Here is a 105,424-nt window from a genome sequence, read left to right on the forward strand (position 1 = left end):
CCGCACAAAAACATATTCCTCATTTGTCTGAGCTGCAGAAAGTGAAGCATCCTCTTTAAAGCGAAATATTACTCAAGAAAATGGACCCGACTGAATATTTTGTCAGCAAAATCCCAGCTTTCAGATCTAAAGAGTTTCATATCGCTAAGAAATATGCTATATTTGTCTGTGTTGCACCCCTTGCAAAGTAAACCAGTTCGGTGTAAGAGGAGCAGGTCCACAGGACATCATCAATAATGTTGACATAAAGGAAAAACACACTGTCTGCTTTGCATTTCTGGGCCCATTTGCTTTTGGGTGGCACATTTTTCTTATTCCTGCAGACGAGTAGCCAAGCATAGATTTTTCGAGGTACAACAGCCAGACCTAAAACATAAAAGATACATGTCAGGTTTTGGTGTTGGTCTGTCAGACTCAGACAGCGAGGGAGTGCTTCTACAGAGCTGCCACTTTGCATCAACGTCATATTGACTTCATATGTCGACCATAAAGGACGGTTTTCCTCTTTTTTCCTCCAACGTTTGCACCAGAATGCAGCGTGGCCACGAGAGACTTTGCATAAAGGATTGTTGATTATTGCGTAGTTGGCAAGGCGTATGCAGCAAATCCTGCAGGTTTAAACCGCAGCCTTGAAATGAACTTGCTCAGGTGTCATTTTTTTTTGGCTCGGATTTTGGTCATGTGACAACTGGTGGTCATAAATTTTGCGGGATTTTAGCATTTCTATTCGTCTCTGTTCAAAGACGGTGTCAAATGCGAGTGTCTCCCGTGATATTTCTCTGGCTGACTCCTGGTCGATGCTGTGACCAGTCGTGGTTTGTTGTTTGCAAACAGCTGATGTCTGCCTCCGCTGCTCTTTCAGTCTTTTTCCCCAGGGTACTTTCCATTTGACCAATGCCGTGTTCATCACAGCTGTTGCAAGTGATGCCACGTACCACCCCAGTCTTTCTTTCCCAGGCGAGTCTTTTGGGGTGTACCAGCAGAGCTCTGAAGGTGTTGAATGGTTGTGGTAGGTGTTGTGCCTTCAATATCCTGGTTATTGTATCACTGTAAGTCCTCCACTAAGTTCTATTTGCTGCAGAAGGCTGTGGGATACACTCACGAGTTCCTAGAACAGGCACATGTGTGTTCCAAGGCCGATAATTGTGCCAAGAAAGTAGTTAATGGGCTCAAATGAAGACTGAAATATCCAAAATCATAGAGTGAGGGCTGCATTTTTACCCTCACTGCACACTGGAAGTCATGTTTCATTGCATACCGCTTGCATTTGTCTATATTTTGTGCTTCTTCTTTTTACTCAGTGCTGTTGTATCATTAGCTAGCAGAAGCTCAGAAGCATTTCATACTTTCATTTTAACCTATATGCCAGCTGCTCATCATGTATTTTCTTATGTGCCATTCAGCTGTTGAGCATGAGCAATGCACAGCATGTATTAATGAGCTGCATCATTTGCATGTATTCTGAAAATGCATTCGATCTTAAAACAGATTCACAAACCGAGCCACTCAGTCCTCCTCATAGGGAACCGTATATGAGTGGATGACGTACTGTATTTATATGCTGACATGTGTACTGACTGCAGATTTTACTCCATATGATAGTACACAGAGAGGCTCTGATAGGAGCCGCGCTGAAGATTTGTATTCCTTTTATTACCAGTGCATTTCCATATGGCCAAACAATTTGTGTTATGTTCCCCTTAACACCCTGCCAGAGCCCCCCCCCCCCCCCCCCCGGGCAGAGCTAGCTTTGGTTGACAGAACAGCATCCTCTCTACACTTTATCTCCCTCGCTCATTGCTTTGATGTGTTGTGATTGCGTTGGTGTGGCGGTGGTGTGCTGGGTGGGAGGGGTTGGGGATGGGGGGGGGGGTGCAAGGGGGGGTAGCAGAGAAAAGCGTTCTGCAGTGAAAATGTGCTCCCACTGAAGCGTAGAGAGACTGCAGCACAGTGAACGAGCCTGTGCACCACCTGCAGTCGTGTGTGTATGTGTGTGTGTGTGTGTGTGTGTATGGGAGAGAGAGAGAGGGAAATAATCACCCAAGACACAATGATTCAACACCCCGCTCCTCTCCTCCTCTGTCATCCTCCATCCTTTCTTTCTCTCCTCCCTCCTTCTCTCCCTTCGACCCAATTCTCCACACACACTACAATCATCTCACCCTCTGCCTGCCTTGTATCCGCCTTGCACCGTGACGGTGCTGCGTGTCCATTTGTGAGTGTATATTGCGCATGCTGGTGTGTGTGTGTGTGTGTGTGTTCACCAGTGCTCTCTGCTCAATATTCTCAAACACATTCTCCCCTCCTTCCTCTCCTCCTGCGACTCGCTGCCTTCCTTTTTGTCGTTGTGCTCCTCTCCCGGTGTCTCTCATCTGTCCGTCTTGACTCCTCCATCCACTCCTTCCGTGCCTTCTGTTGCTCCTCCACCTCTCCCAGTGATCACTACTTGATGCGCACTTTCGTTCATACGCACGTCGCCGTCTTCTCCTCGGCGACACTGGCTTCAACTCTGAAATATAAACACTGAATCAATACACTCAATCTGTCATTCTCAACAGAAACCCCTTCTGTTTTCCATCCTTTTTCTTCTCTCTTTCAACCGCTGTGTTCCCAGTCATTTCTCCTTTTCTCCCCCCCCTCCTCACTCTTTTGCTCCCCTCCTCCCGCGCTGGCTGAGTAAGTGCTGCAGCATCAGTGCATGTGTGTATGTGTGAAAGAGCAGCACACAGAGAGAGAGAGAGAGAGAGAGAGAGAGAGTGAGTGTGTGTGAGCGGAGTGTGTGAGCGCGAAGCACCGGGGATCCTGAGCCTGAAGGAGAGCCGTGTGACAAGAGGGGGGCTCTTCTGCCTGTGGATGTATGTGCCAGGACAGCGTTTTTCTTTTTGCAGGCGAGCGTGTGCGTGAATGTGTGTGTGACAGCGAGTGTGGGCATGCCAGCGTGCGCGTGTGTATGTGTAACAGTGTCGTCGATCAGCGACGGGCTCTTCGCATTATGCAGCCGACGGCGCTCATCACACTTTGAGGACTGACTCATCCAGACCGGGCTGTGGAGACAGAGGAGACGAGAAGAGAGAGAAAGACAGATGGATGGAAAGGCAGGAAGACAGTTTTAGGCTCTTGATGCTTTGGGTCCCTCTAGACCGCCCAAGGGTCTAGTCCGTTTGTGGGACGCCAGTCGCTTCACAGTGGCCCCCCTTGTTCCCCCACAAATTGGAATTGCAGACACATAACCAGACAGGTAGCCAAAATTGCCAAAAAAAAAAAAAGAAAAAAAACCTGAAAGGAAAATAAATCCCCAGTCGCCGTCTGACTTGAAGGAAGGTTTTCAGTTCATTTCTGCTCCACGGACTCGGACAAGAGGGTCTCCTGTCTCCGCAGGGTCTTTTTTTCGCTTGACATCAATCTTTTCACGGGGGTTGCAGGATCCTATCCCGGAGATAAGAGGCTGGCAGACGAGACGGGACAGACGCAGGCATGGCTCGCCTCAACTGGTGCCTGGCTGCCGTCATCAGCTGGGGCAAGTTCCTCTTCACCTGCTTCTTTCCTCTGCGGGGGGCCAAGCGAGACAAGGTAAGACTTCACGGAGGTGGGTGGGGGGGGGGGGAAGGGGTTACCGCGAGCAGGAGACTGACAAGGGATTCAGTGGACTTAGAGGACGAGTTCTGCACATGTCGTCCTTCATGTCTCACTTCAACCCATGCAGGTGACTTTCTTCTACAGTAAATACCGAAAAATGATATCTGGAATTCTCATCCCGCATGACATAAACACCAGGACGGGCCTTGTTCTCAGTCATACCACCCAACCATTGCGAGCGTACAGCCGGCTTTACCTAAACCACCAAATGACGTAGCTGTGAAAACGAGCTCGGCGGCTGGTCATGGACCATGGGCTCTGGAAGACTGGTTGGTGTCCCTCTAAGTGCTGATTCAAGGTCAGTGTTACAAGTGGTCTCCAGGCAGCTGCTCCAGAAAAAGATGGTGGGGAACCATGGGGATCAGATTTTGGCTTTGCCACTAGAGCCAGGCACTTGCAGCAGCCACCTGGAACAAACGATAGCTGCTCCTGATACATCGGGTCACCTTGCTTCCACAACTGCAGAATTGTAATGCACCATTATTGGTGGTTTGCGTATTCCCAAGAAACGGCTCTCGATTTCCCCCCAGTCATCCCCTGCCATTGCATGCCATGCTGTATTTGCTCATTTTTTGATGCAGGGGCTTGTGAGCCTTTCATCGCTGCGCCATATTCCGATGGTCGTATGGCACATGTGTATGAGCAAGACAGGCCAAGCGGAGTTCATTGAATGGTATCAGCTGAATGCACACTCTGTTTCTTTGTCTGTTCCCCTGAAGCCAATGTTATTAGCAAAACCTGGACCCCAGCCTTTGCTTCTTTCTTTTTTTTTTGCTCTTCTCTAGCACATAATCAATCATGTGTAACAACTCTATGTCTTAATGGCACTATTTCCTCTTACCCACGTTCACACATGCACTTACACACATGCGAGGACACCAGAAACACTGCCTGAGGAGACCCTCTGATGAATGGCGATAGGTGGGATAATTTCAAGGCGATTATTTTTTTTTCTCTCCCCTGCCTTTTTTTTTTTTAAAGCAATGAGCATCTCTAGAGCAAAGAGAGACCTTTTTTTTATAGCAGTTGTCCTCAGGCAGGAAACACTGACCAAATCAGCTTAATGCACTGCATCCTCAGCAGTTTTTAAAAATAATCTGTCCCCCAGTGAGTATATTATCATGAAGTAAAGACACCTTTTGGGACTTCCATGTGCCCTCACATCTGTCATTTTTTTATCCTCCTCTTTGGCTAATTCTGCATCATGGAAAGCTTTCGATCATAAATACCAGTCAAAAGGTTGGAAACTTGAGTGTTGCAGTGCTCTAACTCTCGCTTGACCACGAGCTTTCTGCTGTTGCGTATGTGAGCTGGCAGCGTTGGTGTTCTAAAGTCTGGCGATGATGGTATTTTGCTCGTGGTGACGCCGTAGCGTGCAGTGCTGCAGCCGCCCGTCTCTTCAAGCCCCAACACCCTCCCACCGGCACCAACACCAGCAGCAACCCCCCCCCCCCCCCCTCCGCCCCCCCGCCCCATTGCCGCAGCTCCTTATCTCTACACCCGCGCTCAATCCCACCACACTCCCCTTGTCGCACTCTCACATATGTGTGTGTAAGTGTGTGTGGAGCTTGTTAGTGCCTTTGCAGACACACACACACACACACACTCATTATATATCTCCTCCACCCTGTGCAATGAATCCCCAACCCTTTATGTTCATTCAGTCACAGCTTTTGCTCAACCTGTCCTGTCAGCACTGGTCTCTTGACTTTGTTTAAATTTTTCTCTCGCCCAGAAAAAAAGGATCAATAAATGGATGGTGCTAAATGAAGGTTTTTGCAGCATTTTTCGAATAGAAGTTGTAGAGATGGGTGGGTTCAGCCACATCTTCGACTCTTGTACCTACACTGTAAAATGGGACATATGCTTGCCACTAGGGATGTACCCTTGTTAAGGTATGGATATTGTACCCTTAGGCACGGACTACATTTGTACCCTTGTCCTTTGTACTTTGGAAGGAACATTCATGCGGCCCCAATGATAAAAATGTGATTTGATCACTGCAAAAAATTCGATTTTTGTCTATATTTAAGCCTGATTTTAAAAGAATTTTCAGTTTGTCTGCAGTTGTATTTTCTTGTTTCTGAATACAGACACTCATTTCTAGAAAATCCTTGAAAAAAGTTGGTTTGTGTGGGGAGAAATGGTCATATATTCTGCAGCGTTCGATTTTTTTTTTTTTTTTTTTTTTTAAAGAAAACGGGGTTATTAGGAGTCAAAATAGACAGATGTTACTTGATAGAGAGCTTTTGCACCGATAATTTGGCACAAATATTTCCCTTTCCCATTTTTTCGTTGGAAAAGGCATAGTGCACGCCTGCGTAGTCAATACACGCAAGTTCCACATTTAGGATCATCCTCAAAACTTTTCCACCCCGTGATCACAACTGTGATATTTTCGCTTTTAGCTCAAGATATAGCTGTAAAAGCTCTCACCGCTTGTGTAGCCATTAATTGCAACAGCAGCCGCTAAGTGGCCAGTTTTTAAGGGATTAGCTGTGCGTAAGCTTTAAGTCAGCTCCTCGGTGGCCATGTTCTTTTTTGATGGGGTGAATAAATAAATGGGGATTTTGCATCAACCACATTTTGAAAAAACATATATATATATAAACACTGAGTCAGCTTTAACACCTGAACACCAAGCAAGCAATACGTGGTTAATAGATAGCTAAAAGTAACAGATGAGAAGTTGAAATATTTTGCTATAAGTAATGAATAAATGGTGGAGATCACCAAAAGTACTGGATAATCAGTTGAAATATTTGTAGTTGTTGTAGACTTTCACACAGCGAATAACGTAACATCCAGTTTATAATCCATTCAGAAGAACATCTGGACCATGATGGTGCTGATGAAGGGGTGCTTGTGTTCATCTGACTGGACTGTGGGAGTGTTTGCGCTGGTGCACAGGAGCACCATTCAGTCTGTTGCTCCTCTCTCGCTCCAGCTGCAGCACTGGAGCTGGTCACGTGACCGGCTGGGAGGTGAAAGTGGAGAGGTAAGGCTCTGTGTCTTCCCTCCGAGGACCGCTGTGAGGTGTTCAGTTTCCATGGCAACGTGGCTCACACAGTCCCCGCGTGACGGGGCCGGGTTACAACGGGAGATGGGCTGGAAACATTGTCGGTGCGTGCATGTGTTTGACTGCGAATGCGCGGCGGTGTTGCGAGGCGGAGACGGGGTGGTGGAGGGATGATGATGATGTGGAAAGGTTTTCGCCATGTGTGTTACTATGGTGACACTACCGTGGTACTATGGCAGGGGAACCCTCTCCTCTTCTCTCCTCTCCAAAACTCCCTCCTGTCTCCTCTTCCCTCCTTTCTTTTCCTTTCAGTTTCTGTCCTTGGGTTTGATTGAATCTTTCCTCATGTCTCTCCTCCCCTCTCCTCCCCTCTCCTTCTGTTCTCTTCCTTTACTTTTATTTCATTGAATTTCCTCTTGTGCCTTTTCATCTCCTGTCCTCTTCTCTTTCCTTTTGTTTTCCCCTTTGTTCCTTTTTTCTTTTCTTTCACTTCCACTCCTCTTCTCCTTGTGACTGCTGTCCTTTCCTTTCATTTCACTGGATTTCCTCTTGTGTCCTTTCATCTCCTCCTCTCCTTGTCTCTTGCCTCTCATCCCCTCATTTTTCTTTTCTTTTATGCAATTTCATCTTATCTCTTCTCCTCTATATACTGTTCCTTTCCTTTATTTCATCCAGTTTTCTTTCCTTTTTGTGTCCCCTTCTTCAACTTGTATTTCCTCTCATCTTTTTCCTTCCTGTTCCTTTTATTTTATTTAATTTGCTCTTGTCACTCCTCCTCCCCCCTCCCCAGTTTTCCTTTCTGTTTCTGTAATTTGATTTCATTCAGTTTCCCTGCTTTTTGTGCCTCCTTTCTTCCTGTCTCCTCTCCTCTCCTCTGTGTTTTGTGTTTACTTGCCTGCCTATTAATTTACCTAATGTCCCCACGGCCAGTAAATTCACATCAGGCAGTGCTGCAGACAGCCAAAAGAGAAGAGGGTGATGGGAAGCCTGTCTACTGAATGGCTCCTTATTCTCTCCCTCTAGATTGCCTCTCCAGCATATGCATGAAAACCTCATTCATTGCTTGTTGTATTTATCACAGTCTCCCATCTTAACTTCCACACTGAGTAATGTTGGCCGACCGTGGCGATCGGTACGCAGGTACCGCACCCAGAGAATTGCAGGCTTCTGCCCTGAATGGCTTACTGTATTCTGGGCCGGCGCTCAGCATGATGGATGCTTTGTTATTCTTGCATTAAAGCTTTAATGTGATGGATTCTCCAGCGACAGAAGACTATGGAGTCAATGTGGAATACTTCTCTCTTTTTTTTCTCTTTTCGTGCCTTCTTCTCTTCTTAGTTTTTGTTGCAGCAGCGCGACCAAAATATTTGAACGTCTTGTCTGGGGCGTGTTTGTGTTGGTGGAGCTGGTGATCAAATATCACTCTCTCTGTGCATTTGTCAGGTTCTATACATGTGGATGAGAGTTCCCCCAACCTTTAAACAGATATAGCAGGCTTCTAACATCAATCGTCTCAAATGGTCTAAATTCCCTTTTCCATGAGTACAATTCTGTGGGAAACAAAGTGGATGTGGAAGTGTGTGTGTGTGCTGGTGCCTGCCTGCCTGCCTGCCTGCCTGCCTGTGTGTTTTCAGTGAGCTTCGGCATGTTGCATCGGGAATAAGGGAATAAGAACCTGACCTCACTGTGCAAAAATGTTGTACTGAGAAAATACACCACTCCCAATAGCACACCCAAAATCAATGCTTTTTGCAGGTAGTAAAGTATCACTTCGATGGCCACTCTGGCTGCATCCAGACACACACACACACACACACACACACACACACACAAAAACAACCTGAGATGCAGGCGTGAGCGGTATGTATACATTTCTAAAAGCACTGTTTGCTGTTACCCATCTGCAGAGACAGTCTGAGCGTTGGTTGGAGGCCACTAGAGGCTGCTAGCAACCCAGTTTAGACCAGTTGGCTGCAGGGGAGAAAGTGGCTGCCATGTATAAAACACAGGCAGCAAATCCTTTAAAAAATCAGCTCCAGAGTTAAGACGACTGCAATGGCACAATCAGCTGCATTTCCCACTGTGTCCACACTCTGCTCTTTGCTGGCATTATGTTAATAGAGTGCACACAGAGGGAGACACACACACACAAACACACACAGATTATGTGTCAGGTTAGCCTATGGATCGAGGTAACTGTTACAGTGGAAGTGATGGAGTGCAGCAGGGATCAATAGAGGGTGTTTTCTCAAAATGAATTGGCTCTTAGCCCTTTATGGATCTGACTGTGGAGTGATGTAATATGCCCGCACCACTGATATAATGTTGATTCAGTGCTGTACTTTGTACAGATGTACACACGCATATAGCAATCCCTCACACGTGTGCTCGGCAGTGTTTGCATACATGTATGTTAAGATATTTATATCCACGCACATATAAGTATATATGCAGGGAGGTAAAGCAAAGTGTTCATCAGTTTTATAGCGTTTGAGTTTCCTCAGGTAAGATGTTGTCCCCCACCTGCTCAATGTGAATCACTTAAGATAACAGTTTAATTTGAAATGTGTAGAATGTAAATATTGACATGTGTGACCCATATGCACGAGGAGAAATATCTATTTCACAACACAGTCGTACAAGGAGTTTGGAAAAAGTGGGCATTTATGTGAAGTCAACTTGTTTATCTGACGATCAGTTTTGACCTTCCTTTTTTAATGTATCTCTCTCAAGTTTAGCCCTATGGAAGTGTAATTAGGATCATCTCGTTGAGCGTTTCATGTCAGAAGGCGGGTCATTTGCTTTTTCGGTTTCTCGGGCAGCTTTTCAGAAGACATTATGTTAGTTTTCTGGCAAAAACTTGAAGGATGTCACCGCTTTTCCTGCAAGAGTAATGCACGTGTTGCCTCATAGCCATTATTGTATGCATACGTGCACATGGCCTTTATTTGAGTGTGTGCATGAGGCTGCATGTGCATCATCTGCCAACTTCTGCACCGACTACCTGTTCGTTTTTCACTGTTTGCGGTGTGTCCAGCCACTCGGCTGCTGGCGAGTCCTGCAGATATTTTTGAAGGAGGAGATCTGGAAACAGGAAGGGGTTGCCGATGAAAAATTGAAGTGACATTAGTGCAGACATGAGCGAGCATGCTAGCCTGCAAAGGAGAGGTGGAGGGAAAGAGAGGTGAGGTATGCAACGCAAGAAAGCCGAGGGGGTGGAGGGTGGTCAATGAATAGCGCGTGTGTATGTGTGTGCGAGGGAAAGGAGGGGCTAACAAGGATCATTTGAGGAGAGGGGAGTTTTGGGAGGGAGAAAAATAAAGGCCGAGACCCACCTCCCCCCTTCCCGCCGTGGAATAAAGTTACCACACTTCAAGAGGGACAGAGAGGAGGGCAGAAGTGAGTGAGCGAACAAGAGAGAGAGAGAGAAGGACCAGGACTGGAGGAGGTAGAACAAGCAAGAGAGGGAGGGAGCTCAGATGCAGGAGACTGACTAAGGCCATCAGAGAGAGCAAACGAGAGCAGCATTCCCTTCCTCTGTGCACCTCGCACGTCTGGCATGGATCTGTGCCGCCAAAGCCTGCATGGAACCGGCGGGAATTTCTGGGAATACCGTGAATTTCTGCCGTGAGCACCGTGAGCCCCCGAGTGGCACTTTTTCCAGGATGCCCTCCGTCTTTCTGTCCCTGCCCTCCGCTCTGGCAGGCAGGGCCAGGACCTGGGTTTGCCTCTCCTGCATGTTTTGGGTAAGAAATCATGGACGGTGATGTGTGTGTGGGTGCCAGCAATGAGCATGAGGTCAACATCATCACGGAAAAAGATGTAGATTTTCAGAAAGGCGGCAAAAAGTGCTGTGTTTGTGATGCAGTCCAAGTCAGTAGAGACACTAGATAGAGGTGTACCCAAACCTACATCAGTCACATTTATGAGAGGCTTCATTAGATGTTCTAAATGACCTTCCACAGTGTTGCCAAGTGAGCGATTATGTTCATGTGTGAAGTGTAAAGAGGTGAACAGTTCATGGTCAGTGGCTCCTTTAAACACATCAGGGCCACTGTTGCCTCTGACTCTTGTATGTTTTTCAAAGTAAATATTTGGAGAACGACTGCTTAAGTTTGGTTGAGTCCACACAGGTGTAATGCCATTCAAACCAAACCTCGAGGTTAGATTCCTCCACCGCCATCCCTCATCCTCACCAGAGGTCAAGTTCAGATGATCCCTTTGTCACACACGAGAGCAGGCAAATCTCCAGCAGTCGACTCCATTCCATGATGCGGGCACAGCTAATCTAGTTGACTGCTCTGTGGCGACTCGCATCGGCGTGTTCCTGCGTCGAGTCCACGCGGCCTCGGCACTAGAGCTATTTCTGGTTTCTCCTGTATAATTTAATCTGCTGCTGCTCGCCTCTCCTCCTATCTGGGACTGACTGAGTGTGTCAGGAACCGGGGGCTTTCCACGCAGCATCTTGGTCAAAAAAAAAAAAAAAGAAAGAAAGAAAAAGTCAAACACGCCAGCACACCCCTGGACATGTGTGAAGATGTGCGTGGACCTAGAAGCGTGTCAAAGGGGAGTCTTTTCTTGCAGAGGAGCATAAATTCTGGCTTAAAGCCTGCAATGTCTTGCCTGTTTGAGAAACCCTTCCTCCCATACATGTGAAATACAAAATGTGCCTTATGAGATGCACTTCAGCCACATAATCATATATTAGATTGAAAAACTGCAGGCTTTTGTATGTTAACATATTGCCACATCTCACATTACCTACTTTTTATTGCTCCAAGCTGCAGTGTAACACCTCCTTTATCGCAGAAGTAGGTGGATTTATTGCTTTTTTTGTTGTATAATGTATACACAGTGTGTAATGATCGCACCCAAGTGTTAAATGAGGCATCTGCCCTACTTTTCTGTAGCTTGCAGTGGAGGAGAGGGCCATTTAGATGCAAGTGGAAAGAGGCAGGGAGGAGGAAAAGCTCCCACGCAGTTCATATGCAAAGCGAGACATTGACTTGTCCAGATGCAGGGGCTCCCAATCCAACATTATCGCCCTCCAAATCGACAACAAAGAGCGATGAGCGTTGAAGAGGCGAGCGAGGGACAGACAGATGAACGTTTTTGAGGTGTGACATCAGCAGAGAGAGGAAGGGGAGTAAGCGAGCAGAGGCTGAGTGACGTGCAAGAAGCGGGTTCTAAGAAAGCTCCTCAAATACATGCTATTAATAATTTATCACCCCACACACAGAGAGAGAATATTAGATTTGACATGCTGACAGAAACAGCCACAAATGCAGGCTAGTTCCTGCAGCACTGGCCAAATACTTCTGTGAGCTCATTACCGCTCTACAATATGCTAAGCAGCCCTGCTTTGAAAAACAGCAGCCGTTATTTGACACAGCAGCAGCGATATGATTTCTAACAAATTCACTGAAGAGTGTCCTGCCCCTGTTTACCCGAGCAGAGTCAGGTTGCTCCGCGAAGACACTGGATTATGCTCTCGGTGTTCTGCAGTGTAACAAATTCGACCAAAGACGTCAGGTGTTGAAAATCAAGCATTTGGAGGCCTTTTTGCATGCACTGATGATGTATGCAAACCTTTTTAACACCACCAAACAATCATTATTAACCTAAATGTAAGCAGTCAGTCATAACAGGTGACACTGTTTTGTTTTTTTATTTTGAATTTGTGTTTAAATTCACGAAAAAACCCTTCATATTTCTGTATATTGAAGGTGCACTCCTTTAAATTGAACCATGAACACTAGTTTACAAGGCAGAGGGTCTATTACAATCAAATTGCATTATGGGAAATGTAGGAATTCATGTTTTTGTTTTTGTTTTTTTTTTTTAGTTTGGATGAAAACTCATCTCATGGTGCACCAATTTTGACCATTCTTTCTTTTTAGCCGCCTTTCGCACGTCCTCCAACTTTAAGTGTAATACCGACTCTCTGAAGCGCCCCTTGAAAAGTGCCCCACTTTTCACAGCCACTCTACTGACACCGATTTTTAAGAGGAAGTTCTAGAGGCACGCTCTCTCAGATTTGCACGTGATAGGTGGAACTGCTGCTCATGCGAACGATAAGTCAAGGAACTGAAATGGATTTTTCTCAAGCACACTTGCGCTTTGATTTTCAGGCTGCTGAAACACAACTTCTGTTTTACTCTGTTCCAGCAGAAGGCAGCTGGAACACTGTAAGTCAAGATGTATGGTGTATCCATCATGTCTTCAGTTGTCTAACAGAGTCCCTTATTGACTGAGCAGAATCCCCGGAGAGCTCTGAAAATCAATCAGACTTTGATTGGACCGTTACTGCCTGCCACGCCTCCGTGTGTGTCACCCCTGTGTGTGTGTGTGTGGCCTGGTCTGTATTAGAGAATGTCATTTCCCACCGCTAATAAGAGTGTGTTTCTGCTAGCCCTGCCTGGCGATTAGCTTGCGTCGAGTGAGGAGATTCTTGAGTAATGAATCCTTCTCGGCGTCTCTATGTACTAATTCTGACAGCGTCATGGCGATGGGATCATCTTTGACGGTTTATTTTGAAAGGACAAGGACTAGATCTTCCTGTCCGTCAAAATGATTTATTCGAAAAGAGGCAGCAATGCTGTTTTGGGGTTTTTTTTATTCTTTTGAATTTTTTTTTTTCTATTATCATAAAAAATGTTAAAAAATACCCTGTCATTTAAGCATGAATCCTAATTAATGGGCTCTTTTTGAAGCGCTGACCATTTTTCAAGGGTCAAGTACTCTCATGTGGCTTCATCAGCGACTGCCGTTTTTGAGGTCGTGACCTTCGGCACGAAGCGCTGTCCAAACTCTGTTGCCCTATTTTCCCTCCTGTCCACAGCGTCGGTGGTGTGGTTTGGAAATAAAAGAGAAAAGTCCATTTTTTTTTCCGGCATGTAATAATAATGGCGATGATATTTGTGGTTTTGATGACGCTGTCCACCTCCAAATGACATGAAACTGCACTCAGACCTAGTTTTGGTTAACAGCCTCCGGTGGGACCTCATGTGCTGTTCAGCTGCCACACAGGCTGACTGTCCACAGCCAGAGATCCCTCCAGCTCTCACTGGAGCTTTCTCCATGCTCTCCTTTTCCAACCAGTGCACTGTGTGTGTATGTGTGTGTGTGTGCATGCATGCATGCATGGCGTGTGATACTGTATCTTTGCGAGTCAGACTGTCCTCAGAGAGTGTAGCCGTCGCTCTGGCTAAACAATGCTCTGCGTATCTGTGACCAGGTGATTTATATGCGATGTGACCGGATGCCTCCCTCCAGGCCCCCGAGGCCACCACCAGCCAGACCAAGACCCAGCTTCAGCACACTTCCCCTGGGCACTGTGCACTGCTCTGCCCCCGCATCTCATACCCGAGCCTGGATATCTGCCCTCAAAGTTTAGGAGATGTTGGCGAGGATGCTGTCGATCAGCCTGTCGACAGTTCGACCAACAGTCCAGTGTGCTCAAGAAAAAAATATTGTGGATGATTTGTTTAATCTAATCAATAAATGAACTACTCCAGTGGTCCCAAACTGGTTGGGAGTCTCTAGATAAATCTGATGGGTCATGAGATGCACGGGAATGAGAGATAAAAAGGAAATACATTTCTGCTGCACAAATTTAGGTTATTTTATCAATCAGTCTTCCAATTTATCTTTTGATGAATTGTTTGGTTCCAGAAAACGTCATCCAATAGCCAGAGCCCATGGTGACGTCCAGCCGACAGTCCAAAACCCAAATATATTCAGTTTACAATCATGGAAAACAAAGAAAACCAGCGCATAAATGATCATATTTTCCAGTTAATTTTCTGGCAATTGATGAATTGATTCTATTCTTGGGTGTTCCTGTTATTTTGTCCTTACTGCCTCACATCAGTAGTGTGAACAAGATGCTGTAACTTGAAGGAATAATAGATGTAAAGCACACAAGTGTGACACACACCTGTGCACATAAAGTCGCAGGGTGTGTGTTAACACGGAGCACACGGGAACAGAGAAATGCTGACAGCCAGCCTTTGAAAGCTCCGTCTCTGTTGTGTCCTTGTCCCGTACTTGCTTTGCATGTTTCTTTTTCCCTGAGATGGACTCAAAGAGAGGAGAGCTCATTAGCAAACATGGCATTCAAGTTCATTAGCAGCTGGCTAATGATCATAAGCGGCCTAGACTTCATGATCACAGCTCATTGATCTTTGTGTCTCTCTTGTCTGCACCTGGTATCGATCATATCGCACACTCGCGCAAACAGCATAACAGCTGCACCCCCGCGTACACACACAAATGTGGGGTTTATATAGGTTTATTTGATGGGTCCATATAACACTGGACGCACACATATAAGCAGAGAGGTAGTCGCATATATATGCACAGACATTTTCTCGGCTTCAAAGACAGATCTACTACAATCTGGCATCCGGCCCACAGTGTCCGTCCGCTGGGATCGGCTGTGTTCAGAGCCATAAATAAAACATCCTGAACTCATATCTATGGTCTTGTGCATTTATCCATACTCATACGAAGTATGGCTGTACACCGGGTCAATCAAATTGTAAAAACCCTGATTGATATTTAACTTTTTTATTACTTCCTTGAATTTGTACTCCCAGCGGAGCTTCCCTGGCAAGCAAATGTGTCGAGATCCACCGAAAAAAACATGCCCTGACAGGCTTCTTTTGGTTGAAATCAGTGAAATCTTTTCAAACGGTGCCTATGGATTTTAAAGGAACAGCCTGCTCGACATGCTTTGCTATGATTATGGGTACTTCTGTGCTGCCAATCACTGATGTACCCATAATCACAGTGAAGAAGGCCCCTCAGGGGTTATAACCAGAATAATGACTATCCTGATAAGAGATTTCACTCTCCCCTCTGTTATTTTCCCATCTACTGTAAAAATGTTCATAAATGCAGGGGCCTGGGACCTCAATCAATCCGGGGGTTCATGGTTTTTAATTGAAGGGTCCTCTGATTTTTGTGCTGAGCAAAGCTGGCGAAAGCTGGCAGCGCACTTTCATCGAGACGTCTTGCAGACTGATCTTAGCCGCGCTGCTAATTTGAGCCGTTTGATACGGCATCTGTGTGTTCAGATCACAGATTCCGAGGGAGATCAAGAGCGGAGGCTGCCAACGAGAGCGCGGCCTACAGCGAGGTGACGCAGAGTCTTGCAGAGATCCTTTAGAAGAAGTCTGACGTGGACACAAGGCATCTGAAGACTACGTTCATCTACCACACTAAGAATTCTGTCACTAAAGGGGCACTTTAATGTGTTAAAACAACCCTGATGATGTCACAGTGATGTCATCAAGGTCATCTCGACTCCAAATTCCTTTGACAAAGGCTGTGTTACGAACTGGGAGTGTGGTGTTTGAAAGATGTTTTCCAAGCCGTGAGGAAATTTTGATGAGTTGCATCATGGGAAATGTGGTCTTGCCCTTTTCTGAGTTTGAGCCATGCTGTGGACTGAAATTCAGGATACCTCGGGCCTCTGCTGCTTCGACTCTTTTTCAAATACGCCTCTTGAAACATGGCAGAACAGTCACACACGCACAGATATCCCAAACATCATCCTGGTTCTCATTTTGCCTCTTTTTGTGTTTCTCATTCTCGTTTTCTCTCGCTCTCTGTCTCAACAAGGCGCCCATTGTTCATGACAGAATTTCAATTTGGTGGAAATTGAAAGCAGGTGTGGCTCTGCTTTTTCATCTCGGGGTGGGGGGGGGGATGGGGGACATTACTTCTCCCTCCCTGGCCTGTTGGTTTCTGTGGGGCCTGTTCCTCGCGCTTGGCTTCATTGAGTCATGTCATCCAGCGTTTTGGCTGCGCTTGGCGCTCTTTGTCTTTGTCTATTTTTTGTCCGAGTGACTCATTCGCTCCTTCTGTTCACCTCGTCCATCACCCAGGTAGTCATTCATCGAGACAGCCGTTCACCTCACTCACTCACGTCGTATATATCTTACAGTGGACAGCCTTTGTCGGAAAGAGGGAATATTTACAGCAGCCTCGAGGACTCATATGCTGTCAATATCATCGCCAGAAAGTCTTGTCAGGCGGAATAAAGTTTTATGTGTTTTTGATGAGTTTTATTTTAAGGGAGGATGACATTTTGCGCACCCCAGAGAAGAACATGTAATCCCTCTGCTAAATAATACACAGAAAGCCAAAATTAAAGTGGAAAAATGTCCTCAACTTGTAGTTTTTTGTCTCTAAAGAGCTGCATTATGTCACCGTTGTTCCTCGGAGACTCTCGTATTGCACATTAGGGGACGCTCTGACGAAGCAATTAATGGACTACAGGGTTGTGTCAGTTTCCATCGTAACGCAGAATGATACCATACATCTTTATTCCCTTATTCTCTTTGTGTTTTTAAAGCATTCTTCCAATTCATGCCGGAGGACTTTCGTTTAAGTGAGCTGTAAATGGAACCACATGTGGAGTTTTACATTCGAGGAGGCGCGGTCGCCATGCGTGTGGGAATGAAGCTGTGCTGTGTGTTGATGTGTGTGTGCGAGGTGTGCTTTTGAGTGTCGGTGAGATCAAAACACACCTGGCATAAACAGGAAGTCCAGATTTGTGGCAATAGAAAGGTGCTGTTGACCTCCAACCTCTCCAATTTTAAACTGCATGTTTTCTTTGTGTTTCCACGGTTTGGTTTGCACACACTTTAGTGACGGAGCAGTTGTTATCAGCTTGGCAAATGCAAGTACACCATTCATAATTTTGGCTTTGTTCTTATCTCCACTAACTCCTGATTATAACCTCTTTAAATTAGAATTTGGATGTTTTTAAGCGAGCTGCACACTTACCACACATTTATCTGTGTATGTCTTTAGATGTACAAACATGGCTGAATGCATGCATGTTTTGTGGCTGTCATTTGTGTTCCTGTGTCATCCCTGTGCACAAGGAAAGACCAGTCGTCCTCCCCCTCCCTCCCTCCCTCCCTCCCTCCCTCCCTTTCACTTCCTTGCGCCCACATCTTGGCTCTAAATGGGGTCGCGGTCGAGGTAGCGTAGTGATGCTTTTCATTAGCTAAGTGCAACTGGGGGAGAGGAGCACAGAGCTTTGATTTACTGGGCCTGCTGTCTATAAGCCTGCACACACACACACACACACACACACACACACACACACACACACACACACACACACACACACACACACACTGGTGGAAGCACCTACTCTCCTCTTCCACCATCCTAGATTCTCCCGTTCAGCCCTTTATCCCCCTTTTTTCTCTCCATCTCCATCCACTTCCCTTCCCCTCTCTCTCAGTCTTTCCCTTTCTGTCTCTCTGCATAACTCCGCTTTCCATTTTCTCTCTCTGGCCTCTCCTGGGAGTCTCCCCCTAACACGACAGAGAGGACAGGGCTTGTGATTTTTCAGCTTTTTTTCAGAGTCAAAAACAACTTTCATGAAAGATCCAAACTCTTAAAAGTCACTCCAAGTTTCCATGACTGTGAGGTTTATGTTTTGGCCGCTGTAATGGTGATATTATTTAGAAAAAAAAAAATGTATTTTCTGAACATTTATGGAGCTTGTAGAGTGACCGTTGTTTAGTCTTCTTCATGGTTGTCCAGACGTGTCTTGGTTTTCTTGATTTTGGCGACACCCTTGGTGATAAATAGCCATTACTTTAGTGTTTGAGCCCCACGTGCACGATATTGTATGGATGAAGAGACTCGATACAGTTTGCATTTTTTTATATATGCTGATATATTTTTATACATGCTGATATTTCTGTAAAGGTAGGCCTGTTAGTTGGGAACAGAGATTCCCAACATACATGGGAAAAAGTTACAGAATACTTTATCTTGACTTGACAAAACTGTTTCTTGATATGAGTGTGGGAGTTTTTTCATACCGCGTCATGAAATCATTCATGGATTGTTAACAAACTGATGGCTTTCATAAGTGAGTTGGCTTTCTGATTACATGCCCAATTATGAGCTTTACTAACATCTTGGACAAAAAAAAAAAAAAAAAATCTAAAAACGAGACCCCATGTGTGTGAGCTCATGAAACTCTGGTGCTCATTTCCATCATGGAGGGCACCAGCTTAAGTATGATCCCTGTTTTTCTCTTCGCTGATTGCCCGCCATTTGCGCAACTGAGGCCCTTTTCCCTCTTTGTCTGAAAAAAAGTTGAATCCCAGATGCTGCGTGGCAGCCGTCCAAGAACCATTTGCACTCCTGTTGTGGCGGTACTCACTGTGGGGCTGTATGCCAAGGTGTGCATGCCGGTTTGTGTGTGTGTGGGTGTGTGTGTGTGTGCAAACTTGTGGTTGTATGTTTTCCTCTCCTTTTGTTTTATCCTCCCTCATCCATCATTGTTTGACAGGACACGTTGACCCCAGTTGCCGTGACAGCCAGGTAACCATGGCTCCTGCCCGTGACACAGCTGGCTGCGTCTGATTGGTTTAGCCAGCGGCTTTCTGCCAGGTCATCTTGAACATCAGGTCTGTAGAGTGGCACCAAGGTGCCTCAACCGCTATTTATAAAGCCAGCCAGGCCCACACTGCAAAAGATGTCCATCCAAGCCGGTCATTTAGTCTCATGTTTAGTCTGAAAAGAAGGTTTCTTCCAGTTTTTGGAGTTTATTTATCCACGTTTAACCGTGTAATTTATAGTTTTGTATGAATAGTTTTTTTAAATAGTGCTCTTTCAAACTAAATTTTGATTTCTTACTCCGCTGGCAGCTGTGTCCACCTGCCTAAAGAAGAAAAAAAATGTGAAAACTCAATCAGATGCATAGAAGAGTATGGTCAGGGCAACATTTTTCATAGTTTCAGTGATCAAAAAATCCTGTTTTCATGTTGTATTTCTTGTATTTCTTTCTTTCTTTCATGTCTTTTTTTCCACATTGTGCTTTTTGATTTGCCCGTCTCAGCAGTCCTCCAATAATCATGATAGATATCACTCAGCTCACATTACATTCCCTCACTGTAATGAAACTGTCTGTCTGTGTTTAAACCTGAGCTGCTGTTCAATATGTCAACCAACTCATGAAAGGAAGGAATGTCATTAATGAGATGGATGGCAGAGCGGCTGCTAATTAAGTTTTTCCCAGGAATTAACGGCACGCGTGCGGCACACTGTTTGTTTGAGGCTACCTGTTGGAACATGCTGCGTCTGGCTCCGTGCAGCCAAGGTCAGCTGTGATTCCTCTCCGGAGCTTGCAGTGAGCGTGTCACAGTGTGACAAAAGCCATTAAGATTTAGGGAGATAGGAGAGCGAAAAAGCGCTGAGAAATACACTTTTGGAAAAGCTTTGAGCCAAATTGACTGCGGCACATGGAGAAAGAGAGAGAGAGAGGAAGCCAAGGAGCTTCAAGAAGCAACCAGAAAATGAGCTCAAAGACAAGGAAGCAGCGGATTATACAACTTTCATCAGTGAGCCTCATCATACCTGGACTCCTTTGTAGTTGGAGTAGCTCTGGTTGTAGCAGCTGTGGTAGTAGTGAATCAAATTAGTTGTGGTAGTAGAAGAACTAGTAGTAGTAATTGTAGTCTTATATCAGTCCTAGACGTACTGCGTGTGTGTCTCCGAAGTTCGGGGAAGATGCAGACTCTGATGCCCACAAAGTCTCAACAAGCTGATTGGCTGATCCAACTTTCCATCAGGAGGTTTTCTTGAAACATCTCTGAGAACGTACCTGTGTATGCTCACACATACGTGCAGCCAAGAGAGCCATGTTTCAGCCTGATTGGTGGGATTTGTTGCAGCTGAATGCTAACACCTTAGCTTTCACTGTCCAGCATAGTTCCAGATATAAGACCATCGCCTTCTTTGTATGGTTAAGCTGACTGGAGGTAGAGGTTTATTGCTGGTTTTCGGGGGTTTTAATTGGTGCTGAGGGTTAGCCTGACAGTGAGCACTGCAGAATATTGACACAGCTGGGAGAAAATTGACTTGCTGACATTGAGGTTTGATTTATGTGACTTCAGCTTGTAAAAGTGGATCTTAATGACATTATTTTACACAAGAAGCGATGCAGCATTTACGAGCATTCTTCCATTTTTAGCAGACATGTTAAAGACATAATGCGAAACTTGGAACCCCTCTCAGATGACTCACAGGGATTGGTTGCATTTGGGCTAATTGTTCTTGGAGGGACACATGCATGCATCCTTTAGAGGTAATAGTTGGAACGAGGTGTCTGTAAAATACTGTTTTCAATAAAGAGCGCTGAGCTATACAGTCCAGCGGAGCCCATCCCAGACCGGCCCAGCTGCACAAATACACAAAGGAAATGACATCATCATTATGACTCACCAAGGAGGGTGTTCAGGCAGAGGGATGGTCGGAAAAGAGAGCTCGGGAGGGAGGAAGATAGGGAGATGCAGGAGGGTGAGCAACAAGAAAGAAGCTGTCAGGAGAAGAAATTAGAAAAGGGCATATCAGCCATCTGTCCTTATTTTACGAATTCGACCTTCAGATTAGGAAAATGGTATCTTACTAACTCAAACCGCCTTGCGAAATAGAGTAAATCCTCACATTCAAGATCACATTTTAAGTCACTCTGAAAGAAAACGCATCACTCAGACTTAAAACTGGTTAAGTTTTAAGTCCGTGGCCAAAAAATGTAATTATGTGACGCTCTCGAGCATCCAGCGTCAGGTTGAGCCGCTTTAGAGTTAAGGCACCTTCAAAGGGAATCCTGGTGACCCACTTCCAGTATTCTTGGCTGCGTTTGGAACGCTCCAGGTTAAACTAATCAAATCAACACTGAGTAATGCGCAGCTGTTTGGAAGGAAAATCACGGTGTGACACAGCGACGCTTTGAAAGGGTTGGAAACGTCGCCACATGTCAGGAAGAAATGAGATAAGTCATGCAGTAAAATTTCGGGGGGATCCTCCTTGTTGCTCTCCTGCCAGCAGGCTCACATCAGCTGCAACCCCACCTTCATCATCATCGGCGTTTCAGCACCTTTGCGTCAAGGGAGACGAACATTGTGTGCGCTCCTCCTGCGTCACCGCTCATGTTTTGGTGCAGTTTTCTAGACCTGCTGTGTCCTCAGGCTGTTCCGACACCCCCAACACGCACGCACAGACACGCAAAACGCATACACACGCACACAGGCGAGCATCATTCCTAGAGTTTTTGAGGTTGTTGGCTGCTGTGAGGCGTGTTTTTTTTTTTTTTTTTTTCCTCCATCTCTCGCTCCTCTTCATCATTAATTAGTCATTTAATTAGAGAACTTCAAAGTGAAAATATCCTCTGCTGGTGGGCGGAGTGTGTGTGTGTGTGTGTGTGTGTGTGTGTGTGTGTGTCAGTGTGTACATGCAACACCGTGACACAAAATAATGTCAGTTATGAAAGTGTGGGATCACGTAACGTCTTTTTTGGTCTTTGTCCAGATAAACAAAAAACATATTTTATGGTGGGAAAAAACAGTATTTTGGCTAAAATCGAACAAAGTACTGAATGACTGTTTTAGCTCTTTCAGGAGGACCATTGTTCATTTTCTCACCAAAAAAATCCTCTAAGCCAAAGTGAAAAAAGAAAACACTCCATATAACAAAAACACAAGCGGACCGGTCAACTGAAACCAAATGCCATCAAAGCCCGTCAAAGAGATCAAACCCCCGTGTGGAGCCGTACACGAATATATCATTGCTGAATCCCAAATGTGTTTCCATTGGCCGTGGACCCGCTGGCATCGATTCAAACAGCTCTCCTGATCTCTCCTCCTTCCTCTTCTTCCCGCAGCCCGACGAGCTGGAGGGCGTCCACACACACACCTTCAAGCTGAAGCCGTTCAAGAAGGCCAAGAGCTGTGACATATGCAAGCAGGCCATCACCAAGGAGGGCCTCATCTGCAAAGGTGAGTGCGCGGGACGCTCCAGTCCGCTGGGAGTTCAGCTTCGAATCCGAGCAGACGGCAGATTAGAAGGAGTGATTTGTGACCAGACAGTGGTTAAAGTTCCTGGAACGGATGAGGGAGCGATTCATTCATGAATGTGTTCTCCTGATTCCTGTTCTGACTGGGCTGGGGTATGTCCCAGCATGCATTGGGGCAAAGGAAACACACACTACAAACTAGCCATCTTAACCATTCTGAACCATTGTGGGGACAAAAAAGTGAATGAAACTTTCCTTTTCTGCTGCAACTCTCCTAGTTTGGCCCTTGAGCAAAGCATCCAACTCATTCATTCACGCAGATGTGCATGAAATTTTCTAAAGAAAGGCATCTGCAGCAGGTATTTGGACATTTATTATGACAGCAAGCTTGAAAACTACCTGCGCTGTCCACAGCTGCTAGGTTGAACATTGAAGACCTGAATATCTTTTTTCATATTAGATCAACGTATTTATTTGAACATGAAGTTGTCAAAATGTTCATCAAATCATTCCTACTTCAACGGAGGTGTTGGTAGATGTAAATTTGCTGCTCCCCCTCTAGTCTTTATGCTAACATAAGCTAAGCTAACTCAAAATTGATATCAGTCTTCTCATTTCACTCTCAGAAAGAAACGACAGCGCCTCCAAAAATATTCCTTTAATCTGCAAACTTGCTCTTTTCTTGTCTTCAGTCCTTTGAATCTTGCTCGACTTTCCCCGAAAATCTGTTGCCAATCAAACACTCTGTCGGTGGTGGCCCTGGCCGCTGCTTTCAAAGCACTGCCAGTTATAAAAGTGTGTGATTCGATGAAATTGCACAAAATCTACATTTTATGGTACGAAATGTAGATTACGTAATAACCTCAGGTGCACACATGGACTATTGAAAACGTGCATCACATGTCTGAGAACACAAGCTGAAGTCTTTAAATTGCTTCTTTTGTCAGTTTACAACAGTAGAAAATGTTTCTGGCAGCTGTTATTGCTGCCAGAAGCAGAAAGATGCAACACTTTGCATTTTTTTTTACCAGGAGGAACCTCTCAGATGTCAAGTATTTAGAAGATGTTGATTAAATCGCTGTCAGTTTTTGATAGATCGTAGCACAATCTATCCAAAAGTGCTGTTTAGGTTTGCGTTTCTTCTTTTTCACGTTCCAGATGTATTTCACATCTGTCTCTGTTTGCTGTACATCCATCTCCCCTGTTTTGTTTGACCGTTCTTGTTTGAACTGCGCTGTGCACACAGTATGGAGGTATGTACGTATGCACGCACGTGTCTGCTGCTTCAGCTTTCCCCTCTTCCTCCCTCCCGTTAAGCCTCCCCCCGTCTTCCTCCACAATCCGGTCACATGTTTTCGATTCTAATTTTAGAAGAACTAAAGGTTTTATTGTAACTCCAAGAAAAGTCCAGGGGAAATTAACATTGGAGGACTGGCGGGCAGCCTCACATTTACTCTCTTTCTTGTCTCTCCCTCCATCCCTCTTCCACACTCTCACTCCCTCTCTCCTTTTTGAACTACAAACACTGCGTCTTTAGCAGAAGCCGAGTTGACAAACACTCAGAAGCCCGGCAGTAGGGGAGCGGGCCTGTATAGGGCTTTGGCTGAGGATTTGCTGTTAAAATTAGCATGGCTGCTGCTGCTGCATTAGCCTAGATAAGAGGGGAAAAAAGGGAAAGAGGGGTGAGGGGTTGGGGGTACAGCAAGGCAGAATAAAGAGAGCGAAATTGGGGTATGGGGGGATTGGGAGATAGACATGGAAAACAAAGGAAGGAGAGTGCAAAGGGGAGCGAAAGGAGAATTACTTTCCCTTTCATCCCTCTTTTGTTCATTCATCCTCTATGTTAAAATACAGTAGAACGCAATAAGCTTTTCTTGCCAAACGGTAAAGCTTGAAGTCATCCGGCTAAAAACCCCAAAACTGCCTCCTGAAGTCTTACAGCAGCTTTGTGCGCGTAGACTTGCTTTAATCAGCCAAAAAATATCTTTTTCTGCTATTAAATGCTATCCTTTCCCCGTGCTGTGCGTTCACAAGCGAAACAAACGGACACGTGTTCATCTGAGCATCCGTCTTGCCCTCTGCAGTGACCAGGAAGTGTTGCTAGGCCCAGCAGAAAGGTCACGTAGCCAGAGGCCAAGAGATAAGATGTGACAACAGGGCGATGTGCTGTGCACTCCTCCAGATGTGCACATATGTTGAGGATGTACGTGACCGAACGGACAGATTCCGCTGTTACCTGCACAGCTGTCCGATGTAATCTTTGTGCCCTGAACTACTGAAAGGAATGTGTCAACAGTTTGACAAATTTCCTGTTTCACACCTTGTTTTTTAACCCCCGTTTTTTGGACAGATTAAACAAAAGAGATGCTTTAACGTGTTAATTAGGGAGCTTTTAAGGTGCTGCAGAACCAGGCCAGCTGTTAATCCCTGTTTCTGGTCTTTATGCTAAGCTAAGCTAGTGGCTGTAGCCTTGTATTTAACAGTAAATAATTTTATTTTTATTCATCACAGACTGTTTGCACAGAGCTTCCTTTGCATCCCTCTGAAACACAATCACATGCAAAGGATGAAAAATGCCAAATACATCCACGTGTGCATCTTGTCTCTTGTTCATGTACTTGGTGTTTGCACGTTTGCTCTTTCTTCAGATGAAGCAGTGTGAGGGCAGACTCGTACTTCCTGTGGATAAGTGGGACTCATTAACGTTGTATAGAATCACATACTTATCGTGAATTCCCTCTGCTGTCTGCATGGATCAGCTGCAGCTTTCCAAGATGTACTCAAAAGGGAATTTTAAGGAAACATGGAACGAAACATCTGCAGTTATTTGCACAGAGAAGCACCAATTAATATCATGATGCATCAGTCATTTTACAAATTTAGAAATGTGCTTTTATTCTGGAAACCTGGAATTCATGTAGTATGTATAAAGTATAATCTAATTAAATCTAATGTAGCACACTTTATTCCCACCAAACATTGTCATTGAACGTACTGTCCTGTTCAATCAAAGACAGGAAAGCAGCATTTTTCCCAAATAATACCTGGGTAAACACCTGAGATCGCTCAGCTGTCATCACATGATCTAAGGAATGGTCTCGCCACATAATGCTGCGACAACTGAACAAACTCCACCCGCTCCATCTGCAGTGGAAAACGACTTTTCGAGGTCGAGAAGGATTCTTCAAGCTCAAAGAAGACATGCTTTAACACTCTGACCTGTGACGAATACGACACAGCTTTCATGCGACCACACCCATTCGCGCGTTCCATTTTGACAGCTGCCTCTCTAATTGGATGGACAAATATTCACTTAACACTTACCATCCCCAAATAATTACCAATCAGTGCTTCACTCCCAAAATCACCAAGTAATCCATTTATCACCGTTGCACAAGTTTACCTTCATCAACCAAAGAGTGTTTTTCTAACAATCTGCATCTCCGTGAGACCACCCGGAACATTCGTGCACCCACGCCGTCGTCACTTCTCCCCTGCTCACTTGTGCATCAGAAACACATCTCCGCGCTCGCACCACCTGGGGACCACCTAGCTCGACAGCGAGGCAGCAGGTGTGGGGGTCAAGGGTCGTACCTGCCCAGACATCAAAACACAGCCCTTTCATGCCCGGGGGGGTCAACATACTCTCAGATTTAAACCTCTTTTCAGAAGCTTTCAGTCATATTTTTTGGCTTATTTTATCTGCTTCATATCGCTTATTGCTCCAAGTTTGCTCATTTTAGCGCCTCTGTCTACAGGTCTTAAATGAAAGCTCAAGTATTTTTGATCAAAAAGTGATGACACACAAATGAATGGATGGATGTTTGCTTCATGCGGCCACTTGGGGGCAGCACCACAGCACGATAGCGTCAGGATGGGAGCTGACCTTGTTGCAGGATTCTTTTCAGTGCATTCAGCAAACGCTGTCATTCTTCAGTAAAAGGCTGCATGCGTGACTCTTTTCAATCAGCGTAAATACACTGCAGTGAGCAGCACTTACGTCCATACCTGCTGCTTTCAGCTTTATTTTCTGATCCATTCAGAAGGAAACATCTAGGCTTTTCTTTTCATCAAAGTGTGTTATTCCTTTATTCTTCATTTCTGAGCACTTTTTCACCTCTGCCGGCACTTCAGATGAGCCGTTACAAAACAAACTTTCTCTCTTTTCTTTCAGCGTGCCGGTTGTCCTGCCATAAAAAATGTGAAGTCAAGGTAAGACACTGAATATCTTTTGCTCCTTCTTGTTCGTGAGTTATGACTTGATGTCATTACTCATGCACACCCACATGCCAACGTGTATTGCGTGCCCTGATGCATGCAGTGCACATTCAGACATACACATATGTGTAGTGTGTGTTTATTTACTTCTATTGTCCCTGAAATACAGCAACATCAATGCTAGAAATCTTACTGCAGCTCTTTTATAGCTCATAACCGTTCAGATTTTTTGTCCAGACACGTAAGCTCAGAACATTCACAGGCAGCTTTGGTTTAACGCTGTGTTTAGACCGACTGTGCAGCACACTCATTCATTTCAATGAGGCCACTGCATTGGTAGTGCAGGTTTGCAGATGCAGAGGGATCCAACCAAAGACGCAGATTCATTCAGCAAAATAAAACGTTGATCCTGGCTGCGCAATGAAGTGACGTCAAGGCGCTGCATTGGCCAATTTAAAACTTGCAAGTTCCTGGTGGGTTACTGTGTAACTTACATTTCTGCCCCACTGATGTGTGTTACATCTCCCATTCATTTCTGCTGAAGCCCTCACCACAGATGAATTCTGACTGAAGACTGTTGGTATCCTGAGCTTGCGGGATGTTTGGAAAGAAAAGCCTGAAAACCGAGCGGGAAGTGAAACCTTGTGGCGCGTCGTCTCTGCTTCCTCGCATCGAATCACAGATTCCACCTCTTCACAGTCACGCTCACCACATTCGATCCCAGTCTGCAGTGGAAACGGGAAGAATGCACGGGGAGAGTAAATGAAAAGGAAGGAAGGGAGGAATGAATGACGGAGAGAAGGGAGGGAAAGGGCGGAGGGGAAGAGCGTAACAAGGCTATTCTTAGTGGTTTTAGTTGTGACTGGTGGGATGAAATGTTGAAATGTCTCTCTTCTCCCTTCCCCTCCTCCCCTCTCCAGGCTGCCCAGATTCTTGCCTCCTCTCCCTTTCCCCAAAAACATTCCCCAAACCATCGCTCTACCCAAATATTACTATAGGAACAAAAGCCGTGTGTTCCCAAAACATCAGAGGAAAAAATCTCACAAATACCTCGGAAACCAGGCAAAGCCATTTGTGGTGGCAATTTGGGGAATAATCAGGATAGCCGGAGTCATGAGTCATTCATTCTGGTGGTGACAGACGTTGAACAGGAAATGTTTTGAACGAGGAGGAGTGAGAGGTGCGAGTGTCTCAGACGAGAAAATGGTAAGACGCACTGGTGCGTTTGGAATTTGGTCAGTTTGGTTAGAAATTAGAGCTTTGGCACCGTCGTCCTAATCCTTATTTGCTCCTGTGTTAATCCCTACTCGGGACCAAACATTTATGTTGGCATTATCCAGTGAAAGTCCGCTGAATTAAAATAAACAGGACACAATACAGCGGTGGCATGCTCATTGTTTCAGGCCGCAAAAGTACGGAAAAGTAAAGCCTTTGTGCAAATAAGAGTGTGGATTTAAGCGGAGGGCGATGCTTTCTTCAGCTGACTCCAGGCCGACCTTGGACAGTAAATTTGTCATGAAGCACAATGAGGTCGTCGCCAGCGGTTTGCCGTTCACCAGACGTGAAGATAACTGCTGCGCTGCATTGATTTCATTTTATGTGTTTATTATTTCAAGCTGCCGCAACTTCCCTTTTCATGCTGTATGGTAACCGAGACATTAAAAGACAGTTGTTTGAATGTTTTAATGGTCGTGTTATTACCTTTTATGCAGCGTCTCTGTGTTTTTATGGCATTTTAATGGGGTCTATTCAGATTTTAATGGGAGTGCGATGTAGGTAAATGTTTTTAACATATGATGGGAGACAATATCAGCGTAATTTATTTGTACTCCAATGAACGTCCGTGCTTTACCCACTGTCACCTAATGAATTCAATTTGTTCATATTTTTTGACACTTACTGCCCCCTATTGGTGATTATAGAAATTGCAAATACACAAAAAGATCTCTAGTTTCTTAAGTTAGCTGGACTATAATTGGCTTCTACGATGTTTAACACTGCGTATCGTTCTTGCAGCCTGTTGTTCCAAATGGAGGAGGTGGAAAGGGAGCTTCTGAAGAAGACCGACAGCGGGGTGTTCATTCCGCTCAAAAAGAATCGGACTGCCTGCGCCTTTAAAGTCCATAAGATATTTTGCCAGCGTCTTGTTGTCACTGGAACGATTAGCGATGCGTTCCTCAGCGTCATTCCGCTAAAATCTCTAACCACATGCACTTTTGATCATTAAATTTTAAAGCTTCTGAAAATGTCTGTGCAGAACATCCAAAAGACAGATGTCCACTCATGTGCGTTGATGAAGAACGGCTAATCGTCTCTGGCTACCCTTCGTTTTTCTGTTTTCCTTTCCGTCCAACCGCGACCGTCTCCGCGCGGACGTCTGTTATTGGAGCCCCGAGGACATTCTCGCTCGGCGACGGATGCATTCTCGTCCCACTGCGTGTGGACTTGTTGAACTCAACGTAGTTGTTATGGTTGTCCATGATGAGGTAGAGGCTTGTCGGGACTGGGGTGTTGTGGCTGGGATATTGCCCGAAATCTGGCTGGACACCCAAGTTGTGGGTTGGAGACAGAGGCTCTCTGTGAGACAGGACTCTGCTGTTGGGTCCTCATACCTGACTCTCAGGCTGTGGGTTCTCTGGCTTGTATTTGAAGATTTGTATTCGAATTTGTTTGTTTCTCAAAGGCAGAGACCAATTTTTCGGATGGTTTTTAGCAATCCTCAACAGTATGAAAACACAGTTATGAGGGACATCTGCAAAAATCCAAAACAATGTGCTCAAAAAGCTCCGCAGAGCTGAGGAGAACAGTTAGGTGTCAATTTCATATGCATTTGTCACTGTATGCATCATTTTTTGTACATTACTCAGAATCTTTTCCTCCATTGTTGCTATAAATAAGCATAAATAGTGCTTTACCTACTTGTGACAAGTTGGTGTAGCATTTTTTCCTCTCCAATTCATTTGAGGGATATTTTTTGGGACCTGAGACATGAAAATGTCAAGTATTTTCCATCCCTTCTGATTTATCTTGACTATTGGCCACGGTGATGAAGGTAAATTGCACAGCACAGCTCTTTATGAGGAAGTAAAGTTGTGAAATTTCAAGCTTCTTACCTGCAGTGTCCGTCCAGCACAGCAGCGTGTCCACACCGCATACAGTACGTATGCATGTGAGCGTATATGTGTCATCACTGTGGCAAAATGCCCGTATTTCATGAATGTTTCCTCCTGTTTTGTGGGTTAACTCATTCAGGGTTGCATGTAGATCAACACACTCCACCGCCTCCATTCAGGGTTCCGTTTGGCACCATTGCAACAAAAATATGCAAACAGATCCACCCATTAGCATACCATCAGTGTGCTTGTGTGTGAGCATGCATGTTTCTGGAGTTGACTGGATTGCGCAGCGTCTGTGAGCTCTCTGTTCTCTCTCACCCTCCGTGGAAACAAGCCCTCATTATTCCTTATGATTTATCCCTGCCATGTCTTGGAGGAGCCTCCTGGAATGCCGCTGCAGTGGTTTCTGCTGTTCGATGGGCTGGTGGGTTGGAAGACACAGGCGAGGTTTGGCAGGGAGCGGTGCAGGCCTGAGAGGAATGATGGGAAAGGGTTGGACAGTTAGGGCGCAAGAAGTTTGAGTATTCCTCATGTAAACAACAATGATGGAGCGTGCTCGTTTACATGTTTGCGCTCTTAAAAAAGGACAATGTGGTCCTGTCTGACATGCCATATGTGTCGCCGCTGCAAGTCCACCTCAGCCGCAGGACAAATTTGTTTGGAAAACTTTGGAGCGCGATGCAAGATAGATGCAATTTAGGGGAAATCTGACATTGCAATTCAGGTATTTCTGTTTTGTCCAGCTTTGAGGATTCAGGATTCATGTTACTCATTTCTAACTGCTCCTGCCCGGTCACAGCACTCGACGTTTTGTCCAACACTGGACATGGGCAAGTTTTTCGTCTTGCGAGTCAATTTAAAAATCTCACGACTTGTTTACTTATCGCTGCTGTCAGCTGGAGCCGCACAAAGTGCTCCCGCAATCAGGCTTTTCCACTTCCTGCAGTTGTAGATGCTCACAGATCCTGGAAGCAGCACCAGGGGTGAAACAGGACGACAGGGAAGTGAGTCACGGTTGCGGTTTCAAGAGTAAAGTAAGGGTATGAGAGGAGCGTGTTCATGTTGATACATTTACTTCAGTCTGTCAGGTAGAGAGCTTCCCACAGCATAATACTTGCAGATCTTATGCATGCTCTGACATGACTTAAGCATTGTTCATATTCATTCAAAACTAAAAAGGTTGCAAAATTGTTCTCCAAGACTCATAATCAAAGGCGTTTGGTTTCAGTTTCTTTTTTTTTTTGAACTCCTGATTTTAAGTGTCTTTCAGCATTTGCTAATAACTACATGAGTGGACCGATTTATTGTGTTAATACCTCCATCAGTGAACAGGTTTTCCCCAGTCGTCGAGCTAAGAAAGTACATCCTTGTCTTAAAGCTGCTAATGCTTTGAAGCAGATTCGGCAAACCCCCGTCACATGCTGAATGTCTATTTTTAGAACATTCAATAGTTCCTTTGTCATGCAAAAGAAAATCCAGGGGATGTTATTGCTGTGACGAGACTCAGACGGTCCCGTTTCATCTCTCGTGGCCCAAAATCCCTTTCTGTCAGGCTGAGCTCACTCGCTTACATAACACAAGCACTGATGTGCAAGAAACAGCTAAGCATTTTAGAAGAAAAGGAAGAACGCTCTGTCAGACTTCAGATACCAGAAAGCTCTCAGTTTGAGTACCTGTAACAGCACATTTGTGCTGTTGCAAAGTAAAGCAGATCTGTTTGTCTCTGAGTCAATTCATGCACATTCCAGACCCCACTAAGCCTCCTCCAGTGCAGGATTTTGAGGTCAAGTGTTTTGAGGTCTAGGTTTTAAATCCTGGCATCCTGACATTCTAATCCACATCCTAACATGTGTGGATGTGTGAAAACTGGGAGAGGCCTTTAATTAGACCTCTGGCAAATTACATGCTCAATGAAATGCAGCACAGAAGCTCTTTAATATTTCAGGAGACGCGGGCGCAACCCTGTTTTACCACCTACTGTAAAACTATTTCTGTAACTCAGCACGAGCGAGTTTGTGTGGATGTCATACATTTTGATTGATTGGCAGAAAGAGAAAAAAATGGTTCAGGCATGAAAAAACATCAAAGACAAAGAGAAGGCTGCAGACTTTGAACAATAGCCAACCCTTTCTAATCGACAGACATGGAATCGTGTCTTGTCCTGCACCTTAGTTTGCGAGCTAACAAAATGCTGCCTTTGACTTGCAAGCTAGCTTCTTCTTTCTTCTTATTTGGGGCTTTTGATGTCTTTGTTAGGTCACAGCAGTGGACAGATGACAGGAAACATGGGACAGAGAGACAAAGGTCTCTTCATGGATGGCATCTTAAGCCTGAAGTGAGGGGGATGCCCCTGAGCTGCTGTTGCCAGCACATTTTTGTTTACACTGCATCTTGTGCCCATGCTGTCAATCAAACGTGTTGCACTGGCCCACCCTCTCAAAAGGAGCATTTGTTATATGTCCCCAAAGGCCATTTTCTCTTCTTTAACAACAAAATATTAACAATACATTTAAAAAGTTTAACAGGTTTTTTTGACTGCAGCATGGGATGGAAAATATGATTTTAGTTGGACTTTAAATCCACTTTTGCAGCCTGCTTGTATCGGCTCCCATGACTCTTTTTTCAGAGGTGTTGTTGAGGCTTTTTTCCTTCTAAGGTTCTACTTTTTTATCTGCTTTATCTTCCAAAGGGAGAAAGTGCATGGAGCAAGACCAAAAGCACAGTAAGACGTGCATAGAAGCTCGGATGAGGGGCGTCCAAGAATGTTGGCATGGAAAAGAGAGTAACTATCCAAGCATGAAAGTGAAAAGGTAGAACAAGAGAGAGAGAGGGAGAGAGGGAGGGCGAGGGAGTGAGAAAATGATGAGACACACACGTGTGTGTGCGCGCACACACTCACGAGAGCCGAGCCTCCTCATTCCTCAGCAGCCCTCCACAGAGGCAAGTCTGTTTCCCCGGCGCAAACACGTCACATCAAAGAGCCGTCGCAGCACGTCTCCATAGCGACGCCCTTCAGTGATATAGTCGCCGCGCGGTGGTCGGGAGATAGCGCTGGCAGACAGACGGTACGGGCAGTCTAATAACCGGGCGCTAGCAGATGACTGATGGCCCAATTTACCTCAGTCCTCGTCTGGAGGTCAAGAGCTAAGTTCACCCCGAGTGTTTAAAGCCCAACAGGAGGCAAATATTTCCCTCCTAAGTATTTTCAAAAAGAGGGATCTTGGGGTATCTTGTGTGTTGCGTTCAGGTTTTTGCTCTGGAGTAAATGTCCATGGGTGTGCGCCCTCATAGACAATAGCTGTCAACAGGTAGAGTACAGCTGAGCAAGTTTTTGCCAACTCTAACGTTAATTGTGTTGTTTCAAACTTAAAAGTTGGCAATAAATGCTCCCCAAGAGGATTTAGTGTTGCCCCGCGCCGCATGCAGTGGTGGACACAGGCTGCCTGAGGGGCAGGGGCACTGGAGGGGCGCTGCAGAGGGCACTCGTTTTCTTGCGCACTGAGCCACCGTTGAAAGCACTTTGTCATGTTTTATTCACCGTGAGGGCATCCAGGAGGGAGCTTTTGCAAAAATGTTTTTCAAGCATGGGAGGAGTATGCTCAGAATACTATAATATGCAGAATACTAAGAGAAGAAGGTGTGTCAGATTCTCTGTATACCCGGTAAAACAAATATAGAAATTACCATAGGAGATACGACAGATAAATGCATTAAAAAGTCAAAGCGTTAAATAGAATATACTGCATGAAAGGAACGAAGAGCTACACGTGAAAGGTAATCAGTATTCTGTGCAGAAGGCTGCGTCAGGGTTACTGCAAATGTCATAAATTTAAACTTAAACTTCATTAACGTCAGCATGTATGATGGCATACTGTACATTTTACATTATTATTTTTTTTTTTTTTGCAGTGCAGAAACATGAACGGTAAAGTTATTCTGTCTCCTTCCCTTTCTCCCTCTCACTCCCTCTGTCAAGCGTTTGTCAGCAGCTACAGAGAGGGCTGTGAGGGAAAGGAGGGAGGAGAAAGAGAGAGAGGGAAATAGACAGACAGAGCGGGTTAGCAGAGGGAGGGATACAGAGGGATACAGTTACTGTCTGCCCCCGGACGGCTGTTGCTCTCTCTTTTTGGGTACCGGAATCATAAGGAGCCCCAAGCCACTTTCTTGGCCTTATATAGCGTGTTTCAAAATTTCTTGGCAGTTGACAGGAGGAACCAAAGCCAGCAGCATAAAGAGTGTATCCTGGTCCAGTCCAGAGGCAGCACAGACATGCACATGCGCACACACATATACACAGAATCGAGTTCAGTAGCTCTCTGGCACGCGTTCGGGATTACTGCTGTTGTTTTGAGCGAGAGGGGCGGAGGAGGAGGAGGAAAGTGTCTGTATTTGGTACTCCCTCTCTTGCCCTCTTTCTCTCCTGGAGGGGGGTCTGGAGGCAGGGAGAATGCAGAGGTAGAGGCAAGGCAGAGGGGGAGAGAAGAGAGAGCGTGAGAAAAAGTGGCACCGGTGTGCAGGTAAGACATCTGGAAGAGTAGATTTGTTTTTGCAGCATATTCCGTTTGTAGCTCAGGTGGCCGGCATGTTGAATTTGTAGTGCTTTGCATTCTTTCATGGCTTAAAAAGGGTCTTCAGAAACAGGACCTCAAGCTGAATGAGTGTTTTTGCTGCATAGAGAGGCAAGGCTGCACCAAAAAAAAAAGGGATTTTTGGATGTCAGAATGCTTTACTCTGCATGTTTTGGATGTAGGCTAATCTGTCACACGCTCATGGGAAAGTTGCTCCCGTGGGAACAGGACGGACAGAGTTCACTGGAGTTGCTGTTTGAGGCTCGGGAGCCTTTCACGGCCCAACTAGTAGTGATTTGTGGCAGCAGAGTCGGGGAGAGACTGGGAGCAACTGGTCAACACAGCAGGGAACCACGTGTTTTCCCTCACAGCGTAACCTGCATCTGCTTTGACATTAGAAGAACTGAAGTAGAGCAGCTGGGCATGCAGAAATGTCTTTTTCTTTCTCTTTCTCTTGGATTTCGTCGCTTTTTTTCTCACACTTTTCCTCTCTGACACCTTTGAGAGAGGATGTAGACTGATGATGGCAATCGCTCACCTTTGACCTTGAGCAAACACAAGGATGGCCGTTAAACATGTGCGGTCAAGAGGTCGCGAGGCTTCTATGTCCTGTCTCCCACTGAAGAGTCAAAACAGCAGAAAGGAATGCAGCTTTACCACGGGGAGAACGAAATTAAACACTTTCACCGACTGCGACACGTTTTCCTGAGCACCTTTCGAATTTCATTTGAAGACATTATGTAACCTTGAACCTGATGCTCTTGCCGTGGCATCACACTTTTCAAATTGGTCATGAGTCTCAGGGGTAAATGCGCTACCACCTTGCCCAGAAATGCTCTTAAACTGCCAAAAGAGCCCTAACTCATGTCTCCCCCGTGTCTCGTAACATGAAGATGTTCTCAAAGAGTGATGCTTCTGGAACGGCTGCTGTCCCTGCAGATCTATCCCTCTTGAACTATTTGTCTCTTTCGTCTGTCTCTCCCATGCCTTAATAACATACCTAGTTTCCCTCAGGGCAGTTCATCTTTTGACACATCAGAGGAGTGAAACCTTGGCAACCTTAAGAGAAATTCGGAGAGAAAATACCATAAATCGCAGAAAATCATCTCGAAAGGTTCAAAGTAGATAACTTTAAACTTCGCCTGCCAAATCGCAATTCCTCTCACATGTCGGTGCAGATATGAAGTTTGCTTCCCCGATGTCTCGCATCACATTTGTTTTTCAGATTGGATTTTAAGATATTCTACCGTCGAGCACACAAACAGAATGTGTGGCTGGTAAGCTGTGAAAACGAAGAGATCCTCCAGCTGCGTCAGCTCCAAAGTATGTGCCGGGAAGTGTTATAAAAGCAGTAGTGACCGGGGAGGATGGCATTTAACATGCAACCACACAAGAGGCCCAGGCTGAATTAGCAGAGGCTCGGCCTACCCACTGACTTATTTCTGTCAATAAGTGACAGGCTGGTGGGGAAAAGTTAAAAGCAAGTTGAGATTAAAAGGAAGTTTCAATACAGAGTAACACAAACAATCTGTTTTCAGAGTTACACTTGCTAGAAAAGTGCAGACACAAACATAAATTGAGGTTTTTGTAGAAGTCGTACTGAGAGCGTTCAGTTATCCTTGTAGCAGCTCTAGTGAGCTCATACTTTATTGCTTCTTTTCTGTTTGTGTACCGTTGATTTGGGCTTGGCATTGTTTCTTTATTCTCGCCTCACTGTTCTATTCGTGGTCAAATGAGAGAAATCGTCCTGTGTCCAGTATCCGCTGATAGGCGAACATGTCCGGAACAGGCCCGTCAGCACGTCTAATATCGGCTCCGTCCATTAATGATGAAAACATGCTTGTTTTCAACTCCCAGAGAAGACTGGCCTTTGTTGCAAAATTGCTCACTTTTTTATTGCAAACTTTCCCACGAGTGAAAAACCAAGACCGTGCAAATCAGGTGAGTTTGGTTTTAGGCCTGTGCCAAATGTTCGACCTCGTCCACTGTTGAAACCCAGATTCAATGACCTAACATTTATGATATTCGATCATGCCCCTCTTGCATAAAACTCCAAGGCGGGCTTTCAGATTTGGAGGTTTTCAACCTGAGTCCAGCGTGAGCCACAATTGCACATCTGATATTCATCATTTCCTTGTTAAATGGGGTATTTTGTCGTCTGTAGCTCGCAGTGATTTGGTTGTAACCGTACGAAGGGCGAAGCAGCCAAGCCAGAGCCCGTTCACCATTCACTGTGGCTTGACCATGATCAAATAGCTGCTTCCTCAATGATCCATGGTCTTTGGCCCCTCGCGCTTCCACTTGATGAAGTTCCTCTGGACCTCAAACCCAACATCGGCATGTCGGTTTTGAGGTGAAATAATGTCAGTGCCTTTGTTGGACACAAATCTGAGCTCACTGGCAATCAAAATAGTTGAAATAAGAAGGCAATCCACTATGATGAATCTCATTGTAAATAACCTCCTGTAAGTTGTGGTGAATTTTGTCCGAACCATTTAGGGGAGAAGCGAACGCTTGTGCCTGTCGGACAATTTTTATGCTTATTTATGGTGTGTTAACCATGTGGTAGTGATTTTGTCCTCATGTGAAAAAATATATCCCCTTCTTGTGTTATCCACAAGATTTAGATAGTGGATTCTTTCACGAGCACACTGGGAACGTATCGCTTGGCGGATTTCACGTCACACCGAGCGCTTCCAAAGGGCTTCAAAGGGTTTTATTTTCATCCAGTCATGATCTCGTCATTTGTTCGACCATCACAGGATGGTTTTCATGCTGTGGGGAGGCCTTGTTTATGTTGCGCTACCGGGTGTTGACGGACGCCAATGGAAACAGCTGTCAGGCAGTGTGTCCTACTTTACAAAAACAATTATTTAGACTTCACATGTATACACCAGCCCGTTTCCATCCTGTTTGGGTGCAAAAGCCTCTGAAAGAGCAGTCGGACCTTCACGAACCAGCCCAGACTGAAAGGCACGTTTCACAGCGCTTGGCTCCAAATTTAGACATCCACAAAATAGCTTCGACCCTTGACAAAATAACATGTTTTCAGAGTGAATTCTCTGTTTTAAAGGATATTGAATCATGAGCTTGAAGAATTGACTCTCTTCTAAATGATAGATAGCATTTTAGTGGTAAAACCTCCCCATGCAGTATTCTTTTTTGGCAACATTCTGAGCCTGAGTCATTTTTTTTTTTCACCATTATTTTACTACAACTTGATTTAACGCTCTTTTTATATTCTACATCAGATATTATTTAACCATTGACGGCATCGCTCGGCACTGCCAGCGCGCTCTTGCCAGCGACACACTGCCACCCAGTCGAACATGGCGTGTTACACACTTGACATTATGTCAAAATGTCAAAGCTGGAAAGGAACACGCTCTCCACCATCACAGCGCTCGGCGGATTTATTAGCCCTCCAAGTAAAACAGAAACCCAGCCGATGTATAAATCCCTCCAAAGAGGCTGTTTGAGCTTCAGTCCTTATTTGGCCCCTGTTTGGAAAGTGAAGAATTTACTTTCTCAGGCAAACTGCCATCACCGCGGCAGTGGCTCTTGTGTGGGCAGGAGGAGTGCTTGAGGAATTTTGAGTGTGGTTGGACCAATGGCAGGCTTATTTATTGGAGCCAATGAGATGATTTATGCACAGTGGCAAACACATGCTTTCTCCCATCACTTAGGCTGAGGCAGATCAGCAAAGATCAGAGTGATTGTTGCTAAGTTAGAGGGGTAAAAGGACAAAGATCTGTGGAAACACTGCAACTTTCCCGAGTTGGGGTAATCAAAGATGAACAAAGAAGGGAAAAACATGTCTTCTCACCTGCAAAAATGTGACATTTCATAGCTTTTTTTTATGCCGCCGCTCTTATTGTTCGATAAAATGCAAACAAAGGCTGCAAAGGTTGCTGAGCAAGCCCGTCTTATTCTCCCTCGGTTATCAGAGGACGCCTGTTCCAGCCTGTTTGAAGTGTGCGAGAGCGGAGAGAAAACAGTTCATCGCTATCCTGCTTGAACTGCAGAACGTTTACTCATTATACAATGATTCAACCCAGTGGACCGGGCTCGAGAGTCATGCTTTGATATTCTGCACTCTCCATTTCCATATAAACCCACTTGAGTACTTGAGCAGCACTTTTGCTGAAATCATTAAACCTCTCGCTGATCCACGGTCTTATTGTGAAAGGGGGGGGGGGGGGTCAAGAAAGAGGATGGAGCCTCCGCGAAGCTGTCGAGACTCACCTGAGACATTTGGCCTTTGCGGCGGATAATTCAACAACGTCCCGCCTCGGCTTGCCTCTGTTTGCCCCCGAATGAGGCCTCTCTCGGCTGGCTTGAAACTGCAGAGGGGCCCCCCCGGTGGTTCGCTTGACTCCTTGTTCTAGTTCAGTGGCTTCCCAGACGCCCCTTGTGACTCGATGAGGTTATAAGCTCCCTGTTTTAAAAGCCTAAACCCACTTTGACTTTCTTCCTCTCGCTGTTGGAGAGTTTTCTTTGTGGTCTGCTGGTCACTTTGCTTGGAAGTGATTGGGGAGACTCATTCGGAGGTCAAAGAAAAGTTGAACATTTACTTTATTTTAAGTGGAATCGTGACAAAATCAGGCTGTTATTAGTTACGAGCACACCAATGGGTTGTATCTATCAGATTATTCTGCATTTAAATTCTGCATTTCTGTGCATTTTGGTGCGAATTCTGTGGATTTGTGAGACAAGCAAACAGAAGATAACATGATTCATCATTTCAGAGTCATCACTCGCAAGGAATTTCACTGCTACGGTACATATGCTGCAGAAAAGATGCACAGATGAAGACAGATAATGAAGTGGATCATTTTACAGGTTTGGAGATGGCACAGATGCAGCCGCACAAACAATCACAGACAGTGGAGGTTCAGATGTTCGCCTGGCCCGACGGTGGAGCGTGTGGCAGGGCCTCTCTGAGATTCCTACACTTTTATCCGTCTGAGCTGGTAAAAACCACGTGAAGCCTGTCTTAGTCTGGCTTCCAGCTGCACCCTCCATATATGGGTGGAATCAGGCTAGCTGTTGTTCTCTCGCTCAGTTGCACGGCGATGTGGTGAGGATTTTAGGTTGTCCTGAGCCACAGCATTTAAAGGAATGTACGATTGTGTGATTATGAAGTCGGTGTCTGTATTTTCTCTCCGTCTGCTGCTCTGGCTGTCAACTCTCATGACTGATTCTCAAGCAATGTTCATGTCTGATGCCATGAAAACCATTTTTACATTCAGAAATGTGTTGCCTAAAGAAATAATTCAGGTTTCAAACGGCTGGGGTTTGACCAATTGTCTGGTTTCTCTGGCTGTAAACTCAAAGTCATCACTATACCCTTCTGACCTTTAGATCAATACTGGAGGGAGTCATCATCAGGACAATTGCAGGCGTATGCTACAGTACAGCACACAGAACAGCACCTCCTGTCAGCTGTAAATAAAGGCAGATGCTCTTGCTACGAGGCCCCGGGGCCACAGGGACCGCCAACACGGATATATTAATGTCAGCCACAGCCTCAGGTAGTGTAGGAACAGTAAAGAGCAAGCATGAGCCAACTCGCTTGTGGCTCCTGGGATTAGGAACTCCATCATCTTATGGTCCCTGAAAAGTTCCAGTCGACCAGTTGGGTGTTCGCTGCCTTGCTGAAGGGCACGGTTAAGTTAAGAGGGACATTGTGTGGTCTAAATTGATATGTGCAGTATCTCTGTATCTGTTTATGCTGTTATTGATTTAAAAGCGCAAATATGGAAACTGAGAGAAAGTCTTCACATCGTTGTCATTAAAACGGAGGTTACATCGGTCTGTATGGAAAAATTAGGCGAAATGATTGCTTGATATGAATGCGGTGGACAAAATAATAGAAACACCACACAGTTGAATCGTCGCCTCTCTGAAACTACGTTTTCTCTTCCTTGTCTTCACCTTCAGCCACTTCCCCGCAGCACCTGCAGTGTAACTCATTCACTTCACTAACCGGGGAATTCCGAATGATGACCTCCAAGTTGTGGGTTTTTCAAAAGGAATGGCGACTCTTGCATACACACGCACACCTGTGCACGTGCTCAGCAAGGACAAGTACAGACTGATATTGGCCTTTTATTGAATGCTGGATATTAACACCTCATCTTGGCCACTGATGGTTTGAGCCACATAAATTGTGTCTGTGAAATCTTCTCTGCACACTGCCTGCAGGGGGATTTTTGACTGAATGCTTGTAAACTTTGGCTCATAAAGTCAGACTTTATGGTATTAAAAATGGCACTTAATGTCAACTATTGGCTGAATTTAAGATGCAAATCATATGTCAGGAGCAGAACAAGGCACAGGTCAGGACATGGTGGCGTATTCGGGTGCCAGGAATACAGTGTAGAAATTAGCAATTGATCAGCTTCTTCATGTTTTTGGTGGAGCCCAGAACCGTATCAGCACTGACTGATGCCGTCACATTGCATATCAGCATGCACTGGGTGGGACCTGCTCCGCTGCGATGTTATCCAACCACTGTATTCTGATACGCTTGATGATGGCATTACAAAGTCAATGAGTCTTTTGTTTTCCCAGAGCAAACTAATTACAGCGGCTTCCTTCCTGCCCGCGTCTGTTGTCTGCTGATAGCGCCCCTCTCATCTCACCGCTCGTAAACATCCGTCAACTCGCAACACGTTACTGGTCATGCACATGTATGCATCCATGAACTCCCACATGCATGTTTATCTGCACAAACCGAAGTCAGTGCGGTCAGATGGAAGGCACTCGACTTGCCAGAGAGCGCCTGGTTATGCATTGTAATGAGTGATTTGTGGTGCAGAGGGTAATATAGACTATTAGGAGTCACACTTGCCTGTCATGGATACTATGAGCAAACTGTTTTGGGAAGCAAATTGGCCTGTGACGCCTTAACTGCTATTTAAAGATGCTACATGTAGCATTGCAACATCAGGAAATCAATACCGCTCTAATTTTGAAGTGATATTATAATTAGGGGACAAGCGATCCTGTTGCTGGGAGGTCTGGCAACAGGTACTGGCCTCCGCTCTGCATTTTATAGTACTGCTGCGCCACACAGCCGCGTTTGATGGGAAAGCTGCTGTTGTTTTACTGAAAAAAAAAAAAGCACGCCGTTGCACAGGGCAAAGCAGGGGCAGGGTGCTGTTTCACAAGACAAAAAGGAGCTGAAGCTTTCGTTTTCTGTTGCAGCTGCAGTGAGAGACTGTGTTACAAACAGGGAGGTGAATGGGGGAGAAATACGACTGACCTGAGATCAGGGCTAGGACAGTAATGTGCAAGCTGTTGGGGAATATTTTGTGCGTTTGATAATAATATTCCAAAAAAGCTACACTGCAGCATCTCACTTGTCCTTAATATACATCCAGCGAGACATAATAATACGAAAGGTCGCTGTTTGGCATTTTCTCAGTGAGCTCTAATTAAACAGCTGTGAGCCATTATCACCTGATGAAGCATCTGAAATGTTATGACATCTGCAGGTTTACTGCCATAAAGAACCACCGGCTGTCCCGGTCGTGGTTCAGCGCTGTTAAAAGGCTGTTTAATAAGAAATGTTATTTTCATAAACTCTATAAATACAATATTCAAAGTGTGACTACTCGCAGGATGGTGGGAAATAATGATGTAGCCCGGGCTTCAGTTGGCCCCCAAGCTGTGTTTCCTGTGTCAGTATATTAGAGCTTCATCAATTATTCGATGCAGCTGTCAGTTAATCGAACGAGAACTCACCTGCATCTATTTTGACAGTCCATTAATCGTTTTAGTGATTTTTCAAGCAAAAATACAAAACATTTAATGGTTCCAGCCTCTCAAATGACAGGATTTGCTACCTTTCATTGTCTTATACGATAGTAAACTGAATGTTTTGGGGTTTTTGATTGTTCGTCAGCCAAAATAAGACACTATAAGGATGTCAGGCATTGGAAATTTAGCATTTTTCAGCATTTTCTGACATTTTATAGACAAAGCAGTGAATCAGTTAATCATAGAAACAGCCAGCAGATGAATGGATAACATCAATAATCATTTATTGCAGCCTTAAGACAAATACAATCAATATATCCAAAGTAAATCCACAACAAATCCCACATTTTGACTAATAAAATACAGTAAAAGTGCCTTTCACACATTTCATAAAGTCATTACACAGTCTTTCAGAGGAGAAATCATATTGAAGCTGTCAGCTATGAGTGATCAATAACCAATCACTCAATCTCCTGTTGATGATTTGCCAGACAGACAAGCTTCAAAGACCGGGGTCCTCGTGTCTCACCTCTGAATTGGACTTCTTGCTTGATGTTTGAGCGGAGTTGTTGTTGAGTGCAGGTGAAATTGCTTTAGACATGCTTGATGAGGCACTCTTTGTTTCCTGGATTCTCGGCAAAAACATCATGCAAACCGAATTATGGCATCATATTGTAACGCTAGGTGTGACTCTCAGTGTGAACTCGATGCCTGAATTTTGATTTTGGACTGGCCCTGATGTGTTTCCCTCACAGAAAAACACTCAAAGGGGTCTCTTTTTTTTTTTTTTTTTTTTTGAAGCAGTGGCTATTTCTGCACTGTTGAGGGCGATTTGGGGCATACTCAGGCATTCAGGAGGAAACATTCAGAGATGTCTCTCCCTCTGTTTCTGCAAAAGTAAAGGCAATTCTGACAGAAGTGTTTTTCGTCCTGAAGTACATTAGAGATGAGAAAATGCTGCTGCTTTAAGTTCCTCTGTCAATTTGTCCACTTCTTCTTCTTCTTCTCTCTCCGTTTGCTCCTCTTTTTTAATGTGTTCTGCTCAAAGCTCAGATGTTTCTTCAACAGATTTTAATGCTTTTCTCCACTCACGATGTCTCTCTTTCTCCACTCACAGGTCACCACGTCATGTCAAACAACTACCAACTATGAGCTGGTGAGTGTTAACGTGTGTGTGCACGCGCGCGTGTGTGTGTGCAGGACGTGTGATAATTTGTGCACAAATGAGACCATTGCGGAAACTTTTCAAGATCTCGTTGACCTCTGAGATCCCCTTCATAATGCAACGATCCTTCCTGGAACTGTGGCCAAACCACACACAAAGGAGCGCTGTGAGGTTGATGCCGGAGGTCAAAGGTCAGACGCTGTCGCCATAAGAGCTTCCTCCCTTTTCCTCAAAAGGAAAATCCTGCCTGCAGCTCAAACAAGACGCACTCTGCGTCCCGTTGTAGAAGAATTTGATGGTGATGATGATGATGATGATGAGTCATGGGGCAGCAGTGTCTTTGCAGTTCAAATCTAACTGAAGGTGGTAAATAGACCGTGTCCTTGTCTCACACTAATGAGGCGCCTTTGAGCAAGGCACTTACCATACAGCTAAATTTGTACAGGCGTCTGACGACAGTGCCTCATGTCACTGATTTGGCCTGAGACTCTCAGGCCGTCATTTAAATGCTGCGCTGACTCGAAGAGGACAGATGTTGAGCTCCAGTCAAAGCGATTGTTTCCCTGTCCTCTAGGGGTTGCTCCTCGACAGGACAAAATGCGATTTATGCGCCGCAGCGCTGAGGCTTCGCTCATTTTCCCTTTAATGAGCTTGAAACGGGAGCTTTCATTCACTTCTGTGGAGAATGCACGCTCAGCAAGCGGCGGGACACGATTGGAAAACCAGCAGGAACGGCAATTTGATCATTCTCCTTATTTCTAGTCAATATTCTCTCAAGTCAAATAAAAAGTGGCGCAGCCGGTCCTGGTTTCTATTTTCAAGATGAAGTCCCGATGATATGACCAAATGAGGAACATTCCAAGCTACAGTAACGACTTTTCACTTATTTACTTTGGACGCCGGCCTTTTGAAACGACTGCAGCAGCTTGTTAAACAGTTCCCAGTTTTGTTTATAGACCTCGCATCAGGCTAAGACTCTGCACTTAACTCAGTTAAGACATTTTCCTTAACACATGCATCACTGTCAGGCTCTGTGTATGTGTGTCTGTGTGTGAGCAAGCAAACACACTTTCTCTCGGTCTCTCTCGCATACTTTCTCCCCCTACCTCACATACTGTCTGTCTCCATCCCTGCTTCTCCCTACCATTAGCTTTTACTTTTATATTTCACAAGCCTATATTTGAAAGAGTTTCTGAACCAAAATGGTCCTGATCGCCCAGTTAAATGGAGCCAGTCCAGGAGAAGGACTGCCTTCATCAGGAGGGTGATAGTTGTAATGACTATATATGCATGTCAGGCAAAGTGTGTATAGATCAAAGAGGCAGAGTATTTTCTTCAAGGTTAATAGAATGACTGCGTGTCTGGTGCATTGCCGACAGCCAGCCAGACAGGGCGAGGGAGAGGCCTATAAAAGATGTCGTCTCTGCACCATCTCTGTCTCATCCTCTCGCTCACCGTGTTGTTTCTTCATCGGTGTGAACGAAACAAAGACTAACCCACGGACTCTGTCTCGCTTTTCTCTCCAGCCTCCCACTCCTCAGCTGCCATTAAAGCATGTAGATACACCGGTAAGTAACACCTCTTCTTTATTCGTTGGTGCCGAGGAGACATGCTTTAAAAGCTGCTCATTCATAAATGCTGTTATTGTTATGCAGCAAAGCTGGAATAACAATCCATACGGACACGGTTTGGCCAAATGTATGTGGACACCGTTTTACACATACATTTGTCTACTTTTGTTCTGTTTGGGCAAATATTAATACCTTTTCAATCAGACAATTTCCCTGTGCCCAAAGCCAGTTCCATACAGAAATGGTTTTCTCAGTATGGCCTGCACAGAACTCTGACCTCAACTCCATCGAGCACATGAGGAGTCTTACAGTTTCAGGTTTCTACACAGCGTTTCACTGCACACAACACTGAGGACGACCTCTTATGAGAAGCACAAACCACACTATTACTGCTTTATATCAGTGGATGGTAGATAATGAACCAGTAACATCTGGAATGTGTGCGTTTCTGTGTGTGTTTGTGGCCTTTGAGCTCTAAACCCAACATGCAAATCCCACCGCCTGTTCCTGCACACCGCAGAAGGTGGCAGCACCATCTAAAGCACAACAGCCAGCCAATCGGAGCACCTGTTGCTGCTCTGTGGGTTTGACTTCTTTTGATCTGAGGTGGCGCACGGCTTGCCTGTAATGGAAACTGTTAAGAGCAAAACTGGAGACATGAGGAGAAATTAATGATGGAATATGACACAGTGAATCAAATAACAAAAAGGTAATTCAAATGAACGCATTAATGTATAATTTAAAGACTTTTTGCTTCGTTTTTCCATTGTTTTGCACATACTTTGAATGCAAACTGAATGAAACTATCTGTAATTGTTATTAAATGCATCAGTTGATTATAGTTAAACAGTGGAAAAGTCCATGATGGATCCACTGGCCCACCACTGACTCAATACAACCAGGTGGCCTGAGATGAGTGATTTAACCCTCTCTCTTCTCTGCCAGTGTAAAGAAATGTTGGGTACATACCTCACAAAATGAGAAAAGCTGCCTTGACATCTGTTGCTGCCAGTTCAGTGCAAATTGTGCCTCGTCTGTGCCAGAAATGGCTGCCAAGGCCTGGCCCGAGACGAGGCATGCATGTTTAGCTCGACATTGCTAAACCATGAAGGGCGTGGGCACGGGCAGTGGGTTTCCAGGAAGGCGAGACTCCAGAAAAATGAGAGAGGAGAGAACCACGACTAATGCAAGAAGACAACAGTTTATTCAAGTCAGCAGTCACAAACGCAAAAAATTTGCTAGCTTGTTAAAAATGTTTTTCGATGATAATGGGCTCCAGCGTCTGTATTTTCCTTTGCATGAAACCAGAAGCAACATTTATTCAAAAGATAAAAGCACCACTGATGTCTTGCATCCCTGTTTTTTTTTTTTTTTTCCCTCCTCTCCTGTGTGAGTCACGATAATGAGTCAGCGTTTGCGTCAGGCCTCGTCTGAATGTTTAGATCGGCAGCAGAAGTTCGGCTGTGATTCAGGGTGAGATTATAAACACAGATCGGTCTGTGTACACCAGCCTGGATGGAGATTAATTCACAGTCTGTGCATTTTCACGGAGAATGAGGCTGAAAAGCAGGGACTGGATGATATATTCAATTTATTATCATGTTACGTGCATTTTAAAGGAACGCTCCATCAAAAAAACCTGTTTTTGACAACTCTGGATCCAGGCTGTGTCAACCAGGAGTGTCAACCACCATGAAAGAAGCTGCAAACGTTTCAAGCTCACAAAGATATGATTACTGTGTCGGATTTGGCATCGATAGCACACTTTACTTTGGATGAATCTGTGAAATTATTTCCCATCGGCAGGATGCTGGGGCCATTTTCCGAGTGCACAAAGAGGTGTAAGACTGTGTTCACCCTCTTTGCTGAAATGCACAAACAACAAAACAATGGATTAAGGCTTGATAGAGCAACATCCTCTTTTGCAACAGTGAGCAACAGGCTTTATGGGCATTGTGGCCATAATTATGAGTAATGCTCGAGCTAAAAATACCAACAGAGGCAGAGGCTACTAATTGTGTTGACCATGGTCTTGTTTTTTTACTGTAATTATAGAAAGTTGTCGCAAACAATTTGACAATGACACATCTGTGTTTGGGAGTAAATACTGTCACCACTTTAACTGGAGATTTCACACAAAAATTAGCTGAATCCACAGCTGAGGTTATGATCCTAATTCATCATCCGTGTGTTTTGTTTAGCCAAAACAAAATTTTGTTGTCGTCGCTGCTTCTTATCAAGGCATTCCTTGTGTTATCCCGTCACTGCAGGTCGCTTTCATTTCAAGTTTGATGGCAATCTTGTCTTTTGCTTGGTTAAAATCCATGCATTCTGGCTGGATTTCAAAGGAAATCATTCATTTTTTTATATAGTTCATCCAAGAATCCTTGCTTAAATCCAAGGAAATCCAAGAAACATCATCATATAGGGTTTTCAATGTATGTGTGTGTGTGTGTGTGTTGGTCTGTGGACAAGAGGCAGGAAGTGCCAGTGGAATGTTTATTTGGTTATTCCATATAGGATCCATCCATGGTGGTTTTGAGTCGAAATGCCCCATTGTGACCATAATTGAGTCAGTCTGGGGCCTGTTTCATGGGATTATTTCGATCACTCCTGGCACAGGGGAGAGTAGACAGTGAGTAGACAGGCATGTAAACTCCAGCCACTGTCAATCAAAAATACTGACTGTGCATGAAGCACAATTTCTCAACATTTGTCACCACTAACCATTTTACAGCCGAAACCAAAAGGGAAATTTTCCGAAATATTGCTTGCATTCCGTAGTTTATGCTTTGGTAACGTATCGCTTCAGCCACCAGATTCTTAGGAGTAATTAAGGTCAAGCACATGTGCAGCAGACATGCACGAACATAGTGCACATGCTCACAGGAACCATACAATACACAAACACATAGCATGGGAAGAAAAGGGGGAGTCAAGGAGAGAGAGGCGAGGGGGGAGAGTCAGTAATAATGAGCGATAATGACACCGTGGGAGGAGTAGTTCCAGAGAACACAAAGTGGGCATGAGGGAGAGACCGAGAGAAAGCAGGAGAAAGTAGGAAGACAGTGGAGAGGGAAGGAAGGGAAGGAAGAGAGCATCGTCATATATTACATAATCGCTGATGAAGTTTGGCACAAACAGCGCAGGGTCATGAGGAGCTGGAGCACTTGAAGATGAAGCTTGTTATCATCTGGATGATGGTTTCTGATTAAAAAAAAAAAAAATGTAATGATATTTTGAGTGATAGCCGTAGATTTTATTTTAGAATCTGGTAGTAAAACACAGAGAAGTAGTCGGCCATGCCTCTGGGCACCTCCATTCGAAGGCGCTTTGCCCACCTGCGTTCATCCCTGAGGTGGAGCACTGGGCACCTGTTGAGCAAGGTAGGCCACGCCCACACAGGAAGTCTCAATTACTGCAAAATCTTCTTGTTTTAGGTTGCAGATGGATTTGTGACTGTTTTTCATGAAGTATATGCAAAAATGTGCAGCAAAGTCGTATCTTATCGTCGTCTTTAACTGTATTTCTTTCATAGATATTGTCAGCATTATTCTGTATTTTTTTTATTTTTTCTCACTGTCAACGAATCCCATTAAACAACCAGAACGAACAAAGGGATAAAGATGCCGTCCATTGACAGTATAGCTCTACATCTTTTCATTTCAGAGTTAATGACCTTGAATGACTGTGGTTGACACTTGTATTTCAGGCGCTTTCTTATTATAAAGTGCAACAATGGAGCTCAGTACGATATATCAGGTTTGGCTGCATATGTTTATTGTTGATTTTGGTCTTTTTGTCTTATATATTTTTTGATGAGAACCAGCCTTTAAAGTGCATTTAAATGGACAGACAGCGCACTCCGCTTTACATGCAGCATTGACTTTCACGAGGCGTTCAGGCACCCATGTAGCGACAAGACAACAGATTGCTCCCGTGATGTGAAATGTACCAGCGTAACACCCCCGAAGCCCCATGCGATCCGGCTGTTTCATTTTGCAAACACCAGCGTCCGCGGTCCGCCTAGCATCTGGTTCCTGTCAAATCACAGAGAATTATGCTTCCCATTTTGGCTCTTGGGGGGTGGGATTAGCTTCATCTGTGAGAGGCAGAAATGCAGACAGCTTTGGGGTGTGTGTTTAACCTTGCACCATGATTAGAGACCTTTTTTTTTTTGCCAATATCTCTGTTTAACCGCTCGACCAGTAAATGAACGCTGACGCTGTTTGACGTTGTGGGGAAAAAAAGGGGAGAATGTCTGTCGGTCTATCTTCTCCGACGGCTTCATCTTTTTGATGGCAGCAGACTCGTGGAGACAAGTTCTCCCCCTGGGCCGACAAACAGTAAGAGGACGAGCCAACTCGAGCATCTATTATGCAGCACATTCCTCGACAGTCCAGCATATTTAGTAACATTTTCCCTCTGCTGCACTGTCACTGTAAAAACAGGCCGAGTCCGTCCTCAGTAAATAACTGGATTCAGAACAGGATGATTAAAGTGTGTGCTGAAGCCCTCATAAGACCTGAGTCAGGGTGGTTTTCTCCTGAAGCACACTTTTTTCTTCTCACCTTTCTTTCTTTCTTCTTCTTCTTCTTCTCCTTCATCTTCTTCTTCTTCTTCTTCTTCTTCTTCTTCTTCTTCTTCATCTTTCATCTTGCTCTTTCTCCGTTTTGCACTTCACTTTTACCTCTCCCCCTTCTTTTCCATCTCCTCTTCCGCTGCGACTTCTTCATTTTCTTATTCTCCTCTTCATCTTCTCTTTCTCCTTCTCCTTGTTTTCTTCCTCCTTATCATACTTCTCTTTCTTATCCCTCTGTTACACATTCTTCTCTCCTCCTTATTCTCTCTCTTATCTCTCTGTTACATCCTCTCCACCCGCTTCTTCTCCTTTCCATCTTCCTCTCTCCTTGTCCTTCCTCTTCCCATCACGCTTACTTCTCTACTTCTTCTCTTCTTCATCATCCTCTTCTGTTTTACTTCTGATGCTGCTTCTTTTATCTTCTTACTCATTATCCTCTCTTCTTCTACACTATCCTGCTTCTTCATGTTTCCTTCTGCTTCTCCTCTTCATCTCTTTTCTTTTTACTTCATGCTTACTCTTAATCTTTTCCTTCACTGTCTTGTCCTTTCCCATCTTTGATTCCTGACTGCTGTACTTCTTCTCTTTCCTTTATCAAATCTTTTGTTTTACTCTGTTCTCAGTCCCTCTCCATCCTCTTCTTCAGCTGCTTCTTCTTCTCCTTCTTATTTTCCTCCTCCTCTTCTCTTTATTTCCTCCAAAACAGTTGACTTCCCTAATAGGTCATGTCAGATTCGAATTCACGAACATGATCATTATTACCAGATGGAGTTTGCTTATGAATCATTTTCTCCCTCCCTCCTTCTTCCCACACCCTCTATTGTGTGTGTGTGTGTGTGTGTGTGTGTGTGTGTGTGTGTGTGTGTGTACATGTATACGTACACTCTCCAGGGATCTACGAGGTCCTGCAAGAGTGTGGAGATAAGGCGAAAGCAGTCACGGTAAGATGCAGCATTATATGTATAGATATGTATGTGTGTGTTATATGTTATACAGTATGTATGCAGATACACAGGTACACGCACTTATTCATTCAAAAAATAGAAGGAGGAATTGTAAAAGTACATGGAATAGAAGAAATGTTCATTTTTTTTCCTTCCAGCTCAACCAAAAGTATCGAGGCATCCTCTTCAGAAATGCAACAAAGCACAATTCTAAAATTCAGAATAATCACTTTTCATAAAGGGTAATTCTGGTATTTTAAAATCTGGGCCATATTTTTAGGTGCAAAAAGTTTTGGAATTGGTCCGCACACCCGTCTTTGGTGCAAAGCCACCAGACTCCATTGAGAAAAACAGTAATTTTACCTCACAGAATACTGCGAGTTGCTGGTCTACCGCAACCCGACGTGTGTGACTTTGGTGTTTTAAAGGGTTCGTTAAGCACCAAAGTCACAGAATAACTCAAACTAACTGATCCAGGCAGCGGTAGACCAGCAACACCCGTATTTTGCAAGGTGAAATTACTGTTTTTCTCAAGAATATGGTGGCGAACAGAGCGACATGATGGCTGTTTCTGGTTAAACAAAAAGGATCTTACTCTTTAACAAAAGTGTCTGTCTCTAAAGGGATCCTGTCCATAATGTTGTCAGACACTTCAAATGACAATCTGAGCCTGGCAGTGGCAACAAAAGCACTTTTAGTGCTGTTGCACCCAAGAATTATGTTGCAGCCATTGCAGCTGGTTTTACATCTGTCTGTTTAGATGATCGACTGGACCAGTTCCAAAACTTTTGTGCCTATTAGTCATGTAGACGCCAAAATACATAAAAATAAAATCCTGAAAAATACTTCCTTAAATCCATTGCAACCCCCAACTCAACTCTGTTTATAAAAAGCCACTGTTTGTGCTGGATGTTTCACAATTTTTCTGTGAATGTAAATTCTCAATCCACCTCTCTGTTGTCTGTTATTCTTCAAGCATGGCTGTTTCTCAGCCAGGGCTTTACTGTATGCTCACTGGCCAATAAACCTGATCGCTATTTGGCCGGTGAAATGAATTACATAAGATCAGCAGAGGTCACATCAACAGCCGGTGAAGGATTGTAAACCTTTTCCTTTCCAAAAAATATAAGAGTGAGCTGCGGGAGTTTGCGTTTGATCAAGTGGATGTTTGCGATGAACTCTGTGGTTAGTCCCTGAGAGAAATCAGATGTTCAAGAAATGTTCTCACAGCGGCTGTAAAAAAGATTCACAGCAGCTCTTGTATAGATGATAATCACTCTAATTGGAATGCAGTTTGGACGGAACAAACCTGGTGATTGTGTTTCCTCTGTTGAGTCAATGATGGGCTGAATGTGCAGTGTTTAGAGGGTAAAAGGTCAAAGCCTCCACTCCAAATTTCATTGTTTTCATCATTTGTGGCCAGAAAACATTAAGAGGGCAGTCATTCACATCCATAAACAATCAATAGTTATTAACCTAGATATCCAAAAACCTTCTGAACTCACTTTTCATTCAGTTTTATCTGGGTGAATCCTAAAAATCATTGCATGTTTAGATGTCAGAGCTGGGCAGATGAGAGGCTGAACCTTAACTGTGGATGAGGGATGCTCGGTTCAACCATGAAGCTAACACTTCTCGTCTTCCGCCTCTCCAGGAGTCAGAGTGTGGTTCAGGCCATGGAGGAGAGCTATGAGGTGGACCTGGTCTACATCACAGAGAGGATCATCTCTGTCTGTTTCCCCGCCACTGCCGAGGAGCGCAGCTACACCGCCAACCTCAAGGAGGTGGCGACGATGCTGCGGTCCAAACATGGCGAGCACTATCTGGTGAGCAGCACGGCTAAAGTGAATCCAGTCACTTTTTGTGCGTCCTGTTTGCACAATTTCGTCCTTTGCTGACAAAATGGCACAAATGCATAATATTTCCTGGTCTCTGAAAACCAAAAACGTCGCTATTTTTTAAATGCATCTCATGTAAATTGGTGCTTTGTTACTGTATATTTATAGCTGTTCTGTTCCTGATTGCAGGTGCTCAACCTGAGCGAGTGGAGGAATGACTTATCAAAGTTAAACCCTAAGGTACAAACACTTCAGCAGCTGCATCGTCTTTGTTATTTGATCCAGACAGAGGCCAGTGCATGCAAAACTAGCAAGTGACCTCATGTTTGAGAGGAATGTAAATCAAAAAGAGCCAAACATCCTTCCTTTAACCGTGCCTTTGCCTTTGTTTGGTCCCGATCATCCCCCTCAGGTTCTGGAGTTTGGTTGGCCAGACCAGCATGCACCGGCGCTGGACAAGATCTGCAGCATGTGCAAGGCCATCGACACGTGGCTCAACGGAGACCCGCGCAACGTCGTGGTTCTACACAACAAGGTGAAGCAGACACGACTGATCTACAGTGACATATGCATATGTGGCTTCTGACCTCTTAAAATCAACATGAATTCTCGTAGTTATTCAGTTCTTGCAGTTAAATACACATTTCTATACAGTATTTGCACATGGTGTACAGATGGAGGAGAGAAGAAAACATTTTTCCAGCTTCCCTGCTTTACTCTGGAAAAGGCTTGTTGGTTTTTGAATCCGATTGTTCACTTTAAACAAGCGGAGAGCTCAAATATTATTTCTTGTTATTTATGCTTCCAGCTTTTGGGTTTTGGAATATAATTCATGCAGCTTACTGACCAGTTCATCACATCTGAGGATTTATTTGTTCCTCCGTTTCTCCATTAATACACAAGTCTTTGATGCCTTTGAAATGATTCCTGTTTCAAATAAACTTTTCAATTCTGCATCTTGAAAAAATCATTAAATCACGTCGCTGAGCCTTGCTGTGTCTGTTTTCTGTGTCGCAGGGGAACCGAGGTCGAACGGGGGTGGTGGTGGCTGCGTACATGCACTACAGCAACATATCCGCAAGGTATCAAACATGTCACAAACGGTCGACAACAGCTTCTTGAAATTCAATTTAAACCAAGTGATTGATCAGCAGAGGCGAAGAATTTAGGCTGCCGGGACTGAAAAAGTGTGATTCGAGTCCTCCTCACAAGGTTCTGTAAGGACAAGAGCATCAATCAATCCAATCACAGTTAGGCCTCGAGGTCTGGGACTAGAAAATTAAACATCGGTGTGATTATTATGGGAAAACACTCCATCTTGGCTTGCTTATTTTTCTGGCTCTGTGAGAAGAAGCACTCCAAAAATGTCATTCTTTAATGCAACCAGATGTTAATAGGTGGGACGGAGCCGGGAGGGGGGTCTTCCACAATATAGGCCGCTACTGTTGACAAAATTTACTGTTGTATGACAAATAATAACAATGCCTGTCTCATGTTGTGTCCTGCAGTGCTGACCAGGCGCTGGACAGGTTTGCCATGAGGCGTTTCTACGAGGACAAAGCTCTTCCTGTTGGTCAGCCGTCACAAAAAAGGTCAGTCATGACCTTTCCTCCTGTTAGCGGACCTTTGTTGTTGCAGCGATTTGTCCACTGTCCACTGAAACCCAACTCCACCCATCCCATTTTGTTCAAGAAGCCTTTCAAAGAGGAAATTCTTCTGCTTTTTTTTTTTTTTTTTAGGTTTATCTCCAATTTTGTTTTAATTAGGATAATTGTGAGCGAACGTCATGGCATGGTGAGAAGCCATCTATCTTGTCTGTTTGAGGGATTCCTCTGGTGTCCCTGGGGAGGCTGCGGGGCCTTGGTGGCAGTTCGTTCCTGCCTCTTTAGCGTATCAGAGCATATTTTCCTCCAATTATCCTCCACTTTTAGCGTCGAGTGTTCAGACTTAATGTCCTCTCCGTGAATAGAGAGCAAAACAGCGGAGTAAATTCCAAACCAGAACAGGTCAAAGCAATCAAGAGCGGTTTAAAGGTATTTAAACAATTTCACATTTTGAATGCAGCTCCCTCATCTGAGACATCCCCCTTTAAGTCATAAATCTGCTCACACCGTATTATTATCCCCCTCGGCATGATTAGACAGTCATTCGCTTCAAGTTTTGACCCCTCGCCGTCTCTCTTCTTCACCTGCGGAGAGAGGAATCCTGATCTGAGTGCTGCTCGGAAAGGATGAGCGGGACAAAGGTTGCAGGGAATCAACGAGGAAACACAGGAAACAGCAGGGGACTTAACACCGCTTCATTTCAGCGAGTGAATTAGACAGCGAGCCATTCTCTAACAGGTCTATAGGCTCGCCCTCTGCCCCGTTGCTATTTCCTGCTTAGGATATAATTATCTCTGCCCCTGGAGTCTGCCAGTATTATGGTCTGGAATGTGTGACATTAACATTAAGAGTAGGAGATGAGCTCAATCTACTGCTGCTCTAAAAGCTTGTAAAAGTTTGGATTAAAGGTGTTACTCGCAGCATTTTAGTGCCATTAAATGATTATCCTGTTTTGAAAGAACGCTTCAGTAAACAAACTGAGGCCGTGCTGGGGGGGGGGGGGGTAGGCGGCCTCTTGTGTGCCACTGGGTCAGATTCAGCTGGAAAATGGGCTGAATTGATTCATGGGACAAAACAGGATAAAAGCAGACTCGAGCGAGAGACGTGAGAATATATAACGGGGCAGTATAACTTGTTGCACACATCATGCCGGCTTTTAATTGTCAGCAACATCTCCCTTTAAATGTTCAAAGTTTGGGTGCAAACGATGGGAAGGACTGTTTGCAAACTGAGAGCCATTTTGTATTTGATTCATATTGCTTTCTTTACTGCATCTGACACTTCCCTATAATTTCCCTAACTATGTTTTCTAGTTACTTGCAAAGAACAAATCGCAGCGCTCTCTGTGACAGAAGGAATATGGGCTTAATTTTGAGCAGTGCCATGAGCCTCAAATTCATGGCTGCAGTGTTATTCAATTTTCTATGCAGGTTGATGTTTCAAAGCCTTCATGTAATACCTGTAATATCGGATAATTCCTTAATGAGAGAACATGATTACGTCTCATACCACGCACACACCTACTGTAGCTACAAGTCGCTTCCTCCTCTCAGAGCTGCTCTCGCAGCGTCCCCGCTCAGGCTAATTGAATTACCAAACCATCTGGCCACTGACAGCAGAGCAAGGGGGGGTGTCTGCATGGAGCAACCCCATGGTCAAGGTCACGTTTGGTACTATCATCATTATCATCATTAACAACCAGACCACACTAACTCAACAGACCCCCAACTGGCCTCTGTACACACCAATTCAGCCTGACATTTCCCATTGTGGATAAAGGTTGTTTTATAGTCGGGGTGGAATTCGGTTCTGGCTGAGCAGACGACGGGCGGTAAAGGTGAACCACGCAGGCGAGGGCTTATTCCCTCAGTTGGTGTGTAATCTAGCCAGAAGGTCCCAGATGATCCCTAATTATTTTGGTGATAAGGTTGGAAGGTGAGGCAAGATATCAAATAACCACCAAGGGGATTCGGTCCTGATTTTAACGACCACCGTGGGCTTTGCTTTTGCATCACCAGCGGGAGAAAATCAACTTTTATTCCCTTTATTTGGAAGACGCAAAGAAAAACAAAATCGTGCTCCAACATGTTTTTAATGGACGGTGTGAGCAGGTCATTAGCAGGCCGTTGACTGTTTTATTTTTTCAGTCCAGTTTTTGGGGAGACACTGGATTTACGTTCCCTTGTCTGCAGGTATGTGCAATACTTCAACGGCCTTCTGTCCGGACACATAAAGATCAACAACAAGCCTCTGTTCCTGCATCACGTCATCATGCACGGCATACCCAACTTTGAGTCCAAAGGAGGTGAGCGTCTGCCTCCGCCAAATCAACGCAAGGAGCTCGGCTTTTGCTTGAAAGTATTTCACTTTCCTTCTTTATTTCCCCTCGCAGGCTGCCGTCCTTTCCTGAAGATCTACCAGGCAATGCAACCAGTCTATACATCAGGAATATAGTATGGAAACTTTTCTTCCAGTTCAGTCTGGTTTGTGTCTGAATCCACTGCAAAGACGACCCGATACTGAATCCAGTTATTGAATTTTAACGAGACATTCTTACTGTTCTTACTACAGCAATGTGCAAGGAGACAGCAACACCAGTATCTGCATCACTATTGAACCCGGCCTGCTTCTGAAGGGAGACATCTTGGTGAGAGTTTAAGCATAACTCACGTTGAGCTTTCCCTCCATCTCTGCATGCGTCGATGAATGCTGACGGTCCAACTCTCCCTTTCTCACCGCAGCTGAAGTGTTACCACAAGCAGTTCAGAAACGCCACCAGGGATGTGGTGTTCAGGGTGCAGTTCCACACCTGCGCCATCCACGACCTCGGGGTGGTTTTCGGGAAGAACGAGCTGGACGAGACCTTCAAAGGTAACCGCCCTCTTGGTGGGTGTGTTTTTACAATTAATGTGTTTGTTCAAAATCGTGTAAAAACATTCAGCAGCAGTTTCTTTCGGCAAACAGTTGTTAATACAGTCGTTTTGAACTGGGAATATTGGTTTCCAGTGTGAAAAAGTTGTGCCCTGCTGCACTGTTCCTCATATTTTTCCAGTAAACAGGGTCCTCTGGTGGTGAAGGCAAACACAGCATTCACTGACAGTCATGTAAAGGGAGGGGAGCGGCTAACATTAAAACACTGCAGATGTCAGTTTTTGCACAATTTCTTGCAATCTTAATTATTTTATGTAGTTTTATTGTCTGTATGTTTCGCTAATGATTCCATGCAGGTTTTTTAGCACATCGTATTTCGCCCACATACTGTGTTTGTGTTCGTTCATGTCCAAAGTTTGACCAAAAAAAAAATGTGTTTCTGTGTTCTGTCTCGACAGATGAGAGGTTTCCAGAGTATGGGAAGGTGGAGTTTGTGTTCTCATACGGGCCCGAAAAAATCAAAGGTAATCCGTTTTTACCACTGAAAGGGCTAAAATTTAAAACTGAAAATACAATTTTATACTGTAGCTCAAAAACAACCATGATCAGGTCCAATGTCTTCATCAGGACAAACAGTGACTGATGGAATCTTACATTTGACCCAATTTGACATGATGCGCTCTGTGAGAGGACTCCATTACCCATCATGCCGTGTGTTCCTCAGGTTTGGGCCACCTGGAGAACGGGCCAAGCGTGTCTGTGGACTACAACACCCAGGACCATCTGATCCGTTGGGACTCGTATGAGAGCTTCAGCCAGCGCTGTGAGGACGCTGTGGACGGCGAGCACGGTATGTCCACGCACACACACACGCACACACACACACACACACACACACACAGTTTGATGAATCAGTTGTCTCCACTCATCCACTAATAGAGACTTTCAGGCTTGTGCGCTGTCTCATCCGGTATTGCTGCTGCTGTTTTGACTGCAGTGTCGAATGGAAGAATATGTCTCCCGGTGCGGAGGCACAGCGATGTGACACTATGTGTTTTTAATAGCTGTTGGATGCATGGAGCATGGAGGCAATAGGCCGGGGCCCGAAAGGTGATTTCTGCCTCCCAAGGACTTGCAACACTGTTGAACGCTCGCTTGAAGGTTTCAGTTTTATTACATTAGAAAGAGTTCAATGTTTCAACACCTCCTCGCAGAACCAATTTGTGCTTGAAGCATTGCAGCTTTTTTCCAACGTAATAAAAAAGACATTTTAAAGGGAGCGAGTCTGTGGGCAGCATAAATCACAATCACAGTTTTTTGGACTCTTTGCACCTGGGCAAGAAAGATGTGCTTGGGTTTTGCACACTGATTAATAGGAAAGGGTCGAATAACAGCTATCTTTCAAACTGAATTTTCATTTGCAAAGAAATTTTCAGAATTCAGTTTTACTTAGGCTTACAGTTAAAATTCCCGAGTCACCGCCACAAGTCTGCTGAAGAGGAGATACATCTCCTCTAAACCCTATATCACTGAGCTGCCCGTGTATCCCCCCCCACCACCACCCCCAGCCTGTCAATTAGTCCTTTAAATAGTCGCTGCAGAAATAGGGGGCGTCAGTCGCCCTGCAACTGGCTGCCCCCTCCCCGGGGCTGTTGAAACCTGAGACACCACCAACTCAAAGTCCCACACGTGTCCAAACCCACCTCCATCCACTCCTGGCTCTTTGCTGGGCACCATATATCATGCACCAGCTCCTGCTACTGTTGTTTTATTGATTGGTTGGGTATTTTCCGAATTCTAATCACTTTATTTGTGTAGCCTGTTTAAATCACAGTCACTCGTGGTCGCAAATGTAGACTTAGGAACCGAGAGAGAAGACATAAGTGCCCACCCGTGTAAATATGGGCTTAGTGGGTCAGAAATATAGCTTGGAGGCAATCCATTTAGTTTGGACAGCATAAAGAAAAATGGCCTCCTTTGTCCTATTTTACACTGATATCAAGCACTTACGGCGTGAGATTTATCTCTTTTATCGCCATCATTATCATGGTATTATCATTACTCCATGTATGCCTTTGTCCCCTCAGTAAAAGAGCATGTATCCAGTCTATGAGTGAGGTACTGGGATCGCTAAGGAGCAGAACATAATCATTACAAGATCATTTCTGAAATAAGTTTGAACATCAAACATTGATAACATCATAAAACATCCTGTCTGAGAGTTTTTAAGGCTGTTACCCTCTCAGCGATGATGAGATTCATGATTACTGCTGTTAATCTGAGAAACTTGCACAAACGGGAGAATGCACTCAACCTCAATTGAGTCAGGACTTGGCAGCCATTGCAGTGCTGCATCCACTTTTATATATGGGATTTTCTTTTTCTTTTTTTTTTTTTTTACGGCTTCGCAAAGAGCCATTTCATTTTTATGAACATCCCCAGAGAACAGTTGCTGTAATTGCAGTGTTGCAAGAAGGTCGGTGGGAATCGCCAGGATTGCAAGTTTGATCCTAATTGAATGGGCGGCAGTGTTCTCAGCACTCAGCAGGAAAAACCTCTCGGCCAGTTTATTCATTTCTCTAATTGCAGCCTTCGCGCTTACGCTTGGACGTGAGAATCCGAACGTCCAGAGGAAGCTGCAGGAGCACGGTGTCTGCTTTTCCAGGGACCGAACAGAGAGAGGGTGGAGGCAGGTTTCGCTTGTTTTGGAAGCGACAAGAGGCACGATGACATTGCAGTCGAGAAAAGCTCATTTAAATAGCGACAAAAAAGACTGGGGAGTTTGGAATTTTGTTGTTGGAAAAAGTAGTTACCCACTTGGGGAAAGATAATACATAAAAGCTTATTAATAGGCACTTAGAGAATGTTAATCAGGTGTTAGATGCACATTTGAGTTGGCAAACCCAGGTGAGGACATACACTGATGCCGCATGAATGGCACCGATAAGCCCCATGACAGAATGGCCTATTTTTACATGCTGTAGTCCACCGGACTCGAATCACTCATCAGGTATCATTTGGAGAATCCAGACTTGTTTATTTGTCCAGGTGTTAAACGAATGTTTCATCCTCTGGGGCTGGGCCAACATCCTGACGCCATTTTTAACCGGCGAGTCCAGCGACCTTGGAAATCCGGTTGATAGGACCCAACGAAAGATGGATGTCTTAAAAGGGTCTGTGGGATTAGGTGGCTTAGAGTTGCGGGCATTTCATACTGATGCATGTGCTCAGTGGGAACGTGAGGAGAGGCGTCCTTAGCTTTCTTTAACTGGAAGCATTCGTGACGAGTGTTTTGCTTAAGGGGTTATTGAGCGTGGCGGCGTGAAGTGTGCGCACGGAAAGGTATTTGTCCAGCTGTTTGTGTTGGTGTTGCAAATATTTTAAAGCTCTATGAGTGTGCTTAGCCATCTGTGTATGCCTGTAAATTTTACACCTTTATATGTGTCTTTCATAGTTTTTTATGTGGTTTGTTTTAGTGTGCCTGAGTGTGTGTGTGTGTGTGTGTGCAGTGCACCTTGTGCTCATCGGCTTCCCTTTGCTCCACTAATAGCTCTGTGGTGCGGTGGCAGCTGTCGACCCGGAGGTCAAACCAGTCAGAGGACCACCGTTTAGGCCACTGAGCAGCCAAAGAGCAACTGCAGTGTTACGAGCAAATCTGCTTTTTTAAAAATGACACGGGGACCATTTTCACAGCAGAAAATTGCTCGTTTGGAAACACGAGCATTGTCACAGGGTCCCATTTGGCGTTACGTTTGGCAATTTTGGCGTTGTTCTTTCAGTGAAATTTATAGAAATATGTTATCAGCATTTCCTGGGTGCAGTCATGTGAATTCAACCACTGCTGATTTGTTGTACTGACATATTTATCATATTTTGCACATTTCCCCACTAGCACACACTAGCGCATAGCTTGGTGTGAGATGGAAATGTTCTGATTTCGTAATGGTCCTCAAACCAAAGTATAATCACCGAAAACAACAATACTGAATGCTGATATTTCCAAATGCTTCATGCGGCATCTTTTAGTCTATCGAGCGGATGTTCCATATATTCATAATTTGACAAAAAGTACATAAAAAACGCAACTTCAACTCAAATATTGTAACACAGTTTTCACTGTTAATTAGCTGTTAAATAATGTTCAAAGTTTTTAACTTGAATTTTGCGCTAATGGATGCAGCGCATGTAACCACCACATGTACTGTTTGCCACAAGAGAATAAGTGTGTGTGCGTGTTCCAGTGTGTGTGTGTGTGTGTGTGGTGTACAGTAGGGCAGCAGGCCCAGTCATCCTTGTTTACCACCCACCTCCCATATTTGGCTGGGGCTGAGCCGTGAAACATGTCTGGAATAGCTGGACAGAGACAGACAGAGAGACAGAGACAGAGAGAAGCAGAGACGACCAGGCTTGCGAAGACTTGCCAAAAGTGTAACGCAAGTGAAGTGCTTTTTTTTTTTTTTCTTGAATGTGCTGAAGTTTAAATGAAGGAGAAGGGGAAAAGAGGAGAGATTAATGCATGACGTAAAATCGAGGGGAGACGGAGAGCAGTTTAACGGCGCTGGTTGGTGAGTAGAACTGTCAGGACTTGGGATTACAGCTCGCAGATTTACCTCTGCCAGAGTACAACATGCATCCAATTTAGATATTATTAAATCATGCTAAAAATGTAGCAGAATTTGTTATTTCTGCAGCAGGCAAATGATTTATTGGTAAAATTAGGCGGTTTTTGCCCTCCTGCACGTCATCTCCTCGGTCTTCCGCCCAGACAAAATGACAAGAATACGACTTTTTGTCCTCTTGGTCCGCAGACATGAGAGTCTATTTGTCTGTTTATTGCGTTTCCATGTCAACGTCATCGCATCCTGCGTGTTTGGCACCTATGTGGCATAAAATGAGTCATGGAGCAAGCAATTTGTGTGTGGAACATTTTATGAGCGGGCTGCAATTTGGGTACACCAAAACTATTAGGGACCTTTGGTTGGTAACTTCATGGGAGCTCCAGAGAGCTTGAACTGGGATACAATGCACGGAGGGTTTGTTTTGCAGAGCTATCCTGGAGACAGTGTCTGAAAAGCTTCAACTTTTAGTTCGATTTTGTGTTTATATGCACACATTTCACGCATTTGTGTGGGTGCTGCAAGGCAAATTACCAGAGTGGAGGGAGCGAAAGTGGCCTCTTCTGGTACAAATGAGTCGATATCATTGACTTGAGTCGATGTCTGACAAAACATTTACTCTGCAGATGAGCTTTACAGCATTTAAATGACACAATTAAAACAGCATTCTGGCTGATTTTGAGTGCAGTGTTGCAGCTTCTTGGCGTCCCGCCCTGCAAAGACACATTTAGAACTTATGCATAAAACATTTATTGGTATCAAACCTAGTACGGTAGTTTTTTTTTTTTTTTCAAAGAAAGCTTTACGCACTAAAAGTTCATTTTTTTTCGGAGGCACAGAGCCGCAGTCTGCAGAAATGGAGAGCACTCAGGTGTTTTAAAAGCACCCTGTGTGTGTCTTGCATGAGCACATAATGCTTCTCGTTAGACCTCTTGCTGACAGCGTGGTGAGCAACAGCAGCAGGTTCAAATCCCAGCCCTGGACGCCCCGCTGAGCCAGTCCTCATCTGTTAATGCCCCCTTTCTCCTACTGTCTGTGTAGATGTCTCCATATGGCTTTCTCTGTCTGTCTTTCGGTCTCTTGGGGTCAGTCTCCTGCTCTCCATCTTTTTCCAGTTGAATGTTTTTGCTTTAACTTAAGAGGTTGACATACAGTACAGCTGCTTTCAAAACTAAATTGGACATTTGAACTGAATGTGTTATCGATCCAGATCTTTAAATCAGTTGTGGTTGTACCTCTTTTGAGCTCAACGGGGCACCTCAGAGCTCTCAAAGAAACAGATGACAGACCAACATCTAGGTAAACAGCAGGCAGATGCATTTTTATGACAGCTACTAATCCTCATGAGTGAAAGACAGATGGACGGACAGATGCACAGAAAGCCAACCCGCCAGTCAGGAGACAGCCAGACGTACGGAGGCAGACCTACGGGCCAGCGAATCACCCTGACGCGATCCTGTTGGTCTTCTGTTTATGTCGGAGGGAATGTTATGACACGCTGGCAGTATAATTTTATTCCTGTTCATATGCAGAGGTGCCAACTTGACCCCTCGGGCTTTGAGCTCAAGACGCAGGGTGTCTTTAACCTCTTTACAGTGATAGACAATTTGAATTTCCTCATCAATGACAATTTGAGTTTGTGGTATTGAGTATATCACATGATGTTAGCTACATCTCCAATCATCTGTACAGGGCTTACAGTAATTCTGACTTCACTTATTGACCCACCAAAATCTCAAGGTCAAGCTGAAGATCAGATCTGACGGTTCCTCTCTCGCAAAGAGGAAAAGAGTCGACATGAATCAGACGCGGAGTGGAGCTGGTTGTCAGTCAGATCCCCAGACAGACAGACAGATAGCTCTTTATGACAGTCACTCGGATGACAGACAGGCGGATGGATGACATCATCCTGAAAGCAATCTTGAAGACAGACACTGATACAGTCACGTCACGTTACCTCAAAGTGTGACAGCTGGACACCGGGTGATGGATGGACTGAGAGGCAGACACTGCAAATATAAAACCGCGACAGTTTTCCTTGTGCCAGTCACTGATACACCAACCATGACACCTTTTTCGCTGATGGACTGTCACATCATCCCTTATGAGGACGTCTCTGCTCCTCGTACATGCTCTCCTGCAAAAGATGTCCAACCTGAGTACCTTCTGTCTTGGAACAAGCTTGTGAAAAGGCAAATCTCGAACCTAAAATCAGTTCTTTCAGTCTCGGATTTTTAGACCAAGGGCCAGAATGCATGGCTTAAATGAGAGTGTTTGTGCAGCGTCTCACACAGCACCACAGGTCTTTAAGACAAGCCAGTCAGTTGTCAGTCAAACCCAGTCGCACACTACTGGCATTCAGACTGGCCGTCGTCACGGTGAAATCATTGACGGCGAATGTCACATCCTGCTGTGAGATACCCAGTGACCTGCTGACAGCGCCATGCCTGCTGCTGTGTGTCAGGGTGTATAATTGTACATGCAAGAGTCGCCAGCGGACTCAAAAATGTTGTGCCGCATGATGAAAGGGGCAGCTTAGATCCTCAAAATACAAAGCTACAACAAGGTACTTTGGTCACACTGAAAAAAGATCAATCCTAAGATACTTGAGTGACCTAATTAGACTTGTTTGCATAACTTAAGTTTGGGCTTGTCTTTAAGGAGCTTTGGAGAACAAGTGGTTCTTTTCATTTTTATCCTCCTGGCCCTCTTTTGCCGTCTGTGCTTTATTTTTCCCAACCTCCCAGTTTTACTGCTCTGCACACCCAGTTTCCTCCTGCCCCAACGACCTTCTCCTACCTCCTAAGAGACCTTTCCAGCACAGGTCAACCCTCTCACTCTAAATAGCTCTTACTGTAGTTGTCTGTATGCATGTGTGTGCATATATGCATTTCTACACATACGTGAAATCATACACCATATCCAATAAACTATCACTTCTCAGCCACTTCTGTTGTGGCCCACCATGAGACCGTTTAGTTTTTTCCAAGGTGTGGCCCTCTTTATAAGGTCATTGTGGCCCCTATAAGAGTGTCGAGCCCATCTTTAAGTTTCCACCAGCCCTGGAAACTTCTGAAGAAGCTCATAAGAGAATCCAAAGAAAGAATCCACCAAAAAAAAAAACTTGAAGAATAGCTGGTGGTGATGCTCGACTAATGATGCAAATTGTGTGGGTTTTTCTTTTTCTTTTTTCAGCTAAAAGCAGTTTAAGATCAATCGGTACCAGTTCCATAAAGTCGACTTGTAGACTTGTTGACTTGTTTGATATTGCCGAGAATTAAGAACTTACTATAAAAATGGTGTCATCTGCATAAAGATTGCGTTTAGAAGGCTGTAGAGATGGAAAATATGAATATACAAGGGAAACAAAAGTGGTCCTAAAACACAGCCCTGAGCCCTACACACAGTTTTATACACCAAGAACCCTGGGAGTAATTTATGAAGCATGTGTGCATGAAACACGTTCAGCGACAGTGTCCAGCATGTTCTCACTGCTTTGAAGGTGTGTTAACAAACGTGTCGTCTCAGTCTGTCTGTTAATCTCTTATGTACTAACTATGTATATAATCCACAGCCCTGCTGGTGCATTTGATACAGCAATAACAGTAGCTGTAGCACATTGTCTATTTATAATAAACCATTGGCCACAGGTGTTTAAATGGCTTTTTAATGGCCTCCAAGGCTGCGATGTGGCAATGAAACACTCAAGTGAACACTTAAGAGGATACAGCCAAGAGGCAGGTGCTCTGTGTGTGTGTGTGTGTGTGTGTGTGTGTGTGTGTGCAGCGCTGTATGAGCAATGCCTCTGGCACTTCCACAAGAGTGGAGAGCACCTGTCACATGAAAGAATATGGAGAATGGACAGGTGTGTGTGTGTGTGTGTGTGTGTGTGTGTGCGTGTGTGTGTGTGCGTGTGTGTGTGTGTGTGTGTGTGTGTGTGTGTGTGTGTGTGTGTGACTAATATTAGTCCTGAATTGAAATAGACAGTTTAGATATTACATTTAATGAGCATTTTGTTTCATCTGTACTGTAACTTTTAAGTCCAAAATGTTTTTTTTCTTAGTCCTTAGATGTACAAATTCTTCTTGGGCCTGAGCTGGATTTGACTGAATATGCAAATGAGTAATGGTAAATGTGGCTTTGTCCTTTGAAGCAGAGAGAATGGCACTTTACACTCGTTTACTGCACTCGGAAACAAGTTGTTAGCTATTCGTGTTAGCCAAACCTCAGTGACTCAGCCGATCTAATTTGAGGTCTGCTGCAGCTATTTGTTGACACCAGAAGAAAGCTATTTGTTCTGTTCAGCTGCTTGTTTGTGCCATTCAGAATCACGGTCGCTGGATTTAATGCCAGGCTGGGCAGCGCAGTAAGGTGGCGCAGGGTCATTAAATGGTTTTGGTCTGTCATACTTGGACTATACCTGGATCGCTGTGTTCGTATTTCAGTGCAAAGTCAAATGTCGGACACGTCTCAGATTATTCCTCTCACATATTACCCTCGTACACATCAGATCTTATTGTTCATTCAGCCTTCCACTTCAGCTTTGAGATGGGTTTTAAATAGAGCTGCAAGTTACTTAGCTCCTGGAGGAAGAAACAGCAGTGTGTGTCAAAAGGACCAATCGCTGCGGTTTTGCATGTTTCAGGTTATAAAATACAATTTGTGCTAAATTAAATTTACTGCTGATCTTTTTGAAAGCCATAACTTGTTGGAGCGATTTCCTCCTTCCCGGCAGCAATTACACCATTACACCATAATAGCCTTATAATATTACAGTCTTGCTAAGACTTTGATGATGAGTGTATGTGTTCAAGGGAGCTCTGACATCCAGGACTCGACAGTCTGATGCTGAACAGCAGCTTCTGTAGTACAAGAAACATCCAAATGCACTCTCCCCATCTGCTGGGTCTTACATGTTTGCATTGTATTGCATTTGGCATAGCTTATGGTTGGTGTTCGGTATCCAACTTTCACAACTGCAACAGCATTCGACAATAATGTAACACAGTAATTTAATATGGAAGTACAGATAGTAATGTAAGTATAGGCTATTTATTCTCTATTTTTATTGCAGTATGTCAAATAAAATGATCCCTCTTTGACACCTGAAGCATCATGTTTGGTTAGTTTTTATTGCCTTCAGCATTTTAGCACTCATCTCTGTGGTGCCTCGTGTGCAAGATTAACAGAAATAGCTCAAGGGCAGTTCAGCGGGTCAGGTTGTTGCGGACAAGCTGCTCATCCCTTGGTCATCTGAGTTGAAGGGCGCGCTCTTTTAACGCGCACAACCCGCTATCTTATATGAACAAAATACATGTCTATATGGAGTTATAGTGAAGCATACAAGTGCATGGTTCTCCCAGCTCGTTCTCATGCCATGAGTGTGGGGCAAATGTTAAGGTGGTGACCTTGCAGTGCACGTTCAGTGAATTCCTGTCGTGCTCAACGTTGTTTGGCACTTCCGTTCTTTGCTAAGTCAAGAAGATTACACCAAACTCGCTGCCTCTTCTCCCTCTGTTGGTCAGTGAGAGAAAATAGCGCGGGAGGTGTTAAGGGAGGTGAGACTCACTCCAGAAACATTCACACTTTGACCTGTGAGTTAGTCACTCCTGCGATGCTTCTGTCTCCACTTCATCCTGTTGGCATCCGTTTACCAAAGCCTTGAAAAATGTTTTCACATACAGGGAGCAGTTAAATGTGTCATTAAATTGATAGATTTTGTTTCTAAAATATACAGAATCTTCTGTTGGATTTGGAATATCAACTTCACTTGGTGTTTGTGGGACTGTTACTGTAGGCTGGTGATTCAGTGGAAACTTTATAGGCAAAATCCCCAACAACAAACATCAAATTGAGACACAAAATCAAAAATAAATCAAAATGTTTCCTGGTAGTACAATTATAATTTTCATACCGCAGCAGCTTTTTGGGACTCTTACACATAAAACTGTTGTGTTTCGGTTCTCTCTTGCTTTCTTTCCTCTATGAGCCATGACATGTCAAATAACAGTGTCTTCTCCTCTGATTTAACCTCGGGATGGGGTTAACCAGCAGCTGGAAAAAGTGTCACCCCGGCAAACCTGAGTCATTTTCGCCACAGAGCACTGAAAGATCGTCTTTTATGAACTAGAACAAGGGCATTCCCTGTTTTGCTAAAGGTCAGGGCCAAAGAGAGAGAGACAAAGACAGATGGAGCTCAGCTGGTGGGAAACATAAACCACAGCTCTATGAAAAGTCTTCAAATGCAGTAGATTACCTACATCCAAGGCCTTAAAGGAATAATAAAATCCAGTTATTGACGATTTCTGTCATGCAGTGAAAGCTTTTTCTGCAAAAAGGTTGAACTTTGCCTTGTAAGACCTGCAAATACTGAAGGAAAGGGGCGGGTGACCCTGAGTGAGGGGATCCCCTCTGATGACATCACCAGGCAGGGTTGCTGCCGCCCCGAGCAGACAGATGGCGTGGGAGTTGTAGTTTATTTGAAACAACGTTGCCTCACAGGCAGCTGGGAGGCGGCGGTGGTGGCGGCGGTAGAGTCCCACCCCTGCTGCCGGGAACAGCCAGGGATCATCCCAGAGTGCCAGCTCACCCCTTTCAGCAGCTTCAGTGGTACGGCCCCGCCTCGCTCCAGCAGAGCACATGTTGGGTGATGAGAGAACTTGAATCAGAGAGGACAGGGAGAAGAAACCCAGAGAGCTCAGTCACTGAGAAGCAACCGGAGGACTCTGAATGTATAGACTGAAATGTGGACACCGTGGCTTTTTGATCTCAATCTAACTGGCTGAGGAAATATTTCATCCTTTCTTCGCTGTTTTGGCAGGAATTAAGTAAAAATTCAGAGGGTTGACCTGCAGTACAGGTAAGGAAGATGTTTCCACTGAGTTTGATATGACGGTGCAGAGGTGTGATTTGAAGCATTTTAGAAATGAAACAAAATAGAAGTCACTTATAGTAATAAACAAATCTGAAAATCAGATTTGGAACATGATTTACAAGTTTGTATATATGATTGCTGATGAGAAAGAGAGCTTTTGACAACATTTTGTCTTTTCTCTCAAAATTTTTGGACGAAAGACAAATTCATCCCAGCTCCAAACAAAACCTCGCCGTGTACTCTCATGTTAATCCCCGTGTCATCATTAAAAACAACCACAGGAACAAACTGTGTTTACAACTTCCTCGCCTGCCCAGTCGTCCCCGTTGCTCCTGTGGCCGTGAGCTGTTGTTGACATGGGTTTTGAAATAGCTGCGGTCCGAGTGATCCACCATCTGTCCCCAGGGGTCGCTCAATTTGGAACATCCCACATATGAGCCAGCCACAGTCATGTATATGTGGTGTATCTCTTTGCGAATGTATACTGGATACGGGAAGCCAGCGTTGATGTATTATTTTCTTCTTGTAAGCATAAGTGTCACCAAGGAATTAGCTGTTGCACGTGTGATTGTTGCATTTCATGGAAGCAAGTACAGTGTTTTACAATTTGAAATCGTGCCCTGGCCTATAATTGAAGTACACATTGCATTTCCCACCGTGTGAATTACAGTACTGTGCCTCACCTCGGTTTATGAGTTCATGTGCCATGAATCAGTCATGCTACGTTTTCTTTTTTTTTTAGCATTTTAACTTTTTGGGTATTTTTTTATACAATGGTTACACCATGAATTTGAACACGTGTCCTGAGCTGCCCTACGTGTGTCAAAGAAATGTCAAATGAGTTTTTACACACTTCTGATACTATAAACAGATGGTGATTTTTTTCCCTTTGCTTAATGTTTTTAATTGTTATTGCCAGGAAGGAGCAATAGCTGTCCAAAAGTTTTGTACTTTCCCTTTGGACTTCAAAATGAGGCTTTTGAGAGACTACATGGTATCCAGTGTTACTGTGGAAGTTTACAGACTGTTTTGAACGTTGTCATAGGTAAAGTTTCTCTTAAATCCTTCTTTTGAAACACATCCTAGCCAAAAGAATTTGGTTCAGGCTCTCAGTTGAGGTGAAATAATTTTTCTGCTCATTTGCAACAAACTAAAAAACACCAAGAAAAACAGACCATAAAAATATGCCCACTCATTACATATTTTTATATACATTTTACACGTTAGAAATTTAGTGGAAACATTGACTGTGCAGCATGTAGACAATCAGTGTGACTTTGCCGGCATGATTCAGCAACCAGAAATCAACTTGAGGAAGACAGCTTGTCCTCTCTCAGTCCAGCTCTGGCCTTTCAAACTGGCACTGCTGCTCTTCTCTTTGGCTCACGCAGACCAGCTGTTTCAGTGTGTTGGACAGGACCCACCCTGGTTCACGTCAGACCATGTGGGCCCACACTGACGCAACGTGACAGGAGCTTTAGGCCTGCAAATTGGCTATTAATAGAGCTGGAAGGGGCTGTGTTGCTGGTGGCTGGACTGCATGCTGAACCCCAGGGTCAAAAAAGACGGGTGCAGAGGGGGGTCACTGTGCTTGTGGAGTGAGTGTCCCGTGCAAATGTTACTTGACGATTGAAGCCAATGAAACCTAATGAAACCAGTTTGTGTGTGATTTAAATCACCTCAAGCAGGTTTTTTACTCATCTGTATCATCTATGGCACATGTGGCTTTTTGTCTATGTTTTGCTTTTGTGTATGGTTGGAACTGCATGAAAGCAGGGACCTACTTGAAGGTTTCAATTTATGCTTTTTCGCTTCTCTTTTAGATGTTGTTCACACTCAAGGTCCACTTGATGGAAGCCTATATGCCCGGGTCCGCAAGAAAGACTCCCTGGAGGGAGTTGTCACCATCAATGGCCTCCCAGTCCACCAAAACCCCTTGACCAATACAGAGAACGTGTTACAGCACCCCAATCATCCCCTCCAAACCACTGACCAGACCCTGCCTGTGACAGGCCACGCCTCCCTCCCTGCTGTCGACCACACCCTCTCCGTGAGCAGCGACTCAGGCAACTCTACCGCATCCATCAAGACTGATCGTACTGATGAGCAGAGCCAGTCCGTGCAGAGTGCCGTGAACCACAACAACCCAACAGCGCCCCACCCACCCCTCAGTCCACAGGAGAAAAGGGAGCTCGACCAGCTTCTGAGCGGCCTTGAGGCACCAACTCTTCAGCGACAAGCCTACCTGTCCACGTCCACCAGTCCAGGAGGAGGTGTCCGACACCTGGTCCCAGCGCAGGTGCACGTTAACGGGGGCCACACAAGGCTAGTTGGCGCCCCCTCAACAGAGGAGCGTGAGACAGATATTCTTGACGACGAGCTGCCCAATAGCCAAGAGGGCAACAGTGTGGACAGCTTGGGCACACTGTCATCTCTAGAGGGCCAGGCAACACCAGCTGACCTCTACTACCAGTCACAGACACCCATCAGCAGGCAGAACGACGGGCCCTACCTTGAGAGAGGTGTTCTTGGGGAAAAGTTAATTGAGATGCCTGTGCACGGAGTACGAACTCCCACAGTGATGCAAGAGAGGTCTGTGGACTCTGCATCACCACAGGGGGGATACAACAACTACCAGAATGGAGGAGGGATGTACCGTTCACAGTCTTTTGGGAATCCGCCAGCCAGCAGCCCTGAGACCAACCCTAAACTGATGCCCAGGGCTCCAGAGAGGAGCACCAGTAGCCGCGAGGCTGTACAAAGAGGTCTCAATGCCTGGCACCAGTATAGCCTCCCCGATGATCCGTTTGGCCCCCCTCTTCAGTCAACCCATAGCTTGCCCCACTTTCCCACCTCAGCCTCGCAGCGGGACATTGAGCAGTCCATCGAGGCGCTCAACATGCTCATGCTTGACCTGGACCCGATTAACTCCCACATGTCCAAGTCCCACAGTGCACCTCCTGGGGAGAACAGCCTCAATTCTTCCCAGGTGCCCTTCTCCCAGACCCTTGCAAGACCCTCATACCAAGCAGACTCTGCCATCCACGGTTACAACAACTCCGGGTCTGTAAACAACTCCTTTCATCAGCCCATGCGGTCGACTGGGAGAGTCTCAACATTGCCCAATCAGAGCCCGGTTATGGAGTCTCCCGTGTATTCTCCCCAGAGGTCCAACGCTGGCTACCAACACCAAAACACCACCCCGACACACACCCCAGAGCCATACCTCCACACACGCCATGCAGCCCACCACTACCCCACCGAGCCCTCCTCTAATTTCAACCAGCAGGTGCCAGTGAAGCCTGTGAACTCATACCCAGGCGGTGGGGTTTCCCACTCCCCGGACCTGCAGGGTTCGTCTCCTTATCCAGGCTACAGTGCCTCTTCCTCTCCTCTCCCTGCACTGACCCCCCAGCCCAAGGATACATCTTCCTCATCCTTGCCCAGAGAACAAGATGCAGAGGAGGAGACGCTAAACTTAGAGGGCCTGGTGGCTCACCGCATCGCCGGTAAGGCTTGGAGTTATTGTCTGAAATGAATGAATAACTGAATGAATGAGGGTGGGAACGAGTGAAAAAACTGAGCCAGTCAAGGAGAAAAGGAGTCTTGCCTTCAAATAGTCTACATTCAATGTGTCATTTCATTTAATTTTAACAATGAAATGCATTTTTATTGTTGAACAGGAGATGCACTGAAGATGTGCTTTCGAGGTTCAAGGTTCATTCTAACTTTAGAACAGATATCTGTCAACAAAAGCATGTGCATATTAAAGACATACTGCACCTTATGGGAAACATATTTTCAGTAATTACATGACCTGCAACTCTGGGTTCATGTACTTAATAGAATGACACCCGTTTTTTTTTTGTAAGGCCCTTAAAATTCTTCATAGGCCATGTGTTAGCCTCCACAATGCTGATAAAGCTCACTGGATTGGACACTGGACTGTTTTTAGGGTTTATTTATTGAAGTTTCAACTTCAGCTTCATTAAGCACCACACAGCACATGAGCAGTGCAGCTTTCAGCAGTTTCTGTTACAGATTCATCATGGGGTGCCGCACCAGAGGAATGACCTGTGGTCATAAAATTAGCTCTGCAGCTGAAATAAAGCAGAGCTGGTGAGAGTGGAGAAGGGATGAGAGTAAGAATAGCCAAGCGTTCAGAGGCTCCAGCTTCCATGCATTGTCTGCATTCATATTTACCTTTTTGTGAAACCATGTGGCAGCTCCCAGGCGCCTCCCAGTGGAACAAAGTTGTAAATTCCTCTAGTTTTTCACCATTTTTAAACATTATGTAACCATCAGCCCTATAATATTTTCAGTAATTTCACCTTGTTGAACCTAATTGGACTATGAACAAGATTCATCTCATTTGACAAATTTTCTCTTCACCTTCATTAGATCCATTTCCGTTCTGATTTTTTTTCTCCTTTTCTGTTCAATCCATCTCCCTGCTGTATGGACAACCCTTTCCATCATTGCTTCCTCCTCTGCACACCTCTCACCTTCCTCCTCCACCTTTCTCCTCCACCTCCTGCCCTCCATCCACCACCCTGACCTCCCTCCCCGGGAACAGAGTACAACGCTCGTATTCGGGGCATCAGTGAAAGCATGACACCGCAACAATCTGACCGCCACCGCTCCTATTCCTTCTCTGGTTTGTCCACTTTCCCTCGCTTTAATTTTCTGACTTGGTTTCATTTTTTCCTGCATTTATAGAAGCTTACGCTGCTTCCCGACCATTTTTCAAATTCTTTTCAGATCTCTTATGATTATTTGCTTCATGACTTCTCATCAATTCCAGTTTCTGCTCTATTTATCATTTTCCACTGCTTTTTTATTCCCCTGATTTCACTACAAACCTCTTCCTCTGTCTCTCTTTCTCTCTCTATCTGGCTGCCTTTCTTGAAAAAAGCAGGTTACCTATGTTACTGTGTCTGGGTTTAGCTGTCAGAAGTAGAGAATAAACCTGCACTCCAGCTAATTAGATGAAAAGGGTCTTAAAGTAGCTGATTCTGTAGGAAAGAAGTTCCTGTTTTTACTTTTCAGTTTCTTCCAAGCATTTTTGCTGCATGTGAAATTTAAAGTGGAAGTTGCTTTTCCACTTTCGATGGTTTACCTTCTCAAAAAAAAAAAAAAAAAAAGCACAGCTTTATATAATGCACAAGCAATATAAAAGTACACCCAGTGAGGTGACAGCTCCACTCTGTGAATATTTTGGGGTGCTTCAGGGGTTCGCTCCAGAGGAATGACCCCGGAAGTGACGCAGGAGACCGGCCGGCGTCGGACCACCAGTGAAGGGCAGTACCAGAGCAGCCACAACAACACATCGACGGTGGACTCACCGGACTTCGCCCACAATCTGGCCCTCAACCCAGGAGGAAGACCCAGAGAGGTCAGCATTCAGTTTTAATGAAACCAGAGTGAACCAAGTGCAGAGTGTACTATTATGAACACTGTGATAGTATGAAAGGGGCAATTTAATTTAGGCCTTGTATGGTGGGAATGTGGGTGAAACCCTTCAGTTAAATCATTGGATGCAGTGACATTTTGATCATGTGTATTGTTCCTTTCTCCCTTTGGTTTGTTTTGATGTCTGAATCATGTGTCTGTGCATGAACCTGCCCCCTCTTCATCTCTTCCAGGGTACCATGCACAGCTACCGCGAGGCGTTTGAGGACGACGACGCAGACGGGTTTGCCAACAGTCCCACCTTCGTAGGCGGTGGTGAGAATTCCCCCCAGACCCCCAGCTTCCCCGTGTCGCCACAGACTCCTTACTTCAACATGTGTAGGTTCACCCTGCCTGCAGACCGGGGGCGCTCTGCCATCCACCAAACACTGACTTTCCACCTAAATTACTCTCTTTTGTCTTTTTATAATCGATTAATTAATAATGATTAATAATGAGAGTGATTTAAATTGTGAAAAGATGGGCAAGAAAACCAAATCTTTTTTATTTTATTCATTCAGTTTATTTTTAATTCAATCACAGTTTAGTTGTACATTTGAAACGAAATGAAATACAGCACAGAAATCATGTTCAGGCCAAAGATATACAAGGAACAACTGCTAAAAACGAAGGAAACTACTTCAGATAAACAGTAAAAAATGAAATTTAAGCTCAACTAAAACAAGTGAACGAAGAAAACAGTGCAGTGGTTAAAATCTCAGTAGCAAATAAAATGGAGTTTCTCCTCACAGTCATGGGCCACCCAGTCTGTTACGCCTACAGCCATGTTGCTTCCTATTGTATTCTGCTCATTCTGTGTCACAATATTCATTTCACTACCATGTAAATGATCAAAGAGGAGCTCCCCTGCCTCTGCTACAACATCAGTAACCAGTGTCGAGGTTGTGCTGTTGCTTCTCTGCATCCCTCCCATCACCTGCAGGGCCGCACACTCCATCTTGACTTCAGGACACTCTGGCTTGCCCTCTTGACCCCAGGCCTCGTAATTGACCGGCTGCCTGTCCACCCACAGCCAGTATCCGGAGAAGAAATGCAAACCGATCCAGACGCGGCCCTCCGTGTCATTTTTCTGTAACTCTTTCTGGATCAGCATCATCTCTGTCTCTGATGCCACGCTGGCCAGGTCGTGGTGATGCTCCCTGCAGTACTCCAGAGCTTCCTCCCAAGTCTTTCTCTCCCTCACCACGACCGCGCTGTAGCAGAGGAAGGGCAGATGAAAGTCCGATGTGGCATCGTACCACGTGTTGTTAAAAAACAGGCCGTAGTTTTCACCTTGCCGGTTGTTGGGCTGACCCTTTGCCCAGAAAAATGTGGACACCTCTCCGCCTCCCGACCACGTCCATTTCTCTCTGTCTGTGAAATTCCTCTTCAGTCCGATCCAGACGTCCCTGTCGTGGCCGGCAAGGCGTTGAAGTTGCTTCATGTCTTGTCTATTACTGACAGGAGCCAGGTCTGTGTGAAACAGCCAGCAGTACCTCTGAGCATTATACCAAGACTCTTCCTCCTCGATGCAAACGTACTTGCTAAAAGTTGCAGACAAGCTCAGCAGGAGCAGGATGCAGGCGAAGGTTTGATGCATCGCTGTCTTGTGTCAAAGAACGACGGAGAGTCCTGCAGCACTCTGAGGTTTTGAAAATGTATATACTGCAGTTTGTGACACTTTGCATAGGGTGGACCCTCTCCTTCACTGAACCGTTCTGTGTTCAGGGGCAAAATGAGAACACACAGCTGCTCACTCCGACTGGATTTCAGACCACAGGATCTGAACCCTTTCCTTAAGTGGATAAATCCGCTTCATTCATAAAAATGATATGTCACCACACCAATATTCCCTCACTTGCGGTCCCATACTTCTGAAAGTTTTGGGAACATACACATACAGAGGTGATGTCCACGCCGCAAACAAATGTTGGATTTGCTTCAGGCAAAACAGCCAAAGTGTTGCATGACTTGACAGCAAACAACAGCACAGAGCAGGTGTGTGCAAATCACGCGTCCGAATGACAATTGGACATCGTTTGTCATCTTGTCATGTTTTTCCTTGGAAAGCAAATAGACAGAGGAAAAATGTGAAGAGGAGTGATCTGCATGACTTTATTCCAAACACGCAGGGGCAATATGTACACTGTGTACTTGAACATCTACTTCTCCTTCTTTGAATTATTTCCCTCCATATACTTTTTTCTTCCTCAAGTTCTTCTTCTCCTCTTTATGTGCACAGCTCATAAGACATACAGAAATATGGACTCCAGATTGTAGGTTAATGATATTGTCATGCGCTTGCAAATGCTGCGGTGCAGCACCATTGTGGATGCAACCAGCCAATGTTCAGATGTAACGTTTTAGCATTTCTGACCGATGTCGCATGATGTCTGGTCTGTTGGATTGTTGTTGCACCAGAGCTTTCTTGTCATGACATTTCCTTCACATCTTGTCTTTATTTTTGAAGCCACACACACACGTAATCAGATATATTCATTCAACCAAACCAATTTCGATTAGACACCCAGCACTGACCCCCTCCTGTCCAGCAGGCTTGTTTGAGAGGTTGTTTTGACTGTGAGGACACTTTTGTAAACCAGCCCTGCCCCCCCCCCCCTCCCGCAGCCAGTCGTGAACACACAGCTGTTGCAGTAAGAATCTGCTCTGTGGTACATATTTTTACCCCCATCACCCCTCTCCCTGCCACCTTAAGTGAGCACGGGGCCTGAATCCCTTTCATGCTGTTGATCTGGATTCTTTTCTAAGTGGAGGATTCATGAAACTGAAGAGTTCATTTCCAAAATGCTGGATGTCCTTCACCTGGAATTTAAACAACCAGTTTATAAAGTATTTTATTATGAGGTGATTCACTGACTTAGAGATGATTCGATTTGCCGCTGACATCAATGAAAAGAAGAGAGAAAGTCAGAAAAGATGGCATCTCAGTTTGGAAATAACTCGGACTGTTGTGCATCTCTTCCACCTCGCATGGCCACATTAATAAGACCCCCCATCTTCAACCTTTATCCACTGTTGTTGACTCACCCGGCCACAATCTAACCAGGACCCGATCATTGTTTTCGTTCCCAGCATGCAATTAATCTTCCGACATATCCATGACAACATACTTGTGTTGTGGATGGATGCTCATTGGCTCACTTTCATCGACTTAATTTAGCCTTGGGTCAAATTCCAGTTTAGTTTTTCAAGCAAGCAGTGTTTTTACTGTATTTTCTCTTTTATTAAGCACCTTTTTTGCACCATTTTGCAGGAATGTTTACGTGAAAACATGCAAAATATCAGCAATGAACCAGGGGAAAAAAAATCATTCTGGCTTGATTCCTTAAGTTTTATGTTTTTGCAAGTCAAGGTACATTTAAAAGTATTTGGGCCCTCTGACCTTGGACTGTTTAAGCCATTGTTGAGACAAAAATATCACTGCAGAGCACAAAGATGAAAAGTCTGCACACTGTTTGGCTCCAAACAAATAGTTTTTTTCTTTTTTAAAGGCAACGTTTCAGCTGTTGTAGATTGAAAAGTTGCTTCTAAAAGAGAATTAAATGATCTATTTGTGTCGTTTTTGTGCATTTAATCAGAGAATGTGTGCTTGCCCCATTGTTCTGCTTGCAAGTCTTGCAATCAAGTCAGTGCTCCAATAAACACGCCTAAGTTGAGCTCTTGAAATAAAAGACTGATTGAACTCAAACATGCAGATCCACCATCTAATGCATTTTCATGTAACATCATACTGATGCTTAAGTCAGACTTTGTGTTTTTTCATGCCTTCCATTGTTTGTTTTGCATCAGTGCATCTCACAGTCCTCTTTGTCTTGGCTCGTTTTGCCGGAGCGTTCCTTTACATCCCTCTTTCTCTCGATGTCTCCGTGTAGCTCGCTCTCCTCCAGGTTTGGCCAAGACTCCTCTGTCAGCGCTGGGACTGAAGCCTCATCAACAGGGTGGATCAGGTCAGTACAAACAAACACAATTCACATTTTAATGGTGATTCAACCATGTTTCGACTTGTTCTCGCTTGCTCCTAAAGTTTTCAAAGACACCAAGTTATTCCACATGTGCAAAATGGTGCAGAATATTTCATACTATCACGCAGATTGGAAATTACTTTAATGGCTCATCCTTAAGAGGTTGAAAAGGTAGTGAATACACAGAGGCTTTGTGCAGGAGTCTCTGCGTCAAGTCTTCCGCAGCACTGTGATTGTTAGTATCTGCTGCCCTCTGCTGCTCAAAACTGTTATTACTCCTTAAAGTGTTTCCACTTGAGCACAAACTCGCACCCTTCAGTTCTCGCTTTGGCACTCAAGTTTGTCCTCCTTGTCTCTTCCTCTTCCACACGTCTCGTCCTCCTCTTCTCCTTCTCTTGCTTTCTTTCTTTTCCCGCTGTCAGACTCTAATGATGGAGAGCAAGGTAAGGGCATCTCTGTGGCACTGCAGTCTCCTGACCTCCACATTTTTTTTTTTTTACATTTGTTTCAATGCAACCAAATGTTTTCTGTTTCAGTTCTGCATCCCAGCTTTCCACAGAATGTTTGCTGTATTAAGAATGACCTTTTTCTGTCCAACGTCAGCATTTGTTTGGGTCCGACGCCTGATAACTGCATCCCATTTGACTCTTGACAAAAAGAGCTCAGACCGACTGTGCGTGTGTGTGTGTGTGTGTGTGTGTGTGTGTATGTGTGTGTGTGTATGTGTGTGTTTTTTCTGTGTGCTTTGATGGTTTGTGACCCACAGATAATCGCAGTTTTGGGGACTCCAGAGCACAAACGTTCAACACTCCTCTTTCCTCCAGCAGTCCCATCCACAGTGCCGATGGGTAAGCAGTAAAATCAACCAATAAACTAATCAATAATAAAATCGCTATTCTATATAGTCTCCCATTTTGCTTATTGGTTGCAATGCTGTTGTTATTATAAGACAGTCAAGGTGTCGACCCTTGACCCCTGAGGTCAGACAGTGTAATGATCAGAGCTGACCAGGGTATAAAGGGAGGAAGAGTCATAGAATTTAAGTATGAAGAACAGAAACAGAATAAGACAAACTCAGTTTTGCAAAGTCTGTTTTTGTTTTCCTTTGCTTGTAGAAGGAGGATTGGTCCTTCAGATGTTGCCCCGCACAGCCCCACCCCCTCCTACCCTCACCGACCTGCCTCCCCCGAGGGCTCCCAGGTCAACATCATGGGGGTCCACACGGTCCCCGGCAGCCCCAACACCCTCCACCGCACAGTGGCCACCAACACGCCACCGAGCCCCGCCCTCCAGAGACGCCTGGGTCAAGCCAGCCCCTCACTGGCCAGACACCAGCCCCCGGTTGGTGCCAACAGAGACGGCGTCCCCTCCAGCCCTCTGATAGCCCGAAATCCTAAGACAGCAGCTGCTGGCGTGCCCCCCAGCCCTCTGATGGGGCGCCGCACAGCGTCAAGCGGCCACAGCACACCTGATGAGCTGGGGGCTGCTTCCCGTCAGGGGAGCGCCCAACCACCCTCCACGCCCGCCTTCCCCGTCTCCCCACAGCTGCCAGAGAAAAGACACATGAGCAGCGGAGACGCCGAGAGGACGGACAACAAGAACCTGACGCCTACACCGGCCAGCGGTGGCAGCACGCCAAACCTGTCTGGCACACACACACTCCCAGACGTCTCAAAGTCCATATATGGTGAGACGCTGAAAGGCGAGAGGATGTTTTAGCCCACAGAAGGTTTGTGTCCTCGACAGTAATCATTTTCCTTGTCTCTGTGGTCCAAACAGATGGTTATCCAGACATTAGGATGAATGTCAAGTTTGTCCAGGACACCTCCAAGTACTGGTACAAGCCAGACATCTCCAGAGAGCAAGGTGAGACTTTCGAACCCGAAACCTTCCTTCTGTTCATCCCCTCTTTGACCTCTCATCCATTTTATTTCATCAGCGACTCTCCTGACCCTCTGCTCATTTCCCTTTCTTCCTCTCCTCCCCTCTTCTTCTCTCAGCCATCAACCTGTTGAAGGACAGGGAGCCCGGGGCGTTCATCATACGGGACAGCCACTCCTTCCGCGGAGCCTACGGTCTGGCCATGAAGGTGGCCTGCCCGCCACCGACCGTGCAACAGAACAAAAAAGGTAAAAAAAAAAAAAAAAAGAAGAAGGAAGGAAAAACAAAAAAAATCAGCCTTTCTTATTGTTATAGTTGCATTTCATTTATCAAAATGTTTCTCTTTTCCAGTTGGTGACATGACTAATGAGCTGGTGAGGCACTTCCTGATTGAGACGAGCGCCAAAGGCGTCCGTCTGAAGGGCTGCCCCAACGAGCCCTACTTCGGTGAGTTTGTCGCTGTGTTTGTCCCGTCGATCAGCTTTTGATGTCAAAGCGATCGGGTTTCACGGAGGGATGGCTTTGTGTTTGCAGGGTGTCTCTCTGCGCTGGTGTACCAGCACTCGATGACTCCGCTGGCTCTACCCTGCAAGCTGATGATCCCCACCAAAGGTCAGCTTCAGCTCTTTGCACACGGTGATGCACATCATACGGCGGAATCCAAAATATCTTTTAATACAAGCGCTTACTGAACCAACGTAACAGAGCGTTCCAGAATTTTATTCTTCATCTTTTGCTTTTCTTGTCTCCTCTGTTGCCACTCACAGACCCAAATGAAGAGGCGCTGGAACTCGCCACACCGACCGATCCAGTTGTTGAGCTTCTGAAGCAGGGAGCAGGTGAGCGAGAGGATGTTAAAATGAGCCTTCACTGCAATTTGAAAGGTTATTTTTTCCACAGGTTTTTGCTTTGTAGAGTCCTACGGTGTCACTTTGCAAATGCAGCTTCCATCATCACTCCACAAAGCATTCAGGAATATACTTTGAATGGGGTTAATGGGACCCTGCTTATGAAGGAGAGAAATCATGGGAATCAGGGCACTGATTCGACAAAAAAAAGACCAATAAACTATATGTATAAGACAGAATAATTGCAATTCTAAGCAAATTCTGTATGTTTCTGATTAAAACCTTTCATTAATGGGTTAATCAGCTCACACATTGTCATCCTTACCTTACAGTCCAGAAGGTTCCTGAGGACGCCCACGGTAAATACTGCGCTGCTCCGCTTCATCGTGCACTTTGACTGAATGTGAATGTGGTGATGCCTGCTCTCACAGCACTCACAGTTATCCCTCCATGTTTATCTGAGAGCAGCTTTAACTGGAAGGACAAAAAGCTCAAGTGCATGCACAGCAAATCGAGAGTCGCAGCCAATGGACTGTTGAAGTGAGAGCGGCAGACTCTTCAGTGCATGAGGATCTTAACGTCACGGCATTCTTTGCTGCACGCTTCTCACTGCAACCTCCATCACCTTCAGTGAAACTGCATGCACACCTGCTTCCTCCAGTGTCTGTCTTTATCTAACAGCGACTCTGCTGTGTTTGCTTCCAGCGTGCAATGTTCTGTACATCAACTCTGTGGACATGGAGTCCCTCACAGGGCCTCAGGCCATTGCCAAGGCGATCACCCAGACTTTGGCGACCAACCCGCTGCCCGCTGCGACCACCGTCCACTTCAAAGTCTCGACACAAGGCATCACGCTCACCGACAGTCAGAGGAAGTGAGTCCCACACATGCACATGTGTCATTTCTCACTTTCTCAACTCTTCTTATCGTGATGATAAAAACCTAAAATTGGAGATTGCAAAAAATGTTCAACTATTAATGACTTTTATGCAGTCAGTGTGGCTGTTTTTAACAATGTTACTTTGGCGACCCCAAGTGGTCATCTTGGAGAAGACACTAAAACTGACAGCGACAGCCTGAGATTCTCAAGAGTGACTGAAAACGGTTAAAAATGCTGCACATGGCGACTTTGATGCAGAACAGCACTAATAACCCCCCCATACACAAAAACACAAACAACCAACGATAACTTCTTCATTTCCCTCGCTGCAGGCTCTTCTTCAGGCGACACTATCCCATCAACACGGTAACCTACTGTGACACTGATCCCCAGGACAGAAAGTAAGAAGCTGTTTCTTGTCGCAGTATCAATAACAGAAAACTAGTTTTGGACAATAGGTGATAAATGTTTTCTTTCTACAGATGGGGCAAAGAAGGAGGTGGCTCAGTGAAGTAAGTTAAATAGGTTCATCATCCAGATCTACAAACACACCTCGCTGTTTGAGTTCTGCTGAATATCAGCGTCAAGCTAAATACAGACTGGCGCTAACTGCGGGGTGTTTGTCTCAATCTCACCAGGCTGTTTGGATTCGTCGCAAGGAAACAAGGAAGCACAACAGACAATGTCAGCCACCTGTTTGCTGAGCTGGACCCAGATCAGCCCGCCTCCGCCATCACCAGCTTCGTCTCCAAAATGATGAAGCGGTGAAACCCCCCAGCGTCCAAACGGCAGTGGCCGTTTTGAAATCTCCCTTCGTCGTTGGTGTCTTTTCCACCAGGACTCGATGATGTCCTTTTTTTTTTTTTCCGTTTCCTGTTGGTTTGTTTCTGTTTCCCTTCTCTCTTTTCTTTCTCTCTGCCTTGCTGGTTTGTCTTGACCTTTGGTCTTTTTTGGGAGAGTCTGTATATGAAGGATTTTGATGTGGATCCAGAGTGGAGCTAGTGGATGTGTGGTGTGGAGCTGTGAACGTGACAAACGCGGAGGCCATTGAAGGGAGAGAATTCACTCACGGGGTAACCTGTGCAAGAGGAAAACGCTCGCTAAAGACTAAAGGAACAATGCTAAGTTCAGTCGGGGAACACGTAAGGACTCGTACGTTTCAGGGTTTTCTGTTGTCGTTTTTGTTGATTGATTTACCAAAGGTAGTTGCAACACAAGTGCAAGAATGACGTAGCTATTAAGCCATTATTATTTCCTCTTTTCAAAAGATAAAGTGTTGAACAAAAAAAAATAACAAAAAAAAAGAAAAGAAATACGGTTTCTTCTTGAACTCGTCTTCAGGAAAAAAGTTGGCCTTGATGGCTTTTAGCAAAACAGTGTCTGAAGACCTTATGCATGTTAGCTTGATCTTTAAGCTTGGTTCTTCTACCTTCCACAAAAGTCATTGTGAAATCCTTACGGTGGTCATTTCCGGGTCTGTTGTGTGTTGGAAAGGGCTCTGCAGTGAAACAACGACTGATCTAAACTGCGCATAGCAGACCAGACTTTTAAAAGAGGAAAAAAAGAAAAAAAAGAAAAAATGCCACGCTAAGGTCACCGCACTTTGTGTCAGTGCAGCCACACTCGCATCACCTCAGCCTCCGGTCCAAGCCTGATCTCTCTCTCTCTCTCAAAACTCGCTTATTGGATTACTTTGAAATCAGCAAGCTCCTGACAGCACGGCAGACAGAGAGAGGAAGACTGTTTGTCCACAAGATGGCGCCCCTCATTCAGGCTTGGACCTTGCCCCCCCCCCCTCCTCCTCTCCCCAGACTCGCCCATCACCAACTGCTTGCAGTAGTGGATCTGTTGATAGACGCTGCCACTGAAACACACTGGAAATCACCAGGGACTGGCCCCATGACCTGGACCTATGCACTGTTCTTTATGCATGTTGTTGTCCAAAAACGCACCCTCCCTCCCTCATAGCTACATTCAACATCACTGAAAACATTCTATGCTTTGTGCTAAAAAGACTTAAAAACCTTTCGACAAGTACATCGAGGTTGTATGACTTGTCAAAGACTGCATGAAATAGACAACGTTTTTTGTACTCTCCTCAGAGTCCTGAAAAGAAGTAGACAACCCATTGTTGAAGTAGTCACATGATGGTGAGATGCTATATTTTTACTTTGTTTTTCTTTATTTTTGGTCCATTTTGAGCCAGGGTTACCTTTCACTGTATCGAGGACAGTCCGGTCTTTGTTTTTGGTTCCACAGTGTCGTCAAAATTTACATTTAGATACCCTTAAGGGCAAAGGAGAAAAAAAAAAAAAAAAAGAGTTTCCACACTGTGCACAAATGCCTGCTTGTTGAACACACGCTCAACCATTCACAATAAGCTAAGGAAAACTGATATTGATATAAATGTACATAGATATACTACTTTGAAAGGTGACATAGCGAAAAAGTATTTATTTTTGTTGCTTTGGTCCCTCATGATTACTCATATATACATATATTGTACAGTCTAGATAAAGAAGAATACCTACTGGGTTGAGAAAAAAAAAAATATATACTTATTTTGGCTAATGATTTCAAAGTCTGACGATTTTGAAATGTGTTTGAATATATGGTGTACATTACTTTGTACATGTATATGTTTGTTTTTGGCTTGTCATGTTTTTCATTTTTCGCGTTCTCTCAGAACGAGGTAGGGCATGAACGAGATAGAAGCCAAGAGTTGCATGGACAGAAGCATTTGAGAGCGTCCCCGCGCTTGAAACGCCCTCGCTGAGGAAAATGCATCGTAGCCGGTAGATCTTTAGGTAAAGACGTGCCGATTTTTAGAGAAGGGAAGCGCGTGAAGTCCCGCCGCCGACCTCAAATGCAATATGAAAACAGCTGTATGCACCCATGACAGTTCCAATTATAATTTTGCCAAAGATTCAAACACTTCACATCGACACAGACTGGCTGCATGTCGCTTTCTCTGTTCAGCTGCCTCTTAGTTTGCTTTTTTTTTTTTTTTTTTTTTGGTGTATCACACTTCAAACCGCACACGTTTCGCAGCAAAATTAAGAAAGCTCAACCAGCCAGGACACAGATACTTGTCATATCAGTAACATTTGATTTATACAGCAAGACATTCATCCGCAGATGACGAAAGCATGGACTTTTTTTTTTTTTTTTTTTTTTGTTTCTTCTGGTGTCTCCAAAAACGTGAGAGCAGGCCTGCTGTGCCCCGGGTGGAAGTGTGGAAACAAAGCACTTATATTCACAATACCAAAAGAGGAGGGGCATGGATTCCATATGTGTGTCAGTGCTGAAGGTGAATAAGTTCGACGCGCTCGCCGCAATGCTGAAGCTCTTGTCAGACTGCCAAAGGTGTCTTCTCTGGCCCTCTCGAAAAGTCAGTAGTTTATTTATTCTTATTTATTCTTTCGTTGACATGTTGTTTCTTTTTTTTATTAAAAAAAAAAAGGATCTTGTTTCATCGTCGCATTTTCACGCAGTTTCAGCGGCCAGTGTTAGCGAATGGAGGAATGTACGGTGGCGCTTTATTGGAAGCAAAGAGGTACAGTGCACTTAAACCGACTACTGATGAGCTTTGGGCCATTTTCAGTCATTTGGTAAAGTCAAAAAGAAATTCTCCCAGTTAAAATATCTGCATTGTACCTGTTGGCTTTGAGTCAAGAGTTACCTTGTTTCAGTGAAAAAGAAGTGATTTCTGTGACCCCGATGTACAGATGAGACTTGTATGAATGTGTTACTATGGATGTACAAAAGGGTCTCAGATTTTGTTTGCGCTTATCATTTACATTATATTGTCATGGCTTACCTGTTCCTAAGGAGAAAAAAAAACATTAAAGCAATACAAATCAGTTACATTAAAGCGATGTGGGTGTTGTTTTGGTTTTTGTGACTTGAGCGATCTGGATTCAGCTTGTTTTTGTCTTATTTTGATCATTTCCTTCATCTACACTCTGTTTTCCATTGGTTTGGGCATCAAACATCCGTTCTCCGTTGGCTTCAGGTGTGCGGCTCCTGGCTGAAGTCGCCTCGTCAGGTTTAATGTGTGGCACCTTGGGGAAGTTCATTTATAGAGCTGCTGGCTCTCCAAACGTGAGGAAGGACTTCAGTGAAAGCTCCTCAGATGGAGGCAACGTGGCCAAAGATTAAAGCGAGCTTTTGCTCTCAGTGAAGGAAAGAAAAAAAAAAAAAATCAAAATCAAAACCTTCTTCTCACATGAAACAGAAGTGAAGTGAAGAGTTCAAGGCACATGTGCCCGTTGGTTCACCTGCTGCCCTGCTCACCTTTACCTCCCCCACCATGTTATTTTACTGTCAAAACACTGCCTGTTTTTACTGGGTACCCCCACCCCTCCCCACCCCCCAGGGAAGCCGATTTATCTCTTTATTCCTGTTGATTTGCATTTTGACACATACTGTACTGCATGTTAAATCAAGCTGCAGGTCAGAAGACACAGAATCCACAAGCTGAAGCAGCAGGGATGTTTTTTTTTTTACATGTCGCGGCAGGAAAAGCACAGGTGTAGATAATAAATGACTGAATTCCAGCTATCTGCTGCAGCATTATTCAGCTTTTTTTCTGCTTGTGTTTAGGCACTGAAAGCACTTTGTTGATTTTAGGGAAACAACACGGTCTGTTTTAGTGTAGAAAAAGTCAGCAGCAATCAGGACCTTTCCTTCATCTCAACAAAAAGTGCTGTGCGTCTGCAGCGCGTGACGTCAAACGCGGTGTTTCGTTCGCTCAAACAAACGTTGACTCTGAACATGAGCCAGGCAGCGTTTGTCACCACCGCGGACTTGTGAATGCAGATCGGCTGTATATAACTTCTGGGAGACAGGGGAGGTTTTGTGACTCATGTCTGAATCCAAGTTTCAACTCTCAGAAAATTATGTGTTTTCAACCTGATGTGTGGGCAACCCAACTAATGTATCATTTATTCATTTATTTATTTATTTACTCAGTCCTTTGGCTCTTGTTTCATTTGTTTATCGGCTGTCGTCATCTATTTAATTCCCCGTCGGTGCTGCTCACTAATTTGGTAGTAGGTGACAAAAACGAGCCTCGACCGCAAGCAGAGAGTAAAATAAACTATCACGCGAGGGCAAACAGATTGATAGCAGGTGTGCGTTTGTGGCCGGGGCCACTTGGGGGAAATCCAGCGCTGCAGAGTCATCAAAGCAGCTCTCCAAGCAGTAGCTCAGTGTTTGTTTGCTTCTGTGTTTGTTTCCAAGTTTAGGGGCCCGGGCCCCACCACGCCTGAGACGGACCAGGCATGAGAGACTGGCAATAAAGAAATATAATCAAGACTCTGTGAGGTTCTCACGGCTGCAGACAGTGTTCAAACTCGCAAATATGCATGACACACTCCCCCCTCCGACACATTACATACACGCTGTCGCTTTCTGCTCCGACGTGGCACATTATGAGCTGTGAGGGAGGCCCAAGTGCATCATGGGTCTCTCTCATGGGTCCTGGCTTAGTTCGCAGGCACTAAAACATATTCATTCACCCTGAATTCGGAGATGTAAAGGTACCAGGCCGTGGATGTCATCCATGCTCCCGGTCCTCCGTGATCTGATTTGATTTGACAACTTTATTTGAACAAGGAAATCCCATTGACAGCAAAGTTTTCTTTTACAAGTTTTGCATTTCAATAACACAGAGAAGAGAGAAAACAAAGCAAACTGAAAACATAGAGTCTGTCAGGGCACTAAAAACACACAAAGTCGGATCAGCGGCGCGGCGGTTAGCATCCACCCTGATACCCGGTGGCTCAGGGTTCGATCGACGGCCAGTTCATTGAATTAAAAATGAGGACCATATGCCTCTGTGCTTTGAAATTGTCCATGAAGGAGGAGGGTGGGAGGTAAGCCGCTGTGATGGAATGACTTCCAGCCTGAAGGTTGGTGCACTGTAGGTGTTTTATGCCAAAGAACAAGGTTCAAATACACCTGACGGAGCATTTTTTGCACTTTCCGCGTCAACTAAAACACAAGCAGTTCTCCAGTTTGTCTGGAGTTCCAACAGATCTGAGCGATTAAACCATTTTTTAGGAGCTAAATAGCCATGGACAGATTTATTTCAGACACGTAGTGCAGTGATGTCTTGTTGGATCGTCTTGTGCAGTTGGAGTCCTCTATTCTGTATCAAACAGTCGGAAAATTCCTCTTTGAAAATAATAAAGTGACCAAATGTGGTTCAGAGACATTCAAGTGCTGCCTGCGTATCCCAAAACTCTAACCGAAAGCTGACTTTAAAACATCATTTCTCAAACTTGATTTAACAACAACAGACAAAAACAACCACATTTTACATATTAGAGATTTCACTTCAAAAGGAAAAACATTGTGTTACTGGCTTTAGCCTTTGATTGACAAGTTCCATGCAAGCAATCAGAGAATGAAATGCACCTCTTTAAATCAAGAGGTCTCGCGACCCCCCAGTGAAGCTTTGGAGACCCGTAGTTGGGGTTGGGGCTCCCAGGTTTGGAGCTAATGCTCTGGTGTCTGTGTGAGATGTCTGCCATTAGAAAAACCTTTGTAATGTTGTGAAACTTCCACTCTGTTTGTGGTTCGGCATAGATCATAGTTTGGGTTAAACCAAGTAGTTTTTACATATTTGACGTCAGTTATACGTTAAGTGTGGTAAGTGACGCAAGTTTTTTACGCAAGCGTTGACTGTCGGTTTCAAACAGGACATGAACCCCGGTCTCCTGGGTGAAAGTCATGTCTTACTCCATCCACCACCTCCTCCTCCTTATGTGGACTGTTTCCACTCTTTGTACTACGTCACCGTGCTCTGAGCATCAAATATTGCCGCACATGGGTTTATACTGGCGGTGGTTGAAAGTGTGCCTTGTAAGTCTGTGTGAGATGCCAGCAGGACGTGATCTGACGACCTGGGAATAAACCCATCTGCAAGGTCACGACTCCGAAGATGAAACTTCACACAGGGGGTAAAACTACCAGATTACCTCAGTTAGAGCAACATAAAAGAAACTGTCACGACAACCAAGAGGAAGCTCGAGCAAAGTGGTAAACTGAATGTTTGATTTCCAAAAAATCAGCCCTGGAAGGGTTTGAACTGTGGATGTTTAACTGACTCCTCCGCAGCGTTGCACGTCTTTGAGTGAGGAGTGAATTCAGATTTAGTTGCGTGTTGAAACTACAACTCACACACCTCTTCTTTCTTCAAACACATGGCTGCAACGTTAATATGAACCTCTTGGAGTCTGGGTGAGCACAGTGTGTGAGAGGCGTCTCACCCAGGTATGACCTCCCCACAGAGACTCTGTCGTTTTGGAAAAACCTGACCCCTGCACATGCAGATGCCACTGGACTGTAAATATTCAAATAAGGGAAAATTCCCACTCGGCTCTTATCAAATGGAAAAATCAACCTGCTTGTTTTGGTTCGCACTCCACCTCCTCCGTGTTCTTTTTTACCTCACAAAGAGGACTGAGTCTTATTATCTTCTTCGCTAGAGAGCAGATTACATGAGAATGATAGGTTTAATCTTCTGTAGCTGCTCACAAAGCAGAGCAGCAGGTGCTTATTACCAGTGACGCTAAATGCATAATTGCCTTTTTGCCACCTCCAAACATCCATGACATGATGATATTGTCGGCACGCAGGCTGATGATGGAGAGAAATGTTTTCGGAAACATTTAAAAGCTCATCAGTGATGTTCTCCTCTTTCTGCCAGTGATAATCTTCTCAGGAGAAGGCTTGATTTTGCCCATTTGCTGCGGAAAACACTCCTAACTCCTGTCATATCCGCAGTTTGACCGATTCACAGCTCCTAAGGATTTCCTTAAGATAACAGCGCTGAGTTCAGGCTAATTAGAGGTGGAAACGGTACATTAGGCTTCTCCTCACATCCACATGTTGGTCAGAAACAGGCGAGCATTGGGCTCTGAAACAGGCCAGCTGTTCTCACGCCAGAGCAGCAAAACAGGTCCTGTAAGACTCTCGCTGTGCCCCTGCAACAGACCGATGACTCCCTTTTGACTTCACGCTCGTGTGAAATCTCTCCGGAACAACGAACGTGCATCAGAGTGCTCATCAGGGCTCGTATCTGCCACACCGACATACGTTTTCAGGGTCGTGCGAGGAATCGAGTCCAATTCGGCTTTTAAAGAGTCAAGTGTTGTGAGACTCAGTGGAGACTGTGAGGCATCTCAGTGAAGCATGGACGTCGATTTGGAAGGAAACGAGCAGGTTTCTTCGCTCCAGGATCAGGATAAGGACGAATGTTTCCTCTTGTCTCTGCCACAGAAATATGTGCAGCAGTTGTACTTATTTTGTGGTTGTGTCTGAGTCTTGACAAGGCATACTGTATTTTGTGATTGGCAAAGTCATTTATATTTTGAGGGAGAGGTTTTGGGAAGATTTCGGGACATACACTTCCTTGTTTTCTTAATTTTAGCTCAGCATAAAGACCAAGCTCAGAGTGGAACCCTCATAACGTTTTCATACAGATCAAACAAGACATAACATATGTAACATATGAGATTTAGAGGTGCTGATTGGTGGTTTTTGCTGCTTTTGGACTGAACCAGGCTATCAAAGGAATGATAGCGGGCGGTTAGTGTAGCTTAGCATAAAGGTGAAACGAAACGTACGATCCTGCAGGCATCATAAAGCACACAAAATAAAGCAGCTTGTTTTGCACAGGTTAGTAGTGAGAAATGAGAGAATTCAAAGCATTGCAGGAATGATACCTGATGGTCCAGAAACCAGCCAAAGGGGAGGAGAAGGTCACCTGCTTCAAACGAGCACAGCACATTGCATTTGAGAGAACACAAACTGTCATGAATGTGAATACTCCCAACCTTGAGTCATGTTGGGGCGTAAGTGTTTCTTTTTACGACGTAGCCCTTGAGGAGCCTTGGGGCTTTGGGAAGGGCCTGTCCTTGGGCCAGCTTTGAAGAGCCAGGATCTCCCAAAGACTCCACGATGTATGGAGTTACCTGCATAATTTGTTTCAGATGCTTTTATTCAAAAAAAAGAAGAAAAAAAAATCTGCAGTGATATTATTCATGTGACATGTATCTACAAGGCGCCTTTTTGTCTTCACATAATTTTCTGAGATCTTATTTCTGGAAATGGTTCCAAAGCAGAAAGACGGAAAAGAAACCTTTAACTTGAAGATTCATCTGGCTGGAAACTGCCTTTTGAGGCGAACACGTCCTCCCAGAGCAGGAGTGATTTCTCCTCAATGGTTGCCCAGTATCAAAATGTTGAGTGTACCAGACAGACACACACCAGCGGTTTTACATTTTGGATCAATGCAGCACAGTCAGTGTCTTTCCAAAGTTCATAATTTCTTTGCTTTGAGTGGGTTTTGCCTTTTTCTTCCTGAAAAGCCAGTGATAATTACCAGCATGAATGAACATGACCACCACCATTTATTTCCTGTGTTGAAGGCAGCACCGATTCCATTACACAACCATTATTTAGTCTAAGAATTCTGCCAATGGTAATAAAAATCGAGACGATCTCCTCCACGGTGGAACTTACACCCCTCGACACATTCATTCAGAGATGAAGCAGCCAGAAAGCTGCAAAAAGTGTCCTTCTTTTTATCTCCTCTTCGGTCTTAAAACATTGGAAAACTTGGATGACTAATCTGCTTTTTGTCCTCTAATCAGTGCGCTTGAAGAGTCAGAGAGACAAGTCTGCACACTCACACGCTCTGCGTACTGGATGTGCCATAAATTCCTTAATCGGTAAATGCAAACGCACACCAGCTTGTATATCTGTCAGAGTCCAGCATAGCAGGAATTCTTTCAGAGCAGAAGGAGTTGCATTGGCATCACATCTTATATATGATACTTCATGTCTTCATATGGTATGTGCTCTTTTTTGAATTTATAGTATTTTTCTTTCTCACATCATTTCTCATCCACTTTCTTTTTTCTTTCCTGCTCCGGTGAAGGAATTTCCACACTGACTTTAAACTTGTCTGGACTGATCTGATTCAAGGATGAGGTTTCTCACAGCAGAGCAGATTTGGTCAGCCTTTAGGAGATGACACAAAGTGCACATGGGGTTTTTTTGGAAGGACATTTCCTGCAGTGTACTGACTCAGCTCTGCACATGGGAAAGGTGGAGTGTCCACTGCTGTGAACTGTGAAGCCCATTAAAGCTTTTTATAATAGAGAAGTATTGGTCAAAGCTGGTTGTTTTCCAAGTGAAACATGGATGCGGCACTGAACTCCAACGTGCTGACAACAGTGATGGATATCGCTCATCAAAACGATTAATTTGCTGCATGCTAAAGCTTCTCGTTTCAAGATCGAGATCAAAGATTTATACGCTGTGATCAGACGAAATATTTGTGTTTTGAGATGAATGAAGATTTCAAATGATGTGAGCATGCTGCCTTTTATGTCTACTGTTCTAATATTAGGTTTCGGTCTTACTGATCAGGGAGAGCCATGGGTGGTAAAAACCACGGTAGTGTCATGAAATACAGTGTGGACGGTTGACTCATCATGACGAATACTTCTGAGCATATAATAAAACTAAGAGTCTTGAATCATCTGAACTGTGGACAGTGAAGACACAACATGAGAACACAATATTTCAGGGTGCTAACAGGGCTTTTTTTGCTGCAGTCATGTCTTCTCCCCCCCCCAAAAAAAAGAGCGTTTGCACAGATTTTGAAAGCCAGCAATCTAAGCACCTGGCAAAGTAATTGATGAATCACTGGCATTGGTCATCATGCTTGTCAGTAGCCCCCCCCAGAAAATACATGACACAAACTCCCGCTGTCGCCTGGAAACATACGCACTCAGGCTTGTGTCTGCTCGGCTCGCCTCTTTAAATCCCCAGTCTGCCTGGAAAACTCTGGGTAGAGGAAGCGAACAATCATAACTCACCCTTCTCTCAACACTGGCTGTCAGGAGTACCCTTGAGCAAAATACTGCAACAGTGGAGCTGCTCAGCGGTCAACAGTAGAAGCCTGTGGTTTTGCCGAGTAGCTCTCAGGTGCTGTGAAGCTTTAAGCAGAAAGGGGAGCAATAGGTAAAGGTGGTGTTGGTGAAATACCTTTTCTTGCTTAACCTGCAAGGGAACGTGAACACCTAGTTGCTGTGTCTGGAGATCAGGGCTGACAGCATCTTCAGATGGTGAACGCAAAGATCACCAGTCCAACAACAGCTCTTTGAAATCTATGGAAGTTCTGGTGAGAATTGATTTGTTATGTCTATGATAGTTGGCCAAAAAAAACCCACCTTTTTCAATTGATTTATTTGCTTCATCTTTAGAGACCTGAGGTTGTTTTTTCAGTAAACCAGCCTCAGCATGGGTGAGGATTCAACAAACATGAGCTTTGTCCATCACAAATGTTGAAGGTTTAGCTGTCAAGGCGGCACAGGCTGTGCTTGGGTACGGAGTTGCTTACAAACACATCTGTGACGGTGCTTGTGCATGCAGGTTGTTTTAAGGATAAACAACAGAGTTCCGGTGTAAATGCAGGAATCAGATATGGGTCACATGCAAAAGCTGGTATAAACAGGAGGTCAACAAAATCAGACATGGGTGAAAAGATTCACAGTTGAGCATCATGGAGTCATAGGGTGAATTCACTGTTTTTTTTAAGTATTATTTTTAACTTCTGCTTTTGTTCTCAACACGTCAAAAGTGAGCATTGTGGGGGGTGAAGGGAGGCAGAAAATCACAGGCCTGGACACAACAACTGCCTGACGATGTGAGCATGCGAGGGCTGTTTTGTCTCCCTCTGAGCCCCCTGCCGAAAGAAACTGATGATGGACTGTTTGATGACAGTGCTGCAGTTCACACACACACACACACACACACCTTGGGAGGCCCTCCTTTTAGCGAAGACAGTAACAAAGTCACTTAAACTTGGGGAGGATCACATTTTTTCAGTTTATTCTTTTTTAAATGATTATTATTGTATCATCTGCATAGAAAAAAATGATCTGACCTATTAATTATTGATAAATACGAGGATATTTGAAGGTCAGAGGTCAGGAAAATCAGTAGCCTATAAGATCCTTGCACTCCTGTCCCTGCGTTGCTGCCTCCATATCGAACACTGACGGTTCCCAGATGATGACCATGACTATAGGCTATATATAGACTATAATGATTCCCTCACTTTTCCTCCAGTGTATCATGAGAACTGTGTTTAATGCTATGTATGGTCGTTCAAGAAGTTTAAACCCACACAAGCGCTTTACTCAATATTTCAATGTATGCTCAGATTTTTGCATGCTCAGTTATCCTACTGCGCTCTCAGTGAAAGACTTTATAGAAATCCATTCAAAGTCATTAACTGGACATGTATGAATTGAACACTGTCTGAGTTTCCCCATAATTAGTGCCAGATTACATACTGAAGTTCTCTCCAGGAAACTTTCTTTCCAAGTTCTTTTTTTAGGAAACCATTAGAATATACTGTGACCTGTAAAATGAAGTGTTACCACACTTGTTACATGCAGTTTTAACTTTTTCTAATGTTCTGTGTGATAGCAAAGCTGCCTAAAAATTAAACGCACACAAACTGAGCCTGTGAGCCGGAACTGTCATCACATCCAACAGGTTCAGCAGTGTTGTTTTGTGTAGCAGCAGGCAATGAGAGTTCCTCCACTCAGGGACGATCCCGAAACCCCGCAGGGACACACAAATCCACTGTTCGCACAAAAACAGCAGCAGTGTGTTGCACCTCCGCTGTCACTCAAACATCCTACTGGGTCTCATCTCACACACCTCTACAAACAGATCTCCCTCCACATCTCTCAATCAAAACAACACGGTCCAGCCTCGTCCATCATCCTGACACTGAGTGCTCTCCCTTCGACTGCACAGGATGTCCTCTCCTCACAGTGTGCAGGTAATGTCAAAGGTATAATGGTTATTTACGAGGTGTTTATGTACAGTACTGCAGGACGATGTCTGGGGGCCTCTAGATTTCGAGGTTCAAATTGTAAATTGACAGTTTTGAAGGACTTCAGCAAAATAAAGGCCACTTGCTCAACGTCTTATGATGGTTTCTACCATCAGAAATGCTTTGCAAGGGTTTAAAAATATATTTCAATGCATCATGTATTTAGTCAAATGGGATTAGCGAAGGACAGTGATGGAAAAGTTAAACTTTATCATCACATCTCGGTGGTTCTTGACCTTGGAGTGGCTTCCGACAACAAAATGTAACATCTTGAGTGTAATGAATGCAGTTTCCTTCTTCCTCCCGCGCTGTTTAGCAGGGTTGATATGGTGTTATACATGTTTAAAAACTTACAACCTCCCACACAACCATCTGCTATCACGCTGTGTGTTGGAGAGTATTTATCACGCCATCAGATTCCTCTGATGCTGCAGAAGTTTGTTCAGATAACTTTTCGTGCTGCAGATTGTGAAAGCTACACAAACTACACTACGGGGACACAATAAAATCGCTTTTGCATACTGCTTTCCCACCAGTTTCGGAGTCAAGAAGTGAAGATGAAATGGGACTTATGATGCTGCAGCGTGCAGATAACAAACCTCCCCTCCTCCCGCTCTCTGATCTGCTGTAAGAGGATCTGTGGGCCTGGATTTGGCATGGCAGCTGTACAAGGCACCAAGCTTCCAAGCACACCGTATCTGTTTGCTTTGGATACTAGTGTTGTTGCGAACCTCCCGCAAGAGGATAATATTTCTTTGTAATTAATAGCAGCCTGTTCTGTCTTTTGGCCGGGGAAGGAAGCTGGTTTGCAAACACAGAGAGACGGAAATTTCACTTCCCTGCCAGCCGTGGTTGAGTTGGATCAGCTGGATGGAGGCAGCAGGGAGAGCGTCCCTCGACTGCGAACACTCAGGTTCGGGCCCCAGTGGAAGCATGGATTTGCCCTGCTGAAGCGCCCTTGTGCAAACACCTAAACCCTGCAATGTCACTTACCTGCAGAGAGGGCAAAATGATTTTCAGTAACCCTTTAAAAACCAACTGCCCAAGTTCCAGTGGTGGAACGTAACTCAGTGCATTTGCTCCCTTACTGTACTGAAGTACAATTTTGAGGTACTTGCGACTTAATACCTCATCTCCACTACATCTCAGAGGCAAATATTGCATGCCATTTCTGTCCAGTAAAAAACATGTATCTTTGATTTTTGAATGATACATGATTGGTGAATTTTTCTGGGAAACCGAAGAATTGCTAAAGTGTTCCTTTATGGGTTGAGAAAAATCTCCTTCTTTTAAAGCTAAATGAACCATTTAAAACCTTTTTAGAGGCCTTTTAGACTCTTGATGCAAAGTGAAAGTCCCAGTGTTCCACCTGAAAATCTCTAAAGTCATAGATGCCAAAAATCTGACAAAGGAAAGTTCTGCAAAAAGATGCTCTCCAACAATCTTCATATAACAAAGCCTAAAGAGTGTGAGGTTAAATTCCCTTTTGCATTGTCTGCCTTATCTAATGTCAGCGGGTTCATTGACTTGGCTTGAGCTCTATGTGAACTGGCATCAAGAAGAGTACAAGCAGTATATGCAGCATAATCCCCGAGAAATGCCACTGTCTAAAACCATAATCCTGCAAGGCTTTAAGACTCTCGCTTTGTAAATATACCACAACAAAAAGCTCTCCTAAGATATTAGTTTAGCTCTAAATACTGACATCTCACGCACATTTGAGAGATCCAGGTGAAGATGTCACGTATATATTTTGGCTGATTTATCTCTGCACCAGCCCAACATAAGCAAATCTCACTGTATCCACCGTATTTAGCGAAGTGGGAGAAACAAACTATTTAAACCTTACAAAGAGTAGGCACTTTACATAATGGCCAAAACATCAGCATGCACACAACACACATCCGGCTCTGGCCAAAACAAGAGCGGCTCTGTATGTGCGGCGAGGAAAGAGGCGCATCCCTCTGACAGATTTCCATCAACTCCCTGGTGTGATTGTAAGAGCCTCGTCTCCGCCAAGAGGAGTGACTCAGGCCGTGCTTATGGCATGTCATTAAATCAAGACTGTAGTGTATTAAGACGTGTCAGTGACAACTTAGTGAAAGGTTTGTTTTGCCCTGTTTTTTCTTCTCAGATGAGTGCAGACCGGTGTGGTTCAGCTCTCGATGGTGCGAGGAAAAGAAAGGCAGAAATTAGGCCTTCAGAGCTGCAGGTGTGTAGAGATGGATTATTTCAATCAGAAATCCCCTTTCATGTCTGTACAGTAAATATGGAGCTACAACCAGCAGCCAGTTATCTTAGCCTTAAGACTGAGCTCAGAAGACTCTTTCATGGCCTGGAGCAAGAAATAGTCTGGCACATCGTCATAAAAAAGAGCATCGTAAAACAAACCATCGCAGGGATAACAGGCCTACCTGACTGTTAGCTAAACTTGACATAAGGACTACAAGTAGACCCTAACACAACTTAGTTTTACACTGTTTTAGCCTTTGGAGAGAGTCAAGCTGGTCATTTCCCCCCTGTTTCCAGTCATCACGCTAGGCTAACCTAACCAGCTGCTTGCTATACATTAACAGAAAAGATGGGAGAAGTACTGATCTTCAAACTCTTTGCAGGAAAGTAGATAAGTATATATTCCAAAATGCCAAACTATTGCATTCAGAGGGATTCGTTGATATTTTCAACTTTCTTTGAAGTGTTCCAAACTTTTGCTTTTCTATCTTCATCTTTGTTTTGTCTTTGTCCCATTACTCGCCATCTCCGTCCGCAGCGCCACACAACCTTCCCTTCCCCCTCTCCTTAAGCCATCTCGCCAACTGAAAGTGTCTCTATCTCTTTGAATCTCTGCAGCTCTTGAAATGCAAGACCACAGTGTGTCTTTCATTCACCGGCAAATACACTCACTCCACTCGCGTTCCGTAGACAGAAACTCACAAACAGCAACACCCTCTGACTCAGTCCGGCCTGACAATGCCCTCCTGTTGCGGTATCGCATGTCTTGGAAAGAGACACAGCTCTGGCAGCGGCTCACGGATCACCAAACAAGAGAACAAGAGCTTCAATCCGGCTGGCTTTTGGACGCTGCTGCGCCGCACATATCTGATACTTGACAGATTTGGAGGGGGAGGCGGACTGAGAGAGAGAGGTAGATTTTCGTTTATTTCTTGCAGGAGGGAGACACATTCATCATGCACATTTCCATCATTTTCATCAGTGTACAATCTCACTATCTCGGCGTCCAAAAATGCACAACTGACTCAGCACCTCTGATAGGAATCTGCAACGCTCACGGAAACCTGTTTTTTTTTTTTTTTTTTTTTCTTGTCCTCTTATCATGCTGGTCTCCTTGGTCTTTCACATTGCCATGTAATGCAAGGTCCCCAAGGACACTGACGAAAGCAGGGTTTCTCGGATTGTTCACATGACCTACCTTAGGCGCACTGTGCCAGCATCGTAAAATAAGCCCCTGGATTGTACTCTCACCGCAGATTCCCCACATGCAGACACATCATTATACACAGAGCAAAATTGTTGAAGATAATTAACCTCTGAGGGTGGAAAACCACAGTGTACCACTGTTTATACAAGTCCACACCCACAGAGCGTTGATATAACATTTCGGAGTTTTGAGCGCTGCAAAAAATGTCGATCCAATGAAGTCATTTCTGTTTTTAGTTTCTTGAAATTATAAAAAAAAAAAAAAAAACAGCCAATGCAGCCAGTCCACTAAACCTGTTTCCCAACAGGTGCCTGGAAAAATCAATCAAGATTAAACTTGATTTGCACCACCTGACGGACTCCATTGTGCACACGAGTCACTTTAAAGAGTCTTTGAGGAGTTGAAGTAGAAGTAAATGTATGGGGTAAGTGTTCACGAGAGTATGTCAGGGCAAAGAGCTTCATTATGCATCTACCCCAGAGCACGCTTTTCTGTTTGAGGCACATTCTTTTCTTTGACTCAAGCCAAAGGATTTGCCTCCTATATAATACCATACTGTATTCAAACAAGATTAAATTAGGGGTGTTGCTTTATGAGCGTTCAAACCTGACATATTTACTGCTTGATTGAAGGTTGCAGGGAGGTGTGCGAGAATTCCCTCGTCAGCAAATTTCAATGAATGATTCAACTCTTTCGAACCAAATTACTCAGGTTTAATCGAGACAGGAACCAACCTGATTAACCTGATTACACAGTCGCTTTATTGCGCTGAGTGGAGGACACAAAGTCTTGCATTGTGAAGGCACAGCCTCTGGTTATTTCAAGCAAAGATGGAGGATAGAAGGAGGTATATTGTTTATTGTGTATTGGGTTAGTTGTTCCAGAGGTCCATATTCAAATAAAAACATACAGTGGAAAATGTTTGCACTTATATTTCATTCAGTGAAATTTCTATTTCTATCTCAGTTTATCAAAATGTAGGTGCTCTTAAGGTATGAAGCCTGGTTTAATAACTGTGTTTTCCATATACTCAGTCCTCAACCTTCAGCAAGGTGAGATCAGGATACACTGAAGCTATACTTGCACTAACTGAGCAGCGTTAATCCTGCTGCTCCATTCGGCACAAACTGGACAATACTGTGGCTCTTTGCTCACCTGCAAGGTGCAAACAAGACCTGGCGAGCACTTTCCTCCTATTTCTGCAGCTATTTTGCAGCCCGACTGGCACGCATGCAAGCAACTCCCGCAGAGATGGCTGAGAGAGCAGAGGTTGAACCAGTTTTTGAAACCCACTCACCCCTATTCTCTGTCAGTTGCTGCGTTTGTGTGTGTGCATATTTATGAACGCGTTTATGAATATTCTTTTCATCCGTTTGTGTGTGAGCGAGCCATCTTAAAATGAGGACTTTAACTGGAGGAAATTCTTCTCTGGCACTTCATGACTAGACGCACTGACACAAATGATGCACGAGAAGCGCAAGCAAGGACTTAGTTTAGCCTTTCCAAGTCACACTGACCCCAAAACCCACAGCGGGACGTATTCTGGGAAAGACCCTGTTCAAAAACCTAACCATCACTCATTGCGTTGTGCACAGACGCCAGTGGGAAAGCAAGAAAGCGGAGGACAGCGTGACCATGAGTTCAAACTGTTCAGGCCCACAACAAGGGCCTGAACAGACCCTTTGATTTACAAGCCTCGGAGCTGTAAATCAAAACAACTCCCAGGGGAGCCGCCTCTTGCCAAGTTCATCCGTATTTTCTTGGGAGATCTTCTGCATGCCACACTGCAGACGAGTAGAAACCGCAAATTCTGAGAAAGCATTTTCAATTGAGTGAGCCAAATTCCTGTTTTCCAAGAAATGTTTTGCTAGTTTGTGACATTGCACTTTGCAGGTGCCGGGGTGGGGTCACTGTGCATCGTGGCCTTGACCTGAATTCAGTTCAGAGTAAATCAGTCCCTAAGAGGCAGTTTACACTTTTATACTTTTAGTACAAACACATTTAACAGTGGGGATCTTTGAAAAAGCAGGACTTCATAAAGAGAGTTTCAGGTTGATGTCGATGTCCTCGCCGCATGTCAGCATACTTGTTATGGATCAAATTTGAGAAACCTCCCTCTGAGAGAAAGACCACCTGACACAGTTTGTCTTCACTGCAAGCCATTTCAATGCTGCAAGCCATTTAAATACAGCTCACTTTACAAAAGACAAACGATTTGCTGACAGATTTGAATATTCAGGTTCCACGAATTCATGTAAAAAAAAGGCCCCGCTCTTTGAATAGAATCGGCATGGCACAGGCGCGCCAAAGCTTTCCAACATCTGGATCCAATGATCTGCCTTTGTCCAATCACCAGTTGCCAGGGCCACACAGATGTGCTGACAGGGTTTCAGCCAATCTGCCATCTCACGTACTGCTTCCTATAATCCTCCTCCTTCACCAAACCCTGCAGCCTGCAGCGCTCTTTAAACACCTCACTTCTGCTTGTTTTTCCTCCTCTTACCTTGCGCTATAGTTTTGCATGTGGATCAGAGCATCCCGCTGATTTGCGGTTTACATTTCCCAAACATGCGCTGCCCGATGTGTAATTTGGTGTCAGTGACTGCAGTTGCTGTGTCATGGAAATAAAAGTGCACCGTCATCATAACAAGTTTGTGATTCAGAGAGACCACAGCCAGGCAGTTTACAGTAAAAGGCATTTTTTTGGCAGAAAAAGTATTGATTGGCACCGGGTCTGTTTTGTATCTTTTCTGCAGCCTGTAAAAAACACATGAGGTTTGTTTTTTGTTTTTTCTAATTAAGAGACCGTCACTGATGATGTGCAGCCATTGATGTGGTCTTCTTGCACTTTGATTCCCACATATAAAATGAAAATCTGACAGTGTGGCCATGACCCAGACTGGGACTTTCCCTTGATGTGTTTCTGTAGGTGGCGCTCTGCTTGATCACCGCTCATGCCGTTCGTGTCTATTCGTTCCAAACAAACACTGCTGCTGATGCCAGAAACATGAAGCACATCACTTCCTGTGCAGCATAACAGTCATTCATAAGAAACTGTCAGTTTGCTTAAACAACCCTGAGGCATGCTTGAGAAATACAGTCTATCTCATTCATCATTCTATCTCAGTAATCTTCCACATCCATGAGCTCCACCTGGACTTCACACAAAACACACAGACACTCTTGCATCTCTTTAAGTTTCAACCCCACTGTATCCAGACTCCTGGAATTGTTGTCGAGTGCTTACAGTATCTGGGATCTGACTCTATCTCTGTGTGAGAGTATATGGGGGAGGGCAACACATGCTGCCTCAGCACATTTCCAGCGGTTTACTCGGCTTTGTCCCTTACAGTAAGCTCTTACTGTGTCATATGGCGCACATCAGTCACACAAACTAGTCATCTGTTGATCCACATCAAGCTGCGTGCACTTGGAGTGATAACTGGCAGCAACTTCAAGCCAAACCCAGAAATGCACTGTTTGTAGTGTGAGTACATCCGTTTTCCATCAGTTTTCTCATAAGCAGCCCATGCACTCTGACCCAGATTGGGTCTGCAGTCCGTCCAACATGATGTGTGCCTCTGGGTCTCCTGCCTCCACATCCAGGTGGGATTCGGATAAGAGCTCCTCAACTGGCTCCTTTCAACATCAGGGAACAATGATTCCCCCTCAGCTGCTTCTGAACACAAATCAATCCCAACATGAAAGTGATTCAATTCAACGTGATGTGTCAGTCCACCTGTCTCTCTCGTGCTTTATGTTATGTTTCAATCAGCTTTACAGTGAAACAAGGTCAAAAATTTTGATTATTGCCATTGTATATTAGGTAAGGAGTGTTTGGGTTCAAGCTCCTGATATCAATTTAAAAGCAGAATTTCAGCTGTAGAAGTACCTAAAAGCTAAAAGCTAATTTCACTGGGTGGTTTAAACCTTGGCAACATGGCAAATAAAAATAAAATAGCAATCTTTTTAATCATCTATGTTGTTCATTATACTAGTAAAGTAGCCAGTAGTCAGCTATGCTAACTAGCTAAGCTATACAACTGGTTAACTTGGTTGCATAAAGGGTTTGGGATGTGATGCATGTAATAAGGTAGGTTTTTGCTGACTTGATGTCTGATTTGCCACCTGACTGAGATGTTGAAGGCCTAAAGAAATCCCTCCTTCCAACCAAAAGAAAGCGTCCTGCAGCACAAGCTTTCAAGATATCACTTTCATGAGGATTACTTCATTGTCTGGCAAACTTTTTCTCTCCTGTAATGCAGCACATGAGCCCGAGGTCCCGGGGCTGAGGAGAAATACGACACTGGAGCGCTGTTTCCCATAGATTGTATCACAGCTCCGAACCATTTTCTGCTGAGGTTGCTTCTTTTCTCCGCTTTTGATCATTCTCTCCGTTCAGACATCTCTCAAGTTGACTCCGGCTCCATTATCTCTTCCAGAGCGAGTACAGCAGCAGCTTCGGTGTCTTCGACAGATTAAGTAGGTCACAATATGAGAGCCACGCTGCAGACAGAAGCAGATGAACAATAGAAGAGAAAAAGTAGGCAAGAGGGGCAAAAGATGGATGACTTGAACAGTCAGATATATGAATTCTGAGCAGGAAAAATCCCTCTCAAACCGCCTGAGAATCCACAGGGAACGTAGCTTTACATAATTACTTAACGTCATTCCATGTATTCCGTTACTCCCCAAGCCTCTTCATAATATTCTCACTCATGACAGCTTCCAAATCATCAAAGTATGCATCACTTTCTGACTGATGCACTCCCGGGAGTTGAAGAAGTACAAGTATTGAAGTATTAAAGCACTGCTCTGGAGAGAGGGCAGGAGTGAACATGCTTACTAGTGAGCACAAAGGCCTGAAAATTAGCATTTTGATGGGCCATGATTGATTTTTTTAATACTTTGGTGTCATGCCAAACATCTGTCTGAGGACTGGAGCTCCATTCACAAAAGAGGAGACTGGCAAAAGTGAAAAATCAGGGAAACAGAGAGAGAACGGGCAATCTGTATTTGCTTTTCACAGGGAGGTCAAAGGTCAGCATCACTGTTTCAGGAGCCCAAATTGGATCCCTTAAGGGACAAAGAACCTGAAGACTGGGACCTGAACTTGTGCTACGTCATCCAATTACATAATCTTGCCCCACCGAGCCCTAATGGTGCATTCAGGTGCTCCTCGACAACTTGCCAAGCCAGAGATTTACAAGTTTATCACCTGGAGGTTGTCTTGAAATAGCACATAAAACTTAAATACCAGTGAATCTGAGTTTATAGTACAAATGACAGAACTGCAATATTTCTCACCAACTTATTATAAAATCTATGCATATCGATTTAATTTTTCCGTGGGATGAACGGCACGTCTCTGTCGCCAACAAGACAAAACACAAAGTTAATGCTTAATATAGGAAACAGTGGTTGAGGAGGGAAAAACACAATGTCTATTTAGAGGCTGTTCTGGCAACATGTATGACAAATCCTTGAGGTGCTCCGAAGAAAATGTCAATTTCATGACAACTATATGATTGAAAGCTCCAGAACGGCTACTAAAGGCACCTGAAGTTCCATTATTTGCATCCTGCTGTGGCTTTTTTATTGGTCTCACTGATCAATGATGATCTTAATGCAAAACAACTGGTGAATATGCCGTGGTCACGCCAAAGTTCCCAAATTCGGTTTGACACCTGGGCACATTTTGGGAGACAAAAAAAATACACTGTGGTTACAACCATATTTTTTGAGAAGCATTTTAAATAATACAATCCTCATCAATCCGTTTTATGACATATTTAGTCTAGAACTGTGGACTTTGGAGGATTCAGTCCCCAGACTGGAACACAGCTCAGGGTGTAACATGTTTATTTGTCCTGAACCAGCCGGTACAGGACGTGTGACTTCTTCGGTTCAGCATGTCCTGACGACCAAATCAAATTAGTTTTGTACACTCTAATTCGGTTAGCATGTGCAAATCTTAAAGGACCTGCTCACGCACACAAGTGTTTCCAGTTGACTTGGCTAATCGGACCTGTGCTCAGGTTTACAGTTGATACAACTAGACTGAGGGTTACGTGAGGTGTAATTTGTCCTATCCTAACAGGTGCACTGAAAGCTGACAGGAGAGTCAAGCGAGGTCTGTACAAGCCCACACGGTTCAGAGAAGAGCTCCAATCAGCCACGGTAATTGAAAACACCTGTGCTGTGGGTGCGCAGGGCTTTTAAAGTGCAATTTGTGGCGTGAACGCAAAAAGGAAAAACTGGAGCTGGAAAAGCTGTTTGGGAGTGCTGTGGTTTCCCAGGAAGTTACAGCAACACTGGACTAAGAGTGGTGGAACGGATGAAAACTGTGTTCCAGCATTACCAAGCCCAAGCTGAACCTACCTAACCAAGAATAAAGCCAAGTTATGTACTGAACCGTGGATTTTGTGTACCGCTACACCCCTAAACAGCTGGGGTGTTGCAAAAGAAACGTACACTTGCTAATATAGATACCCATTAAAACCTCAATCAGATCTGACACTGAAACCTCAGCACTTATTTAATCCTGGGCTGAAATTCAAAGAAAATCCCAAACCATTCACCTCTGTCCAGAACACAGAGAAGCACCATCTGTGCATCATATGGCCCATATATGCCAGCTGACTCACTCCCAAACTATACAGAAAACCCAACCTTAACAGATGTAGCCGCAGGTTTTACAAAGCCCAGCAGCCCTTGGACCAAAGCTCCTCTCACATCTGGAGACAACAAAACAACTGCAGACATATTAGCATTGCCAATATGCCTCTGGGTAATAAATCATCAATTTATGAATCATAAATGTGTAGGAGAGTCTCAGGACGGTCTTTGAGAGGGGCCTTTTTTGCTGGAACCCGTGAAAGACAGATGCGTCGCACAGGTTTCCAGTCTGAAAGGCGCTCTGTCTTCAAATCTGGCCAGGCAGGGAAATGAAAGGGGTGTGTGGGCGACGCTGAGCTGACCTTTCCGCCTCGTGTGACGTCATTTGACACCTGATATGGCGCAAAGGTCAAGGGCAAAGGCAAAGGGGTTGCATGAGCTGAATGGAGTTTCACAATTGGGGGAAAGGGAGGGAGAGGAAGTGAAAGCGGAGGCAGCACAAAAAAAGCTCCATGTACCTTTTCCAAAGGTCAGTTTCAGTCCTGACTGACGTTAGAAACATCTTCAATTGGATTTATCCCACGACCGGAGGCTAAAACTCCACTTGAAGTGCAAAAGCATGATGAAGAATAACAGGATGGAAGCAAAGAGGTAAATAAAACCAAATAATCAAGACATGAAACAAGGCAAAAGTAGCCTGCTCCAAGAGGATGAACATGACCAGGGTCAAAAGCATTAAATTAACTCCTGTTGGACTCTGCAGGGACTCTGTTTACTAAAAACACAAACATGCTGATCATCTACAATCCTCAGACATATATTGGTATCTGCCAAAACATCAAGTGAATTATGAGCATTTTGTACTCAGTTACACTCCATGAGAGCTGGCCACTTATCTCGCTGGACACTGACCTCGCTGAGTCATAAAGTAAGGTCAGTCTGAGTGCGGTTTGCCCTGATCTGGACCTTTAACAGCGAGTCATTGAGCAGATCTTCGGAGGATGCATTTGTTATGGTTAAGACAGCATCGCACAAATATTTAAAGCTACAGTACTCTGGCAGAAGAGAGAAACCCAAAGATATCTGAGGGGAATTATAAAAGCGTTCTTGTTTCACAAGCAGGAACCCACCCTTAACTTTGAAAGCCTTAAGTTTTGTTATATAATAAG

The 105,424-nt window shown here is 44.6% G+C and overlaps 1 protein-coding gene across 10 annotated transcripts; it reads left to right on the forward strand.

Moving 5' to 3' along the window:
• The first annotated feature begins 2,779 nt into the window (after positions 1–2,779).
• tns1a (tensin 1a) lies at positions 2,780–83,654 on the forward strand. Of its 10 annotated transcripts, none has more exons than XM_076724081.1 (34): positions 2,780–3,570; positions 22,359–22,473; positions 26,665–26,702; positions 43,277–43,315; positions 44,851–44,892; positions 50,369–50,418; positions 52,076–52,247; positions 52,449–52,499; positions 52,672–52,794; positions 53,277–53,341; positions 53,768–53,851; positions 56,056–56,168; positions 56,256–56,316; positions 56,435–56,510; positions 56,605–56,734; positions 57,193–57,258; positions 57,459–57,584; positions 70,048–71,733; positions 73,456–73,619; positions 73,870–74,014; positions 77,569–77,643; positions 78,081–78,101; positions 78,425–78,506; positions 78,774–79,345; positions 79,438–79,524; positions 79,659–79,787; positions 79,891–79,986; positions 80,074–80,151; positions 80,307–80,378; positions 80,720–80,746; positions 81,093–81,261; positions 81,600–81,668; positions 81,750–81,779; positions 81,906–83,654. In XM_076724081.1, exons 1-34 carry the CDS (start codon positions 3,475–3,477, stop codon positions 82,033–82,035), a joined length of 5,079 nt encoding a protein of 1,692 aa, XP_076580196.1. In that variant the 5' UTR covers positions 2,780–3,474; the 3' UTR covers positions 82,036–83,654. The 10 variants fall into 10 exon arrangements, with proteins under 10 accessions (XP_076580196.1, XP_076580200.1, XP_076580195.1 ...); XM_076724085.1 differs by having other exon boundaries at positions 73,870–73,951; XM_076724080.1 differs by having other exon boundaries at positions 3,343–3,570; positions 56,605–56,749.
• The last annotated feature ends 21,770 nt before the right edge of the window (positions 83,655–105,424 follow it).

This window comes from Chaetodon auriga, chromosome 23 (genome assembly GCF_051107435.1).
Source record: "Chaetodon auriga isolate fChaAug3 chromosome 23, fChaAug3.hap1, whole genome shotgun sequence".
Lineage (NCBI taxonomy): Eukaryota > Metazoa > Chordata > Actinopteri > Chaetodontiformes > Chaetodontidae > Chaetodon > Chaetodon auriga.

Bases quoted from the DNA above. Each gene is read 5' to 3' on its own strand.
- tns1a (XM_076724080.1), top strand. From the start codon at position 3,475: ATGGCTCGCCTCAACTGGTGCCTGGCTGCCGTCATCAGCTGGGGCAAG. The intron at 52,795-53,276 runs GTGAAGCAGACA...TCTGTGTCGCAG, and splicing joins TCGTGGTTCTACACAACAAG to GGGAACCGAGGTCGAACGGG. The intron at 81,780-81,905 runs GTAAGTTAAATA...CAATCTCACCAG, and splicing joins GAAGGAGGTGGCTCAGTGAA to GCTGTTTGGATTCGTCGCAA.